The following is a 135,269-nucleotide window of genomic DNA, read 5'->3' as shown; positions in this document are numbered from 1 at the left end:
TGCACGCGATGCCCATCACAGCAGGCACGACAAGCTGGAATGAAAAGAAACACGCTCATATTTTCTCTCTTCACACACCACACTATTGAGAGACTTCTTCAGAACTACCCTTGGCTATCCTCTGGCACAGGCGGGTGCTCTAGAAGCAACCACTCTGTTCACTCCGTTCAAATGGGACAGCCCATTAGGCAGCATTTGACCAAGCAGCTGTCCCTCTGCTAGCAGATGGGGACTGGCACAAAGCAGCAGATGCATTCGCCCAGGGCGCTCTGACAGCGCAGCAGCAGGGCAGTGAGAGGAATCATTGCTGCAGGTGCATCTGCTCCCCGGCCCCGGCTCCCAGCAGCCTCACCACCGGCACCTGCTGCAGCCCCGCACATCAAGGATTTCCTCTGCTCGCATCTCTGCTGTGCTCCCTACAGCTGCCGCGCACACTCTCACAGGCCAAGCGTGCGTGCTTGTGACCTTGGGTCACGCTGTGCAGCTCAGCACAAACTGGGCCTAGGACTCTTTGCCTAAGGGATTGCTTTCCTTCAGACCAGCTGGTCACAGCACCACACACAGCATCCTCCTGAGGGCGGAGCTGCAGGGGAAGGGAAAAAACCCACACGGGACCAGTGTCCCATCAACGCTGGGTGAGGCTGTGTTACCAAACATGGTGCGACACACTGCTGGTCAACCACGTGGGGGGACAAAGCGTGGCACGTACCTGGCAGGAGATCAGAACAAGGTAGACAATTCCTTGAACTCGCAGCTGTTTCTTGTCACTTTGCTCTGTGCTTCCACGAGCGAAAGCTGCACCAAGGGAGCGGATAGAGGAGAGAGAAGGAACAGGTCTGTGAGCTTGCACAATGCAGCAAAGATGACAAGGGAAAAGCCACGGGACAAATGCCATCTTTGTGGATCGCTTGGGAATGCAGGTACTGGCTGAAAGTTACGTCTGATGGACAAGAGTAAGCAGTACGAGCTGCTAGGAGCTCCACCAGCCAGCAGTTTCCAACAGCTCACTGCCCACCCGTCCATCCCACGCTGTCTCAGCTTACCTACAAGATGCTGCACAAGACACAAGGGTTGAAACCGAAGGCAATCAGTCGCTGCACAAGGGCAACAAGCGAGCTACTCACGCAGAGCTCAAGCGCTCCAATGAAGGGACGCAGCACGCACTGCTCCTCCCCTCATTCCAGCCTCTTGTGACATCACTAAGGGCCACCAGGCTGCTCCGCCATGACGACAGGGTGGGGAGGCAAGACCATGTCACAGGACCAGAAGATGCCAACACCGCACCCAACATTCTAGAATCAGTGGGCCCTTGGAATTCTACCTCAGCCCAATCCTGCACAAGCTGCCATGCGGTTGTCATGACCACAGCGCAGGACCCAGCGCTTGCTCCTGTGCAGCCTCGTACGGCTGGCCTCAGGCCGTCCCTCTGCAGGGCCTTCCTGCCCTCGGGCAGATGGACGTTGCTTCCCAACAGCGTACCTCGCAGCGCAGGGCCTATGTACAATCCACACTGCAGTCCTATCGATCTGTATCAAGCTATCTATACCCAGACACACAGTCACCACTACCATCTTCTTTCTGAGCACAGCCTTTTGCTGTGTCAGCCACTCTGCCCAGTTTTGTGTCATCAGCAAACTTGCTGACAGCACATTCCACTCCCTCAGTCAGAGGGAATTTTTCCTTCAGACACCTACCTACCTACCTATCTACTCTTTGCACCACTTCACCCCAACTGATTTTCATAGCTCTCTTCCTGTTGCAGATCTCACTAACAGTATTTTTCTGCAAATAGAGATTCAAAGCATATTAGCTTTATTCTTTTGGCCACACTTACTGAGGGTTTTGTAGTCTTCTCCTGCTTTGTTTCCTCGGATAAAAGCTTGAGTTTTTATAACGTCATTTATCTAGAATGAAAAAAAAACCCACTTAAGTGGAAAAGCCACTTAAACTTGTTAAGGGCAGAGTAAAAAAAAAAAAGTGTCAGATACTGAATTCATTTCACAATCTCTTACGTTGTCTCTGAAATATTGCAGGTGATCTCTGTAACGCCTTCTGCCTTGATACATCCTGGCCAGTGACTGAATCTACAGGAAAGAATCCCAAAGCAGGTCAGATAAAAGTCTTCTCCACAAATATTGCTACCAAAAATGTTGAAGAAAAAAAAAAAAAAAAAAAAAACAAAAAAAAACCATAGCATTTGCTACCTTCACTTCTTGGTCCTTGTGTGCTCGTCAGTAATCCGAACGGATTTGATATGCCTTCCTCTGTTTATAGCCACGCCACTGGGACTGAAAACACACACAAGAAAAAAGGCGACTTTTCAAAGTGAAGAGCAGTAATTTACTATTCGATGCTTCTTTCTGCTGCTCAGTTTCCACTTCCCTTTGGCTGAATAAAATGTAACAGAGACATGCTCATCTTACAAGACATGCCGTAAGAGATATGCAGTGCAGCCTTCACTATTTCTTCCACCACCAGCTGTCGTTGTGAGGGACTTAGCAGCACCCCCAACAAGGACAAAACACAGCTAGAGAACAAATGACTAAAACTAAACAACCAAAAGCACCATCCATTGCACAATTCTCAAGGCCATCTTCAATTCTCCAAACCCACGGACTAATGGGAAGAGGGAGAGAAGTAATTTATACATAGTGATTCCCAGGGAGAAGATAATGAAGATAATTGTGCATGGCAACTGCTTGACTTGAACAAAACGAGTCAGTAAGCGTGCGTGTGGAGAGCAACTGACAAGTACAAGCTTCAAACAGAATTAGGGGATTTCATACCTGCATGCAAGTGATGGCTGGAACTTGCTTCTTCAAAAACCTCATTCTGGAGTTGAATTCCTGACAGACAAGACAGCCTCGACAACGTGCCTGAAGCTTCACCAGCAGGTTCTCTTTGGCCAGCCACAACTGCTCTCGCTCGTATGCTGCCGTGACTCCAGATACAGTGCTCTAGATTAGTGTTATGGTAGGAAGAAGAGCCAGGAAGAGAAAAGGGAGATGCAAAAATGACATGTTACACAGCGGCTTCTGTATTCTGCTCAAGAGAAACTTACAAGTTGCTTTTCGGTGAGCAGCAACACCACCGTCTTGTTCTGGTGATCAAGGTGTGCACATTCTCCACAATAGGACAAAGAGGTGCTGACGTGCAAAGTAGACAACGAACAGGGAAATAAGATACAAAGCTTGCTAACATCACTACTGAGGTGAAACATTACATCTCAAAGTTGCAATAAGGCCTGAAATAGGGGCAACTTCAACTTCAGAGGAAAAGAGCACGTACTTTACCTGCATCTCCTCCCGTGACAGCTGTGTGTCATTCTGCACAAATTCTGTCGGCTCATCCCATCCTCCCTCTCTGGTCCTCACGTTATGATAATGATGACAGCCTCCTCTCACCCAGTGTTTCACCCGTTCACTGCCACTGCCTCCTGAAAGCAGAAATGCTGCTATGTTGAAAGCAAACACCTATCTATCTTCCTCACATACAAATGCTACAAGAAGGAAATGCATGGAGAGGGCCCTTCCTCCAAGCAATAGAAGGAACGCCGCAGATTCCAATGAACCACCGCAAGAACTACCTAAGCACAATATATTCTACAAGTGGGGAATATTTCACTGCTACCTTTTTCATTTCCTTCCTACCTTTTTTTTCTTTCCGTTAACAAAGACTTCAGTTTACAAGGCAGCCTCAATTTCCTATAACATGAGATTCTAACAAGATACCCAGAACGCAAGACTGCTCCTCACATTGCTCCCCCTCTGCTTTCCATTCTACTGGCAATCATCTTGAATTTACTGCACTAGCAGGTAGCTATTGGGGTTCACCTGTGGCCACTTTTCTCCTTTCGACTTCTGCCAACTCTCGCTGGTATGTCTCTGCACACTCTGCAGCGACTCCGTACAGCCCCACATCTGGTGAGCACAAGGCACTCAGGGTAGGGCTGGTATCTCCGTGACCGACTGCTTCATTCACGGCCAGAATGCCTAAGGAAACTTCAACAACAGGAGAGGGCAGGTTACCTGCGCAGTCAGGAGCTCAGTGGCTCACAACAAACTTCAGAGAGCAAGGCACTGTGCCAGTGTACACAAATACCTTCCTGTATTTATGCATAAAAATACTGATTAAAAAAAGACAACTTGGTGTACAACAATCTTTTCAGTACAGTGTGCATCTGTGTATGGCACAGTGTCTGACAGCGCTTTTTTTTGTGCTCTTAGTCCTACCATGGTGCTGATTTATCAACAGTACTTCTCTACAACCTTTTCTCCATTCACTCAGCTGTACTCTGACAACAGCTGTAGTCCAGGCAGCTTCTTCTTGCAGAGCCCTGCTACAGCAGACAACTGACTCAAAAAGCACCTTTCCAGTGACTGCACCGTTCCTAGCAAGAATAGCAACCTGAACACAGAACAGGTTATCAACAAGAACAAGATGAGGAAAGAGCTAACCCAGGGCTACTCCAGAACTCTGTTGCAAACACAGTACAAAATCAACCACAGGTATCTCACCGAAGCAGTAAACACGAGATACAGTCATTTTCAGCACTGAGCAAATGTCTGTTCGCACACACAGAGGTAGAAGGGTATCTGAACAATTATTCAGGCTCAAAGAAACAGACTTTAATCCTGCTTTTGACCAAATGTTCTTGGGCACAGTCCACCTGCCAACTGCACTGATTTGTGTTGTTATCTGCACTTAGTGCAAAAAAAAAAAAAAAAAAAAAGAAAGTACTTTGAGAATTACTTCATAGAATTCAGGCAACAGTACAACACAAATGAAAGCTAAGATGCACCACAACTGTGCACATGAACATCCTCTATTGGGTTGACTACCCAACCACAGACAGACACAGTGATCTTGCTAATGTCAAACACTTGGACAGAGATTCAATAGGTATCTCTGCCTAGGATGTAACACAGTCACAAGCACAACTGAAATGACATATCCTTCCAAAAAGATTTAAAGAATTGAAGTTTAAAGGCTGTGACATTCATTGTGGAAAGAAAAAACTTCTACACCTACCTGAAGCAAACACTTGTATTTTAATTTCCTTTGCATGTGTACATTTCTTGCTTGAGCCAAGGCACAGCTGTTTCATCCTGAGTGTCCTAAAGAGAATATGATGAGGAAAGCATTCGCAGCATGAGGAAAAGAGCGTCACTGGTTGTGCAAAACAAAACCACCACCTCTGAGCAATTGCAGTTTCAAGGGATACAGGAAGCACTTCAGTATCTTTCTAATCAATTTCAACACAAGGCCATAATGGACATTTGTTACTAGCAGAAGCAACTACAGCATTACCAGGCCAAAACTCATCTCAGGACAAGGAACTCCCACCAAGAGTTCCAGCAGTGGTGTCACTCCAACAAACATCAAGGCATCCCAACGCCAAGCAATCTGCACTGCTCAGTCCTAAAGCTGTATCTGCCAATAGGACGTGCCTTTCCAAGGAGCCCAAAAAAGAAAATCACGGAACAATTTAAGATGGAAAGGGACCTCTGAGCTCAGCTGGTACAAACCCCTTGCTCCAGCAGGGACACCGAGAGCACATTATCCAGGACAGACCAGATCCAGATGGCTTCTGAACAACTCCAAAGAAAAGACTCCAGTCCCTCTCTGGTCGACCTCCGCTACTGCTCAGTTACCTCCACTGCAAAGTGCTGCCTGACGTTTAGATGGAACCTCTCGAACCCCAGTTTGTACTCAATGCCTCTTGTCCTTAACTGCATCCTCACTTCCAGCTTTCACATACACTGAAGAGATTCCCTCCAAGCCCTCTCATCTCTAGACTAAAGAGTCTCCTCCCCCTCAGCTTTCCTCTCTGGAGAGCTGTTCCAGTCCCTCAGGCACCTCAGTGGCCCTACGCTGGCCTATCTCCAGTACACTCATGTCTGCTGTCTGGGGGGGCAGGGCAGAACTGGACACAGTACACGAGCAGCCTCACCAGTGCCAAGTGCAAGGATCACCTCTCTGCTGAAGCCTTCCAGGCAGCACGAGCACACTGCCCACTCACAGCCACCTGGCTGTCTGCCTACCAGCACTCCTAGCACTTTTCCTGAAAAGCTTTGTTCTGCTGAGGTGGACACAAACAGAGACTAACAGGAGTCCTTTCCCAGTACCAGGCTGCAAGGAGTTGTTCAGGGAAACTTCATGAAGTGGAAATGCACATACAGGAGCAGCAACCAAAAACTGAGGGGGAACTAACACAACAGCAGGCTGCTCTTGTCCCGTCCACAAAGCTTTGCAGATTTCTGTACCAGCAAATCAAAAAGCACTGCATGTACTGGGGGTAAATACAAATGTACAACAGTAAAAGCATCTCTCAAGTCTCTCTATTAACAGACCATTTGCTGTGGAGTACTGATCACACCGTATCTTATGTTTTGGCTGAAGAAACTCATTAAATAATGTTACACGCAGAAACTGTCCAAGAGACAAGTGTTTAGCAAACCCCAAAATACACATAATGAACAATAGTCCAGCAGCTGCCAAGCACAGCTCCTCCACCCCCACTGTTGCTTCCTGGGGGTTACTATGGAAGGAGATCTGAAGAAGCAATGGCCATCCCTCCAACAACCCCTGATGTGCAAACAGGACACAGGAAACATTGACTTCTGACACGGATTAATAATCCCCCTGCACAAAGAGCCACTATATTCCAGCATGAAGAGTTCTGTGGCAGGACTGACAATTGACATTTCCTTACATACCCTCCACATTACCACTGCTTTGGATTGAAACCTACATCCCTTTAACAAGTCTTATCGGAATGTCCAAGGAGTCCCATGACTGCTTCAGCAATGTAGAAATTCCTGTTGGGAAGGGTGGCAGACTTAGAAGAACAAACTCTTGCACTGCCATCTCTACCAGCACAGTCATCAATCCCAGGACTGTCAAAGCCGTCTGATCTTTCCCGTGCATTTACTGTCACAGTCCCCCAGCAGGGACACGCGCTGTCACACACTGCAGGGTTAACACTTCTCTCACTGCTCATCACGTGAGAAATCGCATCATACGCCAGATCCCCTGCCTTGTGCTGAACTGCAATCCCTCTCAGTCCCAAGCTACACAAGTCACCAGCTAGTAAGCACGTTGACTCAGGACAGCAACTGTTCTACCCACAGTGCTGGTCTGTACCACGATCTCACCATCGCTGAAATTGCTGCCACGTTGCAGGGAGGAGCCCCACATTGAACATATGCCTCAGTGAGGTAATTTCACGTCAACTGAAGTCACCAATCCAGCCTGGCAGAAGCTTACGTGCACACCAAGAACAACTCCTTATTTCATTCTCACTCAGTAGGAGGAAATGCTTCAGCACAAAATGGGTTCCTGAGGAACAAGAACCCTTTCAGGGCCTCTGAGGAAGCTGCTCAGTGATCTTCATCACCAGCGCAGTTTTCGGACACTGCCATCGTGAAGGTTTACACTTAGTCAAAAAAAACAAAGCAAACAAACATACTAAAAAACACCCATGTTGAACACAGTATCATCTCAGTCTCTATGCTAAAATCCCTGCTGGAATTAGAACAATGAGCTCCACAACTGAAAAGATAGTACAAAAAGAAATTAAACACGCGTAGGCAACTGAAAGGAAGCACATCTGCTACTTCTGTGTAAGCATAAGGAAATAAAATAGCATCCCACTCATCTGTTAAAAAAAAAAAATCAGTAGCATGTACACCACAGAATCACAGGGTTGGAAGGGACCTCAAGGATCACGAATCTCCAACCCCCTGCCCGAGGCAGGGCAACCAAACACCACCCATACAGTGTTTCATCTTCCTTCCTAAGCCAGTAAGGTGAGATCATTCTTCCTCTCTCCATTTTCACCTGTACATACAGACCAGTTACACAAAGAGGCAACTCCATCTAAGTCAGGAGAAGTCCTGGGCTACCACAACAGACAACCACCATGCACAAAATGCATAGCATCTGCAGCGTCACCTAGCGAGTGATAGGCATTCATACACATCTTGCTAGAAGCATATATTTTGTTTTCTGTTTTCCCCTCCTTCTGAACAAATTCATCACCTAACAAGTTTTTTTTCCTATTTCTCAAACCTCATTTTTGCTTGATGTAACTACACCTATGGATACATTTAACAAATAGCACTAAAAAATGGAGACTGAACGAGACTTGCATTTGGAAATTCACAGCTATTAGGATAAACACTGCCTTCTTATAAAAACAAATGACACTGAACACATCTCCTCATATCTCCAAAAAGAAGGTACGTCTGCCACTCTGGACGTACAATTAGCTAGAGCAATCCATCTCCAGCAGTTCATATCTTGAAGCCCATCTCTGTAGTTCACCAAGATTCACGTGTTATGCCTGCATCTCTCTTTCCTTCATACAGACAGATCCAAACTGGCCAGGTAACATCAGCTGATAGCATGCAGCGTTCACCCTTTCATTTCCAGATCTGTTTCCCAGCTTTTCTCCCAACGTCAGGAATGCCCTCAGTACACAGATGCAAAGGCTTCTTGAGAGGTACTTTTAACTACACCCACCTGTGCTTTCTCTCTCTTAGCCCGAAGCAGTGTGCCCTGATAATGCTGACCTACCTGTGGGGTTACACCCTCCAGTTTTGCTGCAGGAATCTGTATAAGGCTTGCAGAGCTTTTCTGGTGTCTCCTTCATCCAGCGCCTCGCTGATAAGCCCAACAGCCAAAACTCCTACAGAGAAAGGGATAGAAGAACAAATACAAGATCCAATCCTTATCCAATCCTTTACCATCATCACAAAACTGTGCTTTGGAAGAAAAGTGCTGTTAGTGCTAAACCAAATACCCGCTGAGAATAGCAACATCTTAATAGCAATCATTTTCTACTAGCAAAGAAAGCAAGACCACTTCTCCACCTTCAAGAAGCCACACACTTTTGGACACAGTAATAAATAAAGGAAAAAGGAGAAAAAAGATCCCTCGGGGAGACCACATGAATGGACACATGAATGAGTTCTTCAACACGTAGCTCAAATCCACTAGAAGGGAATTATCAAAACCTCAATGGCCAGGGCTAGTAAGTTACAAGCTTGCAAGAATCCTTCAGAATCAAGCTCTTCACACCAAGCTATAGCTTTGCACAGAACGCCATTCAGAAATACACTGCCTTCACTTCTGAAATACCAGCATTTATTGGATGCATGTACTAGGAGCTGTATTACAACAGATAACAGTGGGTGCTGCCAGGGACAGCGAGGACTACAGCTCAACTAACTGAAAACAGACATAAATAGATAGCTTGCAGTTAGCTAAATGTGAACAAAGCCTGAGTCACACATGCCAAACCTACAGCAAATCACAAAGTCATCTGGCTTGGAATGGACACCCAGAGATCGTGTGATGCAACGTATATTGAATATTCAATTATTGCTTGCTGAAAGAAGCAGCAGTTCAAATCACAGTTGGAGAGTTTACAACAAAGATCTTTCAGAAGAAAGCGAGGAGCTCAGAGTGGATACAACTTGGGTTAAAACACCCAAAGACTGCAGCTTTTTCTTCTGCACGCAGTAGGAGAATCACAGTGTGGAACGTTTTATGGCAGGCACTGCATTTGGACAGAGCAAAGATTAAGGAACAATACACGCTAGGGACACCACAGGAACCAGGATTGCTAAGAAGACCGTACGACTGCTGTAAAAAAGCACCATGTCAAGGACCATTTAACTAACTATGCTTTCTTTAATGACAAGGTCACCTCTGTATTTCACCTAGAAAAGCCCGTTGAGGGCTTTTTGGATTTCAGTCAACTTTTCAGCACCGTTTCTCACAGAATCCTGGACAAAACATCCAACATACGACTAGACAACAATACAATGCAGTGGGTGAATGAGTGGCTGAAGGGTCAGGCCCAAAAAGCCACAGTAAACGAGGTCACATCGCTCTGGCAGTCAGTCACTCCGGGGGTTCCCCAGGGCTCTATTTTAGGGCCAGCTTTCTTGAATGCTTTCATAAAGACTTGGATGTAGGACTAGAAGGTGTTACGAGCAAGCTGACTGACAACACTAAACTGCGAGGAACTGCTGAGTCTGTGGAGGGTGAAGAGGCCTTGCATAGAGATCCTGAGAAATTAGAGAGCTGAGCAATCACCAACTGCAAGAAATTGAGTACGAGCAAGTGACAGATTCTGCACCTGGGAAAGGGCAACCCTGGCTATACACACAGACTAAGGGGGGAGATGCTGGAGAGCAGCCACGATGAAAGAGATTGGAGGGTCCTGGTTGACAGTAAGTTGAATACGAGTCAACAGTGCTCCCACGTAGCCAGGAGGGCCAACGGTATTCTGGAGTGCATCAAGCACAGCACTACTAGCAGGTCAAGAGAAGGGGACTGTCCCACCCTACTCTGCATTGTTGTGGCCTCATCCTGAGTACGGTGTACAGTTTGGGTCACCCCAGTAGGAAAAGGACATAAAACTATTAGAAAGTGTCCAAAGGATGGCTACAAAGATGGCGTAGGGTCCAGAGGGGAACACATACGAAGAGCAGCTGAAGTCCTCAGTCCAGAGAAGAGACTGAGCAGAGACTTCGTGGTGCTCTACAGCTTCCCGACCAGGGGGAGCAGAGGGGCAGGCACTGATCGCTCCCTGGCCAACAACAACAGAAGCCAAGGGAACAGCCTGGAGATGTGACAGGGGAGATCTGAGTTGGATTTCTGTTTCCAGTGGTCCCGCACTGGAACTGCCTCCCCCAGGGCAGCGGTCACAGCAATGAGCTTGCCAGAGCTCAAGAAGCATTTGGACAATGCTCTCAGACAGACGGTCTGATTTTTAGGCGGTCCAGAGCCGAGCCAGGACTTGGACTCCATGATCCTCGTGAGTCCCTCCCAACTTGGGATGCCCCGTGATTCCACAAAACTTGTTACCTACACCAGTGCACAGAGGCCTACTTCAAGAACAGTATGAAGATCTACAGAAAGCCTTCCTTTCACACGTTATTCAAAGTTACAGCTGGTAGTGGACCAAGACTACCATGAGAATTCTTTCTGTCCTGCACTCTGTTTTTTAAACGCACACCATTCCACTTTTTCTGTGAAGCGGGGCCATTGAATTGTTTTCTAACCGTGGATTTCAAGAACGCGGTGAAACGTATTCATGTCATTCTGAATTGTCCTTATTCTTCCACATCAATTGTCATCACCTCTAAATGATGTCTAGCAAAAATCAGCTCTGTGTACATTTTACATATTCACATACCTACTTCTGTTCTCAGTCGTATGCCATCAAACTGGCTTCCCATATACACTTCTATTTATCTCTCACACTAAGAGAGATTGCAGGCAGGACTCCACTGTTTTTACACAGAAGCATACAGTAAGAAAGCAAACAACAACTCAGTATTGTCCAATTTATGCTTTTTCTCTATTTCTTTCTTGACAGAAAACTTGAAATTCAAAATTGGAAACGTGTCCAAGTAGTAGCAATGAGCTGCAGAGAACACTTAACAAAATCCACTCCAAATGTCAGGCCATTCTTCCTCTTCCCTCATTCGGTAGTGCTAGATTTTTTCTGTTCTTACTGTTCTCTACTCTACTGTATTAGTGATTTCACAGCCTAACACACACAAATACCTAATGGTAGGCCTTCTATTAAAACATCTAACATTAACTATTGCTTGCTTCCATGACTGCTAGCGCGCCAGATCTTTCATCTGAAGTTTCCACATCACCAATAACTAGATGAAATGTGTTTCAGTTGAACTGTTGGGCAGTTCGTGTAGAGAATCACAGATCCACCAAAATCACAGGGGTTGGAAGGCACCTCTGGAGATCATGTAGACCAAACCCCGCACTATAAGCAGGCTCACTAACGTAGGTTGCACAGGAAAGCACCCAGGTGTGTTCGGAGTATCTTTGCACAGTGATGTCTAGGCCGTAACAGCATGTTTTGTCTCAGCACCACTTGCATTTCCCTCTCAGTATTATCTTAGCCCAGAGAATGCCTTCCTTTTTTCTGTCCTTCATCTGACAACTCCCCGTCACCTGGGCAGACTACGGTACAGACTGCTTGCTTCCTCCTACAGTGTGCACATACACAGTATGCACACCTTTAGGCATGCTGCTCTCCCCATGAGTGCTGGGGGAAAGTAGGAAAAGAAAGACCTTGCTTACAAAAACACACACACTACGGTTGACACTACTCCATCTCATGAAGAACAAAGGAAAACACACATAGCAACTTTTGACTCAGGAAAGGGCACAGAGGACAAGCAGTCATTATCCTTGATTAATTAGCCAACAGGGGCAGAAAAAGACTACTCCGTGAAACAACAATATGTTACAGCTCCTCATTAGAAAGCATTCTTGACTTTGAAACCAAGTTTCAGGACAGTAGAAGGGTACATGTGGCTATGGCTTCAGGACTTCCTCAGACACTAGATAAGAAGTATCCATGCACAGGGGCACACAAGAAACTGAACATAGTTGCACTGGAACAGGTTGCCCAAGGAGGCTGTGGATGCCCCATCCCTGGAGGCACTCGAGGCCACGCTGGATGTGGCTCTGGGCAGCTTGGTCCGGTGGCTGGCAACCTGCACACAGCAGGGGGGCTGAAACTAGACGATCACTACGGTCCTGTTCAACCCAGGCCATTCTATGATTCTATGAAACACTAACAGGTGAAAGAATTCAAAAGGTTCCTACCAAAACTATGCCATAAGACGTCAACTGATGTCATTATAAAATTCTCTGCCTTTTATGGTTGATGGTTTGGGTTCTCTGTTGTCTCTATGGTTTCAGGGGTTACAGGAGTGTTACAAGAAACGAGGAGCTGGACTACATGAACTTCCAGGCTTCTGCTGTGATGCCTCACAAATACAAGGCTGCAAAACTAGTGCTTTGGTGCACGCATGCACATGGCGTGCACTTGTTTGGCTCACGTGATCAGAGGAACTGAAGCCACACAGGAAGCCCGTGTCTATTTGGAGAGCCAGGAAGCAAGGCAGTCAAGATTCCAGGCTCTGACATCACGTTTAAGCCTCTCTAGGTGATAGCCTTTTCAGGGCAACTCAGCTCCACAAGAAGCAGTGGCAAAAGGCAACTATCTCAGGCTATATGAATCCAGCAACAAGATTGTTCATTGGCATGCACCTACTTTTAGCACACCTTATGATCTAGGATCAGTCTAGCACTAATCAAGCAAAACTTACTTTCATGTTCTTCATGCACAGCTAAGTGCACACCATCCACACGGGACTGGATATCATTCCACATGATAAACTCATTTTCTTCTGCACGCATCTGAGCCTTCAGCTTCATCACATCATCCACACATCTGTCTAAGAACAAAAATCAAAACCAGCAAGTATCACGTCATGAAAAACTGGCCAGGGAACACACAAGACAGCAATGAGAACTAAACACAAAATGGAAGAAGTAACACAAGGGTTAAAACTGACATACACGAAAGAAAGAAGGAATAGGAAAAAGACAAAAGACCGTGAGCAAGGTGGTCAGCTCCAGTGCAAAGCAATCAAGAAAAGCACTGAAACACCACATGACACTTTCAGACAAAAAACACAGGGCAGGAGCTGGCCTGGTGCAATTGAGAACCTCGAAGGGCCACAACATAGCTTTGTTGTGAAACCTTGATAAAGGTCTGAGAGACGGCACTCAGAGCAGATTAGTAAGAAACGGGGAAGGCAAAGACAAGGTGCAAGAACCGAGAGAGAATAAATTAATATTGGAGTAAGCAGGGAAAGAACCTGAAGTGTAAGGGGAAGAAAAGAAAACCGAACCTCTTGGGAATGTAAGCAATATCAAAGACGGACAGGAACCTTCAAAACACTCACCTCTGACAGTTCTCATCCTCAGTGTTTGTCAGCCCTGGGACAGCATTGCTCAGTTGTCTCCATACTGCACTCACATCCCCTGAACCCAAAGCCCTGATCATCACAGCCACAGAAGAGAGCATCTCTACAGCAACAGATAATTCTGCATGGCTGAGGTTACCCTGCATACAAAGGGGAATACAGATCAATTACACTTGCTCTGCAAAACTACTGCTAGAGCACCAAGAGATTCAAACAGAATCTCACAGTGCCGAGTAGCTCAAGACTTCAAGATGAAGCATCCCGTCAGAACAGACTAAGCATCAAGGCAGTTCTACCAACACTCAAGACAGGCACGTTTAGTGAAACAGACAAGGCAGATTTGGTGATCCATATCAATTCACAGACATCAGAAGGCATTACTGACATCATGGCTTTGTTGCTGCAAGGCGGCCAGCTCCTTGGGATAAAGATCGGCAGCAAATGCATAAACCTCTGCTAGCTGGGCCTCTGGCTTCATCATTTCTGCCACAGTCTTCTCTGCATCACCCATTCTAATTGCTGCATTAGTTCTGCTCGCTGCTGCCAGCCCCAGCAGTTTGAAGAGGCAGCACATCAAAGAGGCAGCATGACAACAACGGCGGCAGACAGTTGGGCTCCCAGTCATGCAAGCACTTGTACTGCATTCAATAGTAAGAACCTAACCTAAAAAAAACAACTTCATTCCCTTATAGGTTTTCCAATCAGTTATTTACCCAACTAGTCCTGCATTACTGTAAACAACCAGACTACATAAGGCCCTCTTTAAAGTAAGACTCATTTGTAAACCAGTTTACCTGTTGTCTGATTATCAGAGGACTGTCTCACCAACTTCTGCCAAGAAGAAGCCTCAAAACTGTCCATGTTTTCCATCGGTAGTTCATCACAACTTTTCCTTCCAGTATCTATGACTGGTCGGGGCAGTACCAGGCATTCTACAGTGTTCTCTACACCCTACAGTGCTTGCACTTGAACACAGCACCAATGGGAAAATAAACATCAAGCAGCACGGAGAACCAGGAAGGCACTTGGAAGGCAACCTCCTAGTTCCTACACCTGCACCATCTCCCTCTTGTCATTTCAACCACCTGTAACCAGATCCCTATCAGCTTTCTTTTCATGTGTTCTAAATCGAACTAATTGCTATTGTACAGCCAGAATTAAACACTGAAAGCTTCTGGAACTTTCTCCACAAGAGAGTTTTGCATGGTGTCAGAAGCACCTGAGTAAAAAAAATCCAGCCACTGTGATCTACGTTTTATTTGCTATCTGATACCTAGAAACAGCCATGACAAAACAAGCTGAAAGTTCCATAGCTCAAATCAAGTAAGCCTTATGTCAGTAGTCAACAGGTCAGCTAGTTTTAACACCTCACGGAGCAACCCAGATTTCTGTCACAGTCCATGGAACAAAATTTAACACAAACTGCCTAGGAAAAGAATTATTGAAGGCAGACACAAGTCCCATGCTGCTCCGCATTTCATCTCATCTGCTGTTATCTCAAGCAGTATTTTGAAGAGCTCGACAGAAGACAGAGCCAGCTGTCAGGATTCTTTTCCATGTTCCCGTAGCCTAAAACTACTTGAAGAACATCCACGACAGTCTGACATAGCCCTGCTATAACCTCATGTGAACACCAACACTGCGCTTTCCCATCCTGCTGATCACACCCCACAGCAACAGCAACATCAGCTCATTCAGTGCAAATAGCTGCGGGCCCCAGGCCTGGATGCAGCGCTGCACATGAGGCCTCAAAGGAGCTGAGTCGATGGGGACAATCACCTCCCTCTCCCTGCTGGTCACCCCTTTTGCAATGCAGCCCAGAACAGAGGCTTCATTTTTTATACAAATCCACATACCCACGCCTACAGTCCCCCCACAATGCACTACAGCTTCATATTCCTTCCTCCCTACAGCTCCCAACAGCCCCCAATAGTCCCCTATGACCCTATGGCCCACCACAGCCCCCTATCTCCCTATACACCACCCTTAGAGCCCCGTATCTGACTCTCACCCCCAACAGCTCCCCATAACCCCTACATCCCCTCACAGGCGCCTACAGCCTCACATCTCGCTATATCCCTCCCTCCCCCCCCCCCCCCCCCCCCCCCCCCCCCCCCCCCCCCATCGCCCCCCCCATCGCCTCCCCGCAGCTTCCTAGAGCCCCCACAGCCCCTCTCCCCGCCCCGGCACCGCTCTCCCGCTCACCTCCGGCACAGCTGTCCTCAGCACTCGCTCCCGAGCTGCCGCGGCTTCTCTCTCGGTGCCGCCCGGACAGCTCCGGCTGCCGCCGCGGTCTCCTACGGGGCGGCACAGGCGGCTGCAGCGGCGCTCTGCGAGGAGAGCCGCGCCTCCAACAGCCGGCCCCCAACGTTCGCTCCCGCGCACGGCGCCTCAGCCAATGGCAGCCGGCGGCGCTGCCGCGGACCGACGAGAGCCCGGGGGTGGAGCGGCGCTGCCGCGGACCAATGACAGACCGGGGGGCGGGGCGGCTGCTGGTCAGGGTGAGCTCCTCGTGCCTCAGCGCGGTGCTGGCAGATGTGGAGATGATCTGCATGGCCAGCTTGTAAGTGGGAGCCAGGAGCCAACGCAGCTGCAGGAGCAAGGTGCTAGGGAGCAGCCAAGGTGTCAAAACGCATCCAAAAGCCCTGGAAAGCATCACAAAGCCACAGCCAGGAAGCTTGCGTGATATGGTTTAGTGCTAGTGGTGGCAATGGTGATGAGGAGACGGTTGGACTGGATGATCTTAGAGGTCGTTTCCAACCTTGTGTGATTCTTGATTCTTGGGATTATCATTAGCCATATCCAGAATGCTAGAGATTGTCAGCTGCCATACCAAATCGTAGGCAGAGCTCTCGCTGCAGACAAAGCAGGAACAAACGAGAAGCTCTGCTGCACGCACTCCACAGCCATCACGTTGCAAGCTGAGGTGCCTTACTGTGTGTTGCATTCATCCCAGTCTCCTTGAATGAAGACTCCACAGGCACTCAAGGTGTTGAGTGAGTATAAGTGTGCTTTTATTAGTAAAGGAAAAGACAGGAGGGCGTGAGAGGTCCAGGTAAAGATGGAAATCGTCCTCTCTTGGGTGGAAAGCTCATGGACAGAGTGGCTCAGCGCTGTCAGTGTTGACGTCCGGTGCCTGGGACTGGAGGCCTGATTCTAAGCCCCCCTCCAAAAGGCTCTGCTGCTCCTCGCTGATGCTGACCTTCTCCTCAAAGGCGGTGCTGCTGTCGGAGCACTCGGGCTCTGCTTGGGCTGGGCTGCACTGCAGAGGCACCGGGTCACAGTCCAGGCTGATGCCTGTGGTGTCTGGCAGGCTCAGGTCAGCATCTTCAGCACAGCCGGGAGAAATGAGGGCTTCAACTTGGATGAGCTCCTCGTGTCCATCACTGTTGTTATGCGGCAGGCTGTCAGCTGAACCGCAGCCATTTGTGCTTCCCAAGAGCTCTCCATTGGTGGAAGCACACAGCCCAGCATTGCTACTTGTTCTGGCACATCTGGGTTGACAAGAGCTCGAATCACCTATAAAAGAATGAACAGGGGTTGGTGTCCAACTCTCACAAGCTGAATTACAAACGTGGTTCTTGATCAGGGGAGATCTGAAGGTGCTAGGTATGGGCTGGATAGCTAGAAGGAGATACAAGCCCACTGCCAGCAAGAATTCTACGTTGCTGAGAAGCAGGGTGTTGAAAGCTGGATTTGCACCCTTACCTGCCAGCACTACAACGTCTGTCTCTGAGGGCTCCCTGGGATGGTGCTGCCGTTGGTCTTTGGCCACAGAGGATGGTTTCCCCAGGCTGAAGCAGGAACAGCAACAGCCAGATGGTGATTCCTTCATCCTGCTGGGTGCACTTGGTCTGGAGAGAGGAAACAGGGAATGGTGTGAGTTGTGCGTGGAACTCCAAAAGCATCTCTGACTCTGACAGCTCATCGGCCCCATCTCACTGCCATGTCTAGTTTCTCGTGCCAGCAGGTCTGACCAACAGCTCTGCTTCGAGGAGAATCGGAATTGGATTCAGGCACGTGGCCCTGAAGTCCAGAAAACCCCAACGTTTCCAGGTACAGCCAGCACAGGCCAGGACAGACGTCAGCGTGGCTTCATGCAGCTCGTGACTGCCTGCCCAGCAAGGAGGGAATGCCAGCCTTGTGTGGCTAAACTCAGCCCGGCGGGCAACTGAATGTGAGTTCTGTCTCACAGTGCAAAGGGAGTGGAGATTCACTGCAACACTTCAGGCACCATCAGTTTAACTGAGTTTCAGCAAGCTTTGGCTCTAGAAATAATGGGGGGGGAAAACAACACAAAAAGAAACCACAAAAACCCACCCAAACAATGATGAGAAGGTACTGGAAAAGGAAGTCCTCTTTACCTTTCAGATGGAAAGTCGATGATGGTGTGGAATTTGCCCCGTACAGCTTTGGGGCCTTCTTCCACCTCTATGTCCCTGCTCACTATCACAGCAACAGGAGAGCTGCTGTGGCCTCGCCTCCGTGCCTGCGCCTCCTCCAGGCTGAGCAGCTCTGTGGCAGGAGAAGACGCCTGCACAGACTGGGGCCCTGAGAGAGAACTGTGCCCTGGAAGGGAAAACCACAGGTGAGAGCCAGGATCAGAAAGCGGCAGCACAGCCATCGCAGGTCCGGGAGCTGCTGTGTTTTCCTCAGACTTGCTTAACCGAGCCGCTGCAAGAAGAGCAGCTCAAAACAACCATGTGCTCAGAGGTGTGTCTATGGCAAAGGATGCAGTCATAATTAGGAGCAGCTCCCTGTATCGAAACAGGCAAACACAATCCCTAGAAAATGGGGGCAGGGAACTGAGAAAGCTTCGCTGCCACACTTTCACCAAGCTTCACCAGATTTCTCCTTGTCACGTTTGGGCTTGCACATTCTCAGCATCCAGCAACTGGACGCCAGATTCCAATCTAAGCCCAGAAGTCTGCTGTTCCCTCGACAGGAAAAGTGTATTTCAAAGGACTTGGAAAAGGCCTGCATTTGATCCAGGTGTCTGAACAAGATGAAGCTAATGGAGGAAGACACTCACCTGCTCCATCTGCGATGTCAGGTCCAGATGTGGAGCAGAAGAGGACGTCTGTGTGGTCGATGATGAATTCCACCACGGCCGACTGCGTCTGCAGTTCCGTGCAGGCAGCTCTCCCGCTGGCGCAGGCAGACTCGCTCTGCTGTGATCTGTAGAAAAGGCAGGTTTTAGAAGTCATTCAGCCAAGATCGCTTCCCCGGGTCTGAATTACTGCAGCCCAAAGCTGTCAAACTGGGCTCCAGAGACTTCCGCAGTAGGCAATCAGTGATGCCACTGAAAAAGTTCTCCTGGCTGATCAAGGACACACCAGTCCCATCTAAACAAGAGAGCAGCAATGCTCAGCTAGAAATTGTGCCCACGCGGGGTTGGAGAACAGTCCAGGCTCCTGCTCTGCTGTCAGCCACTCACTGCACATTTTACAGGAGAAGAGCACATGTGGTGCAGAAGAAGGGAGGACTGCTTTATTCTACTGGAGAACAGATGTAAGCGTTCTGTTGAAATGGAAAAAGAAGTTTACCTTAGGAGGTTTGGAGCCCACACAATGGCTAAGTTCTTAGCGTGCATGTTGGTGACAGAGCTGTTCGCAGACAGGCAGGCCAAGTGTCTCATCAGGAACACCAGGGTCCTGGGAAACAAGAGAGGCAAATGTTCAGCACCAGCCAGCATGCCGTGCTGCCACTCACAAAGCAAACCTCAATTCACACTAGTTGTTATTACTGCTACTGATGCTGAAGATGAAGTAGATCCAACTTGACCAAGTGCCACGCTGCAGCACCCAGCACCAGCACAGCACAGCCACAGCCATCAGCTGCACCAAGCCTACCCCCGTGCCCAGGAACTGACCCAATAAATTAACCCTGTAAATTAAACCGGTGCAGCCTTCAACCGCTTCAACATACCCAGGCATCGTGTTGCTCACGTGAGACAAAGCCTGGAATCGCACCATTGCCCTCTGAAGTGCAGCAGGGCTGAGCTCAGCAGGCTGAGGGCAGCACTGACCTGTAGTGAGGAGCGGGCAGCTGCTGGATGACGTCCCGCATTCTGACCAGCCGCTCCTCCTCTGTAGTGGCACCAACAGCATCCTGGAAAAGGGCAGAAAGGGATTGAGACACAAATCAGGCGAGATACCTGCCGCAGGGTCGGGAACCATGGGCACAGCGCGCTGCTGGTCAGCACTGAGAAAGATTTTAGGCCTCCCCAGAGGCATCTGGCAAACATAGCGGCACGCAGCTGGTGCCACCAAGGCCAAGGAGTCCAAGCACCGGGCCGGTTTACAGCCTGGTTGGGCAGCTCAGCTCCTCGCAGGGGGCATTCATCTCCAAGTACGCTTGGCTATTAATCCCCTTCCTGTTCCAGAAATAGCTGGGGAATAGCAAAAAACAAACAAACAAACAAACAACACAGGAATTCTCGCAAGCACTGTGAATATGGAAATAACCACCTCCTGGGGCCACCAGAAGCGGCATCAGCACGATGCAGGATGTGGCAAAGACATGCGAGTAAACCCCATGGGGCTAACAGAAGAAGGGCCTCAGAGCTGGGGCACTGCTGCAGCCATCTCCCAAGAGGCCCAGCGAAGAGGGAAAGGAAAGGCGTTGCCTCGTGCTTACCGAGAACTTGTCGTACAGCTGGTCGGTCAGCAGGGGGGTCGGGAGCTCCCTGAAGTACATTTTGCAGAGGGAGCTCGCGCTGTGAACGTCGCGGACGGTTAGCTCAGGAACCTGCTCACACTCAAATTCCTGGCTGCAGAGAAGGACACGAAAGCGGTTGAGAAAGAGGAAAGCAAGTCAAAAGCCACACCCAATGCAATCAAGAGTTGGAAGGGCTTCCTGATGTACAGGAGAACACAAACACTCGGCCACCAGCACCACGTCAGCCGTGCTGGATGGGATGTTCCCAAAGGAGACCTTTTCTCTGTGCTAAGGCATTGCCCGCAGGCCTCTGAACGCCCGCAACAGGGCACGTGCCCCTGCTGGCAGCTGTGTCTGTCAGTCGCAGCACTCTTACCGCAGTCTCTGGACGTTGGACGCCACGCCGGACAGGCGGTATATCCCCTGCACCACGCCATGCTGCTCGATGAACTCGGCGCAGCTCTGGAGGACCTGGGGGACTAAAGAACACGTGCCGGCGGTTACTGGAGCTCCTTAGTCAAGTCCTGCCTCAGGCTGCGCTCCCGTCACATCCCATCCACTAAGCCCAGCCGGGCTTGGCTGAAGCAAATACAAACGTGCTTGTCTCTTGGGAGCATTAGCCTCACTTCATCTTTCAGCCATCAACTCCCATTCCCCGTTTCTCCACTGGTATCAACCTGCCCCTTGCTACATACCATCTCCCTTTCATCGTTAGGTTCTCAAACAGGGAAGCTCTCAGGAATGGGCTGTCCCTTACCATCACGACCAGAGTGAAGAAGATGCTCTCCCAGGTCACGGCCGAACACCCTCTCCTTCTCCACCTCCCGCTCTTTCCGTTGCTTTGGGCGGGCCTTCACCACGGAACGAAGGAAGGTGAGGAGCTTGCCGCGCTTCTTTGGCACTGCACAACAAAAGGAAGAAACCAGTTCATCTCAGGTTTGGCTCCGTTGGACGAGGCCGAGCACAACACATTCTACAGAGCACCTCAAAACGGGAAGAACATGATGAGCAAGTGCGTACCAAAATGGATTTTCCCCAACCCTGGATGAGTCCAAGGCCAGACTGGATGGGGCCCTGGGCAGCCTGGTCCAGTCCCACTTTAAACGTGGAGCTTGGTTGGCAGCCCAGCTTGAGGCAAGGGGGCTTGGAGCTTGATGATCCTCGAGCTCCCTTCCACGCCAAGCCATTCTACAAGGATTCTAGGATTTCCCCAACTCCAGTCATAAAACACAGCAGGACTGGGCCAAATCTCTGCACGTTCTGATGGAGTTGAATGCACTCCTCTTGCTTAGCTTGCTCAACCTGGGCATTAAGGACCCTCTTGAAAAGCCACGTTCTGATCAAGCGTGTCACTAGCACAACCAGACCTCTATCTGTCCACCAGGGACGCTGGCTGTTCTCAGCCTCGTACGGACTTGCCGGAGAACTGCCTTGGCCTTCCCTCATTCTCACTGCCTACAAAACACCAGCCATACGCCCCGTGCTATGCAGGAAGGATTATCAGCACAGAGGATAAGGGGGGAAGGATAAGGGAGGTATTAAACATGGAACACACCCAAAAAAGACTCCATTTTGCTTCCCTGCACCATCAAATGTCTCATCGTACCTGGCTTTGGCACTGAATTGATGAGAGACTCCGGGATTTTTCCGTTAATGAGCTCCACACACTCACCAGGGAAAAATCCAACCTGTAACAAGAGGAAGAAGAGACGTGCAATACTGAAGGCAGCGTTTCTCAGGCCTGAACTGTTCAAACATCACATTTTCCTCATCACGTGCCTGCCGGATGCTCCGTAAGACAATCCAACCAAAAAATGGCCTGCTTAAAATTAATAATTATTCCAAATTGGCAGGCAAATATCCATAAAACTGTGTATGGAGCGGGGAAAGGACAAGTATGCTATGCACCCCTAAATCTCAAGCGTGCCCGAAGGGAAAGACTTCATACAGAAGCTATATATTATGATAGATTGATGCAGATAGATCTGAGTTGGCACAGCCTATGAACTTTCTGCTTGCTGACTGAGATGCAGCTGCCATCCCCAGCTCTGAGCTACCCAGCGTTCTGCAGCCAGCAGCAGCAGCAAGCACACAGAGGCTCTGTTACCCTGCCTCATCTCAGCTGACAGGCAGCGACTTCCTAAAAGACGCTGACTTCACCTTCTGCATGGGTGCAAGCACAAGTGCTCAGAGACACTGAAACACGTGTCCTAGCTGCTGCATTTCCAAAGGTGCGGTTCAGTGGCCGTGACCTGATGCACGCTGTGAGGGCTCTTCTTTCTAAGTTAACTGAGGAGGCAGTTTCCTACAAAGACCAACTTTCAGCTCTGGCCTAAGCCCACAGCAAAAGGGAAAGTCCTCTGACACCAGCACAAGGAAACCATTTTCCATGTGGAGCCATGCTGTGCAGGCAGGGCAGCTCTAAGCTGAGATTCCTGCCTCGACCGAAGTTGCGCTCTCACGTCTGAAGCTTGGGCCTACCTGAAAGCCGTGCTTGCCTCTCCAGCGGGGGCTCAGCTCCTGAGGCGGCATCTCGATGACGCACACGAGGTCTCCCACCTGCAAGAGATTGCAACGTCAATCCCAGCTTCAGCACGGCTGGGAGGAAAGCGCAGCTCAAATGACTGCATTCTTCTGCACTGCCCAATATCGTCAAGCTTGAGAGCCATTGCACCAGTGCAGCTCTTCAGGCATTTGCAGTCGTACAACTGAACGTGCAAGTAGAAGAGTCACTCCAATACACAACATACAGAATTCAGCTGTTCAGTATGAAATGGTTCTCAGAAGCAGCAGGCTCTTTGCCAAAGGGAGAGCTCCAATTAAACCGCAGGCATAAGTCAGCCAAACAGATCCTGAACAGATCTGCACACTCCATACACTGCTCTGCCATTGCTCAGAGACCAGGCTACCACACCGGGCAGTAGCTCTTGGATCACAAGATTCCAATGCCAAATAGAGCCATAGTTCAGAGATGGCTGAACTCCTCCCTGCATCCAACCCAGTGCAAGTCTAATCTGGAGCCGCACCTTCTGAGCTTCACCTCACCAAACATTCGGAAGGTGTCTGAGAATATTCCTGATAGCTTCACACGTTATACTCTTCTGTACAGGACAACAAGGAACGCCCTTAACTGCTTACCTCCAAGGAGAGTTCACCCGGTGCCTGGGCAACGTATCTCTTAATAACGTGGGCAGCAGCAATAGCTGGGATATTAAGAGATGACTCCTCACGGACCAGCAGGGGCTTCCCGTTGTTCTCAGCCTGAAACACAGAGCACAGGCCACGGTGAGGAGCTGAGGGCAAACGAGGAGGATTTCAGGCTGAGGAGCATGTCAGCAGAGAAAGCTGCAGGAAGTGCACTCCGTCCTTATCATGGGCACACAAGAAGGAACGGCAAGGCTAAGAACATGCCCGCAGCAAGGAAAGAAAGCCTTGAAGGCAGCTTTTCAGTGACACCGATAGAGCCGCAAGGATTCGCTCTCTTGAAAAGCAGGAGAGCACATCTGCAGCTCACTCTGCTGGCTCAAATCAGGGAACAAAGACCAATCAGAGCTCCACACTCTACCTCCATCCGTGTCATGCCAGGCTCACAGCTGATCTCGCTGCACGCGATGCCCATCACAGCAGGCACGACAAGCTGGAATGAAAAGAAACACACTCATATTTTCTCTCTTCACACACCACACTATTGAGAGACTTCTTCAGAACTACCCTTGGCTATCCTCTGGCACAGGCAGGTGCTCTAGAAGCAACCACTCTGTTCACTCCGTTCAAATGGGACAGCCCATTAGGCAGCATTTGACCAAGCGGCTGTCCCTCTGCTAGCAGATGGGGACTGGCACAAAGCAGCAGATGCATTCGCCCAGGGCGCTCTGACAGCGCAGCAGCAGGGCAGTGAGAGGAATCATTGCTGCAGGTGCATCTGCTCCCCGGCCCCGGCTCCCAGCAGCCTCACCACCGGCACCTGCTGCAGCCCCGCACATCAAGGATTTCCTCTGCTTGCATCTCTGCTCTGCTCCCTACAGCTGCCGCGCACACTCTCACAGGCCAAGCGTGCGTGCTTGTGACCTTGGGTCACGCTGTGCAGCTCAGCACAAACTGGGCCTAGGACTCTTTGCCTAAGGGATTGCTTTCCTTCAGACCAGCTGGTCACAGCACCACACACAGCATCCTCCTGAGGGCGGAGCTGCAGGGGAAGGGAAAAAACCCACACGGGACCAGTGTCCCATCAACGCTGGGTGAGGCTGCGTTACCAAACATGGTGCGACACAGTGCTGGTCAACCACGTGGGGGGACAAAGCGTGGCACGTACCTGGCAGGAGATCAGAACAAGGTAGACAATTCCTTGAACTCGCAGCTGTTTCTTGTCACTTTGCTCTGTGCTTCCACGAGCGAAAGCTGCACCAAGGGAGCGGATAGAGGAGAGAGAAGGAACAGGTCTGTGAGCTTGCACAATGGAGCAAAGATGACAAGGGAAAAGCCACGGGACAAATGCCATCTTTGCGGATCGCTTGGGAATGCAGGTACTGGCTGAAAGTTACGTCTGATGGACAAGAGTAAGCAGTACGAGCTGCTAGGAGCTCCACCAGCCAGCAGTTTTCAACAGCTCACTGCCCACCCGTCCATCCCACGCTGTCTCAGCTTACCTACAAGATGCTGCACAAGACACAAGGGTTGAAAACGAAGGCACTCAGTCGCTGCACAAGGGCAACAAGCGAGCTACTCACGCAGAGCTCAAGCGCTCCAATGAAGGGACGCAGCACGCACTGCTCCTCCCCTCATTCCAGCCTCTTGTGACATCACTAAGGGCCACCAGGCTGCTCCGCCATGACGACAGGGTGGGGAGGCAAGACCATGTCACAGGACCAGAAGATTCCAACACCGCACCCAACATTCTAGAATCTGCGGGCCGTTGGAATTCTACCTCAGCCCAATCCTGCACAAGCTGCCATGCGGTTGTCATGACCACAGCGCAGGACCCAGCGCTTGCTCCTGTGCAGCCTCGTACGGCTGGCCTCAGGCCGTCCCTCTGCAGGGCCTTCCTGCCCTCGGGCAGATGGACATTGCTTCCCAACAGCGTACCTCGCAGCGCAGGGCCTATGTACAATCCACACTGCAGTCCTATAGATCTGTATCAAGCTATCTATACCCAGACACACAGTCACCACTACCATCTTCTTTCTGAGTCTTGAGGTACACCATTCAGCGGTTTCATTGCCATCAAACAACCCCACTGACGGCACACTGCTGACACAACGTCCTTGCAAACACAGCAGCAACTCCTGGCACCGATAGCTCCGGGTACAACAAGCACAGGGCTCTGGGTTGCTTTGGATGCAGTTGCAGCATGGATCTGAGGGCTTTGTGGAAGGGGATATATTGCAAATGGCACCGACGTTTTCAGACCATTTCTCTTTCGGCATGGTCCCAGCACCTGGCATGCTGATCATCATCCTGAATATACATTTTGTCAAAGTTCTACAACTAATGAAATAGTTCCTTACCAAACGCAATCTGATCACTCTTCTGGCCATATTTTGTTCCAGCTACCGCTTCCTGCAGGTGGCACCAATAGCGCTGCATCACCTATAGCTCTCTGCTCTTACAGTTCTCATGCTGTCTGGGCAGTCCTCGTGGCCTCACAACTCTCTCATGCCACACGTGCCACATTCTGAGGCACAGAATATATATTGCACTACTTCAAAATGCTTTTTTATTTATTTATTTATTTATTTTAATACAATGATACTAGGGATAATCATCTGGAGCTAGAGCATTATAAAAAAATTCCCTTTAGTTCAACCATAACTCTTCCCCATGGACTCCAGAAGAGCTCTAAGAATATGCAGGGTGGACATGGATGGCAGCTACCGTAAGAGTAAGCAATGTAAAATGAGGTTGGGAGCCACACTGTGTCATTGCATCTGCGGGCAGGGATTCTCCTTGGACTGAGCAGAGTGCAGATGTCGCCTGAGAAAAGAACTTAGGATCATTCAGGAAAAGCAAATGACTGTCATGACTGTAAAAAAATTAATAATTAAAATTTAAAAAAAAAAAAAAAAATAGCATGCAACCCTTTAAAATTTACCTCTCTGCTCTTCTTGTCACCCCGACATCTGAGACAAGCGTTACACATCCCTGCACCTGATTGAAAACGCATCCAAGCCAATGTTCCACACAGCTTCATCTCAGTGCCAAGAAGAAACACATGCAAAAACATTTACAAGATTCTTTGCACAGATGAAAAGCGCAGGGTGCACGTGTATGCTCTTCAGTAATACATAGTATTGTGGAGTCCAAAGGTAACTTTTCAAGAACTAGATGAAATAAAGGTCAATGAAAAGGAAATACGGGATTAACTATTTTCATCTAAAAAATCCTTGCTAAATCTCTCCCCATCAAAAAGGAAGCATGCTGGGCACTGTTAGCAGCAGCTCAGAGAACATCTTACACTGCAAAATGCAGCACATTCTTTTTGTCCACAGGCCCCTCATTTCTCTAACTGGCGTCAGATTCACTCAAAATACATGCACCAGAACGGCCATTCGGATCTGCTGAGAGGAACCCACTGCTGGGATGTCCCCCCATATCCCGTTCCCTGCTATTTCCAGCACTGGGTGGGAAAAGGAAGAGCAACTGACTTCACCAACCCAGGCTTCTGCATGGCCTCCAATACGGTCTCACATCACATCAAGGGAGAAGCACGGCAGAGAGCTCTGGTGGCTGCAGAAATCAAGGTTGCCCCTACGATGGTGCTTTATAACAACATGCCTTACTGCACATGAGACACGAAAGACAAGGTTAAGGTTAAAGACTCCACTCCCAGTGGATGTGGCTGTCTGCACAGACAACAGCTGCCTGCTGTCCAGCAGCCTGATGCTCACCCACCAAAGCACTCGCCCAGCAGATGCCTTTCATAGGAACACAAAGTTAGCAAGGTTGGAAAAGATCTCCAAGATCATCCAGTCCAACTGTCCACCTACCACCACCATTTCCCACTAAGCCCCTTATGTCCCTCAGGACAACATCTAACATTTCTTGATTACCTGCAGGGACCGTAACTCTGTCACCAACCTGGGCAGCCCGCTCCAGCATTGGACCACTCCTTGGAGAAGTGTTTCTTAACATCCAGCCTCAATCTCCCCCCATGCAACTTGAGGCCGTTCGCCCAGTCCTATCGCTACTTACATGGGAGAAGAGGACGACCCCCACCTCGACATAACCTCTCTTCAGCTCATTGTGCAGAGGGATAAGGTCTGCCCTGAGCCTCCTCTTCTCCAGGCTAAATAATCCCAGCTGCCTCAGCCACCCCCCATAAGACTTGTGCTCTACACCCCTCACAGCTTCTCTGCTCCTCTCTGGACGCATTTCAGGCTTTCATGGTCCTTCTTGTAGTGAGGGACCCAGAACTGAGCACAGCACTCAAGGTGAGGGCTCACCAGAGCTGAGTACAGGGGATGATCACATCCCTGCTCCTGCTGGCTCCAGCCCTTTGCACTGCACTTCCAATCTCAACCATCCCTTCTGCGGTAGCGCTTGCATCCTTACTTAGGGCTGGAGCTCAAGAGCTCAACGCAACAGGAAGAACACAGCGTGCAACAGGAAGATGCGTCTCAAAGCCGACAAGAGTCAACCCTCTGAACTTGGGCACAACTCACCAACCGAGAGCCAGGTCTTGCCAGCTTGGCTCATCTGAGCACGCCAGAGGGGGCTGCACATCAGACCACAAGCATCCATTGCAATTGCAGCTCCACGTAGAGAAGAACAACGATTAACAGATGTGAATGAATTCACTCACAAGCTGCATGAATTTGTTCTTCATTAAAAAACCCACATGGATTCCTACGCAAAAAAAGAACGGCAAGAGCTAATAGTGATGGAAGAGGTTCCTGGTCCTAAGCCTCATCCTCTTACCCCAATTTTCCTTGCCTCGTACCCTACCCCAATTCCTGGACGATGCCCACAGACTTAAACTCAGACCTCAACTCCATGAGCTGAACATGAACAAATCTACCCCAGAGCAACAGGATGGCAGACACACAGTGGAAGACAACCAACCTGCAGAACCAGCTCCATTGGGGTTAGTCCAGATGTTTGTATGATCCCTTCCATGGCTCAGGCCAAGCTTGCTGAGCTGCTCCTCCTTTGTGCAGGGGGAGAGCGGTGCAGATGTTATGTGCTGGCTATGCACAGCGTGCCTTTGACTTGATTTTCCTCTCTCCGTCTTCCATTAGCAAACAGCATTTCAAATCTTTCCTTGTGAAAAAAATCACCTATGTAAAAAAGAATTGGCAATCTTGCTTTTGAAGTTTCCTTATTTGTACAACTTGATGTTTTAAAGCAGAAGCTCACCTAGCAATGACCTACCTTAGACAAGCCCAACCTGCAGGGAAAAGTCATTCCTCTGGGTGCAGAGTCTGCAGACACATTTCCAGGGGCAGCAGCCATCCCAGTTCTCAGCACAGCTTCACCAACCACAGAAATCCAGTTGATGCCCGCCATGCTTTTCTCCCTTCTGAAACACTGCATCGCTGCAAGAAGCAAGGAGTAAAGTCACAGAACCACAGAATTGGGGTTGCAGGGGACCCCCAGTGATCATTGAGTCCAACCCCCTGCAAAACGGGCTCCCTACAGCAGGCTGCGCAGGTGGGTGTCCAGGCAGGTCTGGAATATCTCCAGACAAGGAGAAGCCACAGCCTCCCTGGGCAGCCTGTTCCAGCACTCCATCATCCTTGCTGTGAAGAAGATCCTTTGCATTTTGGTGCAGAACTTCCTGTGCTCCAGTTTGTGGCCATTTCCCCTTCTCCTGTCACACATTGCTGACAAGAGGTTGGCCGTGTCCTTTGGACTCTCACACTTAACAAATACATAAGCATTAATCAGATCTGCTCTCAGTCTTCTTTCCTCAAGGCTGAACAGACCCAGGTCCCCCAGCCTTTCCACACTGGGGAGATGCTCCAGGCCCTTTATCATCTTCCTGGCCTTCTGTTGGACTCTCTCCAGGAGATCCTTGTCATTTCTGTACCATGAAGGGAGCCCAGAACTGGATGCAGTACTGCAGGTGAGGCCTGACCAGGGCAGAGCAGAGTGGGAAAATCACCTCCCTTGCTCTGCTGGCCGCGCTCCTTTTAAAGCACCCCAGGATCCCATTGGTCTTCTTGGCCAGCAGGACACACTGCTGGCTCATGGCCGACCTGTCATCCATCAGGACCCCCAGGTCCTTCTCTGCAGAGCTCCTCTCCAGCCGGTCATGTCCCAGCCTGTACTGATACTTGCGGCCATTCCTTCCCAGGTGCAAGGCTCAACACTTGCTTTTGTTCCACCTCATCTGGTTTGTTTCTGCCCAGCTCCCCAGCCTGAATGGCAGCTCAGGCTTTTGGTGTGCCAACCAGGAGTGAGCACGTTTGTTCTGCCCTGTGCTGGGCTCTCTCTCTCTCCACCCTGCACATTTGCCTTATTTTGTGCCTGGCTCGATTCAGAACACCCCAAATCTTTATCTTTTCACTCTGCTCAGCAACTTTCTTAGTGGAAGGCAAACAGCTCTTCCACAAGAGGGCTGTAAGTTCAGTAAAGCCAGCACTACATACAGAAAATACTAAAAGCTTCTACAGCACAAACACAATTTCCCCTTCACAACCAGACCCAGCACCAACCCCCGGGAGCACCGCCGCTCACAGCTCTCCAGCTGCACTCTGTGCTGCTGATCACCACCACTGAGCTCAGCCAGTAAACCTGTTCTCAGCCCACCTCATCATCCACTCCTCTATCCCACACTTTCTCAGCTTCATTACCAGGATGACTTGGGAGACTGTAACAAAACATTGCTGAAGTCAAGGTAGGCGACATCCACTGCAGTACCTGAAATGGTCCATTCCATCCCACTCAGGCTGAAGCCTTGATTTCTGCCAGGCGCGTATTAGGACCAGTCTCCAACACGGGATGAGTGCACTGGAAATTCCAGAGGTGGAGTTTGAGCCAACAGCCCACATCCCTTAAGGAATAACAGAGCAGCAGACAACCCGAGTACACAGTTCTGAAGAAACTTACCCTTGGTTTCAAGAGCGGGCATCTCACCATTCCCAAGTACAGCAACCCAGACAGCACTTCGTGTGGTGATACTCCTAAGCCTTTTCTGTGAGTGGTTCGTGTTCTGACAAGGGCTACAGGCAAACACTTTGTCCATGGTAATTTGGTCTCTGAAACCAATTTTGACAAGTGCTTCTTCAGCATCTGATTGATTCATTCTACTTTCCCTGAAGAAGGAGGGTGCCACAGAGTATGGAGCTCCCACTTCATTTCTAAAGTTCTCATCAGCTCCTGTAGGACCTGTGAAGTAAAGAGGCTTCCCTTATCTGAGTCCATATTCTGCACAATCCCACATGTAGAGATTGTGTCAGAATGTAGAGTCCTCAGTGCAGAAGAGACACGGACCTGTTGGATCACATCAGAGGATGGCCACAAAAAAAAACAAAAAAAAAAAAAGGGATCAAACAGCTCTCCTCCAAAGACAGGCTGAGAGAGCTGGGGCTGTTCAGCATGGAGAAGTGAAGGCTCCAAGGTGACCTGGTAACAGCCGTTCAATACTTAAATTGGAGCAAAAGGAAAGAACAAAGGAAAATTTAGGTTAGGTGTAAGGAAAATATCTTTTACAGTAAGGGTGGTGAGGCAGTGGAACAGGTTGCCCAGAGATGTGCTGGATGCCCTGTCCCTTCCAAGGTGAGGTTGGATAGGGCTTTGATCTAGCTGTGAACATCCCTGTTCCTTGTGGGGAGTCGGAATAGATCATCACAAATGGTTTCTTCCGACTCTAAGGAGTCTATGGTGTGACAGCTGATGCCATGAAGAACGGCGACACAAAGGACGTTGATGGCCTGGTGAGCAATCAGGGCAGGCAGGGAAGCCTGAGTGCTCAGCAGCTCTGGGGACACTCAGCAAGTAGTGCAACCAGGAAGATCCACATCAGCACAGAGCCTGTCCATGACAGTCCCAGTATTCAGCACACCAGAGGCCTTGTTTCATCACACTGCTGGGTCCTGTAGCTGCAGAGCTAGCTATTTTACAGGAGTCAGGGGGTGGAAGGAAGGGGGGAGGCTGGCATTTCCCCCAGAAAACAATTGAAGGGCACCATAAAGACAGGCAAAGCAGATAGAGCTACTCTAAACCAGCTTAGGATCCCCACAGGAATGGAAAGATCAAAACCCTACAATAAAGAAAGAATTGCTTACCTCTTTCCAAGAACCAGAGCCCCCCCCAACAACCCATAGGAGGGGGAGGGTGAAGAGACTGGGAAGAGCCTTGCTGGGAAGAGACACTGCCTTTGGGGCTGCCAGCTCTCAGATGAGGTGAGGGAGGGCTGGAGCCAGGCTCAGCCCCATCTGCTCCCACTGCTTCATTGCTTCCACCTGTGCAGGCAGGGCTGCACCTCTCACCAGGTGCTCCATCACTGCTTCAGGCTGTGATCTCAAAGTTCCCCTAAAAGCAGGAAGGAAAAAATAAAGAAAAAAAAACAACAACACCAGCAGCCAATTAGGTCTGCCTGTCTGGCAAGGGGAGGTTTATTGACGGGCGAGCTAGGATGGCCCATGTATTTTGCTTCCAGTCTGTCCTCCATGGCAATTGGTGACATTTGTAATAAATAGGGGAGCACAGATTTCAGTGCTGATACAGCGAGGTGCTGAGAAGCTGCACGTGCAGCACAAGGGCTGAGATGAGCGGCATCAATGGAGCGAGTGCTGGCTGCCCAGCTGCCAGGCTCAGCTTACGGCTCCCCAGGGAGAAACGCACATCATCTCCTCACACAGCAATTAAAGGCCGCTGTGACGTTATTGGAGGGTTTGGTGTCCTCAGTTGGTGAACCTGGCACCTGCCTGTATGGCAGCGTGTGGCCTTTTGGCTCCAACAGCAATCCAAACCCCACAGAAACAGGCAGGCTGCAATGTGTCCTTCGTGCAGCCCTGCGCTGCTCGAGTCAGAGATCGCTGATGTGCTGCAGTGCCCCATTGCTGCTGCGGCTCCACGCGGGATTGCTGAAGTCGCTGCAGATGGAGAGAAAAGACAGATCATCTCCAGAAAGCACTGCCCGTACAACTTGCCCACGTGCGTGGGGCACGAGCCCTATTTTGGGGACAATGACCCCCACTTGTGGGGCACTACCCCCCCCCAGTGTCACAGCCATGCGCTGAGGGCACCATCACCCCACTGCGCACAGCCATCAACTCATCCCAGGACTCCACGCATCCCACAGGCATCCTTGTCCCCATCCTCAACCCCACAGTGACATCAGCAAGGAGCAAAGCGGGGCAGGGGACATGGGGGGACTTGAGGGGACATGAGAGGGCGTATGGGGACACAGGGACGTGTGAGGACATGGGGGGACATGGGTTTGATGTGTGGGGTCAGAACTACAGAGGTGAGAGGAGGTGACATGTAGATGTGACAGAGGGAAGTGGCAGGCCGTGCCAGGAGGTGCTGGTGCCATTCGAGCAGCACTGCGGGGCAGATGAGCAGTGCCAGCCTAACCTGGGAGCGATGGTGGTGCTCCAGGATGAGGAGCTGATATTGGTCTTCCAGCAGGTAGGAGTTTGTTATCCATACGTAATACTGTACTTCTTTGGCTGTTTTAAAATCAGTGATAGTATGCGGTCTGATCCCATGTCTTTGAAAAGTGTGGTTTAAGGATCGTCAGCTGAGAAGAGCAGCAGAACATGGGGCCATTGCAGGCAGAAGGCATGGGAAAGGAAGTGAGGAAAGCAAGGAGAAAACCTGAAAAAGGAATGGATGAAGAAAGGGGGCAAGACATAGGGGAATGAAGAGGAATGGACGGAATAGCTGTAGAGCAGCCTAAAAAGCAGCAACAAGCTCTGGGAGGACTGTAGTATGCCAGATTCTGTATCGGGTGTATTTGTGTGTGCATGTTGTCATTACCTACTTGGGCCAGGGTTATTGTTGCTTCTGAGCTCCTGCAGTGGGAAGAGGTCGAGCAACTGGTGCAGTCCATGCAGACCTGTAGGATAGGGCTTGGTAAGGACAGCCCTGCAGCCCTCAGCTGGACAAATTTCCTCTGTGTGCCCCGACTGTGAGCTGTACAGTGCCCAGCCGCACTGCTCCAGCTCACAGCCCGCTGCCTGCAGCTGCATCTTTAATTCCTTCTCTCCTGCCCAGCACTTCGAAGGTGCTCCCACAGTCCCCTGCCCACCCCAAAAATGTCAGAGAAGACATCTGGCAGCGAGCTGGAGGAATCCCAGCACCCTGTTTTCCTTCTGCCTGCAGCTCTCCTCTCCTCTCCTCTGCCACACAGGGCTCCAGCCTGCGAAATGGGAATGGTTGGGGGGAAAGGGAGTGCTGGCAGGAGTGACTGCTGCAGCTGGCCGGGGAGGGTCTGCGTACCCCTTGCCCTTGTGGGCAATCTGTCCAGCTGCAGGAAGACCAGAGAAGGGCAGATGGAAAGCTGCAGCTGAGCCTAATGGACCTGCAGAACTCTCAGGCCATCTTGCCAATGGCAGCTGTGACATCAATTCTTTCTCTGCAGGGGAATTAATTTTTCCATCTGTAAACATAGGTGGAGAACTGCGGAAACTTAGGTTTTGTCAATCTTTGTGGAAAGGATGTAAAGATCCCCACGAATATCAAAACTGCAACTTTGTCTCTGCCTGCATAGACCTGCTAGGGCCTAAAACTACCCATTTTATGGCACTGAAAAGAATAAAAAGCCGAAAACGAAACCTGGAGCTGAAGAAAGGCCCATGGAAACAAATACATTAAAATATGAACAAGACAGAGGCTGAGCAAGCATTAACACAGCCCTGTGCTTTCTGCCAATGTGCTTTATTTCGTTATCATTAAATTTGCTGGGCAGTTACATTTTAGTATGTGAATATTTAAAAACAATGCAACACATGCTGGCAAAAACAAGTTTTTTTTTGTTTTTTTTTTTAACAGGCATTCATAAGCACTTAGCACGGCTGTCCAGGGTCTGGAGTAATTTCCCTCTGTTTTCTTTGTCTTTTCCCCCCGCTTCTAACTTCGCGTTCTTCGCCCGTCATCACAAGACAGAACGGATCGCCGAGGACAGCGCCGCGGGTCCCCGTCAATGCCGTCAGAGTTCTTTCCGCGGTCTCTGCTGCCACCTCGTGGCCAATGAGTGGAACTGCTGCTGTCTTCCACCGAGTCCCGCCAGCAGCATAACGCATGCGCCTACAAATCCGGAACTGGCGTTTTAACCGCTCTGCGCAGCTAATCCGCCGCTCTCTATGGTGATCAGTCCTCCAGGTAATAACGGACGTGCGCCCGTACAGGCAAGCAGTCGATTCTTGGACCGCCAGCTTAGCGACATTTTTCCCCTTCTAATCCGGGATGCCCGTCGTCTATTTCCGCCGTTTTATGCCCGAACCCACCCGGGATCGGACCGGTTCGGCTCACAGCTGCCCCTCAGCTCCTCGTGGCATCCAATTTGCTCGCAGCCACGATGAACTAGCAGACGTCCCCTTCCCGCCCCAGCCCTGCACAGTCCCCCAGCCGTTTAAAAGCCCTCTCAGCGGCAGTGGAAAGGAGCAGCTCGGAGATTCGCGGTCGTGGTGCTGGCGTGCAGCAGCACCGACACGGCAGCAACCCGGGACCGGCAAATCTCGGGGAAGCGGTACGCATGCGAGAATCTGGGCGCTGCATTACGCATGCACCAGTAATGGCACTTCACTACGTATGAGCAACTCTTGGCACCGTACTGCGCATGCGCTCGTCCTGCCAGTGCACTGCGCATGTCCGAGACTCTACGACGCAATCCGCAAGCACCACTCTCGGTGGCGCAGTGCGCATGTGCAAATCCGGAGACCGCACTACGCATGTGCCGATCTTGGCAGCATATTGCGCATGTGCTATTGTCTGGAACGCACTGCGCATGTTCCAGCCTCAAAACCTCACTACGCATGCGCCAGTCCCAGCACTGCACCACGCATGCGCCTGTTGCAGCACCACAGTGCGCATGCGCTTCTCTTGGCACAGCACTGCGCATGTGCAAGTCTCTGGAAAGCATTGCGCATGCGGCAATGCGCAGAGATTACTTCGCATGCGGATTTTCGTGTACGCACCTACGCATGCGTTGTTTTTGATTCCTTATTATGCATGCAGTGGGCGCAAGGTCCGCTGGGAGCCAGGATAGTCTGCTGTAGAGGCAGGTCGTCAGACTGCTCAAGAAAATAGACAAGAAGCACAGTCTAAAAGAGAGGAAAGCATTTTTGTGCCAGTGGTCCAGGAATTGGCTGCTCACCCGCACCTTAGGGTTTCAAATAAACTGATCCTTCTTTAAAAGTCTTTGGCACATGCGCACTACTACTTGGAGGACTAGGTATAACAAAGTTCGGCGGATTTGCTGCGCAGAGCGACGAGAACGTCCGTACACCACTTCCGTGTGCCTGCGCGCATGCGTCCTGCGGCACCAAACGTACATGGCCGCAATTCCACCTATTGGCCACGTGGGGGCGGCAGAGACCGCGGGAACAACTGCGACCCGGTTGACGCGCAGCTGCGCCGCAGCTTCTGGCGCTCTGTTCTCTCTTTCTCATGAGGGCAGAGGAAAAACGCAAAGTTGGATTGGGGGTGGGGGGGAACAGACAATAATGTGAACTAAATAAGACGAAGAAAAACTTCGGCAAACCCACCAAATCTGCGCTAAGTGGTTATGAATATCTGTAAATAGGTAAATAACCAACAAAATGATGCTGTCTTGCTTTCTCTTATTCTTCTTTTTTTTTTTTTTAGCCAGCGTCTGAGGTGATGAAAAAGCACAGCGAAGCCAAGGCTGGCTTGGAACGATTAACAGAGCAATGCAAAACAGCCGAGCAACTCGTAGAAGAAACATAGCAGTAACAACTTCGGTACCTGGCCTCACCACTCTGAGATCCCACCTGGGTCGCTCGAGGCTTGTAAATGTCCACCGGATCAATTTTGATATCGAGTGATTTGCCGTCAATTCTTCCATTCACAGCCAGTGCCAGGATCTGCGGCAGGGCGTTCTGACCACAGCACCACAGCTCAACCGTTTGAACAACAGTGGGATTCCCAGGCACGGTTTCAAGGAGTTGGTCTTCTTTGGACCCAAAGGAAGCATTAACATGAAACGAGAGGCCTGCATAAGTCATCGTGAGGCGAGCTTCTCAGCATCACCTCTGGGAAACAGAGAATGGATTTGCCATAAAACTCTCAGTGCAGCAGTAACATACAAAGATATGTAAGAATAATACAGAAACACTTTGCAAGGAAGCAAGGAGCTTTATGACCTCTGTCTGGGAATCCAGCACCATTTGCCCACAGACTCCTCTTTGGCAACTGTTCTAGATCCAGCTGTATGTTCTGTTCCAGAGCACAGCTCAGAACTACAAAGGAAACAAAGGGAATTCTACGCAGGCAGCATAAAAAGAATGGTGTGTTTCTTTCAGTACAGAAAATAAGAAAGTAAGCAGTCAACAACAGAAACCTTCCTAGAATTCTGCGATGGGAAACATAGCGGCAGGGAAGAAAGCATCCACGTTTCTCTGAAGCACTGCTCCAAGGAAAAAAGGAAAATCAGTTTATTTTAGATGTTACCTGTTTGAGGGCATATACCACTCTCACACTTCAAAAGCATTAAAGAAAAAAATAAAATGCATAGAGCAATCTCCTCCACCAATATATGTGTTTGGTCTGGGCAGCAATTGGCACTGCTCTGTATCACAAAGAACTGAAGTCGTGAGCACCGAGCTCCTCAGCTCCAGCCAAACCAACAAAACAGGCAGAATCCTTAAGTAGGACAGCCTGTAAAAATGTCAGAACAAAGCCCCCGATTCTCAGCCTTCTGGTTCCTTTTTGAAAATCCCGAGGTCTCCATGTTAGCTCCACCTCTGGGCTGTAACGGCAGAGCTCACAGGCTGTTGGCAATCCTTGTTACTGGGCAGCAGAGAGTTTAGATTGGACTGAATGTTAGGAAGCTTTTGCATTAGATCAAAAACAGTGCCGCCCTGAGAGACAAAGTATGGGCTAAATAAAAATGGCTTACTTCCTCAAGAACGAAGTTAATTCCTCCTTTCTAGATTACTGAAAGGACCAACGTGAAACAGGATGAGCAGAAAGCAGGGACAGTTTATCTGCAAATTAGCACGGGACATCACATGAGAACAGCCTCAATTCTAGAAACCATCCAAACTGAGGCAACAGCAAAGCTGTGTCCTGTGCCACGACATGCCTGATCTCCTCCAGCAGCGCTGTCTGGGAAAGCTGGCAGCAGATATTCCTCTCTTTGCCTGGACACACAGTCACACACTGTGAGGATGACTGAATCCATGAACTCTACAGGTTTGCTTTGAGGCAGCAGCTTGCCCAACTACACCGGGCTAGTCTACAACAAGAGAAACTGCTCCATGCACGTGTCCACAAAGGCCAGCGCCACAAAGAACTACGATGCCCCAATGCTGCGGTGCATCGCAATGACTGCGCCGACACACGGAAGCCTCTATGGCAAGAGGAGTGCTCCAGGGGCAGCACGAGAAGCTGCATATTTGAAGGAAGCAGAAAAGATGCTGACAGGCTTCCAGCTTTTTTTTTTTTTTCTCTCTCTTCTCTTCGCTTAAAGCTTTCAACCTTCCTTTTTGCTTGTTCAGGATCGTCATGTCAGAGAGCTGCTTCTTTTTCTCCTTTTCGCTGTGAGAAACAACATCGTGCAAAGAACAGAGAGGGACAGATCCCACACTTAAACATCCCAAAAAAAGCAAAATCAGACAAAGTTGCACCTGAGAGGCTGCTTTCCTGCATGTGGAAAATCAAAGGCGAGGTACATCTGGGGCTGCTGAAAGGAATGCCATTTGTTAGAGCAGTGAATTCTCCATCCTGTTCCCAAATTCCTGAGTTTGTTGAGAACCCCAGAAGGACTAATTGCTCTGAGCAGTGACTACTATCAGAGCTGCTAGTGTCCTGAAAGTGCTTGAGAATGCCTTTCTCTCTAAACTGGACTACAAGCCCCAACTCCTGTTTTCTATTTTGCTTCCTCATTGTGTCTACGTACTCTGAGAATGATGGCACTTTGTGCTGTCAGCATCAGCCCAAAGTTGGAGCCTCCTTTGAAAATCGGCTTTACTGCCACGGTTCAGATTTCACACCAGGTCAAGCCTAGCACCACGCCATTCAGGACCAAAGGGAAAGGTGACCAGAACTTCAGCTTGAACTGTGCTGGTGAGAACCCAGGCCTCAGCCAGGGACGATCAGTCAGTAATTACGGACATCCTCAGATTCAGCAGAAGAGCAATATTCTCCAAGGACTGACAAACTCAGAAGCGTAATGTCCAGCAGCAAACACCCAGCAGGTGGAACAGAACATGGTAGATGGAAGAGGAAACAGGATCCTGGATCCAGCAGGATCCTGCTCTTTTTAATAACCCATTCACAATCCCACAACAAATTAGATGTTATTCCAGCTGACGCTGTCTCCTGGAATTCATGTTCCTCTGCTAATAGTGATGATCATATTAGCTGCCTGGCTGAGTTTTATGTTATTTAGCAGCACTTGATCCTTACCAAAGACATTTACAGAAAGATAGAAAAACATTTCTTGCCCCTGTGGTTTGTTTAGTTTTCATATAATGTCACCTGATCCCGCCACTGTCTATCATATTTCAATGAGGTCTATTGAGGTGCTGGAGTAAAGCTGTAAAAAGACAATAAACTTTACTAATTTTTTGGCTAGTTCCCAACCCTCACCCAAACCATTATCTTTCACTTGGTAACGTTCACTGGCTCTCGGCCTACAGCACATCCCCTTTCCATCTTTTTCAGAACTAGCTTTACTGATACACAGCATCCACAAATATGAACAAACATACCTTATCCAAACATTCTCTTTTACCCAGATGGCGCCTCAGGTTTCTCCTTGTCTCTCTCCAGTTAAGCGGGATGGTGATGTAGTTCAGATCGTTAATAAAGCACGTTGAAGAGAACAGCTTGGTGGTATAAGAAAAGAATCCGTTCTCCAGTGCCTGTTGAGGTAACAGGATTCCTGTGAGAGCACACCATCCATAAGCAGCCTGCAGGTGTATGCTTGCTGGCTTTGGGACAATTCCTCATCTTGCCCTTACGGTGCTCCAGTCTGCCCAGCACAGAACAGCAGAGCTGCTCTCAGGGCAGCACTCCACAGCATGGCTCCATGCACAGAGTCCACGACACGTTCCCAGACATACTCTCTTAGACTCAGCTTCTATTGCTGCTAATTTCATTACTAAACAAGCTGGAGCAGTCTGTGTGCAGATCAATGAGTGCCTCTGTGTGGGCTCAGAAAAGCTGGAACAGCCCATCCATTTCTGTTGATAGCAAAAGTCATTTCCTGTGAAATGGGGAATGTGCTCATTATTTGCACAGGGTTCAAGATAAGAATGTTGCCTGCAAGTTGTCACCAAGTCTCCGTTTCTATCTTTACCCTCAGTAGTCATCACTTATCCCACTGTAACAATCAGAAAAATCAACACAGTGGAACGGTGACACAGCAGGTGCAATGACAAAGGAATTAGTGTGATGGAAAAGCGTTACAAAGAAAAAGAAGTGCTCACCTGCCTCTGAACACCTCGGCTCACAAGGAAAACTCCACAAGGAAGGGATCTCCAACAAGAGCTCCTTCCCCAGAGGCAGTCAGCGCTTAAATGAAGTCTAAGAGAGGTGCTGCCAGGCTCCACCTCACACAGCTGCCTTCACCCACGCTCCCATGGCTGACCAGGTCCTTACCCCAGGTGCTCGATCAGTGGTTGAAACCGTGGCTCAGCAGTTCCCATACACCCCCAGAACATTCAGAAATGGCAGTTAGGAGGCTTTTCCTGTGTGTGCTGAATCTTTCACGTGAGGTATTTCAGCATTTCATATGTAGCATCCGGCTGTGTGGAGCCACTGGGATGGCTGTGAGCGTGCAGGGTTTTTAAGTCACTACAGCTTTCAAAACAAGTCACTGCAAACTGGGGAAGCAATGCACGCTTTTCCTCAGATGAAAACACGTAGTATTTGGCTAACTTGCATTATCTGAACACAGCCTTCATAGTGTTCAAACGGCAGTGCAGTTGCTGTGCATGGCCGCATGCAGTCAGGCAGCAGTCTGACTCCAGAGCCATGCTCCCGCTCCTGCTGGGCAGTGAATGCTCAGTGAGGCTGCAGGCACAGCTGATGACTGTACATCTGTACACCTGTCCTGCTTCACTTCAGGGAAAGATCCAAAGATAAAGGGCAGCATTCTCAAGTGGATGCTTGGAAATAGCAGCTAGAAAGAATTGGTCACAATGTTCACAGTCGTAAACAAACAAGAGATGGAAGAGATACCGTTGTAGAAAGATCTTGAGTGAGGATCTTGTGACAGTGAAGATGCAGCAGGAATGCCCCCACATTGCTGAAGCAGTTCAGTTCACAAGATGGCACGCTCTGGCGTAACTCAGTGTGCGCTTCTGGCATTTTGCAAAGAGCATGTCTTTCTCCAGGGTCTTCAAATATTCTCTATACACTTCAGAGTATTATGCTACCTGATTTTCTATATTCTACAGATGGGGGGTGCACTGTTAAAGCTGGATGCTTGGTCACACTGTTGTTGCAGAGGACGTATGCGCACACTTGCACCCTGTGCACACATAATGATACTGATCTACTTCTCCCGTTTCTTTGAATCAGTGAAATTCTTGTCTAACTGATGATTCTCATGAGTAATTAAAATATTTCCCAAATCGGAGTGGTGATACTGATGTGAAGGTTTAGGTTGACTTCAGAAAGCTGAATCGACATGCTTTCTGATGGACACAACTTGACATACAGTCTATGGTGTGACGTGTGGGACAAACAAAGAAGATATGGAAATGCAGATGCTAAAGTTGGAATGTTTCACTGGTAAGGTTTGGAAAAAGGATCAGTAACTCCTAACTGCGAGCAGTCAGCCTCACGATGGTTTTTGCTTTCCTGCACTGTGTTACCATAGCAAGTATTACCATTTATGTACTTTAGAAAAATGTACTCCAGTATTAATTCATTGTTGTCATTTTTCCCATCCCATTCTTCATTTTCAGAAACGCAATCATCTGTTTTTTTCCTTGGGAAGGTGAAGATAAGGATGAGAAACATATCAAATAAAGGCTCTAGAATCTATCTATACACACCCAGATTCATAAAATGTTAAAAAAGCACAAATGCTCATAGAAGAGCTTTATATCTCTGACAAGCTAATTGGTTTGCTAACTGATTTTTCTTCAGGATAAGAATGGAAAAAATTGTCATAGCATTTACTGATATCAAAGTAACTGATTAAAAATATTTTCTGTATTAAGGTTGATGTTTAATTAGCTTAGCTCTTGTGAGCCTGAACTGCCTGAAAAAGAAATCCCCCAAAAGGCTCAATAAAGCCCTTCGTTATTATTTTCCTTTCTGTGATTCCATGAAGCATATCTACAACCACACCGTGCTGCTTCAGAAGTAATTGCGTTATGTTAAAGTGCGACTTAATGGAGTGGCAGTAAAGCTGCTACGTAGAGATGTCAATATAACCATTTCAATTAGTTAAATAGTTGCTTCATCAAGTTTTGCTTTTAAAGAATATCCAGTCTCATGCATATTTTACCGTAGCAGAAGTAACTCGCACCAACTACAGAAGCAGCAATTTTGTGCCAAGGCTCTGGAGCAAATCCAGCAGCAGAAGTTGAAGTTATTTTGCCTAGAGTGGAAAATCTGCAGGTGCATTAGCAGGACGAGTGCAAGGGTTACAAAATGACGTCATTGACAGCAATGACTTCTGTATCAAGGAGGAATTGTTCTGGGAGTGCTGCTCTGCATTGCCCTCAGGAGAAGCTGCACTGGGGCTTAGGGAAGCAGATGTCACTGAGGTACAAGCAGTAACTTTTTCAGACGCTTTGTAGTGATTTCAGCGTCGTAGACACTTGGAGGTTCTTCGTGCATTCCAGCCCTTTTTGACGCTGTCCTGCGATGGGCTGACAGCAAACTGACATCTGTGTGAGAAGGAGCCCATCTAGTTGCTTCAAAGAATTCAGTAATTCCTTTCACTCTTCAGCACGTGCTGTTTTCTAACAGGAAGCTGTGCTCTGCAGGGCTGACAACATGGTATGTAACAGGCTGAGTTAGAGTTTACTCACTTACTGATCTTAAAATATTCTCTGCTTTAAGCAGAGGCAATAGCCAGGCACTGCTGCTGTTTCAATCCCTTCCTGTGACTGCTCTTACCACAGGGCAGCTCAGGAACTCCAGCCTGTGGTTCTGTTTAACGAGCACTTCAGCAATACTGAATGAGCCGCCCTGCTGCGTCCAACAGGCTGCTGTGGGCTGGCATTGCAAGCAGCGATGGACAAAATGCTGTGCAAAGGCAACTGCTTTGGTTCTCAATCTACCCACTCCTAACGTTACCTAAACGGATGATGGCGTGCATTCCTCATGTAAGAAAGTGCAAGACTGAGCAAAACAAGAAGGAATTCCCTGGGTATTTCACACTCCATACTACCCTCAGTTAAATGGGGTCGTAGAAAGAGCTGGGGGCTTCCTTTAAAAAACCGGGCTTAGTGCTTCACTTACCAAGAAGAGCTGATGTCCAACAAACCAGCTGCAATGATCACATCACCATATTTTTATGCTGTGTTTATGACTTTAAATAAACCTTATAGCCTGCTTATTTGAATAGTGGTACCAAGCATAAAAATTAGGGCATAATCATTTTCTTCTATTTTCCTCTACAGAATCTTGCAGGATGATAAATGGAAATGCTGCATTCATACTTCTATTTCAGTCACCAATAGCGCTCCTGTTTTTAACTTTAGGCCAGAAAACACCAGGACAGGCATGGACTCATCCCCTTATTCGTTGGATGGGGAGTATGAGAACAAATTCTAATTGAAAAAACTTGAATCTCTCAAACAGTCACGCATGGGAATTGAGTATACTTTTACATAACTATAGATCAATACTACTGGGATAGTACCAACCAAACGCAGCAAATTTGAAAGGCGATTTCAATCCTGGTTACATTTAGGCAATTGAACTTATAATCCCATCAACAGCAAGACCACTGCTTTTATTTTTAATAATACACAATGCTCTAGTATTTACCAGCCACCCAGTTGATGTGCTAGGATTAAATAACAAGGGGACTATGCCCATTGGAACACAGACCGCAGGCCCAATAACACTGAAAACAAAAAGGATTTGTTTATAAGAGTAACACCATCAAAGCCCACCTCATTTTTCTTGACAACAAGGAAAATATCTGTCATTTTGAAACACATCTCAGTAAAACCCCTGAAACTGTAATGGTGCCCAGTGCAAGAGGATGTGTTTGAACAAGAGCTCGTCGCACTGGTGCCCCAGCAGCCAGATGCTCCTGGGCTGCAGGGCCTGGAGGAGATTGCCACACGCTGGGCTCTTGTACGGCAAAAGAAGGCAATGAGGGTGTCTTGTAATGGGATATGAGAACGACGGAGCAATAGCAGGTAAGAAAGAACAGAACCGGCTCACCCTTCCAACCATCAGTGGCAGCTCAAGAGGAGTGCAATCTCTATCCAAAGAGATGCTGCTTCCTCACCTACTCAGCCTTAAACGAGGGTGAAGAGGGGAGGACAGCTGGCACTGGGCTCCCTGGGGCCGCCTGCCTTCTCACCTCGTGCTCAACCACTGCTTCAGACCCTGACCTGGCAATTCCATTGCAGCTCTTTACGTAATTCAACATGAGGGCATTTCTGTTAATTTGTGGGAGAACAACTCCTGTGAGATCACAACAGTGCTCAAAGGCTAAAACAAAAGACGGTTTGGAGAAACAAGCTGAGTTTGTACATGTGCAATTTAAAAGTATACAAAAATGCAGCGACTTTGGTAACAGCCGAAAGCAATTTTGATACCATGTATGTTTTTTATCCTCAATTCTTCAGTATTCTCACTCTTCCACTGCCTCCATAAAGGGATATGGCCCAGGATGTACCTAAATAAAATTATTTAAAAATTTACAGAGACTTTTTGTTTCCCTATGAACAAAAGACTTATGAAAGAAAACTATGAAATATTCTTGGCTATTTCTTGCACTTTCCCACTAATAGCATGTTTTTTATTTTCATCTGCAGTTTCCATATGCCTGTCATACTGAATATTGGGAATAGATGTGAGAAACAATCAAGAATACACCCCTCAGGAATTCTCATCCTGAATCCATGGAGCTTTCTCTCCTTACATGTCCTGTTTGAAGAGAGATGAAGACTGCTGGTATAATGTTAAACCAAATTGTAGTGATTTTAGTCTAAGAAAAAAAAAAAAAAAGTAAAATATTTCTAAGCCAAAACAAAAGGATTAATCTCTTACTACAGTTTATTGGATAATGTGGAATCTTTAAAGGTGTTTACCATACTCACTGATTTCCCTTTCAACCATTAAATGTAACAGACTTCTGAATGGCTTCCATATATTTATGTTATCAACATATGTGGGGTTGAGAATGTTAAGAAATTAATAGCATATGAAAGTTTGTCAGTTATGATGCTGCAGATGTTATGACACTGAAATCGCATTTTAAGCAGCCCAAGATTGATGCCATTTGCAGTAAGTGTCCAGTCTTTAAAATGCTATGCAAAAAGTGTTTTCCAGGCATATGCAGAAAGAGCACTCACAGTGCCCAAAGCTGCTTTACTAGGTTCCTGCTAACCAGGTTATGCACAGGGATTGCCCATATCTTTGCCTTACAGGTAAAATATTTTTGCCTGTACAGGATTCCAACAGATTGCTCTTATTCCAAAACAGTACACTCGTATATTGTACATAGAGCATATTTTTTGGTATATATATAAGAAAATTATACAGAAGAATTGCACATATATACATCTACTCATATATAGTATTCATTGTCTATATACAATTATCATCTTGCTTTTTGTCTATAATCAAGAATAAATCAGGAAACCTGCTCATGCTGTCTTCCATTCCCTTTTCTATATATCAGTATCCATTATCTATTGATATCTATCTACCTCTAACTTTCTCATTCTTAGTTACACTTAGTTATATTATATGAAAAAATAGAGAGGTAGGAGGGAGCATGAGGAGGATTCCTGTTAATTTGCCTTAAAAGAACCAAAAAACACTGTAGACCAGAAAGCATATGAAAATTCCAAACATACCACGTCTTCTGCTTAGTCAATACGTATTCGAAAGCACCAACAGTTACCAAACAGAAGATGGTGCTGAACCTCTGCAGTGAACTTGACCATTGGAGCAGCACAAACGTAGTGAAACCGTTAAAAATAGAAATTATAGGCATTTTGTAACAGGGTTTTTTTATTATGTGATTTCTGCTATTTTTTTCCAACCGGTAAATATCCAGATTTTATTTTATTCTACAAACATCTTATTTTTTGAAGACCAAACTTACCTGTTGATCAAACAAGTACTGCGTTAACATATCCTACATTAGTGAGGATGTGAGGAAACCAGAGCAGGATGCCAGAAGCACAGAACGGCCCTGGTTGGAAGGGACTCAAGGATAATGCACCTCCAACCCCTCACCGCCCTCCCCTCAGGCAGGGCCAACAACCTCCGAGGTTGTTTGCAGCAAAGAGCCCAAGGAGATGGGAGGAAGCAGAATTAGGGTAGCGGACTTAAAATGGCCAATGAAATAATGCATACCGCATGACATCAAGCAGAATGAGTTCTGAGGGGATTAAGGAGTTCATTGCCCCTGCTCAAAGGGCTAGCTGGGCATAGGCCAGGGAGTTGTGAGCAACTACTTGTACAGCATTTGTTATATACTTTAATATATAGTCATAACTATTTTCTTTTCCTCTATCTTAGTAGACAATTTTATCTTAACCCATGAGTTCTACTTTGTTATTTGGATCCTCCCCCTCATCCCACAGGGAAGGGGGCAGTGGTTAATCACTACGTGATACTGAGCCACCTGCTGGATTAACCCACTGCACTCATCCACGTGGCTGCAGATGCTGACCAGAGCTATCGCCCCAGGGAACCAGCACGGCTGGCACAGGGCTTCACCCTTAGTCTCCACTGCAATGTGAGCTTTCTACAGAATGCCTGCAGGTGAACTTCACCCAGTTACAAGGGCTTACTGGCATTGTAAGGTGGAGTGGAACCAGAGGCCCCTGTGCAGCCATCTAGAAGCCCTCCATTCTATTTTCACCATAGCTAGTCCTCATGGCACTGCCTCTTCCCCTTATGATGCCTTCTGAATACATTTTTGTCTAGAAATACTGTTTTTCACACAAAAAGAGATGCCAGACTAGACCAGCATATCTGGGCATAGCAGTTCATGTTATTTTTCATTTCCACTTCACTTTTACATCTTTAATCACTTTTTCTTTAATTAAAAAAAAAAAAAAAAACTTGAGAGCCACTGTGAGGAGATTCACAATAGGAGAATCATGAATATTTCCAATGCTCCCATCTCGTCCTCCATAAGGGTATTGTACAATGAGAGAGAGTTTAAGAATACAGTTATAAGAAATTAAATTACAAACATTCTACAACAATAAATAAGTAACGATTTTCCTGATTCATTAAGTGACAGCAGTCTAAGACATCCTCCCTTAACAACATAAGAGGGAGAGAGGCATCTGAAGTCAAGCACTCTTCTCAGTGCTTCTCAGAGCAGATGTTTGCTGAGGCAGGGTGGTTTGTACCAGAGCAGCATCTTCCTCAGTGGAAAATGCTCTGCTCATACCCAGGTTCCTGCACCTGTGTGCTAAGAGCCCCAAAGGAGACTGAAACTAGCTACCTGGATCTGCACACCGTCAATCCACCAGTAGCTGCATGGGCAGAAAGCAGAGTGCCTTGCCCTGTGGCATCGGGACACCAAGGGGCTGCCACTGCACAGATGTGATCTCAGGACGTGTAGAGGACTGCCCAGATAAGGCATCCAGAAGCCCTGTGGGTGGTGGCAGTGCTGCAGTGCTCAGGCAGCCCCGGCTATGCCCTTAGCTCAGAGCGAGCCCCCGGGGCTGCAGCTGTATGGCAGCGAGCACAGTTGTACCCCACAGCTCACATAGCATCAACCGGCCAGGAGTGTCTCCTTGCAGCAAAGACATCAATGCTCCCACCAAGCTGCTAGAGATGCTGCGGTGGTGTGGGCACTCTCACCCTCCAAAAATGGTACTGAGACACAGGAAGGACCATGTCACCCCGTGCCAGATGTGGCAGCTTCTTAGAGATGTTTTACTCTGGCGATGTTGATTGCATAGTCACCAGTACTCATTAACTACAAAAGCTGTCCCTGTAAGGCAAGTTGTACTAAGGGGAATAAACATATTTGAATTGATCATTACTGGCTAAAAAGCAACTAAATGTTAACTAGAGGAGAGAATAAAAAAATACTGATTTTAAATAATAATTACTGCCATGCAAGACAGTGAAAAGAATGCCTCTGCACTGGACAATCACAGACTGCTTCCCAGAGCTTCAGTACACCAGTAGTCAAAGTGAGTAATGATACACTGTGCAAAGACACAGAGGTTTTTAAAATCACATTCTAGTCATGTTTCCCAAACCAGGCATCTGTAACCAAGTTAGCAATCCAAAGTAATTATCCAAAATGAATATCAGCAAAATATTACCTAATCAGCATTCAGTGTCACTGTTTCAGAAAAAGAAGAGGAAATGAAATAAAGAACTATTAGGAGATTGGCTAAAAACCGAGCTCCTTCTTTTCTCCCTTGGAGTCAAATCAATTCCATTAGAGATTATCACTGATAATTCACTGAGATTTCATATAAGTGGCACTGAATTTCATATTCTACCTTACCAGTACAGGTACACAGGAAGCAGACTACAAGTGGATAGTTCAGCAGAGACATTACAAGGCTGGTATAGGGAAGTCTCGTACTTTTTTGACTCTTAACTTATAGGTTTTGTAAGTGGACCACATTAAATATTTCAGTTTCACATTGCTCCATTTGCCACCCAACCTGGTCTTAACAGGAAAACTGCACCTGGTCAGGAACCCCACTCCTGTGGCATCCTTTAATGAAACCTTTCAGACTAGGAGAAGCCCAGCTGCACCCTTGTGTGCAGCACACAAATACAGCCCGAGCTCCCCGAGGCCCCGTCCCCTGGCCTTCTCCTTCCAGTTACTCAGTGCTGTGCCTTTGCATTCAACTTTTCTGTTGCAGAGCACACTGCTTCACAGCAATGCTGAGACCACAGTATTCAACCACAGGGCTCACATGCTCACGAGAAAATATTGCAAGAAGGTTTTGCTCATTGGCTCTACCTATGCTGTTTCACCTAATCCCAGAACCTGACCCTCTTCCTCTCATGCCTTGCAAGTGCCTTTACCACCATTGGCATGTGGACATTCTCAATTTTTGATGAATTGATATATAAAATTTTTCAGAGGAAAAAAGAAATTGGCATTACCATACAAATAATAGAGGCTTTTTTCCCCAATTGGAGCTAAAGTACATTGAAATAGTTGTGTAATGACTTAAAACAGAATGAGACAATGATTTATAACACGAACTACACATAAAAACAAGTGAATAATGCATAAAATCGTGGACCTGCTATTTTTTAAGCAAGCTGTTAAGCTGTTATTCTACTCCATAGTTCCACACTATCATGGAGAATTAGTTCTTGGCCATCTTTATCTTGTGAGCTGTCTTTTTGTCTGAAATTAAATTTTAAATTAATTGTAAAGAAAGCCAAAATTCCGAGACAGATTTAAAAATAATGGTCATTCCTACATGGCTATCTGACAACAACATAAAATATGCACAAAGTCTGGAAAACTTATGCTTTAACTAAAAAAAAAAATCCATTCTTCATCCCTGGAAGTGTTCAAGGCCAAGCTGGATGGGGCTTTGAACATCTTCATCAAGTGGAAAGGGTCTCAGCTAATGGCCCTCCTCTGGCTCCACATCTGGACGGAGCACTCCAGATGAGGTCTCACAAGCACAGAGCAGAGGGGCAGGATCCCTCTCCCTTGCCCTGCTGGCCATAGGATGCTCCTTGATCCACTCCTTGAATATGTGTGGAATACATAAGGAATATGTATGAATATTCCTTATGCTTCAGGATCAGCAGAAGTTGGCTTTTACATATGAAAATAACTTTTTATGAATTCCTTCTTGAAAAACTGATATCTCTACAGCTATTGAAGTTCACGGAGGTGACTGCTATTCATGCGAGCTTCTACAAGACAAAGATACTGAGGCTCAGGAAAGGTGCTTGTGCACAGGGCAGAGAGGGACTCATCGCACCCTACGCTCTCAGCTGGTGAAGAATAGACAAATGAGCAGGAGCAGAGACAGCCAGGAAAAGGCAAAAAACTGGGGCAACCAGACAGTGCTACGTGGGAAAGCAAAAACAAATTTGTCCACAAAGGGAGCAGACAAATTCTGTGTATATTCATTAAAACCAGTGGTCCAGCTTCAGCTCAGAAAACACCTTCAGGGTTCAGGAACCATGCAGAAGTCCAGGGAAAACTTCTATGTGGCTGTGTTGAAGGCACGGAAAGGCCAGACCCAGCATAGCTCTGTCCTGTGTGCTGCCCCAGGCAGCTCCCAACCAGTCCTCACTCTTAGGAAGTCATCAGGTCACCCCCACGTGCCAGCAGTTATCATCTCACACCACACTCACCTATGCACACTGCATCTGCAGGGCCACAGCTTAAAGCTCTCTGTCCTCTGACAGTTGATAATCATTCGGTCATCCACTCAGGGTGAGTGGGAAGTCATCTGCCCTGCAGACTTGCTGTAGTACATCATGAACCTGATTCATATCCAAAAACAGATACCTCAGGATCTCTACCACTGATGTGCACCTTGTACACACTGAATGCTGCTTTCCCCAGCTCTGATTTCATTCTCAGACTTCTATATAATGGCTGCACAACAGAGCAATCACTGCACATGGAGTACAAAAGGTGCACTGCAGCTTTTTGTGCCACCACCCTCTTTTGTACTCAGAAAGTTTCTTCCTACAGTGCATTGGACAAAACAGAAATTTCAACCATGTCCAATCTCCACATCTTCCCAGGAAACAAACCGCTCAGTGGAGGTGAGCGTATGCAAAAGTGAGCAGTTACACTCCCTCCAAAACCCAATGCATATGACATATTAACTCTGTAATCTGCACGAAGTCAATCGCTTTGTTTACAAACTGTCTCCTGAGAGATTGGTAATTAATATTTTACTTCAAGTCTGTGGATCAATTTCTCTGGGAATAACGCTAGATATTACAAGCAGGTGCGAGTCAAGATACCACTTTCTCCGAAATTCAGGATTAAACATGACAGAGAACAAAATTTTAAGTGCATGTTTTAAGCTTTGGAAGAATAAAAGATTATTTTTTTGTTTCAAAATTTAAGTATTTGGTAGCTATTCTATAGGTAGAATTAAAAAGAAAAATCTGTATTTAACTCAAAAGTGGGATTCACCTGCAGGCTGCTGCTCTTGTGAATAATTATAACAATGAAAATCACTGAATCGCAGAATTATAATGGTTATAAAAGACCACTGAGATTACCAAATCCAACATTCAAATGCAAATGGGGACATAGTTTGAGCAAGGACCCTTTGTAGCTCTGATGCCTGCGAGGCGATTAAACACCTCGTGCTATTACTGTTGCAGCTGAGAACCACTGGTCCTGAGCTGGACTCGTGGCAGCCTGCCCTGGAAGGTCTTCTTCCCAGCCAGCCAAGCACTGCACAGCAAGAGATGTCAGTGTCCCTCCCTGTGGCATCACAGTGCCTGTAGCCTGAGCTCAGGATTTCCTGGTGCTCCAGAAGCGATACACCAAGACATTAAGCTCTAGCCAAGGCTGATTCTTAAGATTGCCTGGGAGAAGTGAAGTGATTCAAGATGCTTTTATCAGGAAACGCTGATGTGGACGCAGCCTTTGGTCAGATGGTCTCATGGAAGATGCACTGGGATGGCAGTGTCAGAGTGTGGGTGCAGAACAGCCCCCAGCAGCGTCACAGCCAGCCAGGAGCAGCAGCACCATCACACCTAGATTGGTTATGGAATTTGATAAATATAGCACCATGTCTTGTCTGAATACTTTGTTAGACACCTCCCTGAGTAAGATATTTTCCGTAAGAAGCAAAGGGGAAAATAAAACAATTACCTTTCCCATTCGCTTGTGATTCCAGTTGAGCAGACCATACCTGTCTTATCTACAGTATACCAGTTTCACTGAGCTCGCCCTTGCTGGAGGAGGGAGTTGTTGAATTTCTTTAGATTCAGGCAGTCTGTGCCCGTGACAGTTGGAGGACAGCCCCCCAGTGTGCATGTCCCTGGGCCCACAGATCCTGGCCACCCTACTTGGTAGCAGTGTCTGGATCCATGCATCGTGGTCTTACAGCTACAAGGTTCTGCACATTCAGACTGATGATAAACATTCCACTGCTCAGTAAAGTGCCAGAAGAAGGGCTCAGCAGCCCTCTTTTACAACATTTGGTTGTACAGCTGCTGAATATCACCGCAAACTTGTTCACCTCTTCTTCCCAGAGGCAAAGGAGATGGTAGCTCTGGGAATATGCAGAGCAAAAGATACGACAAAATTTTCAGCTACTGTAATCTAACTTTTTCAGGCAGCTAGAAAAGTCCTGAAGGTACTATGGGAAGATAATTATTAATAAAGCAACAGCTACGAGCCTGGGATGATTTCTGATTTTCCATCATTTTCTCCAGAAAGAGAATTTTCTCTCTTTCAGACTATGAGTATCTACTACACATTGGTGGGATAGCTATTTGTAAAGGTAATGAAATAGCAATATTTATAAAGTTACTTTAAAAAAATAAAATAAAGGGCCTTGGAGTAGTAGGTTAGAAAAGAAAAAAAGAAAACAATGAACTAAAATCTGTGTGGTAGTTCACCAAACACAAAATGCCTTTTTCTTCCTAACACAGTAGGACTGGAGAATAAAAAGCTCAGGGCTGAGGTGGGTTGAATTACACCAATCACCTCAGAATCAGAATTCTGTGTGATGTGAACAAAAAAAAAAAGTCACAGAATTGGAATGGATTGTAAGGTTACTCTCCAAGGGATGCATTTTCCATGATAAGTTTTATCACATCCTTCTTTAAGGAGCTCACAATGACAGCTAAAACATATGTAGATGTGCATCTTTCCTTCACAAGATCCCAGGACACTGATTCTGTTATCTGTAATTCAGTTAAAAATAAAATAAAACCTAAACAATATCCTGCTCAGGCTGCGCAGCTCCTGCCAGTTCTGCAGGAAATCACAAGAAGGCTTTTAGGAAGAAGTGGCTCTGCTGGACTGGCCCATAAAATAAACAAAAGGACTGGCCCATAAGCAGTGGCAGAAGCACTGCAACACCCAGCACAGAGGTAAAGGCACTCTATGGGCAAGACTAGGAATTCAAGAGCAGTTTTGGTGACCAGAGAACAGAAATGCCACAAGAAACCAGAACTGCACCACAACAACGGGAAGAAAGAGAACAATCTGCTGCCTTTGTACAAAATACAGGCAAAACGTGGTGCAATCAGATAGTTCATTCTAGAATTTTTGAACAGGAAGACCATCCAAATTTAATCAATCCTTGATTTCCATGAGAATTTTACAGCAGTTGCTATCTTCATCTTTGTCATGTTTTTGATTGGAATAGAGTTCATTTTCTTCATAGAGACTTGCATAATGCCATGTTTTGGATTTTTCGTACAAATAGCGACGACAAAACAATTGTTTTAGTTGTTGCAGAGCAGTGCAAAGTGAAGGACTTCTGTGCTTCTGCTAAAGATTTAAATGGGAGTAGAATAACATACAGTGCTTTTGAAAAAAGTCTGTGCATATCCTTCATTACTACATAAGTAATGTTCAGATGCTATCAAAAGAGGGCGGTGTAGAAAACAATTTTCTTGTTCTTATTAGCTTGATTTTAAAATGAAAATATTTCCACATGCAGTTAGGAGAAGAAGTTTGAGAAGCGTTTCTCTTTTGTAACTAAAATGTGAATAGTGGAATTCTGACTGATCCAAGTCCAGAAAGAATTTGACATGGATTTTTTAATGCTTCTAGAGTTTCCACCTGAATGAAGATTTCCAGGATCAGAAGTTTCTGTGCAGCGTCACTGTCTGCCCTCCGGAATACAATCACTAAAAGATACCTTAAAGGTGCCAGCACTGTCTTTCTAAATCCTATTCTGTTGCACATTTAAACTAAGGCAGTTTGTAAAAAGAATCAAAGTAATCTTAATTTGAAGTTGTTTTAAGATAGCTCATTAGATTCAATATTCACTTCCTCATCTTCTCATCCCAGTTACCTTTCCATCTGAAATGATTTGTCTCAGTTAATTGTAATCAATTTCATATTTTGCTAACAACAAGCATGACGATGATGACGGTTGACCAGAACAGTTGGAGGTCATTGCAGTATGCAAGTGACTCTGTGACAGACCATCTTACAGTGCACAGCCTGCTCAAGAGAAATTATCTATGGAAACTTTCCCTAAAAGCTTAAAAACAGCCTGTTTTAAAAGTTGCACTTTCCTCATCTTCCTGTAATTCAAACAGCTCTAGAGAAAGGAAAGGCCCTTCTAGCATGCCAGTTACTGAAGATAGCTAGACAACAACAACAAGGAAAAGACAGTAACTTTTTTTAGTCAGCAGAACTCAGTGTGCCCAGTGCTTTACCAGAATCACAGAGACAAAGCATTCTTCTCCAATTCCTTTGCTACTGTTCCTGCTTATGACAGGCAGCCCCTGAGCCAACCAACCCTGATGCTGTGCCAGCAGGAGGAGCCACCCTGCAGCAGGACAGCGGTCACTCCATGGTGTGCAGCTGTGTTTGCTGCAGCACAGCAGACTGAGGAAATCACAAGCATGTTGTACTCAAAATGAGAACACGACAGGATTGCTGCTCCTCAGGAAAAGCTCTCTGTAACAGTGAGCAGACTGGGAGAGAGAGCCCAAGTCTGGCAAATCAAGAAACAGCTGCTGCAGCTGTGGGTTGGAGCAGACTCCAACTAGATTTCCATGGTGGTACTGAGTTTATATTGCAGAAAACGATGAACAGCTTATTCCTATCACTTTCTCCATTCATACTATAAGGCCTTTCCTAAGACATCTCTCTCCAGGCTGATAATTCTCATTGAATGGTTTGGGTTAGAAGGGACCTTAGATCACCTAGTCCCAACCACCTGCTGCAGGCAGGGACACCTCCCTCCAGATCAGGTTGCTCACAGCCCCATCCAGCCTGGCCTCGAATGCCTTCACAGAGGGGCATCCATAACTTCTATGGGCAGCCTGTCCCAGCATCTCATCACTCTACACTAAATCACTTCTTTCTAAGATCTAGTCTAAATCCACCCTTCTCTAGTTTAAAGACATTTCCCCTCATCTAGTTGCTATGAGTCCTTGTAAAACGTCCCTTGCTCCCCAGCATTCCTGTAGGCCCCCTGCAGCACTGGAAGGCCACTATACTGTACCCTGAGACTTTTCTTCTCCAGGCTGAGGAGCCCCAATTCTCTCAGCCTGACCCCTCTCAGCACCCCCATAGAGGAGGTGCTTCAACCCTCTGATGTGTCCTTCTTGTGTTGGGGGCCCAGAACTGGGCACAGTACTCCAGGTGGGGTCTCACAAGAACAGAGTAGAGGGGCATTCTAGGTGGATTTCACACTTCACTTTTAAAATTTCATTTAAACTTCATTAAACATTAACCATTGAATAATCTTGTAATTAAGGTTCTAAAGTCTCTCTCATCAACTAGGTTAAAATGTGCTCTGAAGTTCAACTTACATCAGTCACTTTAAGATGTTTGATTTACAGTGACATTATCTGCTAGTTCCCAAGTCTCTAGCATTTATCCATGGCTTGCAATAAGAAAAAAACATCAGTTTTGTCAATCAATAATGTATCGTCCTGTTCAGCAAAGTCTCAGTAGAACATGAAATTAAACTGAAGAGCTAGAGCTACTTTTAGAAGACCCACATTTTTAAGATATCTTCTGAATCTTTCACCCAAATAGCTTGCTATTTCACCTCATATCCCTCTAACATCATCAGTTCTTTAGAATACACAGAAAAATCATACAATAGATTGAGTTGGAAGGAATCGTTATAAAACATTGATTCTAACCCCCTGGGCAGGAACAACTCAGTAGATCGATTGGCCCAAAGGCAGATGTTGAAATCCTGAAGATCAATCAAAACAATTTCCAAGATTCCCATTCCTTGGAAAACTGCACAAGCCATTTCTGATTGCAAATTAAAAATTCTGAATGCAAATTAAATGCTTTGGATTTTGATAATGCCTAAAGATCCTGCCTAATTATAACAAGTAAACACAGAGGTGAGATTTGAAAATGACCAATCCAAAGGCTACACTGTTTTGTTCTTAGGATTTTGTGTATGGAGGAATATATTTTCCTGTACACAGTATGAATTAACAACTGCAGATCCTCCCTAAGTTTCAGATTTTTCTCCCATCAGAGCATTTGGTTTTGCTGAATAGCACTTGGTTTTGTGGCTCCAGCTTAAGCTCTTTCCTAGCTTTTTACCAAATAAACGTTTTAAAGAGACTCACTGTGTTTGCATACTCAGATGCTTTATGCTCCCTTTTCACTGCGTTCAAGTCCTTAATGTTTCATTGACAAGCATCTTTGGGAAACAGGAGGTGGTACAGCTCTGAACTTCATACCCAGCTCTACATACTCCTCTAACATGAGAGCATTACAATATTTTAAACTTAAATGTTTGATGCAAATTCCTCCAGACATGGAAAGAAAAACAACTTCCTCTGTTTTTATGGCCCGTTTACTGCAAGGCAAGATGGTTTTTAAATTACAGCATGTCTCTATCAGACTCCATGGGAACAACAGAATCTTCCAGAAAGCCTCTGGAAGCACCACAGGGCACAGGGTCTTCCCAGGGCACAGTCCCATGCTCTGCACTTTGTGCCCAGTCCACCTCCTGCAGCTTCTGCCCCAGCCAAACCAGGCACGTGGGCATAGGAGCAGCGCTCGGTCCTTTGGGCACCTCGAAGGAGGTGGTGCTTAGGACAGACCCCAGGCAGGACATGGCATTCAGGCACTGTTCTGGGCACACTGGGACGTGGGGCTGAGAGGGCACTGAACGCGGCCACCGCTGTTGGGACGTGAGATACTCTCAGACAGCGTGAGGTGAGCTGGGCATTAATTTCATTAACATCTGCCATAAACGCGCCCCATTCCCACGCCTGGTATTTGGACCAGATCCCTGTAAAAACCATGGTATCCCAGATCAGTGGAAAGTAGTCCTTCTTTGGGGTTACTTTAAACTAGCATTTCAGGGGGCGTCTGCAACTGCAGGGATCTCAGCTTTTGTTTGTGAAGAAAGCAATTTTCTCCAGAATGCACTCTCGCCCGACCAGCAATCACAAGCCTGTTTCACCACCAGCTGCCAACAGCACCTATAACAAATGATGTTCCTGCAGTTCATGTGGAATATTTTGAGAAAATGTTTAAAATACAGGTCAAAAGATACAAGAGGCAGTTGGCTTTTTTTTTTTTTTTTTAAATAAGTTTTTTTTTGGGGGGGGGGGGGGGGGGGGGGGGAAGGGGGAGGAAGGGAGTACTTTTGTGAAACTATGTGACATTAGTTAATTAGTTATCATGTCATGGTGTAATTCTTATGACAATAGTGTGGAATTCAGCAAAGAGGTGCCAGAGGGAACGGGCCAGACATCCCCATTAGTATCTTAAAAACCATCAGCACAAATGATATTTCTTGGAGATTCAGTCACAGAGCAAAAAGCTCTGACAATTCTGATATCCCTAAGCAAATTAAAATGCTTCTGTACAAAGCAGCTTTACTCTTTGGGAAAAAACAGAGAAGTACTTTCAAAGTATAATGGTTTCAAGTTGCATTAAAGGAGGTTTAGATTGCGCATTAGGCAGAACTTCTTTGTGGAGAGGGTGTTCAAGCATTTAAACTGTTGCCTAGAAAAGTGGTGGGGACCTCATCCCTGAAAGTACTTAAGAGACCAGTGGCCATAGCATAAGGGACAGGATTTAGTGACACATCAGGTTAAAGGTTGGACTCAGTGATCTTGAGGTTTGTCCAACCTAAACAGTTCTATGATTTTTAGTGCTGGAGGTAATCAAACCTACAGCTCAGCTTATAAGCTTAGGCTTTACCTAAGGACAAGCAGACAGGCATTGCTGTCAACATCTCAGTGTCCCCAGTTCTATGTTACAGGCAGAATCCAGCCCCTCTCTAATGCAGGAGTGCTCCAAGGGAGAAGTGCCCCATTGTCACTGACACTAACTGCTACAGGGGATCCCCTGGCCACAGCATCCCATACCTGGGTGAAGTGCTGCTGCACATAAACCAGCTCTGACTCCTGCAGTCTGTTCATAGTAAAGGTGTTTTTAAATGTCCAAATTAACAGCTTAGCAACACGGAACAAGTTCCCTTCCTCTACTGTCTTTCTCCTGCCCTGTTAACAGCTGCTTTCCTGTTTCTTCTACCCTCCCCTATGTTTAATATCTTACTCCATTCCTTACGTAACGCAATGGAAAAAAAACCAATAGCAGAGCATCAAGATCCCAGGCTACAGAAGAAAAGGGTTTTGCTCAAAAGCATCAGCAACAGAGTACCAACACCCCCCCCCCCCCCCCCCAAAAAAAAAACCCACACAAAAAAAAACACAAAAAAAACCACCTACTTACCTTCAGAAAGCCTTAGATAGACAGGAATCACAAGAAAGTTAACCTTACCTCCACTGCCAATCCTTAAATGAGGTCTGGGAAGAGGTGCATCCTGGCTCCACCCCTTCCATCACTCAGGTACATTGCACACACCTGAGCTCCCCTGGGCTGGCCCTGCCTTCCCACTATGTGCTCAATCTCTATTTCTAGCTGTGGCTTAGCATTTCTACTACAATTCCCCCTTCCCAGTGTATTCAATTAAAAGCGAATTAGAGTAATAAATCAGGAAAATGTACTGGGCTGGTGTTTCAAAGATGAGTTAGCTCTGCAGACATCACCAACCTGAAGCTATTGGCTTCCTCTACCAGGGAAGATTCTTCTATATACATGCAAAATCAATGTAATTAGTAACTAATTTTGAAAGCTAAAATGGAAGTTCATTTGTGGTCTGGAAGCTATAAAACTCCACAGAGATCCCTGACAAATCTGGATTTATTTTTAGTGCTAATAGCTATTTGGGCTTTGGGTTGTTTGTTATTAACTTGCAGTTCTCAGTTTTCTTATTGGTTTTTGAAGCCTTATTACATGGTTTTCTGCATTAATGCCTACAGAAACAACAGCTGTATTTTGGAAATTTGGTGTTTATAGAGCTTTTAAAACATACAGTCTGCCTCAGAGAAAATTATTGTTTCATTCCTTATCGTGAATTACTAAGAATGTAGCAGAATGTATTTCAATAACAGGTATAGAAGAAGAAAGTATTTTTAATTTCTGAACAAACCTGAACAAAATATTATGATTAGTTTTGTTCCCAGGTACCTGTTTATTTTCCAGATATATGTGAGCACAGGACTTCCCCCTGTGGCACTGTGCTGCTGTTTAACAAAGCAGTGGCTCAGCACCACACAACCATGCACTCATTTCCCCCCCTCAGTGGGATGGGGGAGAGAACTGGGGGGGGAGGGGGGGTAGAATATGTAGGTTGAGAGGTTGAGACAACAACAACTTACTAAGAAATAGAAGACAGAAGACAGAAATAACAGAAGTAGTAATAATATATATATATTGGTGTGCAATACAACATTCATCACAATTGTGAATACAAATACAAATATGAATTGGTTTGTGATTAATACAATTCATCACAAACCAATGCCCAGGTAGTCCCTGCAGAGCAGCTGCTTTCCCTGGGCAGCTCCCCTCAGTTCTGTGGTTATCTCACAGGACATCGTATGTTATGGAATATGCCTTTGGCTGTCCAGGTTCAGTTCCCTCCCAGCTCCTTGCTCTCTCAAAAGGTTGCTGACAGGTCAGTATGAGAAGCTGAAAAACTGAAACATCCTTGGCTCTGTGCAGCACTGCTCAGCAAAAATTAAAACATCGGTGTTTTAGTTTTTATCTATATTGTTTTTCTCTAAAGCCACAACACAGCATCACAGCAGACACTGTGAAGAAAACCAACTCCGTCCCAGCTGAAACCAGGACACACCATCAGTTTGAATGACTCTTCTGTGACTGTTTTAAAAGACTTAAAGATCATTTGTCATCCCTACTCTTTGCAGTTGGGTAGCAAAAGTGGCTGTGGAATAAAAATGGAACACTGCTTTTGAGGGAACAAAACATTTTGGATTAGTATGTTAATGAGAAGGACTCAGAGTGAAAGTTGGGCAGTGGCACTAAGTAATAAGGTCAGTAGGCTGGGTTCCCAGGACGATCCTCAACACAACCAGGATAAGAAAGCTACTCATTCAGGTAAGAAGCTTGTTATTATGGATTTCATAGATGCAAATATTCTGACCTCTCTCAGCTCCTGAAAGCAGGCTGAAAACCAGACCTAACCCTTCAGAGCAGCCTTGTGCTGGTGCCACTGACAAAACCTGGAGTGCTTTAAACAGAGATTATTTTAATTGTGCTGGTGTTTGCAAGGCTTCCGTATGCAAGGGCACTGCAATTCCCCAGACCTTGCTATCTAGGGGCAAAGTTGCTTTCTGATGACTTTTGTTCAAATGACAGGTGAGGTGCCTGAGCCCCGGCCTCTGGTAGGGATGGCCAAGGCACCTTGGGGAGATCAGTAGCTCTGCTGACACTGCTCCTGGTGCTGCATCTGCCCTATTTGTTCAGGGATGAACGAACATACAGAGCATGAGTCTTGTCATATAGCTCAGTCAAGTTGGTAGAAATAAATTTTACACTTGCAGTGAGGTCCATAGAAAGTGGTGACTGCGAGTGCTAGGTGCCCTGGTATCCAACACACGTGTTCAGATTGTTTCCTTTCAGAAGGCTATAATGCTTTGCTAAGTGCTTGCCATGCCAGCTACCCCAACAGTATCTCTGTAGGATGCAAACTTTTCTTCAGAACAAAAGTTGCCACTGTTACAGCTTTAAGTGTTAAAATATCTTCACACATTCTCAAGGGACAAACTGATTGAATTGACTGTGTAAATGGGGGAAAAAAGGCTGAAACCATTGAATGATGTGTGTTTGGTGAATATTTCTACCAAACAGACACTGAATGCACAGAATTCTAAAAACTGAAGCACCTGATGCCCGCATCCAGGCAACTGGGGATGCTGAGCTGCATAGTTCTGGGCCTTTCCCACTGTAGCTATGCAATTCTTCATGTAACGTTGCAAATCCTTAATATTAACACTATGAGAAAAATGTGGACCAAAAGAGTGCTTTAAGATACAGCAGACACCCATAAAACAAGCAGTAGTTGGCAATTTCTTGTTCTAGATGGGAAAGTACATGTTTTAGTTTTCATTTATCAAGAACTACTCAGAGAATACTTGTTTTTACTCATTATTCTGACCAGCTTGGTTCAGAAAAAAAGTTATTTTCTGTGAGTTTATAATTAGGTATGAGCTAAATTCTTTGATTTACTGAACAGTGATATTTTCATGGGAAAGATCATTCCATGAGGAATGGCATCGAGGAATTGATGAGGGCGCATGTCGCAGCTGGCCAAAGCAGAGCCATCGCCGTGAGCGGTCAGAGCAAAGTGCATGAGCGCCTCAGCTCTGAGACATTGCTGCGAGTCCTGAGAGGAAGAAACGCCTTGCAAATAACACCTGTTCTCTCAGTATTCATGTTCATCGATGCAAAGAGAACAGTGTTCCGTGTGAACATCAGCTTCACATTTTAAAAAGTTAAGACTGATAATAACTTTGTCTCCTGCTTCCCTGAAGATTTTGTGGTAATGAAGACTGTGCTTATAATAAAAAGGCAGTATTTGAAATTGGTAGTTTCATGGTATCTGGATACGTGGCATTTATTTTCTGTTTGATAGGCCTGCACAGGTCATGGTTATTCTGCCATGTGTTTGATAACTCTACCCGGCCAAGGGCTGCCAGCAGTGAGGAATGATGCTGACTGAGCAAAGCTTGTTGGGGAGAATGTCCTGGGGAAAATGAAGCACTTACTGGAGGAGGGCAAATCAGCCACTTTATTACACAGTTCAGGGCTTAACACTGCTAATATAATGGATAGTGCTAGAAAAGGAAGATACAAAATGCACTTGACAAAATGTCTTGACTTTCAGTTGCAAAATGCTAATAGGGTGCACTGGACTTTTCTTCAATCACAAGCTTATTTTTATGAGATCTTGAATAATAATTAAATGTAGAATGCATTTGTTCTGAGTAAATATGATAATTTGTTATAAATGTTTAATGCTGCTAATTAGTGTGTGATCTCTTGTAACATGGAAATGTGTGTTCTGTCTCCTGAGCCCTTGAAGATAGAATAATGTATCCCAGAAGTCAGCATTCTTGTGGTACCTGGGAGGAAAAGAGCACTGTTCCCTGAGATCATGCAGTTTGGAAAATTCTGACAGCAAAGTAAGGAAGAAAAGAACAGTCTTTGCATGACTACATCTTTATCACTGAAAAGCTAATTATCATATAGTGATGAGATAAAATCTTTTTAAAATAATCTTTCTGTTCTTAGCATTTTTACCCTTTGTTGCATTCAGTGTTGCAAAAATACGAGCAAGGAGCATTCCTGCTTTGTATTCTGCCACAAAAGCTGTCATATATTTCAAGCTGACATAATACTGAAGAAGCAGGAATATGCACTAACACATGCATATGTACACAGACACATTTAACGTTAGTTCAGCAATACAGAGTAAGTCACATTGGAAGCACAAATTTATGGGCTAAGAACAACAGCTCTGCCTAACACCTGTAATACTTGGTATAGTATTATTAATTATTCATTCAGCTGTTCATTTTGTTTATTTTCAAGATTTGTTTGAACAGTAATTTTCACTTGACAGACATCCTCAGAAGCAACATTGGAGACCATTAGCATTTTGTTCTGAATCAACATTTTTCTGTAGCAAAACATCCTGAAGACACAGAAGATTTCACTCTGCTTGACATTAAGACATCAGTTTAAAGTGGATTTTATCCACTGTTACCTGGTCTAAGAAAAGGTGCCTTATCTCTTTCTTAATGACTCAGATTTTGCTTTCCTTTCAATAGTCATTGATGCAACCAAAGATATCAATGGGAAAATATAGAGAACAACTTGATTTGAAGGAAATGCAGCTTTACACAAACCCAGAGTATATTAGCTCTCAGCTTGGAGTAAACCAGTTGTGTTTGATATACGAATGTGTGCAAAGTCTTGAGCTGGCTATCTGGAAACCAACAGGGTGGAAGGTTATCATTCCCACAGTGTGGAGAGTGGCAATAGTTGGGGCACCACACTGTGGCAAGCAATGGCAATAGTTGGGGCACCACACGAAGCTGCTGTAAAGAGACACATTGTGACAGTGAAGCTGCACAGCCATGCAGAAATATTCATCTTTGAATCCCACATAAGCTGTGGCACAGTTACAGAGCTCACCACGGAAAACCACTTGGGATTTTTCTTTAATGGATGAATGGTGGGCAGTTCTTCCTCTGACAGTGGCACTCTTGTTGGAAGAGCTGCAGAAATGATAAATAATGCACTTCCTTTGGTAGCAAGCCAAAGACCTCTTCCTGGCTGCTGTCACTCTCTTTTGCCACTTGCCTGTAGGCTTTCTCCTTCCACTTCCCCAGGCTCCTCAACAGCTGTGTTCTGCTGTGCTGCAGCACAGTGGACTTGGCGAACCACCACCTGCAAAGCATGGCCACATTGGCAGGGCCCACTTACATGTGCTTTCTGACTGGAGAAGCAATGAGCTACGTGGCTGGAGCGGGAAAGATATGTGAAGATGGGACGGAATGTTTTATGCTGACTTCTCTGCATAAAGATCTGCGCTGCATCACCTAAAGAGAGGTCAGTTTTACAGAACAGACTGTTGGGTTACTGTTTCTGGGTAGTCACAGAAATGAGTAGCAGGTGGGACCTTTCCACTTCTAATAGTCAATGTAGAAAAATGAGCACTTGGATATATGGGTATCTTTAGATTGTCATTTAAAGTTTTTGTACTAGGACTCAGGAGCACCATCATAAGAAAGCATTGGGAACAAACCACACACTTGCTCTTTCATGAGAGTGTGGCAGAGCTGCAGAGGGCTATATGGAGAGACTGCCAGGGTGGTTGAGCATTGTGTGGATCTGGTACTTCTGGGCACAGGGAACACCGTGATCCATTAAGAGAAAGACCTCTGCTGTTCTGCAGAACTCCAACCTCACAGGGAGTGCCAACAGCAGTGGGGCTGAGCCGGAGCCTCAGCTCCTCCGTGGAATGGTCCTAGTGCAACACAACAAAGCTCACAAGGTTGCACTGTGATGTTATGCCTTCCCAGAGCCCTCCCACACTGCCCACATTGCATGGCACTCTGAAGTGATCTCCTGCATGTGCTGCTCCTGAAAAGCCCAGGTCAGAGGCACCATCAGGCTGCGAGCACAAGGCAAACAGAGACAGAGGCATGGTGCAGGGAGTGCATTGTCCATCAATACTTGCCCATTCAGCTTCATCACTTAAGAACAGCTTTAGAAGCAAATACTGTAGAGCATTGCTTTGCCAGCGTAGCATTTTTTTCAGCAGTACACTGTAAATCTGTGCATGTTTCCACCTCTGTTGCTCTCTCCCTTTCTCTTTTTTCTTAGTGTAATACACTTCCTAAGGTAGATTTTTCCGTGAATTAGATTTTAATGCCTCCTTATAAGAGGCAGTTTTTCATATTTTATATCCCCATCAATAAAGATTTCTTCCTTATCACCAGTAAAATTGGAGCTTTGATTAAATATGATCCAGCAGCACTAAGCACATAGTCTGTATTAATTTCAGTACCTCATTACATGCCAGTGGTATTTATGTGGGCTTATATATCAAATATACCGTGTGTATATAAGCAGAGACTTTCAGAACAAATACCAGTTATATGAACCATAAAAAATAAAATGGAAGAAAGCCTCTCACTGAGACCAGCCACAGGGCATGCGCTGCTCTTTCTGTGGAGGTCGTGGAGACAGCGGATGGGAAGGGAGCTTTTCAGGCAGCAGGAGAGAGAGGGAGCAGCAGCAGCAGTGAGACAAATGCTCCTCACCCCAAGGGCCAGAAGGTGCAGGAACCTGTGGCACTGTGCTCCCTGCAGTCAGTCCTCTGTGCTTCCAGAAAGTCATGAGTGGCAAACATGACAGAGAAATATCCCTAGAAGCCATCTGTCCATTTAACACAAATGGTGCAATGTTACGATGTCACGCTTAGGTTTGAGGGAATCCTAGCTCTGTGAGCACTACCTAATGTGAGGCAGTGCCTGTCAGGGACCAGTAAGACCACTGGCACCTCTGTCCCAGAACTCTGCACAGATGTTCTTGTGGGTCTGACTGAATATTCTTTCCTGCTGAGAAAATATTGTTTCTTTATCACTGGAGTCCAACTGCACAAACATTATAAAAAGGTGTGTGAGAGGCCCTGGCGAAGTGTGCAGCTCCTTGGTTTGGAGAGATATTCCATGAGAGTATTAAGAGAGAGAGAGGGACCAGAGGAGTCGTTCTGTGCCTGGTATGGGAATACAAGAAAGAATATTCAGAGCAGAAGCTCTGGAATGACATAAACGGCTTGAGAAAGCAAGGCTGAGAGCCAAGGACATATCCAGAAGAGGAAAAAACAAAGTCAAGTAAGCAGCATGATGCTGTGTGACAGTGACCCTAATTGGAGGAAGAGAGTGTGGCCAGGAACTACTCACAGCTCTGGATATGCGTCTCGTGCGTGGTTAAGGAGCATTTGTGGAATGTTTTGTTGACATGTAAAGGCAGGTGGGAAAGTTAAAAGAGAAAATCTGTGAATGTATGTAAGGGATGTTAGAACCTGCAATAAATGGGAGTGCTTCCCATTCACACCTCTGCAATCTGTTCACGATTAAAATTTGCTTTTAGTTAAGATTGACAAGAAAAATCCAGATGATTAGAGGAGAAAGAGATTGAATTCTGCTCTTCTTGATACAGCTCCTGTCTTCTTGTATAAACCTTCCTTAACCATGTGTGAATTGGTCTGACTAGGAGCAACAAGGTGCTGCTGCCTTCAAACAATTTGCATCTGGAAATGCTGCTGAAATTTGTAGGGACTCTGTTCTTCTCTCCCTTTGTGTTTGATGCAGCTTAGGTGAGGTGCAGCCCTGGCTCCATGTGAGGTGAGCAGGTCAGAGAGACAGAGCTCTTCCACCTGTGGGTCTGGACCAGGGCAAGGATGGGTGGAGTGGAGGTGTGCAGGGTTACTGCCAGCTGCACTTCCTGTAGGGCCTCCAGAGATGCTGCTCATCTGTGCCTGAGCTCCAGTACAGAGCTTGCAGTCACCGCATCTCCTTTTTCCTTCCACTTCATCTCCAGGAAGCACTGTCTCAGCTGTGCCATTGGACAGCAACTGTGAAATACCACAGTCAGAGAACAGAGGGATGCTTTTCCTGCCATTTCGCTTTCCTATTAATAATGAAGTCAGACAAAACTTCTCACAACTGTTTGAAAAAATGTGCAGCGTCCCTGAAAATGTTAAGTGAATATGTTAAGATTTACTGTTCCCCAGTTTATAACGACCAGTGGGTATAATGGGTTATTTCTGTGGGGCATTCTGTAATTTTTACTTTCCATGAATCACCTTATGCTTATTCTCATGTTTATAACGAATATATCTGAAGAACAGAAAGGAAAGCAGAAAAACCGACCCCGTTTGAAACACATTTATGGCTCAGGTGAAGAGAAATGTACAAATTGCAGATTATTTACATCACAGGTTATAAGCGCATGCACAGTAATGAAAATTTTCCTTATCTGAGTTTTTATATTCAGTATCTTTTTATTTCTCCATTTGCCACTATCAGAGAAGAGCAGAAAACAATTAACTTCCAGCAGTCCTTGAACCGTCTCTGCTTTACTTCTTTAAAACAAAAGGTGGAGGCACGGCACAGCCTCGCCGGGGCTCCTCCACGCCTCCAGGAGCGCAGCCTGCACGCAGCCGGGTGCAGACACCACGAGGCCGAAAATCTGCTCGGCGTGGAATTGCCGTAAATCCGTCCCAGAGATAAAAGCTCACAGTGGCTGCAGAGTTGCTAGGGCTGCCGTGGATTTTTTTTCCTGCTTTCCAGCGGGTACAGCTCTGCTGTGGTGGGATTGGAGCCGGGTTGCACAGAGAGCCGAGGGAACGCTCCCTCCCTCGGCGGTTCCCACTGCGGAACTCACTCAGGGGCTACCGCTGTCCCTGCTGCCTTCGACCCAGAGAAGGGCCGGCTGCCCGCAGTGCCGCGGGCCGGGCTGCAGACCCCCCTCTGGGGACGCACAGGGCAGCCCCGGGCCGCCACAGCGAGGGCGGCTCTGCCCGCTCCCTTCTGTGTTTTCGGTCACCCACGCGCCGTGAGCGGCTGCCTCCCCTCCTCGTCCTCCCCGGACGCTCCCGAGCTCAGGGCAGCGTTCTGCTCAGCCGAGGCTCCCTGCAGCTCCGCGGCGCTGCTCCGCAGTTACCGGCGCGGCCCCGCGGGGCTCCCGTTCCCTGCAGCGCTCCGGCCGCACTCCGACACTCGTCCTGCGGGTTTCTCTGCTGCGTGCAGCATCGTCAGCTTCTTAACTTCAGATTATTTAACCATATATGAATTCGAAAGTGATTCAGGATATGAGATGGAATCATATATGCTAGAAATAAATGGAAAAGCATTGATTTTGGAATGAGTATGCTGGATTTTAAGACTACAATGGACAGATTTGACTTTGCATGCAATACCTTCCACATTTTCTCTGCTTTTTCGTATTCCAAATCCCAGTCTCTCAGATATTATATAGAGACAGCCCCCGGAGACAGCCAATCTACAGTAACTCCAAAGATAACACCAAACGTACATCCTTCAGATCTACTGAAGCAATAGTTAAGCAATTAGTGTTTAAAAGATATCTTATGTCTAGAATAAATACCCAGAATAAAATTATGGTTTTGAATCCTGTAAGGCATTGTCTATGTGTCATTATGTGTCATTAAAAAAGAATAATTTAAAGTAGAAGTAAGATGATTTTCCTGTGAGGTTTTTTTTACTAAAAATTCTAATCCAATGGCCAAAAGAAAAAGAAAGAGGTCAGGTTCGAAATTTTCACTTTACGCCAGGATGTTGCAGAAGAAACCAAAGTAAAAACTGTCCCAGGTGGTCTCAAAACTGTTAAGTAATATATTGACAATGCTGTGGCTGTAATTTTACCTTCTCGTTGTCGGTGACTACAGCAGCAATTCCCATAACCCCTCCTAAATCGTAGTCCCTCTTAAAAAGAGGTCTTTTTTTTCTTGAGCTCATGCAAATTTTGGAACCTGCTTATAGTTCTAATGTTCTTGCTAATGAAACTGACCATAATTACGGCGGGAGTGGTTTCAGAGGTACTTTGCATGAATATTACTACCTCTTTTTAAATGCCCATGTTGGTTAACCGAACACTCAGCCTCCTCGCAGTGGGCTGATGGATAAAGAGAGAAGGGAAGCCCAGGGAGTCCCGCATCCTCGGGTGGGGCACGGCAGGCAGCTGCCCCTGCGGCACATCGCACCGACGGCAGGGACCTGCCAACTCCCAGCCCAATTCCTCTCCAGACACCGTCAGTATCAGAGTACAAAGACGATTTGGCAAGGGGACGCAGTGGAGGAGCATGGGGAGCTGAACTGCTCAGCTCTGGTGGCTCCTGGAGAGCCCACGGCAGCGAGGCGCAAGGACCATCCCTGCCATCCCAGCGCAGCCCGCGGTGAGGCCCCGGCTGAGCCCCGCGGCTGCTGATCGGGCAGCGCTGCGCGCGGCCGCTTCCAGCTGCAGGCGCTGCGAGGCGGCACCACGAGCGGCAGCACAGCGAGCAGCGAGCAGCAAAGCATGGGTTAAGAGGGGGTGGCAAATGGTTGTTCTTCCGAGTGATGCCTGCGGGGAGGAAGGGGGAGCTCTGGCGGAACGGGAGGCTGAAGGCCTCCAGCTGTCAGAGGGTCCAGGCTGACACGAGGCGACCGGCAGTCTTACAGGTTACAGTGCTAAAGTGTTACGTATCTGCACGGCTAATAACATCAACAGAATTCCCCATGCATTTTTGCTTCTTCTCTGCCTCTTTTTCGTATTTCATTTTATGCTTGCAATATATTCCAAGAGGTTGAAGTATGGCTCTTCATCAGGTATCTGTCTCAAGGCAAAATTTAACCCCTGGAAAAGATTATTGATTAGAGAACTTGTGCAAAGATCAATACAGAAGACAATAGTAATTAAAGTAGAAGCTTATGGTTTGCTTTGATGTAACAAAATATCCATAACAAGATGTTTTCTTTCTTTCAAATAATTTAATAAAGTTCTCTACTGAGAAAAATAATCACTTGAGCAAAATGTTAATTAAGGAAAATTATTTTTTTCACGGCACAATTCTTCAGATGAAATAATACTGAAAGAAATGACTGAAGTTTAACTTGATTAAACCGGCATCAGTGCCACACAGACTCACAGTGTGCACTCTGCAAGAGGCTGAGCTAAAACCTCACTCAGCGCTGCTGTTACGGATGGCTGCAATCACTCCTTTGGCCCTTCTGTGCAGTGACAAGCTCAGACATCTCTTGTAGAAACTATTTTTAAATGGGAAATATGTGTTTATATCCTTATGTTTCCAATTTCCCTTGCATTCTTACGTATTTCATTGTGATTAAAATTTGAAATGATTGTCTAGCCCTAGTTCTCATCATCACATCTATGTCAAAGAAAGCCTGATAAGCCTTGGTCTTGGTGGCCCGCATACTCAGTGCCTTTTTACCATTAATAGCCATAGTGAATCGCTGTTATTATTCATAACCATTGATACTGAGCTCCACACGCATAGCAAATGGGAATTGACACCCTAAGAGCCATTAGCTTCTATCAGAAAGTAGAAAAGTGTGGATGATGACAACCAGTGGGGAAAGGGAGTGGGCCTGGTTCAGCAGCACAGCGCGGTGTGACAGCCACCCAGGTGCTGATGAGAGGAGCATCATCCAATAGAGAAGGATATAGGAAATGAAGGAATGGCCTGGATCTGGCTGTCACTTTTCTCTCTCTCTCTCTCTCTCTCTCTCTCTCTTTTTTTTTTTTTTCTTACAAAACTACTGGATTGCTGGCAAGATTGGAGGTAAGTTGATGTTTATTCTGTGCTATGTTTTGAATTAGGCACAAACAGAAATTCCTTCTGGCAGCTGAGCCACCCAAGTCATCATGATACAGAAGCAGAGACATGTATATATACAACATTCTTGGTCATGCGCTACAGCATTGATAAACTGAGTGCATAAGAGAGGACAAAAATTGAAAATGCACTTTGTCTGTTATCTCACAAAGTGAAATATGGGACCACTTAGAAATTTTCAGATAGCATTATTCTGAATTGAAATAAGCTATTGAACCTCACGGGATTCAGCCTCTTGGAGCTGCAGTTTAGTAGCACCTACCTTCTGCAGCTCTTTCCATGTCATCTTGCACTGCTATTGGTCCTCCTCAAACACCAGCACACCTCTCTCTGCCTTAGACATTGCTGCAGCTCCCCTGCCTTGGCTCTAACGCTTACTGTACTGGAACTCCCTTGCAATCTCTTCCTCCTGTGTCCCTTCCAGGGTTTGCAGCCTGGTGGAACTGCCCAGCTGCACATCTCAGTCTGGAGCTGCCTCACACCTGAACTCTCCTGCTGCCGGCTCAGCTGCACCTAACAGCACCATCCTGCTTCTGCCTTCTGTGACAGCTTTAGTGCTAAAAAATAATTCAGTGATTTTGACAGGAATGAGTAATGATTACAAATTATGGTGTGCCAACACATGGACAAATACATGAGACAGTAGCTGAGCAAAAGTACATCTCTATAGACAAGTTTTTTCAAGGGCACGTGCACCCCTTTGGGCAGCACAACCACACACCATTACTTGGACATCTCACTTCAGTGAATAATTCTGGAGATGATTCCCAGTTCTCTTACTTCCTGGTAGCAGCATCTGCATGAGTAAAGCGTAATGAAGGTGAAATGAACTCTCAGAATGAGCTACTTACCAGAGAGCCAGAGAAGGAGTATTTCTTTGATTTCAGACAAATCCTTCTGTCAGTGCTCTGCTTTTGATCTTTGCACGGAAAGGTGAAGCTCATGTAAGACAAATGCCTACCAAAGTATTACTTAAAAAGCATGCTTTTAGCAGAAGGTGGGGCACTGATTAGCTTTGACAACTGAAGCAAGGCGATCTACACAGCTATGGAATGCATAAAGATGAAAGTGAGGTCTCACATAAGGAACATTGCTGTTTTATTAGGAGGTACAGCCATTTGCACAATGAAGATTGGTGCTAATAACCTGCGCTGATGGACAATAGTTAATATTTGGGCAGTTGTGTTTTTTTCCTGCTGTCTTTTTCAGTTAATAGAGCATGACAAGATGTACAAAAGACACTTCAACTCTTCTACTCAATGTAATTTGGGGAACAAATAATCGTTATCTGTCAGAAGCATGATGTCTGACTATTGGGGACCATTGAGAAATTCTCATTTACACACACGAATGAGATATCTCAGAGCACCTGGGGTCTAAGGGTGCAGGATCAGTTGCTCATGGCCACAGCTGTGTGCCAGCAAGCAGCAACTCCACAGGGCTGGGAGGAGACAAGCAGACCCTGAATGCTGAGCCATGGGGGCAGCAGCCAGCAGAGGGGCTGTTTTACCTGACTCCACAACTGCCTTAACGAACTTCATTCACTTCACAGCAAGAACAAGAATGAGCTGGAACGAATTCCTCAGGGGCAAGCGCAACCTTCTGATACCTGCTTAAGTCTTAGGTGCAGTGTCCTGTGCTTTTCAAGCCCAGTACACGTGTGCTCTCATTTACAAATGTTTGCAACTGTTCTAGGAACCATGAGAGTTAGTGTCAGTGCTATATTACATTTCTTGTTGACTATTATTTCCTTTTGTCCAATTCATTCTCTTGTCTAGCAGCTAGAAATGTCAAAGAGTAGTGTTTACTGCTGTAAGAACTAATAAATTTTCAGCAGAAAACAGATTTGAACTTTAAAGAAGATGACTGATTCACAGCGTATCAAGCTGTTTCCATTTGTCTATAATAAAAACTATGTGTTCGTGTCCTTGCACTTCTATAGGTCACAGACGTAAGCAAAATCATGTGAATCTTCAATTAATTTCCACATTAGATCATTCTGACCACAGACACAATCTGCATTTTTAATCAAATGCTCTTGTCCTGCGCTATTCTGTTTCTGTGGAAGCGTGAATGCAGGTACCATCACCTGCACGGCTGCACTGCACTGGTTCCTTCATGAACATTGCTGACAGGCCGTGGAGACTCCCCTTCAAAAGTTCAGTGCCCTTAATGACATGAGCATTGCTATTTCCAGCTCCTGAGAAGGCAGGGCCCAGGGCCCCCATTGTGCAGGTCCCCAGCTCTTCTGGTGGTCAGCCAGGTAAACCTTCCTTCCCACCTCTCCTCAGTGGCATAAAGCCTACGCAGCATTATAAGAGCAAATAACGGTGGCACGAAGATCATGCAGAGTATTGGGGTTCTCCTTGGGGAAATGAATCTTCAGCCCATGGACTGAAACCAGTCACAGCCACGTCTTGAGATGGCAATTCTGGCACACCAAAAGGCCAGTCATTAAAGACCTCAACATGATACAAGAGGCCAAAAGCAAATAATGTCAACAATACAAGTGTGAAAGCCCCAGTGCTTTACTAAATAAAGGCTCCCTGTAAGAGGCTCCTGCAGCATGTGCAGGGATGGGTGCAGAGCACAGTTCTCCCTGCAATGCCCTGCCCTCTCCCTGTGCTCTCCCACTCAGTGGCACTTCCAAACACCAGGAACATTCCTATTATGCAATTTTTTCCCCTATGAAATGGAAGAACATTTTTCCCAAATGAATTTCACTCTACGGGCAGTGGTAGCAATAGCTTCCCATGTGGGAAACCCTTGTTGATTTCCCTTTTAGCTAGAAACAAGAGCTGTAGGAGCTTTCTGTTCCAATAGAGGCAGCTGCCTCCCCTGTGTGGAAATGCCACTTGCAGGAGCAATGCTGCTGCTCACAGCTGAAGAGGGGTTGTGCACAATGATGAGGCCAGCCTGTAGGAAACTGCTCTGCTTCTCTGGTAAAAGCATCAAGAACCTAATATGGGACAGTAACTGCGCAAACAACTTTCCAGAGAGGACAGCTGTCAAATGGCTGGTGTGCTTCCAGGGCCATTGGCTGCAGTAGGTGCTGCTTCTTAGCAGGACCACAGCAGCTGCAGAAAGCATGGACTGCATAAATGGCACTAGCATGTTGCTAGAGGAAATACAGCCCCATAAATCACCTCAAGAGTTCTCGAATATCAGGTATGATGGAGGCAGCCGGATCATTGCTAATCACAGAAATAACAGCCAGCTTGGGAAGTGAAGCAGGCAGGATTTCTCCTCCATATTTGCACTGATAATCAAATATTTCTCATCCTGAACAGAAGTCTTCCTGTTTCCTCCACATATAGAGTGGACAGAGTAAGAGAACAAAGCCACGGCTGCACAGTCTGCCTGTGCTGATGAACAAAGCAGCAAAGGGCCCTGCTGACCCAGGAGACCACTGCATCCCTGGTTGCACTAGATGATTCTGGAGATCTTTTCCAACCTCACTGATTCCGCAATTCTATGATTTACTTTGAGATCTAATATCGATTTAATAAAAGAGAGCATCTATGCCATATACTCATCTGGTGAAGTTAGTCACTTGGTCAGAATGCAGAGCCCAGAGGAGTTCCTGTCCAGCCTGAAAAGCAAAGCCAAACAGCTGCTCTCAGCAGCTCAGTGTGCTGTCGCATTTCAAAGGAAAGATGATAAATGTCTGATGGACTTGGTATGGATCACCAGATACACACACCAAGGGCTCCACAACTACACAGACATAAGGGACAATTTGACGTTTAAGGTTTGTGTAGAATATCATTTTCACCCCACGCACAGCAACAAGACCCACATGAAGGAAAGTGATCTGAACTCAAACTCCTTAGAATCTCTTCATTTATTGGATTTACCTATTTACCTTGGATTATACTGCTCTACAAAAAAAGAAAAGATACATATTACAGTCTTTTTGTTAACTCCAAGCACTTGCTTTAATTTATCTCCTACTACCATGTTAGAAGTAATGATAAGTTCCACCTGCTTATTGCTATTAATAAGGAAGGCACATTTTTTGGTTGACTTGGGCTAGCAAACATATTTCTGCTTCATGATATGCCCATTCTCCAGAAGCGTTTATGATGGGAAGGATACTCCCTACATCAGTGTTCTCCATTCCCTGGCATTAACCAGTTTGTGGCTGGTCTAGGTTGAGAAAAATTAGTTTAACACATGAAAGAGTGCTTGAATTTTCATTACTCTCTCCTTCCTCTTGCTTTCCATTGCCATGGAAACAGCCCCTTCTTATTCCTCTATCATTTGATTGTCGCATTTCCCATTAATTAGATTTACATATTTCTGGTGGTGGCAGTCACAGCCATACCTTCCAACACTGGGACACGGAGCCCACAGCGCTTCTGCAGCCAGAAGCAGGTGCTGCTCACACTCTGCAGCAAAGCTGTGGGATGTGCAGCCCCAACCCCTGGGGTTGCTGGGGAAGGAATGTGGCGTCCCTGCATGCTTGGAGCAGAGGGCACCTGACTGAGGTGATGGGGAGAAAGGCAGCTCTGTGACATGCACAGCAGGGTACTTTACAAAGACACAAAACAGTCCATGAATAGGCCCACAAGTGTTATAAGCCAGCAGAGAAGAAACAAACGCATGAGCAAGGCAAACAAGCTGTGCTTTCATAGGGTGTTTTGCCTACCTTCATGCTCCACGTGCCAGTATCCATACAGACACAGCTGCAGAGGGACAGGGCAAAGCAGACACAGATTGCTGGGGGTGAAGAGGTTGTGTGCACACAGATTTTCTCCAGTTTCTGTTAGAGGAAGGCAGAGACTTCACTCTCTGGTCACAATGGATCAGAGCCTCCTTCCTGGGCTTTGCTCCCTCATTCGTCTCTTCCTGCTAATCTCAAATTAAGATCTACCTGGCCTATCAGCCACACACCCGCAGGTCTCGTAAATGGAGGAAAAAGCAGCAGCACAGGAATTTAAGCACACACTTAAGCTAGCAAGTTCTCAACACACAGATCTGGATAACGTCTCGGCAAGCTGCAGTGCTGCTTTGGGAAGTATTTCCTCTAGAATTGTGAGGCCAGCTGAGCAGTGCATGCAGCGCTTATTGCCCCCGTGTGCTCTGACTGAGCACTGCAGGTGAAGGATGAGTGCTCTGACAGTTGTGCACACCTTGTCTCATCCCCTCATAAAGGCAGGGATTTCCTCATCGAGCTTGATACAAACAGAACACAAATGTTTGAAAACAGTTCTGATTGCTGAATAAATGCTGGTAATCACATTATCAGTTTACTAGATTAAAAATCTCAGTAACTGAGACACACCTGTGCACATTTCTTAAGACATTTCTGTCATGTTGAAGTTATCTGAAGTATTGTAACAGTGAAGCTAGGCTTGCCTTTTTATTTTCATTGTTTTTGCTTCTCAGGTGATGATTAATGTTCTTATTTATCATCACATTTGAGTCAGAATCTAAGCTGATTAATGTTGTTCTTTGTGCTTTACCTCCCACTCACAGTTCCCAGCTCAGTCCTAATGCTGATAAACCTGGGACTCCCCATTTACACACAGCTCTGCTTAGCCATGCTTAATAGCTGCAGCAATTACAGTTGTTTTCACCAACTTCTCCTGGCTATTCAACTTTCAATGCAATTTTGGTATGGCAAAGTACTTAAATATTCAGAAAAATAATAATCACAGACTCACAGAATAGTAGGGGCCGGACAGGAGTTGCAGAGATCATCCAGTCTGACCCTGCCATGTAAGGACACAGCTTCTGAAAAGCCAGACATGGTATGCATCTCACAGTGCTGCGTGCAGAGATTACAATCCTTAATAAGCATCTACACAGGGCCATGTACTTAATGTGCCTTCAAATACAGAAATAGTAGAAAAGAGCCCGTTCACAACAGCAGGGAAATGCTCCCCGAGTTGAGCACATACAACGCATTTTCTGTTTCACAATGGTGGCAGAGAAATACGCAAAACTGATGAAGCTCGGAAGCGGCAGCAGTTCCCTGCCGCAATGGGAAGGAGCAGGCCGAGCTGCAGGGCTGCGGTGTGGGCAGCCTTAAGCAGCTCCTGCGCTGCATGCCCACATGGCTGAGCCCGGCCCAACCCACGTGCTACGCTGCACTGCCATGCAATGGACCCAGCCGTGCTCCCACAGCTGCTCCTGGAGTCCAGCACGCGTCACCGCATGCATGCAACAGAGGAGACTGTGGGCAGCACTGGCTCCCAGGCCCGGGATGAGGGCTGTGGCTGACCAAAGATTTTCTTCTGGCTGTGGCAAAAGTTCGACAGCAGGCATCAACAAGCATTTTGCTGAAACTACAGGCAACTCGTGCCTAAGTTCTACCTTTTCATCTGTGTTCCTTTATCCTGAACAATACTCAAGCAGAAGTTCATTAATGCACAAAACAGAGTATGCAGGGAAATGCCATTAAGAAGGGGTCTTTAAAAGCAGTACTTTAGGACAGCCTTCACTTCTGAGCCTGCTGGGATGATCAGGGATGGCATCGTTCAGCCTGTGCTCTGGTGCATGCCGCACCAACAACCACACTGTCACACTCAGGGGCTGTTGTGCGACCAGCAGAGGTGGTCATTCACTCATCCTCATCAGGTCAATTTATGAAGGGCCACTGACTTGAGCTCTGTCTCTGGCAGGCAGTTAGCAGGAGGGCTCCCAGAGAACCTGCTGGTTGTGCTGGACTGGGGGTTACCTGTCCTGCTACAACAAGGCAGGTGTAAAAATATGAACAAAATGAAGATGAAATCCATTCCTTGTGGAACAGATGTTCTGGGAGAAAACAGAAGTCCAAGTTTGCAACTGGATAGAGTCTCCCTACTCAGGATGTAGCCCCTATATGACAGCTCAGCATTAGAAACAGCACCACCTCCTGTCTGAGCACATTTAATTTCCTAGCTGTATTCTTGCCAGTCCTGCAAATTGGAGGGGAAGGGGGGGGGACAGAAATCAGAAGGCAGAGGATGATCAGTAACACACATGCACTCTACAGTTTCAAAATGGGATATCCTTCAAAGTTTTTATTGTAACAGAAAGTTTATTCCTATGTTTACACAGCTTGAGCACAGGACTGATAGCCCTATTATACTCATCCCAGACTCTCCAGTGTGGATGCCACACAGTGAAGAGCTCTTGCAATGCAGACGTATTAATTTCACTCTAATATTGTTAACCTCATTTACTGTATAATTCTAGTCAAAGGGATGATTTAAAGCAGAAGGCAAATGCAAACAAATATAATGAATTAAATTTTGTTAGTATAACTTAAGAGACTTTCATTCTGTTTCAAAAGTCACAGAGTCAGTTTTTAAAACCTGAAAGTTGAAAAACATGAAAGTAGAGTGATAAATCTAGTAAAGACCCTACAAATCTGTCACACATGACTGAAGACGTGTGTGCATTTAGGTATTCTAAGAGCTACGATTTCCTCTCTCTTTTGCTCTCCCCCAGTAGATCTGTTTACGGGAACTTACCACAAAAATCACTGAATTGCAGATGCCAGAAATACCTCTGAAATTCCCTCAGTCCTGCCCTCCCAAAGCAGATCCCCACAGCAGCTGCACACAAAGCATACAGGTGGGTTTGGATCCGTGCAGAGAAGGAGACTCCTCCACCTCTCTGGGCTCAGCGGCAGGGTCTGCCACCCTCACAGCACAGAGTTCTTCCTTATGTCCATACAGAACCCCATAGGCTCTGGTCTGTGCCCAGTGCCCCTTGTCCTCGTGCTGAGCACCACAGAACAGAGCCCAGCCCCATCCTCCTGACCTACCCTGCAGATATCCACCAGCACTGCTCAGATCCCCTCACCTTTCTCTCCTTCACATGCACAACCCCTAGGCTCTAAGCCTGTCACACAAGAAGGTGCTCCAGGTGCCCCTGCCATCTCTGTACCCTCCTCTGGGCTCTCCTAGCAGTTCCATCTCACTAGAGCAGTGCTCCACATGCGCCTGGCCCAGGGCAGAGCACATGGGAGCAGAACCTCCCTTACACTGCTGGCTACAGATAGAAACTATTTTACCTTACCTGCCACAGACAACAAAGTCTACCCTCCAAAGTATTACTGTTACTTTATCAAAATATTTCTTGCTACAATTTTTCCTACAAACAAGTTCCTTCACTGCAAAGTACATGAACAACATACCTTTGTGTATAATCAAAGAATACACAGATGCTACAATTTAAAAACTATATAGAAAAGTTAGGCTAAACAGGTTAACACACTGAAAAAAATGGATGGAACACCTACCCTTGTCCCAGGCTCACTGAGAAGACCCCAAGAGAAGCAATCTCCAGAACAGATCCTTCCCCACTGGCAGCCAGCTCTCAAGTGGGGTCAGAGGACCCAATTTAAGGAGAGGTGCAGCCAGGCTTCAGCCCTTCCAGTAGCGCAGGAGAATTGCCTCCACCTGTGCTCCCAGGGCTGACTCAGTGCTCGCCCCAGGTGCTCAATCAGAGGTGCAGTGGTTCAGCAGCTCCCATACGATTTGTAAGTCAGGAAACATAAATGGTTGCACTGATCATACAGATTTTGTGTTTGTTGGACCCACTGGTTCTCAGACTCGGCGATGGATGGAGCTGCTGCCCACGCTGCCGAAGAGCAGCGCAGAGACGTCGTGTGGCTGCACAGAGCACGGCTGAGCCAGGCTGGCAAACAGGGAGACAGAAACCTCTTACATATGATATGTGCACGATAAGGCTGGGTATCGTTTCTCCACTTCAGTAAACATAAACATTCATAAACATTTTTCAAAGCACATTGTTTCTCTTGGTGCTATAAATGCTCTTGCTTGCATTTTAACTTAGCCTGTCCTAGGGTGCACATTATTTCAAGTAGTTTGGATTTCATGTAGACTTTCTTTGTCACAACTGTTAATATTTACTTTCTTTTTAATTAATTCATGTTCTTTTTTCCTGATTGTTGAATTCGTCTCTGACGTTTTCCCTTATTTTATGCATTTTTAAAATACGTCCCATACAACTACTTGCTACTGTTGGTATGCAGTACACATCTGTTGCCATGGCAGCACAATCAACTCATCCTAAACTCACTCCAATTTAAAAATCTTTCATCGTGTCTCATAGGCGTGATTAACTGTATGTGGAAACCTTGTCGGTGTCCTTTTGGTACAGATTTCTTCAAATAAAGTAAAGAGACAACAAACATTTGTCTATTGCTCCATTGTCAAAGCACTGTGATTATTTCCCACATGAAACCAAATGCAGCTCAGCATTAACTTGCTGCTTTTGCAACTCAAAGTAAACTACCGGTGCACAATTTGGATCTCTGTTATAGAAACAGAGCAAAGCAGAACACTTTTGGAAAGCTAAGCAGCATTCGGTGCTCTCAGAGTGTGCTTGGAATTCTGCATGCTTTGGAGAAATGGGAGAAGAGAGACTGCAAATTGTGTCAGGTGTATCTGCAGTTTCAAAGAGCAAATTGTCTCCTCAGAGACCTGCTGCAGGCAGATCTCACAGGGCTCTCTTTGTACTGGAAACTTCTTGAACCATGGGCTGAAAAAGCTGAAGATCTCTCATCCGATATCTTTGCCACCAGATACATGAAAAAGACACACGCACTCTCAGTGGTTATTGCCTTGAATGTTTGTTATTTAAAAGTAATCCAGGCCAACCAACCAGCAAAAAACAAACAAGAAACCCAACAACCAGAAAACAAGAAATGTTCATATCCCAGTTTTGAGCTCAGTGCTCAAAACAAGCAGAGGGAAGAGCTCCTTCCCCTCTACTCCACCCTGGGGAGGCCACATCTGGAGTGGTGCTCTTATGTCCTCTGCTCCCCAGTATAAGAGACACACAGAGCTGCTGCAAACAGTCCACTGCAGGGCCACCAAAGAGACGCAGGGGTTGGAGCAACTCTGCTACCAGGAGAGGCTGAGGGAGGTCGGGGTGTCCAGCTAGAGAAGGGGAGGAAAGGTCAGATTTTGGAAAGCACCACATCAGCTTTAATGGAGTGAGCCAGTTCCAGAAGCTCTGCACTGCTGAATAGACCTTGACTCCTCATGCTTAGCACAACAAACAAATAATGTTTAAACGGTGAGGCCAATGCATCCCATTCCTGTGGGAGGTTGTGATATGTGGAGGAACTCAGTACAACGAGGTACCTTTGGAAAAGCATGTATAAAACATTAATTGCATCAATCAACAAACTATAAGAATGAATAACTTCTCAAATCCATTTAGCATGTTTCTTACTTCTATCACGTTTTTAATTCTCTTTATAATACCAGCAGAAAAGAAGGAAAGCACTCTTTCAGCAGTCTGTTTACTAGAAAAAGAAAATATTTCATTTAAAGCTTTTGCAGCTCCATCTTATCCATTCCTTTCTGAAGGATTTGATCATGAATTATACATGCCAGCACAACATGAAATATTTAACTCATGCTCTTCAATTCCTTTTCAACTTCCCAAACAAAGAAATGAGTTTGAGCACAGGAAAATTTGAGTATACAGCTGTGAATCCACTGATGTCTGCAGTAGCTTTCCCCTGTTTAGTGTCCGGATCAATGGGACAGGAGCGCCAGAAGACTTCAGGTTGTCAGCACTGCTCTGTGTGCTTTTCAGTTAATTGCAGGAGAAACCTGGCTGAAGCAGATGCATTGTGCAAATATGAATTTAGGCTTGGTGCTCTGAAAATATGCCTGCAGATTTCTAAAGGTTGGAGGAAAATATGTGAGGAAAAAGGAGTGTAATTATTATTATTATTCACGCAGATCACAGAATCACAGAATCACAGAATCACAGAATCACCCGGGTTGGAAGGGACCTCAAGGATCATGTAGTTCCAACCCCCCTGCCCAGCAGGGCCACCAAACATACACATTCAGATCAGGTTGCCCAGGACCCCGTCCAATCTGGCCTTGAACACGTCCAAGGACGGGGCATCCACAACCTCCCTGGGCAGCCCGTTCCAGGGCCTAACCACTCTCCTTGTAAAGAAAACCACTCTCCTTGTAAAGAAGCGAAGCAGTGAAGCTATTCTCTTGTTTCAGAATTTGTTCGTGCTAGCAGGAAGGTCACAGCACTGTAATGGGACAGCGAGCAGTCAGGGAGGTTACACTCAGTGTCCTGGACTCCTTGCCCACAGTGTGCTGCTGCTACGATGCTGGCTACTCCCTACTACTGTGCTGAATAGGTCTGACGTGAAGCAGAGGTGATTCAGGTCTGGAGTTGTAAGCGAGTGCATTCAGTTTAATTTTAGTAAGTGTGCAGATGATTATAACTGGACAGGAATAGAAGCTAGAAAGGAATTCTGACTTAGTTTCCAGATACATGAAGGTGGATACTGTGTGTCTACACAGTATCATTAGCTCTGCTTGTCCAAACGGTGCCGCAGTTACTGACCAGTTGGCGTTGTCTCTGAGAAAAAGAACAGAGGAAGCCATGAAGGTAAACACTCCAGTTTTTCAGCTAACCGAATGACATGATTTTTTGCTACACAAAGAAAGGAGTATAAAATAGTTTTGGAATTATCTGAGCCTATGGAAAGTAAAACTTCAGCCTTGGAACAAAACAAAAGGTTATCTGAACCACAGTCTGGTATTTGTAATTACATAACGAATCCTGTTTAGAAGTTGAAGAGCACATTCCCTAACATTTGTGGCAGAGGAATGAATGCCATTAGCTGTGCCATCTTCTCGCAGCTGGAGCGCTCGCTGCTGATCTAAACCTGCTCCCTGTGCTCGTGCTGTGACACTGAGCTGCTGGATCCCGTGATCCTGTCGGAGCGGATCAGGCACCGCACCTGCACTGGTCCTACCCCAGCTTAGGGGGCCTGGGCTTCCCTCCTGCAAGGGCACGGGGTGTGGGGAGGAGCCACCGCTCCATGGGTTGAGCAGCCGTGCAGGGGGAGCTCTGGGAGCTCAGAAGGGCTGGCTGTGCTTGGTGTCTGCTTATGGCTCACAAACTGCTCCAAAGATCTTCATGTAACTTTATACAAACATCTTACTCTGACCCCTAAATCCCCCGAACTAAAAAAAAAAAAAAAGAAAAGAAAGAAAAACTTCTAAATATGTGAAGATCTGTAAACTAAAACTCTTCTGATAACTCTGCGTGTGTGTGGAGGAGGATGGCTTCTTTCCAGATCCCTGCTACCTGTGGGTTGGGTGCTTCCAAAGTGTGTCAGCGTGGGGCTTTCTGGAGAACGTAGTTTACTCCGTATCTCAAGAACAGGGGTGAATGCACTGATGGACTGCTTACGTAAAGCCACAAAAGAGAGAAATGAACACATGCAAGGAAAGCTGAGGAAAAGCAATGACTTGTTGTCGAAGGGTTATTATATAATTTATGCTCTCACTTACTACAAATGAATTGGGCTTTTAAAAATGCTTAATAATTAACATATCATTGTTTATAGCATTAATGCATTAATTTTCCATCTTAAATAGTATGCTACGTAGATGTATGAATACATCTATGAATTATATGTTATACATCTATGAATATAAATTAAATAGATGCTACAAAAAAGCAGAAACTAAGATCAGACACAAGGAGATTGGAAGGTCTTTCCTACCCTCACTTGTTTATGAATAAATGAAAAGCTGAAGGCTTGAAGTGACAGAGCAATGATTTTTCTCTTTTTTCCTTTTCACCCTGGCACAGATATATTAACTGATCAAAGACTAACGTGAAGTAAAGTTAGTTGAATAAAGGCACACCGAGCACTTAATTCAATAAGGATTTTAAAATCAAATGATCAACGTAATGCTTTGAGAAAGGAACTATTACTGTTCTGAAGCTCAGCTCTTCAATTAATCACTTTAGTACGATGTTCCATGTAATCTCGCACAGCATTTTTCCCTGACGTGGCAGTGCTGGCTGCGCTCTGTCGCTGCTGTCGCTCTGGCAGCTGACCTGGTGTCTTCCTCTGGGTGTTTCCCTTTCCTACCACTGTCCCAGCACTGGCTCTAGGGCTGCTGACCCTGCCGTGTGCAGGACCTGGCACTTTCTGGGGCCAGGGAGGGCTGTACCAGCACCCACTATGCAAACTCCATGTAGAACTGATCCCTCGTCCCAAGAGAAGCTCCTTTCTTTGCCCAGGCCTGCAATGAGTGGCTGTGGTGAATCGCACACTGTGCACACGTACACTCATCCACCCTGGAAATGCAGCATTTGTCCTGGAGCTTTTCCTGAAATACAGCTGTAGCAGAAATGCTGTCACAGCCTGAAGCAGTGATGGAACACCTGTTGGGAAGGCAGGGCCAGCCCAGGGGAGCTCAGGTGCATGCAATGTACCTGAATGATGGAAGGGCTGGAGCCAGGATCCTCCCCTTTCCAGACCTCATTTAAGGTTGGCAGTGGCAGGGAGGGGATTTTGATGGAGGTTCCTGCTTACCTGAAGCCTTCTAAAGGTAAGCAGCTCTTTTCTTTCAGTTCTGTGGCTGTTGGTTTTGGGCTTGTTCTCATTTGCTATAGCATAAGGTTTTGTTACCCTGCTGTTATTGTGCTATTTTCCATCCCACTGTAGCATTGCATCAGCTCTCTCTGCTATTCCAATGAAGTGGTTTTCTCTTTCTCTTAATTTAAGTAATGAATGTTTCTTGGCTTAATGAAAGAGGCAGGTAGTACTAGACTAGGTATTTAGAGCATGGTTTTGCTGTTGTCAGCAGCTTTATAGCCTAGCATTTTTGTTACTAAAACTGTGGTGACTTTGCACTAGGAAGGTCAATGTGTTTAGCCTGGTGCTGTATTGCTCTCTGCCTTGGCTGCGTGGTGGCAAAGGTTTTGTTGTGGATTGTCTCTGTGTGATGCTGTAGGAGACAGCAGGCTTTTGCTTGTCCCTTCCCCCTCAATGTAGGGCAAGTCTGTGTTTGTTACAAGACTGCTGCAGTGCTCAGCAAGAAGCTTTCATGGGCAAAGGGCCATGGTGGAACACCTGAAGCTCTAATTAAGATACAGCTGTGATCACTTAAGAGCCAGATCTACTGCTTAAGTTCCCTCAGTGCTGGGGCTGCTTTTAGCTGATGGCTGGATGTGTTGGTGGGTGGTGCTGGACGTTGCAGGTGAGTGCTCAGCAGGAAGTAGTGTGAAAATAATGGAGGACCTGAACTGTAGTTTCTAACAAGAAAATGTTTTCTCAATTCTTTAAAGGATCACTGGAGACAATAGAGCACGAAGAATATCATGCACCAGTAAGGAGATGAAAGTAATTACGGCATAGGAAAGTAAGTTTTTGAAATGCAAAAATGTGAGTATTCTACAACTGATTAATGTTGTTTCTTTAATTTTTAAGCAGAGTTCTTTTATTCAGTCCCACCTGTTCAGTGAGCTGTCTGCAAGACCAGTTTCTTGTGAGTTACCAGAGCTGCAGCAAAGCAACAGCAGTTGCAGGGCAGCCCCAGTTCATTCTGCACTTGGAGGTCCTGCTGAATTTTCTCAGGTGGAATAATTGTTGTGGGTTGTGTGTAAGGGTCTCGGTGAAGAAGTTGAATTTGGTTTTATTCCTGTTTTTCCTTAACCTGCAATTCTAAAGCTGCATGTTACACATGGTCCTCTACTGAATTAATCCTGTCCTCATGTAAGGCTTATTAGATTTTCTGTTGGCTTTCTGGAATTGCTCTAACCTCATTCTTCTAGTCCAGTGTATAAATCATATATTCCCACAAAAGTCTGTTGATAAGCAGTACTTCTGCAGGTGTTTCCAGAGGTAACTGCAAGCAAAAATCAATAGCGACCACTTGAAATGTTATCTGCTGCAGTGTTTTGAGGGCAGCATGCTCTGCAGCTTCATTAAATTAACAAGTATTTGTAGTTTGTTCATGGGGACAAGAAAAGTAGGAAGGGAAGCCCTTAAAACAGCACCTGCATTTGTGCAGCTGAGCAAAAAAAAAAAAGTAACACAAACAATATTGGAAGATGATTCTAGAACACAATCTCCAAGCAATCAGCTACTTTTGTTTGTAATACAAATGTTAGGTATAATTCTCTCTTTGAGAAAAACAATGTCGTTGGTTTTCTGGTGAGTTTATAAGTCAAATTGGAAAACATCTTCTGCTGAAAATAATATATAATGAAGTGCTGATGGATTTTTGTTTAGTAATACTTTAAGAGATTTAGAATACTTTGCTTGGGAGCAAGTTTGATTTGTGACAGGCAGCTGATGCCTGTGAAGGTCTCTGTCTTGCTGGCCCTCTCTCAGGACAAGAGGGCAGGCATCGGCTGGAGGTCTTGCCTGGTTTTACTCTGACTGCTGGGATGGGGCTTCTGCAGATGGCTGCTGCTCAGGCTGTTTGCTCTTGCAGTGCCCATCAATCTGCCTGACTGAGCTGCAGGTGTCCCTGCTCACTGCAGAGGAGTTGGACCAGATGGACTTTAAAGGTCCCTTCCAACTCAGATGATTTGTGATCTGCCTAAATTGGGATTCCATCTGAGTAATGCCCAGGATGCTGAAGCTGAGGTACACTTGAGAATTGTCACTGAAATCCCAGCCTGTTATTTTTTCCTCACAAGGTCTCTTGGTATGTTCTACTTTTCCTCTGGAGTCAGGAAGACTGAAGGAGCAAGCTCTTACCTTGTCTTTTATGGACCTTCACGTTTCTCCTCAGGAAGCCCAGGAGATTACAGTTAATGAAGAAAGTGACAGTAAAACTTCCTCGTAGCTTTTTCTGAACTGAATAGAAAGCATATCTTGTGCAACAGTTGGCTTTGCTTGACCTCTTTCTTCCTAACTTCAGATATATTAAGGATGTGTCTGTTTGCATCTGCTTTCCAGCACATTTGTTTGGCTGGCTGTCAATACACTGCTGTTTAGTTGGCTTGGAAGACATAAATTACACATTTTGCCAGAAATAACGTGTAAGGAAATAAAGTAGATTTGGATTTTTAGAGCAACAAAACTTCAGGCGTCATCTACCTGACACCTGAAAATGGGGATGTACCCATAATGTGAGAAAGGTCGTTAATCTGCTGTGGATTTTTGTGGGCGCAGTGCAGCACGTCCTCCATGTGCCATCTGTCTCTCAGAACAGGTTCACTATCAAGTGAGATGAAGTTACTCTGGCATGGAGTTTCATATACGGATGCTCCCGAGGCAGCTGGGCAAAGGGGGAAGCTCCTTTCAGTGGTGAATGGGTTCCATTCATCTGAGCAGGCATCGTCATTTATGTGCAGGAGGGGGTGGGGGACCATGGACTACAGTCCCAACTGCGCTGCTCAGGCAGTGCTTCTATTTGAATGCAGGGGAAATCAAGCCAGGCCTTGTTTTGAGTTATGCTGGGAAGAGGAGAATGGGATAATGGCTGATGTTATGAGTGTGGCATTCCCTGGGCATCTGCGGGGACACTTCCAGGGAAAAGCTGGAAATGAAGTGTAGCATCTCCTGACTGTGTACAGCACAATGCTGACTTGTGCTGCATCTGTGTCTGCAGTAAGATAAATGCAGTAGTTTTGCTGTTTACTAGCTAGTGTTCAAAAGATAATTCTGGATTTGGATACATCTTTTGGGATGTTCCATACAGAAACAGAAATGAGTTAACAAATTTGTTGAGCCTGATCCAGTGGAATTTGTTCAAATCCACTGACAAGAACATAGCCATTCTTTCACTATTCTACCTGTCTTCTACAGCAGTTTTTCTTCTGTTACAGAAAGCATTCTTATTATTCTGGCTGTCTGTATGCATCTCAGTGACACTTCCTCCTGGTATCTTTTGCCTGAAAGTTGTGTATCTAAGAGCCCACCTGCCACAGGAAATCCTCTAACTGGTGTATTCCTTGTGCAGTAACTTGGAGGCTTTCTGAATGTAAGTCTTCACATTCCAAGGCAGTAATATTCCACAATGTTCAGCTCTTGGAAGACTTTGAAACAGGGGCTACCAAAATGGATTTTAGTTTCTTGGCATAACAAAAGATTTTTCTCTAGCCTTCTAAATTGATTTCTTCTGCAGATAAAAGGCACGTGGAAGAGTGTTTTAAATTAAACTGGATGAGATTTCCCAGTGCCCTGAGAGTTACCTTTCGGATAACAGACGTTCAGCTGGATGACAAGATGCCTCTTAATGGCATCGCAGCTGTGATAATCCAACCAGTAGAGATGTCTATCGGGGTTCACAACAGCCCGCCCTTGAGCGGAGCCGGAGCCGCGCGGGCAATGCGCGGCGGTGCCAGCAGAGGGCGCTCGTGGAACGCAGCAGCTCCGGAGCTTTCAATGGAGAAAATCCCGCCGCTCAGCGCGGGGCTCCGCTCCGCTCACCGCCGGGAGGGCGGCGGGTTTGGCTCCTGCGCTCGGCACAGCTGTACCAAGGGCATTAGTCTGTGTATCTTAACACGGATCGCCTGCTTCTGGGCAAGTTGCTTCTGACTCGCCTACCTGCGTGCCCCAAAATGGTTTTACGTGCCCTTAACGTGCCTTGTGATCCCATTCTGCAGGTGCTGGGCTCTCACAGGGGCTGCTTCTGTGTCCTGGGTCCGTGCTTCAGCAGCGCACAGCTTCAGGATGAGTGCCTCCGAGCGCCTGACCGCGCTGTAGATGCCCCTATTTACTGCAGGGAATTGCACGTTAACGGTCCCTTCTGACTCAAACCATTCTTTGATTCTGTGAAGGTATTCCATAAATGGGCTGTGAAATGCCTGTGTTATTTGGAACGGAGACATTTCCCGGGTCTACAGGCGAAGCGTCTGCGTGAGCCATGCGGAAAGGGGCAGCGCCCAGAGGCGGGCGGCCGGAGCGGCTGTGCGGAGCTGGGGGCTGGCGGGAGCTGGCTGATGGATGGGTGCCTGTGGAGGAGGAGTGTCTGAGGGAACTGGGGATGTCTGGTCTGGAGAAAAGGTGTTGACCTCGGTGATCCTTTCAGTCCCTTCTAACTCGGGGTATTCGGTGATTCTATGAGGCTGAGGGGAGCCCTGCAATTATCTAGAAGGAAGTTATGGTGAGGAGAGTGGCAGTTGCTTTTCTCAGATGATGAGAGAGTGTGAGGGAAGGTGCTCACGCTGCACTGGGGATTTTTTGTTGTGGGTGTTTGGAATAATTTCTTCAAAGAGGATATTCAACCATTGAGATGGGCTGCGCTGGGAAGGGTTGGAGCCCCTGTCTCCAAGGACATCTAAGAGACGTGGGCATGGCAGTAGGAGTTGTTCAGTAATGGAACCCAGTAGGTCAGGTTAATGATTGGATTCGATGATCCTGAAGGTCTTTTCCAACCTAAATGGTTCTGCGATTCCAACCCTTCACCAGAAGGAGAGTGCTGGGACGGGGGTCAGTCTGAATGCCTGGAGCCTGGGCAGTGCCTTATCAGACCTGTTTGAGAGCTCAAAACTGCCCTTGTGTGAGCAGCTGCACAGCTGGTAGCCCTTCTAACCAGTGCTTTTATGGTTGTTTGCTACCTTAGGGAAAAAAGGAGAGAGCTGTTAAACTTTCACAGGCTGTAACTACAAGTGCTGGACTTTGTGTATTCTCTGCTTTGACCTGTATTTTCTTAATTTGCTTAATGTGATGTATGATTCGTAGAATTTAAATTATGAAATATAACAGTACATAAAATTTAAGGATATGATTTACCTACAATTCATTTTTATTATGAGAATTCCTGTTCTGTTCTTCCTAGAATAGGCTTCAGGAAGAACATTTATATTAAAGCTGGAGTCATTACTAAACAAAATGTTTACAAGCATTTGAGGCTCATGGAGGATACTGATGTGATGATCCACGATTTAAAACCTGTGCACACAGTTTCTCAAGTGACACGTGCTTATAGGCCAGTTACTCCCATCGATGTGAAAACAAGGCATGTTCTCTGCGTAATTCAGGCTCTGCTAAAATATGCATAGTGTTCCTGAGAATTTTCTACGAATAATGCCTATGAGAGACAATTGATAATCCTCTGGAAACAGGCTTTAGCTGATAATTACAGGACCATTAGGAGCATAGAATCCCACGTTGTAAGTAGACACGTCGGTCTTGCTGTGTGCAGATTAGCACAGTGCCTTTTAAGTCAACCACTAATACCTTATTAAAACATTTACTAGCATTTTGCACACATGCTTCAGAGCATTTGTGTCTTTCTGATAACCAGCGTTGTCTCTTTGTGGATCCCTGTGCATGCAGTTTAGGTCTGCTGCTTTAATGCTGTTTTGTTGATACAAGAGTTCAAGCTCAGATAAATGGGGAAAACCACTTGGCAGAGATGGGGTGGCCCTCCTGAATCCCAGGAGGGTAACTGGGTGCAATGTAAGGCCAGTGAGCTTTAACCTGGCAGTGCCATCACCAGCCAAGCCACCTTTCTGCCCCTGGAAGAACACCCATATGGGATGCAGTGCGCCAGACCTTTCCAAGCCTTTTTCTGGGGCTGTGGGTGTTAAGGTGGCCCTTTGATGCAGGAGCATCCCTGCAGCCAGGGGATACTGTGCCCTTTCCAGAGGGAAGAGCTGACAAGTTGAAGGTGAGGCTGGAGAGCACTTTGTTTTCTATTAACTGTCTCCAAGGAGTATTTCTCACACAGCTCCAGGGTGGCAAGGTGCTGGGGCAGCAAGGCGAGCAGAGAAGAGCAGATTGAAGAACACTGCGATAGTAGAAAGGCCTGAGCATACAGTGAGGGAGAACAGCTCATCCACTGCCTCTGCAGCATGATGAAATACAATGTCCAGTTGTTCCCTCTCTGAATACAAAGCTGTAGCTGACCATGTAAAAGCAATTTCATGGCCAAGTCCCAGGAATGTGGCTGTTTTGCCTGTACAGAATGTCCTTAGATATCAAGATGTATTTGTGTCCTCCAACTTCTATTTATGTTCAGAGCTCGTTCAATTTGGGAAGCTGATGTTGTCACCTGTGCTTTTATTTGTGAGTAACATGATTTTGAGAGCACCAAAAGCCTTAAGGAACAAAGATCGTGTGGTTATTACATTACGCTCATTTTTAGGCCTTGGCTGTGCTGCAGAAAATGTCATCCTGTTCCATCGACTTCAGAGCTGAGCACGTGTTCTGCAGTGCAGATACGGATGCCCAACTGAAAACCATCTCAGAGGGATGGAAGGCTGCCCTCAGCTGGGAGCCTGATCCCCTGTCCTGCTGCTGACCTGCTTGTGCCAGTTGTTGCTCAGGGCCGAGCTGGGAGCAATGCAGTGCTGGTTGCCTGGGAAGTAGCTCTGCTACTGGCACCTTTGCTGTAAGGTCACTCTTTCAAAAGTACCTCTTGTTTTTTTTTCTTCCAAATGTAGTCTCATGGGTTATCAAGGCGTTTCACCTAAATATTCCTTCTCCTCTCTTTTACTGTTTCTGCCTCCAAAAAGCCCCACCCAGAACCAAATTCAAAGCAATCAAATGGAATCGTTGGCTAGAAGTATCTCTTCCTGGTGCATTTTAATGATGTATTTGTAAGGGTTCCGTTTTGTGAACAGCTTTCAATGGCACATTAAAACTTGCATCCTTCAAAATCATAGTTCCTGAGTTAGAAATCGTCCTTTGTGTTGTTTTTTTTTTTTGGTATCTTTCTCACAGATATGTGAGGCTAACACCAAATTTTGTAGATTCTGGCATTTATGGAATACAGTAACAGCCACGGCATAGAGCAGTGCAGATGGAGTCCTGTATGTGATATTGCTGAAAATGAATAATTTATGGTTGCTGCTACTTGAGACTGGCGTGAGATCACTGTGAGACTGGCCAGGAACGCAGGTTCATCGGCTTCTCTTGGCTTGTTAACACGTGATAAGCATGGCAAGCACACCGGGGCAGCAGCTTTGGTTGCAGCGTGGAGCAGCTGGTGATGCAGTGGTGGTTGGAGCCCAGCTGTGCAGGCAGGGGCTGTGCATGAGGCCTGGGGCTGCCTCTGCTGACCTGTGCTAGGGTGGGAGCAGGGGCAGGAATAGTTCAAGGGAGAACGTTAATCTGCGTAAAATAGGGACTATTTTAAGAGTAGGAATAAGAAACTGTGTTCATAATTTCATTCCCATGAGTGCCTCTCTGCTTATAAATACCTCCTATTTGCATGGAATTGTTTATTGTAATAGCTTTGGTGTTTAGAAGGCACAAATAACATCTCCACTGGGAATAAGGAAATGTCTTCCCTGACATCTAAAATATCTGCTTCATCTACTTTTGAACTAAGAAGTATTTTAAGAACAATTATTAAATAGTTTTCAACAGCTAACGGGAATTCAGGCTTTGATGTACGAGTGGACAGAAGTTCTGAGCCTTTGCTCAGCTGCACAGAGGCTGCTGCAGCCTGTGCACAAAGGCAGCAGTGTGCAGGAGTTGTCTGTGTGCTGCGAGGCGGCCAAGAAGGTTTGCTGGGCACTGTTCAGGGATGACTGACGTCGTGACAACAGCTGTGTGGCAATGAGAAAGCTTCAGTGACCCAGTTCTCTGCTGTTGTCTATTGGTTTAAACTGCAATACTGAATGAAGAAATTGCCTAGTAAATTTATTTATTAGGCCCTTCAAAATCTAATAACAAAATATGTCAGGCATTAATTTACCTGGAAAGATAATCAGAGACCTTCCATGTGGAGCAGGCAGTCTGGACAGCGTCTGTAAAGTTAATGGGTTATGAAATGAGAAGCTAGGAGTCTGCATAGCTTCAGTCTCTCTAAGGTTCTCTTAGGCCGTGAGCAGCTCCAATACGCTGCTTGTCTCCAGAAATGCTGCCCAGGCTCCCCCGCTCCTCAGCTCCCCGCATCAAATGAAAACTTTGGGAGCAGAACTTTTGCTGGCCTGTACGAGGAGGGGTTGGAGTGGGAATGTCTTGAGGTCCCTTCTAATCCATATGGCTCTGTCATTTCTTGGCCCCCGTTTCTGAGCTGTGGGTCCCAGCTGGAGGCACACAGTGCGGTGCGAAGAGGGGTTCAGGAGAGTTGTGGCTGCTGGCAGGTCAGGGTTCTTGCTGCAGCAGCCAGGTGCCCCAGGCACGTGGTGCCTCTGCTGCAGTCATGGGGCTCACGAACAGAGCACCAAGGTCTGTTGCTGCCGAGGTCTGCAACACAGGTCGTGATTCCTGAGCTGTGTGAAGCCTACTCACAGCAAGGTCAAGTGGCACTATGCTTTAACTTTTTAACTTTACTATCAGATCAGTGGCTCAGAGGCCCTTAGCTTTTGCTAGGCAGAAGAAGAGATTTTTCAGGGCTGCTGAATGCCACAGTATGTCTCTCAATGAGCAAAAGCTGCCTCAATCGTTTTGTATGTGGGTCCTATCAGATTAAATGCTACAAGAGTATCTTAGATGTCAGGATCATGGGATCCAGGGCTGGGAATGGACTGATGGTGTCCCAGCCCATGGTCAGTGTAGGATCAGCTTTGGACTCAGATAAGGTTCTCAGGGCTTTACCCCATCAGCTCTTAGCCCCCTTTGGGATGTAGATCCCACAGCCTAGGGCAGAGGAAAGGTTTCTTCCTACATCAGCCCGAACTGCTCCAGAAGTGATGAGCACTGTAGCTCCTGTTCTCCTGCCACTGCTTTATTCTTGTGTTCTGTTCACTGCTTGTTCTCCTTTACTGCTTCTGATGCCAGCCCCATCCCTGGTAGCACTTTTTGGGCTCAGGAGTGGCTGTCAGTTCCTGCCTCATCTGGGGCCTGTCCTCAGAGGAAATGCTCACAACCAGTGCCTTGCTGGGGATGCTCAGTGGTGCTGACAATGGCTCTGTGGTTCAGTACCAGCCTATTTGAGGTACATAGCAGCTACACTAGTAATTGGGAGTGTAATGTATTCACTCCCTGCACAGCACAACTGATGCCTTCATTTGTCACATTCCTTTCTGTGGTTTACACAGCTGTCACAGAGCGAATAAACCGATTATATTTCTTCAGCGTTGCTTCCACAAAGCTAGGCTGTGTGATGCATAAATCAGCAAACAGGATGCTTGACCGCTCTCTTAGCTTCTGTGGAGCATGTTCTGATTAGTCTGGATACAGCAGCTGAAACAGGTGTGGAGGCTGTGAGCTGGGGGTGCTCTCTCAGAGGGGGAAAAAAAGCTGTGCAACGCTGTGGGTGTGCAGCATATGGGGAGAAGTGAAATATGTTGTGATGTTAAATGAGCCTTATTCAGTGAGAGGAGATCATCCAGTTCCAGCTTCTTCTCACACCAGAACGAAGGCACACAATCATATTTTAAAATCTGGGATATCTTACAGAAACAGAAGCAATACAATATAAGGTAAAGTGAAATAAAATAAAGCATGGATTGGGAACAACAAATACACAATCCATAGGCCAGATGCAGCCTTGGAACGTAGTCTGGCTATGGATTTAGAGAAATTTGTTTTGTTGTGCCTGCTCTGCATGCTCATACCTCAGGACAGAGAGAAATGCACTCTGCCCAGCTGTTTGTTAGAAGCAATGTCTGATTGTGATGGAGCCTTCCATTAAGAGTGTTTCTGAAAACATATTGCCATCCCACTATTCTCCATGTTATGCCAGTACTTAAACATTCTTTCTCCCTTCTCTGGAGACAGTTTTCTCTCTATAAAGAAAAAAGCACCAGTGGGAAATTAGCTGATAATAATCTTACTTTACATGCTCCTTTTTCTATATCTACAGCACAACAGAAAGTGGAGTGGGCAGCTTTGCTTTCCTTTAGCAGTCTGCTGAACCGTGTTTGCCAGACATGCCAGGCTTGGTGAGTCTTGCACCCAAGGGCCAAGCAGTGCTGCTGAGCAAGCGTCTGCCCAGCCTTTCCTTTGGAGTTGCACTTTCTTTGTGAACCTTATTCACCTCCACTGGAAGATATGCTTTTGCTTAAAGCAGTGACAGCTCTGCAGAAAGCAGCGGAGTTAAAGCTAGAGACGGCTCTGCTGCGTTCAGTAAAAGCTGATCTATAATATTGAGAGGGGTGCGTCACCTTCCTGCACTGCTTGCAGTGCTGCTCTGTGGTTACTGCTAAGACTCCTGGCTCCATTAGCAGCCATGTTTGTTCTTTCTCATTTGTACTCTCACTTCACTGAAGTTCATCTGCTTGCAGGAAGTGATCAGACTTCTCAACACAGAGGTCTGATGAGATATGAGCAGGACACTCTCTAACTGTGGCAATCAGATGTAAAAATTTTTTCTGCTCAGTAAAATCCCATGGATATTGCCTAAAATCCTATAAAACCTGTGAGATGAAAAATGAGACTTCTCTGGCCTCTTCTCCCTCTCTTGTAACCACACTGGACTGGATGTGCCAGGTCTGACTCTGCTGGTTCTCATGAGGATCCCAGTTGCCCCAACTCAGTTTCTTTTGTGCTAATCCTGGATGGTCCATCTTTTTCTATTTGACTACCTGACTTCGCATTCTGCCTGCACGGAGCCTTACTCTTGAGTGCACTGTTAGCCCTATAGAAGAGAGCTGGGTTCAGCTTGCAGGATTTGATGCGGACAGGCTGGAGAGGTGCTGTGGTGAGTTGTTCCATGTGGCTCCCTGTGACTCTCCTTGGCTTCTCCAGCTGTCAGGGAAGCAATGAGGGGAGAGAAGAACCCCAGAGTGCCTTGGCCCCCTGTGCAGGGTGCAAAGATCCTGAAGGTGGGGATGGTTGCTCCTTGGCTGCTTGTACCCAGCATCCAGTACCAATGTGAGAGCTTTTGAAGTGCCCTCCCAGCAGATGAGGAGCTGGTGCTACTCTGGCTGTGGGACTGTCTGCAGGGTTAGCAGCCTCCAGTGAAGTGCTGGGATGTGCAAAGTTCTCTCAGTGGGGAAAAAAAAATCTGCGTTTTTGTGCTGAATTTTAACCATGTTTCTGATCCCCATGATAATTCTGAATTCTGCATCTTGTCTCAAAATAAGAAAGCAACAAGTTTCTCATTTAAACCAAAATATGTAAATAAAATAGAAGCTCTTGCTATGGAAAAAATGCTCGTTCATTCTCCATGATGCAATTTTTCCTGCTAAGATTAAAAGGGTTTATATATCTTCAATTCTACTCTTGAATTGCCTTTTTCAGCGTCACAAGCTATTTGTATGTATAGATGGAAGGAGGGAAGCACTGCTTGTTCTCCAAACATGTGCTCTTTCCTCTCATTCCAGGAAGTCTCAGCCATGCTTTGCATGTTAGAAACAACAGAAACAGCTCCAGATTTCCAGGAATGGTCCAGTGAGAAAGGGCTTCTTACCACCACAGGCTCTGAAGGCACTGGGCTGCTTATGATCCTGCCCATCCAGCATCCTGTGTACTGGGTTGTTTTCCCAGTGACTTGGTTGTTCTGTTTAGAACTGTAGAATCCTTAGAGTTGGAAAGGACTTCTGAAGGCCATCTAGTTCAGTTCCCCTGCAATGAACAGGGACATCCACATCTAGATCAGGTTGCCCAGAGCGGTCTCCAGGGACGAGGCATTTCATACACAGATCCTCTCATTTCCAGCCCTGAGGATTACTGCTCTGAGGCTGCACTCACCTGCCCATGTAGTATCTCTCCCAGCACATCACTACCTGGGTTTTCCCTGGATCCATGTCTTAAGAATGGCTCTCCTACCCTGTGGGCCCCATCCTTGTTGGCTCTGTGTGCTCACATCCCAAGTGCTGTGGCTGCCTGTGCCTCACATTCCCCGCTGCTCCTGGGCTCTCCCAAAGAACAGGGCAGTGGGGACTTGACTTTGCTGTGGGTGCGACTGTGTCTCACCAGGAGGAAGAAGTCCATTCATGCTCCTGCCATGTACAGAGAAATGCTAAGGACGTTTGGGAATTGCACAATAGCTCAATGAAATGACAGCCTTTTTCCTTAAAGACAGATACTGCTTTGATCAGGTGCTCGCTTGCTTTGCTTGAATAAGCCAAACTCATTCCAAGAACAAAAGGGCTGCCACTGCAATAGCCTGGCTTTTCAATTTCAAACTATCTGCAGATTACAGAATAAATGAAATATTCAGCATACACAAGTACTATACAGAATGATATGATACGGGCCATTTCACTTCCTTTCATCCTTTTCCAACTTGCTGGCTTTTATGTAATGGATAGACCTACATCAAAAGCCACACTCAAGAATAAACAAATACTTAAAGCACACATTACACATGGCATTCCTAAGCCATCTGTAAATGATACAGAATTATTCTTTGAAGAATAGAGAGGCAGAGTCTAATACACTCCTCCATGAGACCAGACCATGATGCAGTGACAGAGCAGCATTCCTGAGTGCTTGGTGTATGTGAGATACCAGCTGCCTTTGGGGCGCATCTGTATTTGACAGCACAAATAAGGACAGCCTTTGCTGCTAGGACCCCAGAACAGAGATGCATCAGATGCATCTTCCAACTCTTTTTAATCCTGCCCGTCGCTCCTGCAGTGAGGCGATGCGAGCTCCATCTCAGGCAGTTCATGGTAGCAATCTTCAGCACCACACTGCCAACTTGTCAGGCAATCTCTTGTGGTCCTCTTGTAATGTCCCTTACACCTGGGACATGCTTTCAGTCTCTGAGGGGCAACTTCACTGCCCGTCTCTGCCTGAACATCTTTTCTGCCTCTCAGGGTGTCAGCAGGCTGGGGCATTGCCTGCTATGCCCATGGGATCCTGCTGATCTCCAGCTGGGGACGTGTCACTGTGCTCTGACTGTGACCCACCCTGGCTCTGCAGGTCAGGAGCCAGACTTATATTTACAGCAGTCTTTGGGAAGAACAGATGCTCTGGTCAAAAGTGCTGTGAGAGACAATACCAGGCAGACTCTTTAAGTATGGGATATACCCTGCACATGGAAAATTGATATGCATCCAGAAGAAAACACCTGAGCTGTTTGCCCAGCCCGTGACACCAGAGGAATGCGCCCAGTGCCTTTGGGACTCAAACTTGGTCCATACCGAATATACTGAGTCTGATTAGTAGCTCATCAGGCTGGAGCCTGATATCTTCCATTCATATCTTCTGGCTCATTAAGTCCAGACAGTCACTGACTGCAGCTGTGACCCTTCTCTGCTTTTATTCCTATGGGAATCTCTTTCTCAGAGTTGAGATTTCAGCATTATATGCCAAACTTCATTGTCAGTAAGGCCTGTACAGTAATGCTCATGTTCTCTTAACCTATGAGTTCTCCCTTATATACGCTCATTTCAGCCATTTATAGTTACTATTCATGATTCAGCAGTTTTCTGTTATTTCAGGTTCTCCATGCCACTCATGCTGTTTTCCAAACTAAAGTCACTGCTGCTTTTGGACCAGAGATTACGTTACATATCCTGCAGCCAGTCCACACTGCCATTTGAGCCACCCATTCCCCATCTGTTCTAGACATTTCTCTCAATGTCACAATTGCCAATATGAGAAAGGTTTCTCTTCATACATGCACCTGCCTTGCTCCACAGCCAAGTGTCACCACTGCCCACCCTACACCTCCTGGACAGATTTCCAGTGCTGGTCTTTAGTAGAGATGGAAGGGCTCCTGTGCCACCCTGCTGGGACTTCTTGTGTACAGAGATAACAGAAGAAGCAAGCAGAATCTCAGCACCACAGGGAGATGTGTGACAGCATTACAGCACAGCAAAACCTTTAGTGTTTTATTACAATATTTCAAATGAGAAACAAATGAGAAACACTTCTCCCAGTGGGAAGTGGGAGGGGTTACGCACTGGCACATGGTGGCTCCCTGGTGCACGTCCTTGCCACCAAAGCTAAGCTGATCTTTCTGTTCCCCCAGAGGTTGTCCCCAAAATGCCCCTTGCACATTGGTATCAGCTCTCTTTTCAGCATCAAAGTGCAAATGAGTCAGCCAGGCTCTTTCTAGGAACTCCCATCTCTCTTCTCACGTCTTAACCAAGTTGAATTGCAGTTCTGATCTTGTTTCAGTGCCCATAAAATTGCAATGAAATATTGTTAAGGTGTCTGAAATAGAGTTTTATTTTGCTTTCAGAGGGTACTTTGGAATATTTTTCTTTATTTTATCTTTGTCCTTCTTTGTAAGTAGTTGAATGGCAGCTTTACTTGTCTCCTGTGATGCTTTGCAATGGCAAGTGACCCTGTGAAGTGATTTTCTCAGAATTGTTATCCTGCATGGTACATAGCACACAGTTTGTGCCCAGCACCTCCTCCTACTCATGCCATCTTCTTTTAGTGCTAGCAGGTCAGATTGCATCCTGAGCATTACACATTGTCTGTTGTGTTCTTTCCACCCAAGGTACCTGCTCTCATCTCTGATTTCAGGACCTCAGGTCCTCCATTCTCCCCTGTTCCTGATGTTTTCTCAGCAGCACAACCATTTCCATGTTTCTTACAGCCAGCATCCTCTCTCTAAATGTTGGTCAACAGTATCTATCATCCATTCAACTGCTGTTCTCAGGAAGAGCATTGTGCATTTCTGGCCACTTCACATCATTTATCTTCCAATGTTCTAGGTCTCATTGCTAAATTCTTATTCATTCTTTCTACCTTTGTATGAAAGTGAACATACTGATTATAGCTTCTCTCTGCTTTTTCCTTTCCTTTCTCCAGCATTAATTTCATTTCTGCTTTCTACTCTCAATCCCAGAGGCAAATGCAGGGAGGATGCACCTTTCTGTGAACACACTCATGACTATCCTCAGTCTTGCCCTGTACCAGTCTCAAATCTTTTATTTCTTTTCCTTTTCTCATTGCATCTTTACATTACTTCCTTAAGAGGATGCTGGTCACCCAGGTCTCCTCATTGCACCTTCACACTCCATCTGCATTCCTTGCTCTGTGCTAGCTGGCATCTGGCATTATCAGTCCTTCCAGTTTTACTCCTTGTAGTCAGTCCTCCTCTTTATTGGTTATGGCCTCTAATGGGTCACTCAGTCTGCAGTGATTTATGGTATCTCTCTCCATAAAACATTGTGGAAGTGGCACATAACTCCGTAGGCAATCCTATTCATCAGAGCAGATTCAAAGTAATCACCTATTTATCTCCTGTTCAATAGACTTACTACAGCACTCATTATGAATTCATTTAAACTGATGTATTGTGTCCCATTATGCACTAATGGTGATGAGAAACATGACAAAACAAATGCCATTTTAAAATTGGGAAATGAATCTGTGCAGCAAGATGTATTACCACAGCTACTGACAGATTCTTACTCTTGGGGTCTTCTGCAGCACACACTTTGTTGTCTCCTCATACCTGGGCTATACCCTGCTATGATGCCTCTGGCAGAATCAAATCCCTTCCCCCCCCCCATATGGCTGCCAACACACGGTGAGGCTGCACCACTCCCCCCTCCCTGCAGCACACCTCTCAGCACAGTCCCTCTGCACAGCTCCCATCGTTGCAGTGCCTCTCCCACAGTCCCAGAGCACTGGCACAGCCTGGATCCATGGTGCTGGGCTGGGAATTGCCCAACGACTGCGACCGTGCTGAGTGCACTGACTGTGCTGCACTGCGCCATGCAGCCCTGCTGTAGCTCTGAATGTTCTTCAGGCCTCTTTCATGTTTGTACGTTCAGGAGAATGAACTTTGCAGGGCTGTTGAATCCTTTTCCACAGGACTTGAAGCAATACTCATGTTGCTGTGATGCCTCAGAGCACCAAGGGAAGAACCTTGGCTTTAAACAAAAAGAACCAAGTTCTGGGCTCCTATTAGCTGGCGATTGGGGCCAGGTGCAGTGAGCAGCCAAGGGCCACTGTCAGGCAGTGGAGCTGAGTTTTCACCAACACACTGCTTGCCCCTGCCCCGAGCTCTGGAGGCAGCAGAAGTGGCTGGGGCATGGTGGGGGGGAGCAGGAGGGAGCTGCTCTCCTAATCCTATCAGAATTTGAATCTTGAGCAATTCCTTAATGGTTTCGTACAGAAGCAGGCTGTGATAACAAGAGAGCACAAAGAATGTCAGACAAATGCTTTGTGTCACTGAGGGAAAGGAGATTTTAAAATATTCACCCTATGCTGAGCCATTCAGCACAGCCCTGGGGCAGATGGTGCAGTGGGCTTCTTTCCTGAAGACTGCCATAAACTTTGCAACACAGTGCCTTATTGCATCACTTACTGCATCTCAGCCCCTCCATGCAGGGCTCTGTTGCAGGCAGTGCTCTACTGGGGCTGCTGTTTCCCTCAGCAAAAGCACGCTTAGAATCATCATATCACAGAATCATTAAGACTGGAAAAAGTCTCAGATCAGCAGGTCCAAATGCCAACCCATCTTCACCACATGCACTGAATCATGTCTCTTAGTGCCACATCTCCAGTTCTGGAATACCTTTTAGGGAGGATGATTCCACCACCTCCCTGGTCAGCCTGTTCCAAAGCGACTACTTTTTTTGGAGAAGAAATTTTTCTTAATATCCATTCTGACCCTCCTCTGGCACAACTTGAAGCCGTTACCTCTCATGCTATCACTAGTTACCTGCTTCTCCCAGATAGTTTCCCTAAAGCAGTGGTACAGATGGTGGGGTGCTATGATGAGGCACGTGTGACCCTCCCTTCCCCCCCCAGTCATATCTAGGCTGTAAGAACAGATGTGGAGGTTGTTGTTGTACCTGTGATGATGGCTCTGACTCTGGATGTCCCACCACTCGCTGCATGCAGCATCTCCTCCCCAAACTTCCGACTTTTAAGGGCTTCGGTTCCAGTGGAAAGCTCTCTCAGAGGTCTCAGTGAGGAGCAGGTTGGACACAGTCCCAGAATGGCACCACCAACGTTCTCACGAGTATCCAGTCAGAATTCATCCTGAAGTGAGATCACAGAGATGATGCAAAGCAATCAGACAAAAAACATAACCACAAATAGCTGTCAGTTTTTTAGAACAGAGCTTCCTTTGCCTCAGAATCACAAAAGGATTGCTTTACATGTGCATGTGGCCTTGTAAATCTCCAGTGTCTTGGAGGTGTGTGTTTAAAACTGCACAAGCAACGCAAGGCTCAGTGTCAGCATTCACTTACATTAAATCCACCTTTGGACAAATCCATGCAGCACACAGCCTCCCCAGCTGGAATTGTCTCCATAGAGCCTGTTCTGAGCTGCTGTGTCCCCACCTGGAGCAGGATCCTGTGCTTAGCCCTACAAAGGGCTGTCCCCTCTGTTCACAGTACTTTATCATAAAGCCCAGTGACCCATCCGTACAATCAATCAGGGTACAAAGGTTAGGCTTAGCAAGATTACCACAATGGAAAGATAATCAAAAGAAATGGAAATACTCACCAATGCTGTAAGCTTGCAGTAAACTCCACAAGGAGCAATCTCCAGAAAGAGGCACTGCCCCAGTGGCAGTCAGCCCTTAAGTGGGATGTAGGAGAGGTGCAGCCACCCTTTCTGGTAGCAAGGAGAATTGCTTTCACCTGTGCTACTGTGGCTGACTCAGTGCTCACTCAGGTGGTCCATCAGAGGTTCAAGCTGTGATCAGCAGTTCCCATACACCCGTCCAAGCCTACTTCTCCAGCCCAACATGCCTGTGTGGTACAGACGTGTGCTCCTCATGGCCGTTTGCAGAGGTTTGCTCTGAGCCCTCAGCTCCAAATGCGAACAATGACAAGTCATCAACATGTCTGTTATTATGGAATTCTTTGCTGGCAACAGTTGTCCTGTGTTGTACAATTAAAACCAATGCAATGTCTGGAGCATTGTTTAATAGAAATTATCAGTGCTGCACTTGCACACCTGAGCTAATCAATCACTGCAGGAATGCCAGTGCTGGCCACTTGCTGGAAAGCCACCTGTGTCCATCAGGGCACCAAAATGTTGGGCACCCACTTATTGTGGGTTCATTAACAGAACTTCATGAAGAAATCTCATTTTCATATATGCCAGTCATCTAATAAATGTTGTAGAGCTGTTTCTTAATCTAAGCTTTTTATTTTATTTTTGATTACTCTATAGAAAGTAGTTTGGGAATGTAATAAAAACAATGTAATAGTAATTTAAGAAATGAAAATGATAATATAGTGTTCCTGACTTGCCTTAAAAAAAACCCCAAATTAAAGAAATAATTTAAAAGTGCAGAAGAAAAAGTGCATCCTAGAAAGCCCATGTGTGCTTTGCAATGGGGCCTTGTTGGTTCCTGGCTGCGCCCCTCAGCCCCAGGCAGCCCCGTACTGTGGTGCTGCCCAGAGGTGTTCTGCCATCCACTGCCTGCATCTCATTGCATGCGGAGATCACCTGAGCACTGGGAATCTACAACCCTCTGCATCGTTATTTTATTTGTGAAATGTTTCCAAGAAGCTTCAAACAGATTAAATTGGGCCTGCCTGGAGGGCGGCTCTGAGCACTGTGGGGGGCTCCAGGCTCAGCTTCACGTCCCCAGGCTGAGCCACAAATCTGGGGTCCCTCCCACAGCCACCAATACTTACTGATGTCTTGTGAAAGAGAACACCTCTTCCCATTTTGAACTCTGGATGAGAATTTCATCATAGGGAAGCATCTTCCGAACAGACATTCTCACAAGCTCATTTCTGGCTCTGTTTGCAGCAAGGCTTTACGGTCTGCCCTTCCAGCAGTATTCCCATCTTGGTCAGTGGCTTTTTGCCAAGTTGGTTAATCATTTCTGTTAACTTCCTTCGAGCCTGAACAATTTTAGCTCCTCCGAATCCCTTGTTATTCCTTATTGAGACACTAGCTACTACTGGTGAAAGATGACTGATTGCAATAGCTGTGGGCAGAGCTCATGCTGATTAATAAACCACTTGAAAACAATATGCTTTTTAGCCATTACAGTTATTAATAGTATGTTTGCTTCCTTTCTTGGGACATTCAACACTCAGGGAATTAGCCAATCTGGAGAATGAATCTTTTAGCTCATAGTGGACACCAAACTCAATCTCCCTGGCTGGAATGAGGCTATACAGTCATTTTCAAGACTCCACAGAGTTTGGCATTGTAGTAGAAACTGAATAGCTTGAAGTATTTCTTTGACTGCCTTCAGCAAGATGAGCTGCTAAGATGAGAAGCTGGTGGAGCCAGTAAGTGGGTGACCTGGAAGATTCTGCACTAACTCTGACGGCCCCTACAGCAGCGTGCCTACTCACTGTGCTGAAAGCCAAGGGTAGATCTTTTCTTGGGTGCTGCTATTTCCTAGGGTTAATAGACCCTCTTTCTGTGCCTACAATTCCATATGCAAATCCTTTCAATATACAAATATCACGTGGAAGAACAATATGGATTTGAAAAGCTTTCTTTCCCACTGCAGTGAATACAATTTTGCTTTACATTTGTGCCAGTAGCATGTTGTTTTGCTGTTGATCTACATTGAAAACTGATAGAAATTTTGCATGCATTGTGTTCAAATTATCCTACACCTCATTTAAAGCATGCAAAGGGAAAGGGAAACACTTTGGTACAGAAGTGCTGCTGCTGCTTCCCAGGCCTCCAACAGTGCTGCAAAGGACACTGCTGTCACACTGAGCCTTGCCTATGGGAGCCTGGTCAGAGACAGTAGGTGTTTCTAAATGAAATCTCCATGCTGCCTGATTTTGATGGGTCCTTTACCTTGTAAAACCGGGAATTATTAATTAATAGTTATGCTTTGTTTATGAGTTAACGGGTAACTGGGTTGGGTAAGATTTCAAACTGTCCCTGGATGATCTACTCATTCACACTGGGAGTAACTGTCATGCAGTGCTATTAAGCAACACAGAGCAGAACTCACACGTAGGATATTCTTTCTTTCTCTCTTCTTCACTTTTCCTTTTTCTCCCTTTTTATTCTCTCCCTCTGTGCATTGTATCATAGACTGATGAGTAAGACTGTACTTCAGCCTCTCTAGAGGAAGGTGGTTTGTGGTAAGAAGGAGCCCAGCAGCCTCTGGTGTCAATACTGCCCAACTACCAAAGCTAGTTCATGTGTAGGAAGAAAACAAGTGCCTCTGGCATAGACATGGTCTTGCAATGCAGAGCAGTGTCCACAATGAAATGGTTGTCTGGGATTGAATGGCACCGTGCCTGTAGCATGAACCCAGTCTAGGTCTAACCTGGCATAAAAGTCTACAGCAATTAAACAAGCAGCTGTTCATTTTGGTCTTTTAAAGAATTTCATCATAATCTGACACTGTGACCCTTAGCAGGAAACTCAATAAGTGAAAATAGTGAAGTAATGCTTGATTTGATCTGATTTTTTTTCTGCTGATTGCTGTGAATATCACTATGCATTTCAAATACCTATATTTGAATTGCATTCATCTGCAGAGTGTGTGTGCATCTTTTTAAAAATCGAGCAGCAAAATAATGTCTGCCTGGCATTTAATAATGGCAGATACAACAATAAATATTCATTTAAATGGGATGACTGTTTTATCTGCTGTTCTGTCCATCAAAATCTGAACCAAAAACCATGATGATATGCACATTCCATACAATCACCATAAAAGAGAATTGTACAACAAAATATTCATCAGAAATCACTGTAAGTAAATGATGACTCTCTTCAGAAAAATCAGGAACATTCTGAGCTATAGTCACTGTCTAGAAATGAGGAATAGAATGAGGTGAAATGAAGCAAACCAAGAGATCACTCGTGGAAGTATTAAAATATTACAGCTACAGGCTTCTAAATGAAACTGGTTAAATCCTAGAATTAGAGATGCTTATATGGCAGAAACACATTTTGTTAGATTGTGGGTGACATGCAAGCCTGATTTCCTTCAGTTCTTGTATAGGAAGCATCACTGGATTCAAAAGATCTAGGTGTGGTTCTCAATCATACTTCCATTTTACAGATACATTTTCAGATCAAGAATACTCACAGTGTCCTGTGAGAAATAAGCAGCTACACAGCACTGTATATGTGTGTGTACAACAACTGATGCATACGTACTTACTATGCACATGGCAGTCCATGCCAGAGGGTTGGAATTAGATGATCTTGAAAGGTCTCTTCATATCCAAACTGTTCTGTGATTCTATGATATATTCTAAATGTGTAAATACAAAATAATTTAATGTTTATATAACACAGGTGTAATATATACGTATATTTAAGAACGGCTTCCTTGGGCTCTGGCACAGTGCCTGGCCACCCTCTCACCAACAGCATCTCCTGCATGCTCAGAATGCACCTCCCTTCAGCCGTGCCCTCTGTCTCTTCTCTGTCCCTCCATGTCCATCTGCCAAGGGCCTGGCAGCCCAGAGGGCAGCTGGAGGGAGGGTTAAAATGCCCATTCTGCACTTCTCACCCAGCTGCCAGCACTCATTCACACAGCCTTGCTTCTCTCCACCCAGTGCCCATCATGCCTTGGTTTCTAAGTGCTTCAAATTAGGAGCTTTTGGAAAACACAAAGGGTAAAATGTTGAAAATATGTAATGATAGTTGGCTATAGAGCTCCAATTCAGCCTTTTGTGTGTTTCCATGATACCCGGATTTTGTAAGGTAAAGGACGATTTGCAGTTTCCCTGGCAGCTTACTGGCAGTTTGTGCTCATGGCCAGCACGCGCCACAAAGATCTCTCCACCTGCTTGTCGTATCCTTACAGACATCATTTAAAGGATGAACTGTACTGGAAAAGTTTCATTCTGTGTACGTTGCATTATTCACCAAAAAAACATTATTTCCATACACTTCAATTAGTACAGTAGCTGTCCACAAATAATAAAAATGATTCAGTGAAACTTCAATGTATTTTGCCATGAAATTTTCCATAGCTTTTCACTTAATACACAGTTCCACAATTCCACAGTTCCACAGTTCTCTTTCTCTCTGCCTTTTTTAGACTCTCCTTCAACAATCACTTGTAGCTGGTGATATGTTTCCATTGAAAACCATATTGTGATACAAAGCAGTGTGACAGCTGCAATTTTACACAACCAGATATCAGCTGAGGAAATTGCAAGGAGCATTTCCCTGAAACTGCGATTTCAAGAACAAATCAATTACCTCAGTGAAGCTGCTGCTCAGAAATTAAACAACCCTTTTTATCCTCAAGTAAAGTTCAGATCTGAGAGACTCATGCTGAGACTCACTTGGAGTTAGCAGAAAATCTTTGTTCTCGGGCAATTGCAAGGAAGGGAGGTTGTAATCCCACACATGACAGGGGAGGTTTGGGTTGGATATGAGGAGGAAGTTTTTCAGCCAGAGGGTGGTGAGGCACTGGCACAGGTTGCCCAAGGAGGCTGTGGATGCCCCATCCCTGCAGGCATTCAAGGCCAGGCTGGATGTGGCTCTGGGCAGCCTGGGCTGCTGGTTGGCGACCTGCACACAGCAGGGGTTGGAGCTGGATGAGCACTGTGCTCCTGTGCAACCCAGGCCATGCTGGGATTCTTTGATTCTCTATTGATAAGAAAAGCTAATTTATTACAGCTCCCTCATGGCAGCTCCTCATTTCAGACTGCAGCTACCTCATGGTGACCTGCAGCCCCACATGGCACCCTACAGCCCCTCATGCCATCCCTACAGCCCCTCATGCCATCCCTACAGCCCTCATGTCATCCCTACAGCCCCTCATGTCATCCCTACAGCCCTCATGCCATCCCTACAGCCCTCATGTCATCCCTACAGCCCCTCATGCCATCCCTACAGCCCTCATGTCATCCCTACAGCCCCTCATGTCATCCCTACAGCCCTCATGTCATCCCTACAGCCCTCATGTCATCCCTACAGCCCTCATGCCATCCCTACAGCCCCTCATGCCATCCCTACAGCCCTCATGCCATCCCTACAGCCCTCATGTCATCCCTACAGTCCTCATGCCATCCCTACAGCCCTCATGCCATCCCTACAGCCCCTCATGCCATCCCTACAGCCCTCACGCCATCCCTACAGCCCTCACGCCATCCCTACAGCCCTCATGCCATCCCTACAGCCCTCATGCCATCCCTACAGCCCTCATGCCATCCCTACAGCCCTCATGCCATCCCTACAGCCCTCATGCCATCCCTACAGCCCCTCATGCCATCCCTACAGCTCCTCGCAGGGAGCAGAAGGGCAGCCCTGAGCTCTGCTCTCTGTGGCAGCCGCAGGGCCCGAGGGAACACATGGAGCTGTCAGGGGAGGGCAGGTGGGGGTGAGGGCAGGGCTGTGCCCAGAGGCGGTGGCACAGCTCCCAGGGCAGCAGCACAGCCCTGCCTGCTGGAGCTCGGGGAGCGCTGGACGCCGCTCTGACATTGGCTTTGCTGCTGTGGGATCCTTGTGGGTTCCTTCCAACTCCAGAGCTCTTGTGGTCCTATGGTGACCTCAGCACACAGCTCCCGGTGGCCCTGGCAGAGGCTGCCTGTAGCACCTGTCCCTCAAGAAAACCTTCCCAAATCTTTTTCCCACGCTGCCCTTGAGGAGGGCTGGGATCCTGGGTCTGCTCACCTGCATAACCTTAACCCAACCATAACACAGTAAGACACAAACAGATGGCAGCCTGCTGTGCATGACAGAGCTGTGCTGGATGATGTAGCACAACCAGTGACATGCCATAAATCCTAACAGTATTAAGCAGCCATGCATAATTTTGTACCTAAATTCTTTATTAAATTTGGCTGTATGTTTGAACTAGATAACTGTTCATCTTGCTCATAAGACCTGGGGATGCTGGGTGAGGGTGCAGCTTGCCTTCTGCACTCCTTACCTGAGCACTCACAGGAGCCATTTTCAGCCACACTGTTCCATACCTTGTTTGCTCTGGGTGCATTTAATGACAGGACATACAAAGGGAAAGACAGTTAAGTAATGAGGGAATAGAGCAAGAAAATGTGATGCAATAAACACTGCAACTGGGAGAAATTTTTACAATAAACAGTTTAAAAGAATAATGAAAATTAAAAAAATGCCACCATCAGCAGAGCATCAATCTCAGGTCAACCACTTTAGCTCCACAAACCACTTAAATTGAAGGACATGTTTGAAAAGAGTTGTGAATCCTTGAAAGAAATGAGTTTACTGAGGTTATGACATACCTTGAATAGTTGCCAAGAAACTGCTTAATGTGTTGCACTTAAACTATAATTCCACGTAATTCTGTAATTAATTTCATTGCACGTGTGATACTATACATGCCAAACATAAAAGCTTGTGCACAGATGCACATTGCTCATAACGCGGTCATTAATTCCTCCACTGTTGACAATCAGCTCATGGAAATAAACTGCCAAATCCCAGCAGGACTCTGATGCTCAGGATGTGCTCCTTTCTCATTGCAGATGAATATCCTGTGCTGAGTGCTGTGCTTCTGAGCAAGCAGAAAACAAAACTCTTGTGAATGTAATGGTGTCATTTACTTCACAGCTAATAACACGTGGTTTTGTTCTGCTCTGGGTTAAGTGATATTTTTTCAAAACTTATAATAGGAAGAAAAAAAAGAAAGAAGAACATGCCTACTCCATAGAAGTCTGTAGTCCTGTGCACAGGACCCTGACTCAGCTAAGCCAGGGCTTGGCGACTTTGCAAACGAGGGGGGTGCTGGCTGTTGGTTTAGGACATAATTGGTGTTGTGAAGTCTGCAGTGTGCTCTCACAGCTGCTGTACCCCCAGCACACGGAGCACACAGGAGGACCCAGGGACGAGCAACACCATGCAGCCATTCTCCCTCCACCAGCAGATTCCCCACTGGCTGTGTGAGCCCCCAGAGCTGCCCTACACGAGGCAGGGCAGGAGTTCAGGAGTTCCAAATAGTTTCAATGGTTTCAAATTTCTGACTCAGAACATCAGTGTTTTTGGTCAAAAACTGAGCTCTGGCAATGAACTTCCAATCTCTACTTTTTGCAATTGCAAGTAAATAACTAAACGGAGCACTTCATTAACAACCAAGAAATAAAGCTGGACAAGCACTCGAGCTGCGCACTCACAGGTGAGCACTCACAGCAGTGTGAATCCAGACTGTGTGCACAACTGAGCCAAACGTAGTTTGGGTTCTGCAGCCCTGGAGGGAAGATGCTCCCCACTGGCTCTCTTATCATTTATTACTCAATTTGCCTCAAGTGAGACAAAGAAGAGCAAATCAGCTCTGCATGCAGTAACCAGAAGCTGCCTATTAATGTGCCTGATTCTCATTAACCTGAAAATTATGCTTATCTTGTCCAAGTTCTTATGCAGTTCTTACTTTGTATTTTTTAAATAAATCTTTTTTTTCTATGAAGTCATAGCAAAGCAGCCTGTGATTTTTTGTCAGAAGCACTTTTCTAAACGAAACAGTGGCAATGTATTTCCTCTTCTTCTCCTGTCAGATCACACATAGCCTAGTGCATCCCCCCCAGTGATGCACTTCCCCTGTGAGACAGAAATGCAATGAGAAATGTCATTAAGTGACATTATATTGCTATCAAATGTGAGGTCTGGAGGCTGCCACATGAAGCACTTCTGGTCGGGAGTGAGGCACTGAAGAAAGCTCTCATTTTGAAGGGCTTTTATCCAGTTACAGTGGGCTCATAGTTTCTCTGATGATGAAAATATAATTGAGGAAAGTGCTCCTGTCAGTAAGACTGATGCTGAAGTGCTCCCAAGCTTGGAAAGTGTTTTATTGTTGTTCCATTGTTATTGTAGCTCTAAAAGACAAGAACGGGGGAGATGGCCAGCAATTCTTTCCGCTGAACTTATGCTCAGTTGTGGCTGAGGTTCCTTCTGTTTGAAACTCTAAATTAACAGTTCAGGTTTAGTTCTGACAATAGAACTTTTAAATAATAGAAACTGTTCAAACCATTCACAGCGCAGGCCGAGTTCAACTCCCTGGGAAGCCTTCTGTGCAAAATCATGTATGAAGGAATACTAAAAGTTTGCTTTTCTAGGCAGAATGTACTGCATAAGGCAGTCTTTAAAGCAGCCATGCCTATGAGATCATGTCAGTGGTCTCAGGCTCATGCCGAAAGCACACCGTGAGGGCAGGAGCCAGTCTGACCCTGGGCCTTCAGAAATGGAAAGGATTCACTGAACATTTCCTCCAGAGAAAAGAGAGCTGTTGTTCCTTTTAAAGACCTGTTTTATTTCCGAATTGCTGCACTTCAGGCCATGACCCAGTATTTGCCTTAGGATATCAAAAATAGCTTTCTTTTCAGCGCTGTGAGAAATTTCAGATTTTCCTTTTCTCATTCTCTGTGTAAATTCAGCACTGGCTACTGGCTGCCAGTGCTATGCTAACTTGTTTCAGAGATAATAGACCTTGAACACTGAATCCTCTCATTTGCTGACTATTTCTAGTGGAGCACTCAGGAGTATGATTTCTTGTAATTTTCTTTAAAGGATGATCAAGAACATACAGATGTGCTCATAGTCCAACACGAGTTGCTCTCTCTGCTGGGGGAGCATGGAGCCGAGCCCAGGCAGCGCCCCGTCAGCACTGCCAGCCCATCTCCATGGGTTCAGATAAAACTTTCATGCTCTGCAGTCTCTAAGGGCTGAAAACAATCCTGATATAAATAATTTATGTGAGAATGTCGCGGAGACAGATTTTCAGTTGTTTCCATTCCTTCTCAAAACATGAAGTGGTAAATGAGACAGATTTGCTCATCTACGCTGCACTGCTCTCCTGCACTCCCAACCCCCACCAGCGAGGCAGGATGCTCTCCTGAGGATCACTGCAGCCCCCAGGACCGGCAGAGGGGATCCCTCCCGGTGATGCCTTCTTTTATCACAGCCAGGGCAATGTAATCACCCAGCGGGAAGGTCTGCTCCCCAATCTGCACCTAGTGCTCGTCTCTGTCCAAGGATGCTGTCTGTGGAAGGTTGGCTTTGATTTTTGTGTGGATTGTATCAGCCAGAGCTGGCACTGCAGACTCCGTGGAACCACTGTGCATCGCTCTGCGTCCTCTGCAAATCTTCCAGAAACGATGGCTTCTTCTCAGATAGAGGGAAGAAGGAGTTCAGGCCTCCTTTACTCTGAACTCATTCTGAATTATTCTTCTGTGAAAGTGGGTGATGGAGTAAGGCCTTCAGTATATGCAAAGACAAAACAAAGCGACAGATGCTTCACAGCCTTTGTATCCTCTAGTTGTACAGAGCAGGATCTTCAGAAAGATGAGAGGAACCCGGCGCCTGAATGCCACAGCAAACACAGCAAACGTTCCCTTCATTTTGAAACTAAATTCCAAACTCACGGAATGGAGCATTTTTCTCAGCATGCTCCTAATTCATCAGGTGCACTAGGATCAATAAAACTATTTCTCCTGTGCTTGGAAACAGCACCAGAGCTCATGAGCATTTGTCTGATGTTAAATACGAAAAGCAAGATCACTTTTTCTCATGCTTAATTTACCCAGAAAATACTATGGTAGCTCGATCCAATATATCTTTAAGACACTGAAGCAGTCTCCAGTGTGTCTGTTCTCCTGTGGAGAAAAATGGAAGATCTTTGATCAAGAAAAAAGATGAAATTTGCAAAAATTGACCAATAAAACCATTGCAATGTAAATCACTTAATTGGAAGCACTGGTAACGTACATGGAAAGGTCTGGGAAAGCACTGTGCGAGGATCACCTTAGGTAACATCTGTGTAATTCGTAGGATGAATTCTGCACCTGTCAGCTTTCTAATCTCTCTCAAAGGAAGAATGGAGGATGGTGAGCTGGCACCCTGTGGTAGGTGGTGGGACAGGCGTAACCTCAGGCTTACTTGCTAGCAGGGTGGGTATGAATAGTAAAAACTCTCCTAGCTTGGTATAATGGAGACATTGTACGAGTCCTTGTATTCTGAGTAACTCAGAGACCTCATTGCAGCCTTCCAGTATTTAAAAGGCGATTATAAAAGGAAAGGAATCAGCTTTTTACAAGGGTAGACAGTGATAGGTCAAGGGGGAATGGCTTTAAGTTCAAGGAGGGAAGGTTTGGATTGGATGTCAGGGGAAGTTGTGTGCTGTGAGAGTGGTGAGGTGCTGGAACAGCTGCCCAGAGAGGCTGTGATGCCCCGTCCATCCCTGGAGGTGTTGAAGGCCAGGTTGGATGGGGCCCTGGGCAGCCTGGGCTGCTGTGAAATGTGGAGGTTGGTGGCCCTGCATGGCACAGGGGGGTTGGAGCTTCGTGATCCTTGAGGTCCCTTCCAACCCGGGCCGTTCTGTGACTCTGTGATTCTATGAGTATTCAGTTAATTCAGGTATACACAAAGCTTCTCATAGAAGCACAGAAGTTCAAGTTAATATTGCAGGGTATTTTTGAGACAGGATATCCAGAACTGATAATCTCAAATATTTGTATCTGGGAATGGGTCCTGAAAGTCCTTTGTAGACTAACTAATACAAATTGAAGACTGGTACACATTTCTTTCATAGAGACACAAAGTGAAATCATAGAAATAGGACTGATTTATTCCAAATAAGTCTGATTCTGTAACTGCAGAAGTTATTCAAGTCAGAGAAATTATCAAGCAGAATAACGCTAGCAGTATGTAAGGAAACTAAACTTATAACCGGAAATTTGAGAGCAAGGAATATGGGGGTAAATATATGCAATATAAAGGTCTCCATCAGACTCCATCATTTAAAAATATCCCATTATTATACTTAATCTACACTCATAATAATAGAAAGTGTCTTAGGACACATTATTCCTGTAAGATTTTCTGCATTATCTTTGCATTATCCCGAGAAAACTGTTCCCAGGCCTGCTTGCTTCGTTCCTTTGCTTGTTCTTGGCTCTGGAATAGATGTAACCCTAATTGAAGTCTTGGGTCGCTCTCTCCTAAATCTGAAGCAAATGAAGAATAGGAATATTTATTTTCTCCCAAGCCATTGGTTCTTATACAGCATTTTGAACTCAGCTTCACAAAGAAAGATGAGTATTGCACCAGGCAGCTGTTTCTTAGAACTGCCCTTGGCCTACACTGTCTGCAGTCAAGTGAGCTCCGCAGTCATCATTCGTGGTGCAGTCACTGGTTTCTCTGGTATTTTGCAAGTGATGAGTTGACATTATTCCTGATCTGAGTTCACAGCCTAATGAAGGACAACATAACAGAGACACTTGTGGCATTCGGGGCACAGGACTGAATTATGGCAGAATTACACACATCACATTCAGAGGTGTTTCCTGGCAATGTCTGTTCAGAGGGAGGATGTGAAAATTTGCGTTCACCAGATTGGAGAAGAAGAGGAAATAACACAATATTTTTTCTGCAGGTGAAAATAATTTTACAGTGATTTGCGAATTTGGCATAATTGATCTTGAAAATGGGTCTAGAATTACAATATGTCCAATCTGACAAATTATGGGACTCAGCTCTCAGGTGAGTTAGAATTCTTGTCTCCCCAGTGTTGGAGGCTCTGTTTAGGGTTCTCACCTCGCTGTCAGAAGACCTCCTGAAATCTTTGTCTCTGATCTCACAAGAAACTCCTGACAGCAGGGTGGATCTGCCTGCACAGGCTAATCACGGTGCTGCTTTATTTGGCAAGGCTACGGGCAACAGATGAGATCAGAAGAATTCAGGCAGGCAAACACTTTGATCCCAAACCTTTCCCTCACAACAAGGAAGGCCACCATGCCATTGGGAGCCCTGCTGTGCCTATCAGAGGCATCTCACTGCCTTCATCTCCACGTGGAGCCACCAGAAGCCAGAATAGGGGCACAGGACCTCACCACCTCTCATTAAAGGCTCATTTTGTTGTCGCCCTCAGTGCAGCAGGTTCTGAATCACAAAGCTCCCAGCTGCTTGGCCCTCCATCCTGGAAATGTATCTAAATTTAACAACAGCGTGCGTTTTCCTGCAGGTTGTTGGGTCAGTAGCTCAGTGAACCCATGCACAAGTTAAGCACGTCATTGAGGGGATGGCAGGAATCACCCTGAGACAGGGCAGCATTCAGCGTGGTGTCAGGGATCAATATTCCTCTTTCACAAAAAGCAATAAAAGCACAAAAATGACAGATTAGTCACAAGAAAGCAAAGAATGCTGTTTCAAATCATGCCAACTAATACTTAACCCCAAATTTCCAATTAATGTCAAGCTAGATAGTTATAATGGGAAATTAATTCTCATGAGGTTCAATAAATGCAGGGTTTTAGAATCATAGAATCATAAAATCCTTAGAGTTGGAAGGGATTTTTAATGGTCATCAACTCCTCCTCACACCTGTCTGGTTTGTTATTTTACATCAAAATTACATGCATTAATCCTTCTTATTCTAAATATATCACTGATCCTATTTGCCTTTCCTATCCTAATTCATACTGCCTCCAGCTGGAAGATTACTTGCCAAGCTACACAGACTGCCTTTCATCTGTTTTATACCAGTGACCAAACACTTGCAGACTTTGTCCCACCTGTTCTGTTGATTCCCCAAAAAGAGAGCATGATGGAGAGGGATGGACTCCCTACAAAAGCCCAGTGAGCAATCAGCCCATCAGCATGAGGAATGAATGGGCAGTTGATGCCCTGCCAGCCCATCTCTCCCATGTATTTGTCAACTAATAATCAAGCTTGGCACTGTTTATGCCATCAGCTATTTACATGTCACTGTTTCCGTACCCACCTCTGCGCTCTGTCATTGCAGAGTGCGCCTGAATGTGTTTGGATCCAGCTACTGCCTTGAACTTTCATCTTACAATTGTCCACCCAAGCAGGTTGCTTCACATTTGCCCTATGGTCTCCATTCTACTTTCACACCTTGGCCTTTTATAATGCTCACAACTAGGCTAACCTAGTCCTAGGTATATTATTTGTAACTCCATTAGCCACTGAAACTGCTCATATGAAAATATTGGAAAAACTCCCCTTGGATGAATTCACACTTCATCTCCTATCCATCTTCCGTTATATCGGCCGTGAATCTAAAAGCCAAATGAGTAAATTATGTTTTGTTTTTCAAAAAACAAAACCAAACTGACATAGGATTCACTGTTTGAAATATGGCTAGTGTTTTCTATTTCTGATTTCAGCTAGATGTGTTGTTCCAAAATGAATCTGATGAAACTAGCAGGGAAAAGTCAGGCTCATATGTCAGTTTCCTGAGTCAGAGGGAAAATGGTTCTGCTTTAGAAGAACTAGCAAGTGCCTCCTGTCATTTGCTTACTTAAGCACTTGCTAAATCTCAGCAGCATTTGGCAGTATAAATGGTTACTCCAGTATGATAACAGGAGACCGGGGCCATTTCCCCTGTCCCTACCAGTTTCAGCATCCATCTGCTCCTCATGCATACAAGATCCCTCGGCACGGGGCAAACACCATCACTGCTAAACTGTGCCAGGTGCTTTGGGCAGGACCTGAGGAAATTGGGAACTCCTGCACTTTGGAAGAAGTACAAGAGAATGCCCAGCAAGGCTTCTTGGTGGACTTGCCAATAACTGGACCTGGCAGCAAGGGATTCCTTCTGTACAAGCTTCAGTCTGTGACGGTCTAGTAGGTCACATCAGATTCACAGAGCAAGAAATTCAACACGTGCACATCTGATGTTTTCAGTGGGATGAAGGGCTAACATTTTTTTTATAACCAAAGATACAAATTGTTTCTGAAACTGTCTATTGCCACTGCTTGTGGACAGTCACTGCAATTTTCACTTTAAAACAGGTGCTGTGAGTAACTTCCTTGCTGAGCCAGATGGCATAATACTTGCATCATTTCATTCCAAAATGTGGTGATTTATTCATTCATTTTTTAAGCTATCAAGCCATAGAGAAAAAAAAAATCTTCAGTGCTTTAACTCCTGTTTTTGTTTCATTGCTCTATATCTACACCTATGGAGCAATAGCGTGTTTCCTGTTGATGTGGGTTGCTCTCAAGCCACTGATCCCTTCCAGCCCCTTATGTGAAACTGCTGAAAGGTGTATGTTATGGCAGTAGGAGTCACTGGATAGATGTTTCTTTTCTCACACTCGTTCATTAGGTTAATACTGTATCTAAAGATACCATATGCAGCATTTAAAGAAACCACAAGAGAAAACTAAAACTGCTTTTGGTGTGAAAGGATGCACATCCAGAGAATGTTCTTAATGAAGTGCCATCTGTAACACACTGCAGTACTGAAGACACAGCAGACCCTCGTAGGCAAGCGATGTGTGATGGTCACTGCTGGAAGGCAGCAGGAGCAAAGGAAGACAAAGGCATTACTGGACAAGGACAGCCTGGGACTTGGTGAGACACCAGGAAGCTGCGCTGGGGGGAGGTGGTGGTGGGTGTGCATGTCAATGGAGAATCATACAGCCCGTCTTGTGCCAGACTCCAGCACTGGGATGCCCAGCATCAATGTGCTTTTAACTTTGGTGATTATAAAACCAAATAACGTCATTTACCAGGGAATAGCAGAGAACTTACAGCCCCAGGCCTTCTGTGAAGGTGGAAATTTGCCTTTGGCCACCTGAAGAGACGGCTGGGCTTTGGGGAGGTGCAGACAAGGTAATCACAGAATCACAGAATCACAATGTTGGAAACGACCTGCAAGATCATCCAGTCCAACCCCCCTCCCATTCCTATCAGTACCACAAGCACTGAACCATCTCTCGTAGCTCCTCATCCAGGCACCTCTTCAACACCACCGGTGACGGAGACTCCACCACCGCCCTGGGCAGCCTTTGCAGTGCCTGACCACTCTTTGAAAGAAAAAGTTTCTCCTAATGTCCAACCTAAAATCAAATGGCAGAAAGACATAGCTTGGCTTTGGGCAAGCACCCAAACTTTCACAATGTTCCTAGGTAAATTAGAGGAAAATGCACTCCTAAGCTAAGGGCTTGTGAACTGTTTCGCAGCCAAAACTACTTTCTCAGAGAGGAGTCCAACCCTGCAAACATAGTGCAGAATTAAAATACTTAAACAACCATTACAGCAGAGATGTGAATATGCTCCTGTAATTATAGAGCTGTTTGTTCATTAAAGGAGAAATTTAAAGCAATTAAAATATTTACAATCCTGCACACTAAAAACCAAAACAAAATTAGTGTGTACCAGAGATGCAGGCTATGTTGCCTCTCCTCCAAATTGGTCTTTAGACACCAGGGCTTACAATGGACTATCTGCTTATGGAGTGAGCAGAAATTTCCCCTTCAGATGATGCAATCCAGAGTTAAGAATTGAGCTGTGACTGAAGGGTCGCTAATAATCTTTGAGATAGCAGATTTGTCTCAGACGTGCCATGTAAAGTTCTTGGGATCAGAAACCAAAGGAGAGAGGACCCTAGCACAGCTATACAGAAGGGCACTGGAGCTGTGTGGGATGGGAAGACATGCTGCTCAAATTCTCGCCCTCCTGCCTGCTCTCTGAAGGCTGCAGCTCTGAGATTAAACAGTTTCACTCCTCTGTTCAAATGAAAACAGAATAGAACAGACCAAAGGCCATCCCTACCAAGAGTGCAAAGTGCAGGCACAGAGAGACACAAGACCAGAGCAGACAGAAGTGAATGCAAGCTGCAAGCAGCGCATTTGGGATCCAGCTGTAAGGAGAATAGAGAAGCACTGCTTCCTTATACTCTTCCCACAGGACCTGCCCCAGTTTTCACTGCCCATGCATTTTCTTCTTGCTCTCTGCTTTGCCCAGCAGGTCCCAGTACAGCTATGCTGTTCTCCTGCCTTCCTTTCCTGACTTGCTACTCCTGGGGATGGAGAGGTCTTGTGCTCTGAGGAAAGCTTCCTTAAGGCTTTCTCTCACTCTTCTGCCATCAGAAATCATCCAGTGATGAGAATCAGTGCTGAGATGGCGGATGTAGAAATTGTAACTGGCAGAGCTGAAGGGACAGAGAAATGTGAATGAACCATCAGAACTTTCCACCAAGAGTGGCTTAATATAAGATCAGCTCTCAGCTGAAGATTGCGGGGCAAGCTGAGGAAAAGCTGGAGCCAAAGCTTGGACAGTTATAATACTTAACTTTGTTCTAACGCTGGTTACTGTTGGAAAAGATAAATGAATAGCATACTGAAGGCTGCACTTCTTTAGACTGCTTTAAATGAAGTGTCTGTAACCAAAGCATCTCCACTACATCATTCCGACTGAATATATGCTAACAGGAAGTCGATTAATCTCTACCAACATTTGTTCTTTTGAGTGTGAAACTGCTTTAATGAATGTATTCTCAGTGGTCAGTCACTGCTTACTCTGGAAGAGCCTCACACATTCCATAAAGCACTGTTTTTTAAAAATCCCTGTTGGAAAAGTGACAGTGACAAATTTTGAAGCTGAATTGCTTGGCATATGTGATCAGTTAACGAAATATCTTCCTCATCCCTATTATTTAATTCATTTCCTGTTATTTTTCCAAATTAGGCAGTAGTCTTCTGCCTTTGGCTCTGAGTCCACAAGCAAGCATGCCATGTCACCTGACAAAATTTAATTTGTACGCAAGAAAATTGCTTTAGTGGGGGTGGTAGACACCTAATATTTACTCATTATTTTCTATAGTCATTAAAATGTTTGAAATGAACAAAAGCCATGGGCAGCCTAGGGAGCATCCTTCGCTGCAAACAACGTGGGGTAGCAGAGCCCACTGCTGGATGGAGCAGCTGCACCTGGTGTGTGAGCAGGGCACACCTGCACTGCTCCAGGCAGAAGCCAGTATGGGAGGGAGAACTGAAGTGCATGGAGTCTCCCATAGATAGTAATTAAAAAGAAAAAACAACCAAGCACGAAACAAAAGAAAGAAAACCACTGAGAAACTGAAAAACACCACAAACATGGGCCCATGTCACTGTCTGAAGCTTCCTATTAGCTGCAACATTTGCAGCCAGATAGGTCAGAGGAAAGCTCCCTGACTGCACTTGTTTTCTCTGGTGTCAGCTTTCTCAGTTACACTCGGTTGCTGTATTGTGTGATTGTGCACAGGCAGGTTTTGGTACATAAGAAGAATGCAAGTCTAGCTTCTGCTTGTGGCACCACAGCTCACAACAAAACAGATGTGAAAGAGATCAAAAGGGGGAAGTGTGGGTGAACTTGTGCTCCTGCCTTGCAAACAGGACGTGTCAGCAAAGTCTCACTGCTCCGCTGGACAACAGAGCTGCCAGATGTGCCCACAGCAGTGTCTGCTTGGCTGACGTGCCCTGGGGTCGGTAAGAGGGGCATTAGGAAGGTGGTGGGCAGAGAAAACAGGATGCCTTTGCAGCAGGTGCTTACTCCTCTCCGTCTTACCTCTTCTTTGCTTTCATCTGCACCTCCTGCAGGAGCTGCCTGCAGGTATTAGGTGGCTTTTCTAAGCAGGAGGTCAAGTGTTGCATGATTATGGTGATGGATGTAGGACTGCTGCGCAGCCACCCCTGCACAGGGAATGGCAGCATGGTGAAAGTTCACTGATATCCTCCCAGTCATAGGGCTTTGTTGGTGGTGGTTGTTAATTTCCCCTTCAGAATAAATATAGTAATCCAAGTTTGTGTTGACAAAGTCCTTCAGCCTTCTGCACGTTATCACTGTTCGGAGGTCTGTGCTGGGAGAATGATGTCCTGAGCAATTCAGCCCCAGCAGGGGGGCATCCACTGGCTCTCACCTGGCCTGCCCCAGAGCAAGGGGCTGTTTCAGGTGTTTCTCATTTGGAGCCAAGGGAAGAGATCTGAGTCCTTCAGGCAAGAGGTGGCTATAAGAGACGGGAGACACTGCAGCATGACAGGACAAAGTGTATAAGGTTCCCAAGAGAGAACTTTGCAGTGGCAGAAATCACCAGTGTAGGAGTACTTGGAGGAAAAGTCAGTGCCGTGGTTTTCAGCAGTGGTTGCTCTGAGGACATCCACGCATGCTGCAGAGTTAAAGGTGTTTTTCTCTGTTCATGGAAGTGACAGGAAAGGAAGTAGGTAGTTAAACACCTTATGAACACAGCCTAAGATGGGGAGAAAAATAAATGTTAATTAAATATTAATAATGAAAGATTTCAATCATTCATATATAAATGGAAAGATAGTAGTACCATGGGGACAGGGAGCAAAGCAGAGCTCTAACCCCCAGCATGTGCTTCACACACACCTTCTCTGTACACATGGCAGAAATCTGCAATTTGTGTGGCCATAATTATATTCTCAGTGTCTCTCCTCAAGCTGTCTTTGACAAGTCATTTATATTTTGCCAGCTTTCAAGAGCTTTTATAGAAAAAAAAATGTTAGCGGCAGTTCTCTGCTATCCTGCCTGTCTCTTGTTGTCTGTCTGATGATTGATTTCCAGTGGGAGTCAGTTTTTATTCTTGAAAGGATCCAGACTGTTATTACTGCACATGTGAGTGGTGTGATGGAGGTACCTGACAGCCAGACGGGTATCTGAGCGAAGGGTTCAATGGCTGAAGGAAGTTCTGCACCATGTGCAAAGCACTGCCCAGTGCCTTGTGTCTGCATCAGACAGATAATGGAGCAAAGACAACACCAGAGGAGCAAAATCACACAAAGGGAAAGAGCACAAACTGAATATTCCAAAAAAGTCAGGGGAAATAGTAAATTCTGTGAAGACTGAAAAATACAACTAACAGCGGGGCGAAAAGTATTGATCCTGACCTATGTATCTAGGCAAAAACCCCACTAACAGAGAAGAGCCTCCCCCTGATCTGCACTGGTATCAAGACTTTGGGCAGATAGAATTGGATGGATACTTCAGAAAAGGGAAAAGAGTCACGCTTGTCCCAGCGGAGTCTGAGGGCTGTTGGCAGCTCAGTGTGCTGGAGGTGAGGTTTGTGGGTGGGTAAACAGAGCCTCCTCAGCACAGGACCAGGCCCTGGTGACAGCTGAGAACGAGCTCTGCCAGGACAAACACGGTGCATGGCAGCTGGCTACAGGGCATGCCCAAGTTGTGCTGCTCAGAGCCCAGCTCCAGCTCAGAGCATCATGTGCTGCTCTTGCACAGGCCAGCTGGTTTTCCTGGAAAACACACAAAGGTTACATAGCTTGCACCCTCAGCCACGGAACCCCCCCATGTCTCACTGTCTGTGTCAGGCACACAGCTGGGCTGATACAACACTCACATTGCTGCTCCTGCACTGTGGAAGGGAAGGCACATGTCAAATGTTAGGCTGTGCTGTGCCCTCAGCAGCCAACAGCTGACGAAGGAGCTCGCCTCTTGTAGCCTGGTGGGCAAACACATTTCCCCTCTCAGGGAGCCACGGGAAGGACAACGGCCAAGTCTTGAGGCAGCAAATGCACAGGGAAGTGCCACTTACATGTGCAAGGAGCCATCAGCACAGCAAGGCACCGTGCTTCCTCACCACAAATCAGTCCTGAAGCCTCACTCTGCTGCAACAGCAGTGATGCACGGTGCGATCCTGGCACTGAGCGAGCAGAGCAGTGAGTGGGGATGGCACTGTGCAGGAGTGACCCAGGGAGCAGTGCCTGCAGCAGGGCTGTGCAGTGTTGTGCAGGCTGGGGAGAGGTCTTTTCCAGCCTTGGTGGTTCCATGATTCTACAATTCTATGATTTTAACTTTTTTCCTCACAGGAGGATTTGTCTACTGATAATATCAGTGCCATGTGCTCTGGCACCCCTGTTTGCAGGATGCTCTGTGATCACACATGAAGCCGTTCCACGCACTCCACCATCAGCTGCTGCTCTCATTTACCTACTTCCAAACTGCCCCAAATCCACCCTGCTCAGAACCATAAAGCAGAACAGGATTCCACTAAACCGCTCCGTGTTTTGATCAGTAGAAATCTTCTGGGACGCTCATAACATCTTTTCACTGTTCACAGAATCACGCGGGTTGGAAGGGACCTCAAGGATCATGTAGTTCCAACCCCCCTGCCTAGCAGGGCCACCAAACGTACACATTCACACTGTTCTTTGAACAAAGAGAAGAAAGAGGGTTTGGTCCTCCCAAGATCCCATCCAAGCACAGAGACAAATGCTGCCAGAGCCCTCATTAGCACTCTGCTTTGTTTTTCACTAATCAAGTCAGCATGAATGATGCTGCTCGTGATTGTGCTTGATTGTATTGGTGCTACAGATTGAACAGTCCATTTTTTAATCTGCAGAAAGCAGCAGCATTATCGCTGAACTATATTTAGAGGCTTCGTAGATAGCACACTCTGTTCTCTTACTGCTTCACTGTAACAGGATCTTACACACAGAGCCCCAGGGAAAAGCAAGCGTGCTCTACACAGGTAGCTGTGCATGATGAGCATGTACATTTCTGAGTCATCAGTCACTCCAGGCCCTCCTGTCTAACCAACAACACGGTGGTTCCATACAGAAATACTGCTCCCACGGATGCTGTGGCAGAAGCTGCACCAGTGGTGGAGGCTGAGGCAAAGCCTAGCAGATGCTAAACCCAGAACCCTCTTCAGGGGATTAAAGCCAGGTCAGTAATGAAATTGAAAAGCAAAAATTTTATGACTTCTGTTTAATAGTTTTATTAAACTCTAGTCAGTTTCAATGTCACAAAGACAGAAAATGCTGTATGCTCTCAGCTCCCACAAAGGTGATGATTAGTCCCAGCTTTGTTAGAAGTCAGCAAGAAATAATGTCAGTAACTGCACAGAAAATAATCCTGCTCCAGTTTTAAAACATTAAAACCATTATCTCAAACAGCACTTTTGGTTTGGTATTTTTGGATTCCTAAAACAAAATTAGGTGGGGTTGATAAGGAAGTGCACTCAGGCTACACACTCACTGATGGAGGAAAAGATAAATGCTCACCTCCATCACACCCTGAGTTCAGAGCTGCTAAATAAAGCCCGGAGGTGGCACTGTAGTTTTAAACCTCATGGACAAAATCACGTTTTGTAAGTTGCACCCACCTTGCCTGCACTTATACTACATCAGAATGAACAGAGATGTTTTCTGCTCTGATGATAAAAAATAATTTATATGTCAGGCCTGCAGTTATAATTGCAGGCAAAATATATATATATGAACACGGGAAGTAGATTTCTAGGTAGCTTTAATCCTCAGCCATGGTTCTTCAAGGCCACAGAGGCTTGAAGGCGATGGTGCAGCACCACTGCAGCCAGAGTGGGATCTATGGGGCAGCTCCACATAGTTTCCAAGGGAGGGGAACAAAGGCCTTGCAGCCCCCTGGGGCACAGCTGGAACATCGGGTCCCCCACCCCTCTCTGGCCATGGCTGCAAGTGTCCCACAGTGAGGGCCTGGAGCAGAGGCACTTCTTGGGGGGGGGGGGGGGGGGGGAGGGGGTGGCTCTGACATCTCTCCCCCACTGACAGCTCTCTGGATGGCTGCCAGCACAGAGCCCCACTGACACGGCTCTGTGGGGCAGCATGCAGCCCTGCACTGACCACCAAGCACCTGCACCGCATCCACGTCACATCCTGCCCTAATGCCAATGGCGTGTAGAGGTATGGCTACCCTGGGACCCACAGCCACACTTAATGGCAGCCATGAGGGAAATGGAGCGCTTGCCTCACTTTTGCAAGGCTCCAGCTGATCCATTTGCACTGAGTAAATAGTTATGTTTGTTTCCTCCATAGACAGCAGATAAAGAACCAAAAAAAAAAAAAACCAAACAAAACAAAAACAAAAAAACCACAGCCAGAGCAATACATTTGTTTGCTTTAAGGAGTGGAGTCCACAGTTAAGATTCTAAACCATGAAGCTACAGGATCCCTGCAATGACATTAGTGGAATGGTTCATACATCTGCTCCACTGAGAGGAGGGCACTGACATGTGCAACATGAGTGACAGAGCCCCCACACCCACCCAATGCCACTCTGCTCAAGGCTGTGGCACTTCTCAGCCAAGAAGGGCCATGCAACCGTTCTCTAAACAGCTTTGTACTCATTTACCAATCCATTTCTGTCCCATATTTTTGCCTGATGTCAAAAGCACAGTTCCTATTACTCTGCTCCTCACATTCACTTTACCTTAATGCTGACTGTAAATACAGAATTTGCATAATGAATGGTATTTATGAAAACCAATTGCACTCTGTACAGGTGACCCTGTGACTTCATTACCTCTGAGTGCAGAGATCTGCAGTTACACAACAGTGGAAGGGAGGGAGCCTGCTGCCAGCACAGGGATGGGGCTGCGAGGTGGTGGGGAGGGTGTGACAGGGTGTGCAGCACTGATGGGCTGCAGGGATTGAATGCACAAAGCCAGTGCTGGAACAACACAGCTGCTGGGATGGGAAAGCAGAGTCAGAGGCTCACTCCTCAGTTACAGGCAGTTTGTTGCACTGCTACAGCAATTGAAAAGCCATTATTAGAGCACGATGCTTCCAGATTTGTGTAACATCCAAGTATTAATGATGCTGCATGAAGAAAAAGTCATCCAATTTTGCCTCTTTTCCAGGAAAAATGAATTTAGTTGCAAAAACACCACATTCTGGGCCTAACACTTTACTCATGCAGTCTCCAATTATCTCAAAGTTTGTGAAATCAAGCTTTTTCCATTCATATGTTCCTATTTCCTATTAGCCACGTTTCTTTCTGTCTTGTTACAAAAGCCTCAGACCATCTTTGTGAAGTCCCTGAAATGGAAAAATAAATGAAAACTCTAACGGAGAGGAGCACTGTGCTGGGGTTGGGGATCAACATTGACCCACAGGGCCTTTTTGGGGCAGGAAATGGGCGGCAGGGCCTGGCCAGGGGCTGAGGTCCCATTGCCTGAAGGCAGTTAATTACAGGGAAATCACCGTGTTCCCAGCCCAGGCTCGGCCTTTCAATGAGGAAGATGCGAGATAAAAAGGAATTATTTTTTTTAAATACCACAGCAGCAGGTTTCGGTTCCTGGTAAGGGCTTAACGCACCCAATGCATCGAGCTGATCACGTCTGCAGGGACAGAGGAAGGCCTGTGCTGGGGCTGCACGCAAACCCTCGCACAGAAGCACTGTGGGAGGCGGCAGGAAGGCCCGGCCCCCAGCACCTCGCAGCCTCAACCTGCTCAGGTGTCCAGCAACAGGGCAGCCCAGGGAAGGCAGGGCTCAGCGACCCCAACCCAACCTTCACCCCTTTCTCCCTCCGGAGGCTCCATCACCTCTGGAGAAAAGCTCCACAGAAGTCCTTGGGTTGCCCCACCAGGCACCAATGCTCAGATGGGTTTGGCAAGGCTGAGGGCTGCTGCCCTGCAGTGACTTCAGGACGTGCTCAGCCAACAGGCCTCGACACACTGTGCTGCTGCACCACGAGCCACCCATGTAAATGCAATCGACAACTTGCTCTTCCAGTGAAGCAAGAGGGAAGGACAAAGGAACAGTAAATACGCATCACTCACAACACAATTCACTGAACAATCCTGCAATTATTATTCTTTCAGATAAGTCATAAATAATGTAGCAGAAAGAACGAGACCTAATGAGAGAAAAGGAATCTGCAGCGAGGTTGTTTATCAGCCCTGCCCAGAAGAGGAGGAATCTGCATCTCTAACAGTGAATTCCCAGGCAAGCAGCAGAGACAGCTTCAAGAGCCACTGCTTTGTTCAAGTGCTGTGAGACACAGTGAAGGATATTTCTCAATTGTTTTCCTTCCCTCTTCCAATACCTTATCTTCTGCATAGGCACATCTTCCTTGTGCTGAAGATCCATTACATTTGGCTATATCCTCTGTGAAGTTCACCACCATGTTTTCCAGCTGCTCTGCTTGGCAGGATCGTGGCTGCACAGAGCAGGGCAGAGGCCAAACCAGACAGCACTGCCTCAGACTCTGAGCATTCACTTCACCTTCTGCCATCTCCCAGATCCGATTCAATATCAGATATTTGCAGTGATTACATTTGCATTTGCTTGTTAGCAGAAATAGCTGATACCCAGTTATGCACAGTGAACAGCTCATTGTAACCCTCTGCCTTTTGTTTCAGCACTATGAACTCATCGGTGAATTTACACCTGATTATTTAAAGCTGACTACAAAGGCCTGAAGGAAGGACCTCACACAACTGAGCATCAAGAGAGAAAGCAATGTAGCCCGCTAGCAGTGGATGTTTTCCAGCATGGGTTTGAATCATCTGCAGGTTTTGTGTCCCCAGATGTATTGAGCTTTCCAGGTTAACTACTTAAGGAGAAACAAGGATAAAGTGTACTTGCAAAATAAATTTGGGGAGAGCAAAGGAAGGATAAGGGGTTCCTGCAAAACACGATAAAGAAAAAGCTGAGAAGAGTTTCAGTCCCAAGGATCTGGTAAAGCAAACTTATCTTGGAAGTATTTGGCAGGAGATGCTAGCTTAGCATCTGCACGTAAGTTTTGTTTGCATAAAACCATGACACCAGGCAAAACAAAGAGTGATGGATTCCACAGAAAGCAAGTGTGGCTCTAGTTGGGCAAAGCAACAAACTCTGGTGAATCAAGGAGAATGTGAACCCCGAGTAGCTCAGCCAATGGAGAAAGGGGGAAGGGCTCACTAGTGTTGGTATAGGGATAACAAAGGGGCTGTGCTCCCCAGAATTTTGAGACCCCACAGGGGTATGGCCTGTGGACTCTCCCTTTATTCAAACAAAGAAAGATTAAGACTCTCCTCAGTCTCTTTTTCTGGGATAAAAGACAACTGAGCAAGCTTATTGGAGCTGAAATTTTCCTAACATCTATGAACAATATATACTGAATATGTTTAGTAGAAGCAAAAGACAACAAATGCTCTCTCCACACATTCCACAGCACTGTTACTCCATAGAGAACATTTGGTGAGGAGTTTATCAAAAGCTTCTGGAAATCCAAATACGCTGTAATAACCAGGTATCTCTGGGAACTTTTCTTTTTAATCAGTAAAGATAAGAGTCAACACTTCCTTCAGCACCCATCAGTGTCACCCAGAGCAAAACTGACTGTGCATAGAGCACAGCCTGGGGGGAAGGAGTGATGCTGGGGCACTGCCTCTGTCCTGCAGTGCAGGGGCAGCCACATCCCTACAGCTCTGTGAGGGGACACATGATCTACAGTCTCTGTGGCCAAAGACCTCCAGGAAAACTTTGCATTTATCTTGTGCTTGGTACTGCAGACTAGGCTTTAACAATACAAACAAAAACCCAACCCAAATCACCACAACACACAAACAACCAAACATAAAAATTAAGAATGCAAAAACAAACTGAAGGAAGCATTGCATTAAGAGTTGGTGAGAGCTCCCACCAACTGCAGCAGGAGCAGCAGATCAGTCCCGAGCTCCTGCACTGCACTCCGCAGCTGAGTGCAATGCACTGAATGCAAGGAAAACAACAGCTTTTACTTCCCAGAACGCTCAACCTGCCTGGACCAAGCAGCACAGTTTGCTATGAATAGACCCAAAGAGAGTACTCAGAACCAAAGCACAGGACAACCAGTTGCAAAGAGCAGAAAGCACAGCTGTCCCACAGCACCAGCTAAGCAGAGGGCAGCACAGCAACAGGGCTTTATAGCAGCAATTAGCAGGAGCAGGCGTTGTCTGTGGGGCCAGGGGGTGGCATTGGATTGGATCCCAGGCAGTGAGGGTAACCCCAGCACAGGGTGGGGTAAACACACCTGGAAATGAGTAACGTTTCTGTGAGGCACTGCATCACAATGACCAGACTGCATAAATGCAATACCTACAGACTGAGGTTAATGACCACCTTCCAAAAGGGAGAACACTCCATAGCAGGTACCAACTTCAGAGGAGAAAATCATACTTTGTGTAACGTGAGGGAAAGTGCAGTTATTATAGCTTGTAGCAAAACCCTAGGCTACAGCAAGCAAAGATATACTCAAATGCAGCAGCCACACATGCAGAAACAAAGATAAGAATCCACTTACCCTCAGAAGGCCTGAGGCAGGCAGGAGTCTCCAACAAGAAGCCTTCACCTGGCCTGCCAGCCTTTAAATGAGGTCTGGGAAGGGGAGGATCCTGGCTCCAGCCCTTCCATCATTTGGTTCATTGCATGCACCTGAGCTCCCCTGGTTCGCTCTGCTTTCCCATCAGGTGCTCCATCATTGCTTCAGGTCATGATATAGCATTTCTGCTCCAGTAACAAGTAGTATTGAAATAACACAGCTTGTATATGAGTTAATGTTATTTATGTGCTGCAATCCTTTGGTTCCCAGCAATGTTTTTACACAGGTAGCTGCAGTGGGCACCCTGCTGTTTCCCATGGCGCTGCAGCTGCTCACTCCATGAGTAGTGGGAATGAGCAGGTGAGCTCCTGCTGCAACCGTGACATCTGGATTGGCACGGACCTGATTCTGAAGATTTCAACAGTGCTCAGTAATGCTGTGGTTTTGGTTATAGATGAGGTGTGGCCACGTGAGTGCAGCACACAGCTGGGCTCCAGGATCTTGTGGGACCCCTGGAGCCCTGGCAAGAGCAGCCTGGCCCCAGGGACAGCTCAGGCTGCATATACATACTGCACTCAGTACTCTGGAAATGTTGCATCTGAATCCCACAGAACTCAGGAATGAAAACATCATGCCATCTTTGTGTCTTTCTGTTTCAGCAGTGACAGACAATTTCTCAGTTCAGTTTGTGCCTTAATTCTGACAGGACACAGAACTCAAATGCTCTTTGCAGTGCTAATGGAGGACAGCTTACCAGCAATTTCTGGCTGATCAGTTGTCTACCTGTCCTGCTTTCATGACAGCTGTAAGAAAGTGCTCTTAAGTGAGAACCAACAGATGATAATTCCCACCTGACAGTGCAGCATAAAGAAAGGAAGTAATAATTGCTCAGGGCAGTTACACAGTAAAACAGACACCTGTTCAGTCTTTGGGTCAGTCCCTTCTGTCCCACAAAGGGCAGAAATGATGGAGGTTTCCTCCATTCCCTTTTCGTCCCCTTTCTGGTAAAGAAAGATGGAAATGAAATGGGAGAAGCGGGAAATCACAGAACTGTAGGGGTTGGAAGGGACCTCCAGAGATCATCGTGTCCAACCCCCAAATGGTGATCTGAAATTGCAGATGAGAAAGGAATTAGAATTGAGACATGTTCCATTAAAAGAAAAAAACCTTCCCAAATGCTTGATTCTCATTTAAGCCAAACTTGAGGGGAAAAAAAATAACATATATTTATGCTTCATTTTGCTGAATTATATATTTATCCTGCAGAAAAAAAATAGTGTGTATTTCTGAGTGGCCATGGTGGCCCAGAACTTTCAAGGCAACCATGAGACAGATGGGGCCTCCGGACTGCTCAGTGCTGCCAAGCAAGGGTCGTGGCAAGTGGAGCAGTGATAAATGACAACTGCTATGCAGTGCAGAGTGAATAAATGCATAAAAATTGGGAAAAATAAATAAATCAGAGAGGGGACACCCGAATGGGCAAAACACACCGCTCTCATGAAGTGGTATGTGAGCCTTGGGAAAACGTGGAGGACAAGTTTTCAGTAGTAGTTTACGTAATGTCTGTAATACATCAGATCTAGTTTGATCATTACGTGATACAAAGTGTGCTTTGTATTACATTCACTGTGTCAGCAACTGAAAGCTGGAATTAACACTGTGCAGCAACAAGTGTTGGTTCGTGGGCCATGAGGCTCCCTGAGCTTCACCCACAGCCCTTCTGCCCTTCTGTGCGCAGCGCACGGCTGTTTTCATTTCCTGTGTCAGAGCACAGCAAAGCCCTGCTCATGGAATTGGTTTGAAAATCACAGGAACTTTTTGTATTTTTGGACTTTTTACTTTTCATCCTGGCTTGCAACTAAAAAGAGTGTGAAGTACGTAGTTAGCTGGAGTAACCCCTAACCTGCTTAAGGCTGAGATGCATTATCAGCAGCTCAGTGCAAGGTGAGAGGGACTTCTTCCTGAGCGTGTTGTTTTGCAAGTCTAAAGCAAGAGAACACAAATGTTTGTGTCTTATGGAGGATTTCTTATCAAATTAACACCTGTGTAAGAGACAGCTTTGTGAGGCTGTTGTAGAAACCACCAACAGGGATTCCCCACCGGCTGTGCTCTTCCTCAGGACAGAAATACTGCTGCCCATCTGAAGCACAGCGCTGGGGCTGTGGTGCTGTGAGGGCAGAGGCAAGGAACGTTCACAGCAGAGGCAGAATCCTGTGCTGTGATGCCTAATGCACTGGAAGAACGCTGGCAATGTTTCAGAAACAAAAGCTCTTCAGATCTGAAACATCACCAACCGTATCACTGGTTCCATTAAAAAATAAAACCTCTCAACATATCCTTTACCTTCTTTAGTGTTTAGATGAGGGCTGCCATTGCTTTACTTCTGCAGCATGGAAAGATAACCACATTTTCCATGCCGAGAGATGCATCAGAAGATGCAATTAGTTCTAACCAAAAGCTCATGTAACATTTATCCACTGTGAGCTGAGCCAGAAAGCAATGTTCCCTGAGCGCTCGAGGTCCTAGAAATCCATGCGGATGGCTGTACTGTGCCACGAGGAGTTAGAGCCTGAAGCTGGGAAAAGCAGGATTCTCTCGAGTGTTTTTCACCCTTGAAGATTTTTCAAAATGTATCTGAGAAAACAGAAGCAGAAAATAATTTCAGGTGTTCTCACCTCCGTGTGTCCCACAGAGCCCCCTGCAATGCGGGCGCCACGCTCAGCAAGCTGCCCCAGCTCTGTCTGGGAATGGGTGCTGGGGGCTGTGCGAAGGGGAGCATCCCCCTCGTCTGGGTCAGATGGAGAGCAGGGAGGGCAGGAAACCCCTAAGGCCGCTTGTTGTCTGCAGCATCTCCCCACATCCCTCCCCTACGGAAGGACATCCTGTCTTTCTGGCCATACTCGAGTACCAGAGCCTCACACACCTTCCCCTTTGCTCCCCGCTCACAGCTGCAGCTGGAGCTGCTGTTTCCTGGCCTTGCTTGGCCCTTGGGCTGGGCAGAGGGACCAGCACTGTCCAACCAACCTGGCTGCTATGGCGGGCTGGTGTGCGGCCTGTGCTTGGAGAGCAGACGTGGTCCTTCCAGGGGGAATCCAAGCACTTGAGAGTTATTGCACAAGCCTAAAATTCATTATTAACAATGTAGAGTTGCTAATTGTAGAGTTGTGATGTAGAATTTGGTAATTGCTTACTATACAAACACTTCAGCGATTTAAAGAACGCATCTAATTACTGGCTTTCGACAGAATGCAGCCTTGTAATAAAGCCAGGGCTGGGGAGGAGCATGGCTCAGCATCCCAGAGGAGTCTGTAGGTGAAGCCAAGGTGAAATGGATCCGTGCTGAACTGAGAAGCCTTCCTCACCCTCCTCTTCCTTCGTCTGTTTCCACACCATCTGTGCTGCACAGCAGGCTGGGGCAGCTGTATGTGTCCCAGCAGGGCACCTGTATGTTTTGTGTTACATCTGTGTTGCTTATGGCACTACATCAGAAATGAGGGCATGTATTTTGTGTGGGTGCTCTTTTGTGCCTTTTGGTGCCCGTCATGTTTGGAGATAAAACCAAGAATGGCAAATCTCTCCTCTGCTTTTCTGCTGGAAATGTACATAGCCTTACTGAATTGCAATGGTAAATTGGTTTTAAAAAACGATTCCAAAATCAGGTAGAGCTAATCAAATCCCTAGAAATGTTTTTCCAGGCAGGTCAGTGTGGTTAAAGAGGACTCTCTCTCTTTTTTTTTCTGCTCGTTTTTGAGAAGGCACACAGCTGTGTGAATCGGTCCCTGGGCGAAGTGCGGCTCTGCACTGGGGGGATTTTTGGGTGCACTGACTGAGAACATCTTATCCACGAGTATCTGCACTTCTCCAGAAGGTAAAAAGCTTTTCTGGCAGCACACCCTTTTGCTACCCAGTCTGAAATCTGAGAGCGAAGTCGCGAGAGAACAAACTAAATGGAGACAGTAGTACTTATTTCTTTACTGTGTATAGACAGTCCCAGCTGGATTTAAAAGATGCCTTCCTACTAACATGTAGCTGTGTGCTGCACATTTAGGCTCCTCCACAAAAGGGAAAATTTGAGTAAAGGTGCCTCAAATGCAGGAATGTTTTAAAGAGGCCATAAGAAATGAGAAAACTTGCAAGAAGTAGGGAAAAAAGGTTATCCACCAAAGGGAAACACATCTGGGAGTCAGTGAAAATCACAGAGAAAGCAAAGGTTTCCAAAAGAAAAGTAAGAAGAGGTTTTGATGGAGCATGCAAAGTACTGTGAGAGAAGAGGATCAGCAAACAGGAGAGGAAGAAGGCTGGGAAACACGTTTCAGGTCAGCACCAAAGGGCTCCTGCATGGCTCACCGGGAGGCGGCCGTGAGGACGCTGAGTGCTGCAAAAGGAAGGTGCTGCCCACTGTATCTGCCGTTGGTGCAGAACTGACACTGAGCTGCAGCACGCAGATCTCTGCAAGCAGGGAGGCAGGGGCTCAGCAACACAGGCTGCAGTGGGAGAGGTATTTCTGTCACTGTCATCCCTGATGCAAGGGGGATCCCAGAGCTGCCTTCCCTCTGTGCACACGGATTGCTGCTGCTCCTCCTGGCTCTCTGAAGTGCGGTCGCTGCTCTGGGAAGGGGATATCCTGCACATCTGGCTCCTATTTCATGTACAACTTCGCGTTCCTGTATGTGCTGGACTGAGTTTCTAAGGACACTTTATTTTTTAATATTACTAGGACCATCTGCCTTTCTATATCACACAGTGGTTGAGACACACATTCATGGGCCGGGTCTTAAATAAAAATTCCACACCTGGAAGTGACAGCAGAAACAAGTAAATTTCTGATGTCCGCTTTTAACAATAAAAGTGATAAAGTCATTGGGCTTTAGCAGAGGGTTGGGCTGAGGGAGCTCCAGAGGTCCCTTCCCACCCCCTGGTTCTGATTTGTGACATACGTAGACTGCCACGAATAGAAAAATAGGCCCAAGTGGGCTTTAAAATGCTGCCTGACTAAATGGGAGCAAATCCTCCACTGGAAACACCGTGTCGTGGCTAAACTCAGTAATTCAGGAGTGTTTGGAAATTGCATAGTCTCTTCTTTATTAGATTTATCTCACAGCTCTTCCTTCCTCCTCTGTAGGGTCCTTTATTCACAATTTGGTCAAATATTTTCCTTCAGAAGATTTAATATCTCCAAGTGCAAATATCCAAACCCTGTATCATTTTGTAATTTCATACTCCATGGCTCTTTCATATGCACATCACTCATTTGCCATCCCTTTGAAGAACGCAGCTTGAGTAATGGAAGCGAAAGAAAACCCATTCAGTGTTGATTTTAATTGAACAAGCTTGGAAGCTATGGGGATCCATGCCAGATTCCAGCTCCCTCTCTTTTGAAGAATTATTACAAGACTTCTTTTGCCTGTGTGCCTCTGCATTTTTTTCCACTGGCGAGTTCCTCACAATATTAGTTTCCCTGGCATCTTTCAATTTCTACTTGTTTGGGACGTTTCTGCCCAGCAGCCATTCTACCTTGTTCCTTTTCCTGCCCAGTGCAATACTGCCTCCCTTCTCTGGTCAGAAAATCATCAGACAGAACCGGACCCAGCCAGTGCTCATGAGTAAAATTTTGGAGTAACAGTTGGCTCGCTTTGGTGCAGCTTTGACATTGCAGTGTGGTTGTGCCAGTGACGGTCTTCTGTAGGCTTTAAACTGTGACGACAAACAACACAAAGACTGTAAACTAAAGAAGTGATGTTTTTTTAACTCGTGTGCAGGAATGGCTCTTTGTTCTCCCATCTGTCAGCTGACTGAGAGCCTTCAGCTGACTGGGTGGGTATAACAGACAGGACATGCAGGAGGGAGATGGAGCAAGTGGCTCGAATTACCCTTCTCCACGCAAGTCTTGGCCTAAGGTAAGCACTTAAATTAGCTGGGAAACAAGCAAATGATTTTCAGTTCATGCTGTAAGCCAGTCCTTTGCCTGGCTGCCCCAGAAGCAGCAAGCACGCTCAGCAATTCACACAGGGTGGTGATGCTGACTTTGCTACTTTCTAAGAGATGTCTCTCCACAAGGAAGATAGAAGTCGCATAAGAAAGAATGTGCAGAAGAAAGAATTAAAAAATAAGAACAAGCAAACAATAACAAACACAGGGTACAGGTGTTAAGGGAGCACATTAGTAACTGTCAAGGGCACAGCTAAATGCTGCCAGAAGAAGGGAGGAGGAGATGGGCAGTGGAGGGCATCCTTAACTCACCTGCTCGGTTTTGTTCCCCGACAAAGAGGTGGCTGCAGGCCCGGTGGTGCAGGACAGAGGTGCTGCACTACAGCTGGCAGCCCGTCCCACCCCATGAGCTCCTCACCCGGCACCTGCCTGCCTGAATGCAGCAGGAGTGCACTCACCTGGTGGGGAGCAGGCTGGAAAGAGGCCAGGGCTGCTGGAGGCACTTTGAGCGGCGCTCTGCATTCCTCTGCATCCTCCCTGTCCCCCGTGCAGCATGGTGCTGGGGTCACAGTGCTGTGCCAGCAGAAAGCCTTCTGCCACTGGTGGTCTGCTGGCTGGGATCTATAAAATAAAAAGGGCTGAGATATATATGCAGGCATTTTTTCACACAGAGGGTGGTGAGGCACTGGCACAGGTTGCCCAAGGAGGCTGTGGATGCCCCATCCCTGCAGGCATTCAAGGCCAGGCTGGATGTGGCTCTGGGCAGCCTGGGCTGCTGGTTGGTGACCTGCACTCAGCAGGGGTTGGAGCTGGATGAGCACTGTGCTCCTATGCAACCCAGGCCATGCTGTGATTCTTTAATTCTGTGATTTTGAAAGTCAGGTGTCAATTGGTAGAAATCTTCATTCTATCACAGATGAGATTTAAAAAACAACCCAAAAGATGTCAGTGCTTTATTCTACTTCTTTCTCAGAAAGCAAAGGCGTTAAAGACAAAACAGTGCAATACCGCAATCATAAATACAAATCTAAATTGAAAAGATTATTAAAAGATTAAAAAGAACTAAAAAGCCCAAGGTGCACGTCAGCAACCAAGCATCTGTTTCACCTGGCTTAGTTTCAGCCGAGGAACCAAGCTGACCTGAGAACCGGACTGCCTCCCCATCTCCGGGCAGTGAAGCACATCGCCGCAATAAAGGAGTCTGCGCCGCCGCACACCAACACAGTGCCGTGGACTGACATGCAACGCCAGCCCACCTGTGATAGCGCTAAGGCTGTTTAACTAAGGAAGCGGCTTTTCCTTCCGTCGGCCGGGCTCCCGCACGGCTCTCGCGGGGCCATCGCCGGTGGCGGATCGCTGAGCCCCGCCCGGGAGGCTCCCACCGCTCGGAGCCGGGAGGAGCCGCTTGTGCGGCCGTTGTGCAGTGCAACAGCTCCCCCATCTTACAGACGGCAGAACATAAAATAAAATGGAAAAAAAAAACCCTAAAGCCGTGGGAAACCAACGCCAAGGAACCCGGCGTAGCGCTGCTGCCTCCGGAGGGAGCGATCCCGGAGCCCGGTGCCCGCAGCGCTCGCACCGCCCGGGCGCTCAGGGGAGGACACGCAACGTGCAGCGCTGCGCTGCCATTTCCGCCACCGAGGCATTGAGCTTTCGTGTAAAGACGAGTAAACACCGCAGTTTCCAAACGCTTTTTGATTAGCCGTGTTCATAAAAAGAAGCATTTGCTCCCTCTTGCTTTAAAGTTTCAGACCCTTGCAGCTGCCCATCCATTGCTGTTACTGCCACCCTGCACTGCTGCTGGTCTCCTTTAGGGTGTGTACGCAGCACACTGAATTAGCGCTCCGAAGCGGTTTTGTTTTGTTTTCAGTTTAAAGCATTTTGCTCAATCCAGAACGATGTCTTCCTAATTTGTCACTTCCTCAAGCTTGCACACACTTTAGGAAAGTCTCTCTCTTTTCTTTCCCCAAGAAAAGTGCCTGCATGCCCGGCTGCTTGGCAGCTCTTCTAACTGACGGCACGTTCTCCAGCTGCAAGGCCAGCGTGGAGTCATGGTGTGAAGCGATGAGGGACAAACAGCCACTGTGCCTGAGTGGTGGCTCTGGGGTGCAGGAAGCAGTTGGGCAGCACGATGGGCACAGCACCCAGCTGCAGCCCCCAGCACTGTGCCCTACATCTAACCCAAGTTGGGGTCAGAATGTTCAGCAGAGCAGCTCTGTGTATTATTTGGTGTAAAACACTCCCTTGTTTATTTCAGCCAAAAAAGTGGCAGACACTCAAGGTCAGGGATGGGCTCTGAGCTCCTGACACAGCTGTGGGCATCCCTGTGCTCTGCTGGGGAGGTGGACTGGATGACTGACTTTTAATGGTTCCCTTCAACTCAAGCCATTCTATGATTCTATGAAATAATTTTTAAATGATGCCTATGAAGGGCG

At 46.5% G+C, this 135,269-nt stretch overlaps 1 protein-coding gene and 5 long non-coding RNA genes across 8 annotated transcripts; 1 reads left to right on the top strand and 5 right to left on the bottom strand.

Moving 5' to 3' along the window:
• Window positions 1-1,715: 1,715 nt before the first annotated feature.
• LOC128087261 (uncharacterized) lies at window positions 1,716-5,089 on the bottom strand. Of its 3 annotated transcripts, none has more exons than XR_008209724.1 (7): window positions 4,518-4,600; window positions 3,834-4,001; window positions 3,294-3,436; window positions 2,787-2,957; window positions 2,205-2,288; window positions 2,013-2,084; window positions 1,716-1,904 (listed from the first exon to the last, which is right to left on the bottom strand). It is a non-coding gene; the product is annotated as an uncharacterized LOC128087261 (long non-coding RNA). The 3 variants fall into 3 exon arrangements; XR_008209723.1 differs by lacking the exon at window positions 4,518-4,600 and adding an exon at window positions 5,032-5,087 and having other exon boundaries at window positions 1,717-1,904; XR_008209725.1 differs by lacking the exons at window positions 3,834-4,001; window positions 4,518-4,600 and adding an exon at window positions 5,032-5,089.
• Window positions 5,090-16,917: 11,828 nt separating this feature from the next.
• On the bottom strand, window positions 16,918-24,083 carry LOC128085209 (rho GTPase-activating protein 32-like). Its single transcript, XM_052692295.1, has 13 exons — window positions 24,052-24,083; window positions 23,625-23,747; window positions 22,968-23,045; window positions 22,093-22,174; window positions 21,244-21,387; window positions 20,863-20,965; window positions 20,466-20,598; window positions 19,855-19,937; window positions 19,373-19,480; window positions 18,859-19,004; window positions 18,191-18,395; window positions 17,535-17,620; window positions 16,918-17,345 (listed from the first exon to the last, which is right to left on the bottom strand). Exons 1-13 carry the CDS (start codon window positions 24,064-24,066, stop codon window positions 16,918-16,920), a joined length of 1,734 nt encoding a protein of 577 aa, XP_052548255.1. The 5' UTR covers window positions 24,067-24,083.
• Window positions 24,084-28,323: 4,240 nt separating this feature from the next.
• Window positions 28,324-30,957, bottom strand: LOC128087286 (uncharacterized). The gene is made up of 3 exons (XR_008209765.1): window positions 30,534-30,957; window positions 30,345-30,434; window positions 28,324-29,017 (listed from the first exon to the last, which is right to left on the bottom strand). It is a non-coding gene; the product is annotated as an uncharacterized LOC128087286 (long non-coding RNA).
• A 3,334-nt stretch (window positions 30,958-34,291) lies between these two features.
• LOC128087277 (uncharacterized) lies at window positions 34,292-40,120 on the bottom strand. The gene is made up of 3 exons (XR_008209754.1): window positions 40,049-40,120; window positions 39,329-39,825; window positions 34,292-36,853 (listed from the first exon to the last, which is right to left on the bottom strand). It is a non-coding gene; the product is annotated as an uncharacterized LOC128087277 (long non-coding RNA).
• Window positions 40,121-82,986: 42,866 nt separating this feature from the next.
• LOC128087295 (uncharacterized) lies at window positions 82,987-120,863 on the top strand. The gene is made up of 3 exons (XR_008209773.1): window positions 82,987-83,052; window positions 83,792-83,888; window positions 120,671-120,863. It is a non-coding gene; the product is annotated as an uncharacterized LOC128087295 (long non-coding RNA).
• On the bottom strand, window positions 97,162-100,746 carry LOC128087268 (uncharacterized). Its single transcript, XR_008209734.1, has 3 exons — window positions 100,674-100,746; window positions 100,013-100,202; window positions 97,162-98,408 (listed from the first exon to the last, which is right to left on the bottom strand). It is a non-coding gene; the product is annotated as an uncharacterized LOC128087268 (long non-coding RNA).
• Window positions 120,864-135,269: the final 14,406 nt, after the last annotated feature.

Source organism: Tympanuchus pallidicinctus, unplaced genomic scaffold (assembly GCF_026119805.1).
Source record: "Tympanuchus pallidicinctus isolate F22 unplaced genomic scaffold, pur_lepc_1.0 scaffold3, whole genome shotgun sequence".
NCBI lineage: Eukaryota > Metazoa > Chordata > Aves > Galliformes > Phasianidae > Tympanuchus > Tympanuchus pallidicinctus.
This window is presented reverse-complemented; position numbering and strand designations above follow the sequence as displayed.

Bases quoted from the DNA above. Each gene is read 5' to 3' on its own strand.
- LOC128085209 (XM_052692295.1), bottom strand. The intron at 23,046-23,624 runs GTAAGCAGTTAA...AATCTCTTGCAG, and splicing joins CGGGTGAACTCTCCTTGGAG to GTGGGAGACCTCGTGTGCGT. The intron at 20,599-20,862 runs GTAAGAGTGCTG...CCTTCTCTGCAG, and splicing joins TCCAACGTCCAGAGACTGCG to CCAGGAATTTGAGTGTGAGC.